Here is a 144,179-nt window from a genome sequence, read left to right as displayed (position 1 = left end):
CCAGGGAGAGCAGTGACAGGAGAAGGAGTAAGAATTCTAAACTAAAAGAGGGTAGGTTTAGGTTAAGGAAGAAGAAAAAAAATTCCGTGACGAAGATGGCGAGGCATTGGCGCAGCTGTTCAGAGGAGCTGTGGCTGCCCCATCCCTGGAGCTGCTCAGGGCTGGGTTGGATGCAGCCCTGGGCAGCCCTATCTGTTGGGGGGCAGCCAGCCTGCAGCTGAGGGCTGCAACTGTGAGGTCCCTTCCAACCCAAGCCATCTGATGACCTTATCATTTTTTGCTGTAAGCTTTTAATTTCAATAGGAATGCCACAAAAAAAAAAAAAAAAAAAAAAAGTTTCTCGCACTTCTTATTTCTACTTACAAGTTACTTAAACATATAACTTTGTCAAATGTTTTCCTTATTAGCTGAGATGCCCAGACAGTTCCCAAAGCTGAACATATCTGAAGTTGATGAGCAAGTGCGACTTCTAGCAGAGAAGGTATTTGCTAAAGTTCTCCGAGAAGAAGACAGCAAGGATGCCTTGTCACTATTCACTGTGCCTGAAGACTGCCCTATTGGGCAGAAAGAGGCCAAGGAAAGGGAACTTCAGAAGGAACTGGCAGAACAACAGTCTGTGGAAACAGCAAAAAGGTTTGTTCAGTAGCTTTCTTAGAGGGAAATAGTTTTTAAATGAGCTTGAGTTTATTTTGAAATGTCTGGCAAACAACATTCTGTCTGTTGGTACTTTTTCACCCGTCTCCTGAGGTAACAAGGGCACCTGTGTGATATCTTGTGCAATGCAGGTGGTGTGGGGGTGGCTCCTAGGGAGTCTGGACTGGTGGGATCATCTCCTCGGCTGCATTTCCAGCAACAGCATAGAGGGTGCTCATAAGAGCTTGACATACAGCTTAACTGGGTAGAAGTGAACAAAACTCACTCATTCTTTAACAGTAAGAGTCCCAAAATTTAAAAACAAAACCCTTTTTTCCCCCCCTCAAATGTAATAGTTTTATTCAGGAAAACGGATAATTTTAACCAACAGAAAATGACAGTGGTATGAAATTTCTTTTTAGGCTCTGTAAAAATAGATGAAAGTAAAGTTTTGATGTTTAACATCAAGAGAGAAACTAAAAACCGAGGCTGGCACAATGAGGTTATTTGTAGGTTTCCTTAACTGCCAGAGATAAAATCTAACATTATCAGCCATAAAAGTGCCCATTTTGAGTTTGCTAGTTCTATTTTCCTAGTTCAACATACAGTTCACCTTTGGCTTGATTAGATTAATGGGTAAACCAAACTTAATTTGGTTTATGATTTTCTTCTGAGAGAGAGAGAACCTTACCTGGGTGTCAGGCTGTCCCAGTCTCTTAGTCTTTAGTGGGCTGGTTGGACTTATTTGTTAAGAGTCACATGAGCTCAGCAGCAGTCTGACACCAAATGGCTTGGGTGTGTACAGATTCATCAGACATCACACAAACAAGGAGGGCTTTGAAACTGATAGCTAAACATGTACCCTGATAGCTCAGACCATCAGTTGGGCAGCACTTGGCATCATGTTTCTGGAAGAGAAGGGAGAAGAGCTAGTTTAATTGAATTAAGGTATGATACACAGATGGTATGGGCTTAGGTTTTGTGTTGTGCAAATGGGTTTCCCAAATCTAGATGTTATTCAGACACCTCTCTGGTTTGTTTTTCTTCCTGAAATAGTAAGTTTCACTTTTAATGTGCAGAAATTGCTTTACAAAAATAGGTTCCATCAAACTGTGTTTCTGTACCTAAAGTTCTCTACAAACCTAACTGTGGGAAATGGGCTATCACATGTGTGTTACTTATGTGCGGGAACAGAACAAGTGTTTGTCCCTGTCCTACCGGACTGAAGCATACTTAGAGAACAGTTACATGAGTAAAGATTCCGTTGCTTTCAGTTGCAGTTGAATCAACATTACCTTTCAAGGATTTAATATGAGTTTCAGAGATGGAATTTGGTCATAGGGTCTTATTCATACCACCAGTGTATGTGGAATGTCACAGAGGCAACACACAGCTTCCAGAGAGAATTCCAATGTGCCTTTTCCTTTCTTAGTGGCTTTTACTGACATTTTAAAGTGTTAGAATCTAATTTACAAAATGAACGAAGATAGTATTTCCATAGTATGTAAGAAAGTACATCAGTTTATCATATCGTATCTCTTTGTTATATGTGTGTTTAAACTGAAAAAGGAAAATTAATTGCATCTTTAGAGATAATACAGACCTCCACTCAAGTTTCTTCACTGAAAACTAGAAGCAGCATGCTTCTTCAGCTGTTTTATCTGTTGCAGTTTGCTGAGAGAGAGCAAAAGCTTTTAAGTCTGTGGGGGTTATGCATTTACTGCCTCAGGAGAAGGAATGGACTCACATATCAAAGCCGTACTAAGTTATTACTCTCATAAGCAATGTTAGGCTTTTAGTCCCATCAAACACTACCCATGGAATAACTTATTTGTTCGTCTTTTTTCTTACACGTTTAACTGAATGACTATATCTGAAATGTTGGTGGACAAGTAGATGAGATTTTAAATCCTGAAAGTGTTGGGATGAATAAAAACTTTGTGTAATAGCATGATAACGTATAACAACTTACCTGATGTCAGATTCACTTTCTTTCTTTCTCTCATGCTTTGAATTCCGATTTTAAGTAAGGCAGCCATGCTTTCTTTCCGCCCAGTGACTTGCTGATACTGAATTTGTAAGAAGTGAAACAAAACAAATCTTAGTGGTTTTGTAAATGATAGTAAATAAATTATGGTATATTGTATTTGTACTGCAATTGTACATAGAAAATATAATGCAAAGTGTCAAAAGCAAAACTATGTTGTGACCGACATTTTCCATGTGGTGTAAGAAATTTCATCTTGTAAACTTTCTTAGGAGATGTTTTCTTTGCTGTAATCTGCTTTGCAAAGTATTTAATGTTTTACAGCATGGCTCATTTAACATTTTATACCACGAATTCCTAGGAAGAAAAGTTTCAAGATGATTCGATCTCAGTCTTTGTCATTACAAATTCCGTCTCAGGAATGGAAGGCACCACCAGCCATTCCTACTCTGTCTCCTACAACACCAGTTCTTCAACATGCTTTCCTGCCAGTCCAGGTGCCGTATGATGTACCAGAGTTTCAGAGAGTTTCAATTAGTGGGGACTACTGTGCAGGGGTAAGAAACTATTTTTTTTCTCTACTGCAACTTGGGCAAAAAATCCTAAACCACAGTCCAGCGCAAAATGACAGCACTATCAGGGACGTCTGAACAAACCGTAGAATGCTCTGTGAGCAGATTGTTTTGTAGAATATTTGAAGTCGTTGTTTAAAGTTGATTATACTTTTTTTGATAAAAGCTGAATTGATAAATAAATAACAACATGGTCAGACACTGAATGCATGGGAGGAGAGAAATCTTGCGTGTTTGTATGTTTTGCTTTTTGTCTTTGGATTCTACCTCTGTCGCTGTCTTCATGCACCCACCATCAGGATCAAGTTGCATATATCAGTGTTGCTGGAAATCCAGTCTCCTTGCTACTGGCATGGATCTTATTTGTGAACAAGACCACCACTCTATTTGTTAGTACTTAGGCAGCTTTTTTTGTTGTTGTTGTTCAGGTTACAGTTGATGATTATGAGCAAGCTGCCAAGAGCCTGGTGAAAGCTCTTCTCATTCGAGAAAAGTATTCACGCCTTGCATATCATCGCTTCCCAAGAACGACATCCCAGTATCTGTGTAGCATGCAACATGAGAAGTGGAAGGTTGAAGATGAAGTGTGTCCACGTGAGTATCTTTGTTCTTTTTTAAAGCAGAGAATTAAGCCCATGTACAACTGTAATCAAAGGTGAGTTGGTTTTTTGTGACAATCTCTGCTGAGTATTTTTGCCTCTGTAATTTATTCTGTTAATGGTGGAGAATAACTGATGGACTTTAATTATAAAGCCTGCATCTAATCTGAAACTTTGAAACTATTAAAAGCTAAAACCTTACTGGACAATCATTGACGTTTTTTTCCAGTAAAGGAGATGGTACGTAGTACACATGTGTTCCTCCAGGAAAAAAAGATATGTGGAGGTGGCTTCAAGTGAAAAAAACATTCCTTTTGATCTTGGTGTACTGAAATAAAATGGATGATGAGCTCATCCACGTTGTAAATTGAAGCAGGGTACAGACATGTCAGTTTGCAAGCCCTGAGTCAGTAATTTCACAGACGTGGCACGCTTGCCAGGTCAGGTTTGGAAGCTGGATTGTCACATGTATGGACAGTCTGCCTGGGTTAATAAATTCTGATCTCTTAATGGGGCTTATTAGGTTGGACATATTCACCACTATTTAAGTCACAAGTTATATTTGTCACTTTGGGGTGTGTCAGGAAAGCTTTGCTTGTACATTAAACAGTGCACATTTTTGGATTAGCCTGTGTGGAACAACCCTTGGTCTGTACAGACTTTCCACTGTAGACCCATCCATGTTGCTGGTAATGTATTCTCAGCCATGAAATGATCTTTTAAGTCATTTAAATCAACTACCCTCTAGTTCTGTGGTCAGAAGAAGAGAGAATAAAGTATTTTCAAACATGCGTAATGCAGAGAGAATGTTAAGAACAGTACACTGTATATTCAAGACAGGAAGGATATCCCGGAACAGCTGCTGGGGGGGAATATTTCCAAGCTATTATTAGGTTAATAAGTTCTTTACAGTTATGATTTTAAACTTACAATATTATTAATAAAATCTCCTCTCACAGTATCTTAATTTGCACGAGCTAGAGCTGGATAGTTAGGAATATATGTACAGTATCAGCTTATAACATATATTCATGTGCCTTAGGTGGATAAATGTGGATGGTTACTTTTTGGTCTTGATTTATTTGAACAGGTAAAAAGGATTGAGTCCAAGGATATGGTTGAGTTAACATAAATAAATAACTGAGATTTATTTTACTTATTTTATAAGGGATTACAAAACTGTACTAATAAAATCCTGACCGTGTTTCTGGTACTTTCTGATTCTAATTATGATCAGAAGGCCAGGGAGAAAACTACACTTGCATCTTTTTTTTTGTTGTTGTTGTTCTTGAAAAACCTATTGTACATAAAAGTAAGGAATTCTATTTGAAATTAAAAACAAAACAAAACAAAAAAACACACACAAAAAAAAAACCCTCACCACTGTCTTGGTCAGAGTGAGAAGTGCTGAGTCTTAAATTACTTCTGGCTCTCTGCTGAGTGATGAATATTCACTAATGATCGAGAGAAAGAGAAGGTGACCATGGTATGCATGCACTAGTCTGCATCACTGGATTATGGGAAGGGCAGTCTGTTCTTTTCTGGCTAATGTTTCGATATGAGAACAGCTGAATTACTGTGTGCTTAAATATAAACTTCCAAAATTACTACAGTGAGTCAGAAGGTTAAAAACAAACAAACAATGAATGTGGGTGAAAGTCAACAGCTGTTACAAACTTAATTTGAAACTTACATCACTCTATATTAATTTTTTACCATTAGATCTATTTCTATATTGGTTTAGAGAACTCTAATAATTGAAATGAAACATCTTAATAAAGGTGACCACTTACATAGCTTGGAGATGGCAATTAAATGTGAGCTTGTCACAACAGAATTGTATTGTAACAACTGACCTACTGTACTAATCAAAAATATGATCTTAATGCACGTATTGAGATCTGCTAAAATTGAAACATTGTAGAAGCAGAAAGTCCTCTTTCCCATTATTCAGCCTTTTGTGTGAGTTACTTGTAAATATGATGTAAATGTATTTCCAGATTTTCATTCACCCCCAGAAGAAAATGAAGATCCTTACAATCTTGATGATGCTCCAAACAATTTGGATTATGTTGTCAAGATAAAAGGCGGCATTCCATTTGTTTATGATAACAAAGAAATGATGGAGCTCAATGAGCCTCGGAGTCTGCCCTATCCTGACCTGGAGACCTATACCCTTGACTTGAGCCACGTTCTTGCTCTAATTGCAGATGGTCCAACGTACGTTTTTTGTTTTATTTCTTCTCTGCCCCTTACAGCTGCTGGTTCCCTTCAGTTTAATACTTCTAATTTCTGTCATAGAATCATAGAATCGCTCAGGTTGGAAAAGACCTTTAAAGATAATTGAGTCCAACCATGACCTAACTAACAACCCTCCACTAAATCATGTCCCTGAGCACCACATCCAAACAGATTTTAAGCACGTCCAGGGACGGTGACTCAACCACCTCCTCCCTGGGCAGCCTATTCCAGTGCTTAACTACCGTTTCTGTGGAAAAAGTTCCTCCTGATATCCAACCTAAACCTCTCCTGCCTGAACTTGAGACCATTTTTCCCCTTATTCTGTCACCAGTGAGATTAACCCCGTTCTCGCTGTGAGCACCTTTCACGTATTTGAAGAGAGCAATAAGGTCTCCCCTCGGCCCCGTTTTCTGCAGACTGAACATCCCCAGTTCCTTCAGTCTCTCCTCACAGGGCATATTCTCCAAGCTCTTCATAAGCCCTGTTGCCTTTCTTTGGATCTGCTTCAGCACCTCAATGTCCTTTCTCTACTGAGGTGCCCAAAACTGAACACAGCACTCTAGGTAAGGCCTCACCAGTGCTGAGAACAGGGGCAGGATGACTTCCTTAGTCCTGCTCACCACACCATTCCTGATATAAGCCAGGATGCCATTGGCCTTCTTGGCCACTTGGGCACACTGCTGGCTCATATTCAGCCAACTGTCCACCAGTACACCAAGGTCCCTTTCTGTAGGGCAGCTTTCCAGCCCCTCCTCCCCAAGCCTGTAGAGCTGCCTGGGGTTGCTGTGACCAAAATGCAAGACCTGACGCTTGGCCGTAGTGAAAGTCATATTCAGTGTCCCAAAGAAACTGAGGGTGCCCCATCCCTGGAGGTGCTCAAGGCCAGGTTGGATGGGGCCCTGGGCAGCCTGAGCTGGTGGGTGGTGACTCTGCCCATGGAGGGGGGTTAGAACTACATGGGTATTAAGGTTAACAGAAGGCCAAGACATTGACCAAACGCTCCCATTCAAGTGAAGTGTGACCTAAACTTCTTGGAGCATGGGAACTGAAAGTGAATTTCACCTTTGTTTTGTTTTGGCCTAAACTGAATTTGAGGTTTTGTGCAGTTGCCTGGAATTCGTTCATGTCTGATCTGCTCTTCCTGCATGGAAAGAAATCCAGTGTATGTATTAAAACATACAGAACAGCTTGGCAACATACTCAGTCCCATTTATTTCAGATGTGCATTAACTGCTCATGTGCTTCAAAATTGCATGCACATTCAAAAGAGGTGTCACACTTCCCTTCCCTGAGCCTGCAAACTCAAAGAAATCTCTAAAAAACAGAAAGAAAAAAACTCTGATAGTGTCACTGGAACACTTGTAACAAACTAGTGTCCTTACCCGGAGAAGAGGGAAAATGTGCGTGCATCCAGGTTTTAAAAGTGTACTTCCTAGCTGAGGACTGGAAGTATTAGTATTTTATAATCTCAACACTAGGAAAGGAAAAGAATCAATGCAAGGGCAGAAAAAAGCTGGAACCTGGACTGTTCTTCCAGACTATTTCCCCAGCCTGCCAGTACTGCATTTCTATTCCTCCTGCCTTTATGAGATCAAGTTATTTATGATGTGCCAAGTTAGTCACACCTGATGCCATTTATTTTTCCCCCATTGGAGATTTTGTCACACGCAGAGTAACCTGCCTGACTTCTGCTAGCAAAGCAGCTGATCCGAACGGAACTGTCCCATTCCCCAAGCACTTACTAAAGAGGAAAAGCCTGTGCTCTTGCTGTTCTTATCCTGTTCCAGATCAAAGCTAGCTTGAGTGTAATTCTTTACAGTCTGAGATAGGTAAATGCATTTCTAAATTCAGTGTGCTGTATTCCAAGAGAGAAGGAAAACTAAAGGGCAAGGAGGAAAAACTCAAACTTACTGAAAACTCTTATTTTGCATCAATTGTTAACAGTATTTATAAGCAAACCAAATGAAAGAAGTTTTGTAGAACATGTTAGAAAGCTCAGCAGCTCTATGAAGGCAGGAGCGATCTTCTGCTCCTTTTGCTTTTTCAGATTAAGTGGTTGTAGGCTGATTCACTTTCTCTGATAAGTATATACAAACAAAAAGGAAAAAAGTCTTTTCAGTAATCCTGTTGCATAAACTTTTCATACTCTACTTATTTCCTTGTTTGTAGCAAGTGCTTTCCTGTCATTTTTGTCTGACAAACGTGGACCTGCTTGGAGATCAAGAATCCATTGTTCTTTAATCTTCACTGTGCTTAAAGTAGTGAAATCTCACCCCTTGCTCCTCAGATTTCTGGTTTCTTGAATAATAGTATGACCCAAAAATACTATGAATTGGACTTTCAGGTTCATTACAGGATTTGTATTCTACTGAGGAGAGATTGCCAACAATGAAGCAGAGAAAAGAAGGCTATTACACTAATGCACTATTAAAATATTGTAGATTTTATAAGAGTTGACAGATGGTGAAGAGAAAAAAGCATGGCATTTGTTAAAGAGAATGAAAAACGTAACAGGAGTTGAAAGAGAAGCTTTGGAAGAATAAAAGGAGTAGGCAACCAGGAACAAAAAAGCAGTTATTTTTTTCAGAAGAGCACTTGGAAGAATTTGGGGGCAAAAAAAGGAAAAAGTACCATACCTACGCAACAGATGTGTTTTTGAGGCACCAGAAATGAAACAGTATTAAATTTTACTTGGCTTCCTGTATTCACATTGAAAATCAGATGGAAACTGGGAAATAAAAGTCTTAATTTTCACAGTGAAGTGTATACAGGGTGTTTCTGTTTTATACAAGGTGATCTCCTCTATTGGGTATAGAATCATAGAACCAGAGAATGGTTTGGGCTGGAAGGGACCTTTAAGATCGTCTAGTTCCAACCCCCTGCTAATTGGACAACTTAAAGGACATAAGAGCATTGTTACACAAGTTGTTGGATTTGGAAGAGACACCTAAAGGCCATCTAGTCCAACTTCCCTGCAACGAGCACCTGGTTTTGTTTCATTAGAGGTTTCATTAATAACTTAGGTCTGAAAAAATACTGGATATTAACTTATGCATTTGTTAACCATTAGGAAAAGAAGAAATAATTCGTCTTAGATTTCATTAAAAATATAATCTGTTTTTACTAGAAAACTTTCAAGTTCCATCTGAGCTCAGTATACAAAGTAGTTCCAAGTCAGTAACTGTTGTGTTTTCTTTTGCAGAAAGACATACTGCCATCGCCGGCTGAACTTTTTAGAATCTAAATTTAGTTTGCACGAGATGTTAAACGAAATGTCTGAGTTTAAAGAACTGAAGAGTAATCCCCATCGAGACTTTTATAACGTGAGAAAGGTAGGTGTGGAAAGGATTAGAGGCATGGCCTTGTTTTCAGCAGGAATGCCAACCATTTTGCTTTTTTGTGTGTGAGGCATAGGTGAGAAGCACAAAGTTGTGTGTGTATAGCAGTGAGTCGAATGATGGTACTGAAGACATGGGAAGACATGGAAAATTGCCTGAATGGAAGTGGGTTAAATCAATTACACTAAACTCTTGTTTCCTTTTTGAGAATCACAGGGGCTTAATGGTATGTACATCATTTTTAGGAGTGAAACTATTGATCAAATTATGCTCACATGCATTGTGAACAAAAATATCCACGTGGAGTCTTAATTCAGTTTGATGAATTCACTTACAGATGGCTCAAGTGCATTTGGCTGTTTTCATGCAGATTGAACAACTTTGAAGTTTGAACAACTGCTTCTATTTTGAATAAAAATTTAACTTCAAATTGAAAGTACAGATGTGTTTAAATACACGTTCAACAACAAAAAGATCTTACAAACTGAACTGATGTTTCATGCTGCCATCAGAACCTGGTTTAATAAATAACTGCCAAAAAAAAAAAAAAAGGCTTGTATTCTGAGCTGCATCTGAGAAGCACTGGGATGTAATTAGCAGACAGGTAGGGGAATCAAGGAGGTAGTTTCATTTCTTGACACATAGCAAAGGGAGCTTCATTCCCTCAAAAGCACAGCACTGTTAGGCTGCTTAGTTTGCTTCCCTTTCTTCATTTTAAAAGCAAGCTACTTGAGAGAGAAAACATTTCATTCCCATAGGTGAGATTTCTTCACAAAGTGGTAATTGCTGCTGGTGTTTTTAATCATTTCAGGTCTATTTGGCATTGTGTCTTTGTGCAAAGATGTTGTGCTTGTTTTGTAACTGTGGAGTTTGGGTCAACAATACTTTTATCTTGTTACATTTTGATTTCCTAGGGCATCAGAAAGTCAGCTTGGCTTCTCCCAATAGCATTCTGGCTGTTGAATGTTTGCTACTGTTGTAGTAATAACTATCAAACACAGCAAAGCACAACTATCTGATTGTCTCTCACAAAGCTAGATGCAGATGGGTTGTTAGATAAATTTGAATTTTGTGTTTCTATCTGTTAAGCATATGGATGGGAGGATCTATTAGCTAGCTATTTCTCTCAAACAGTTCTCAAGAAGCCAAGGTTCAATTCTGAATTTGATAACAGGTTTCTTGTGTAACCCTGACCAAGATATCTACTCTGTAACCACACTCAGATAACAAACTCGTCTAGCTGATTGAGGTGTTAATAGTAAAAATCATTGTGACTGAGGAGTATGATGGACAAGTGTGGGGATCAGATAACTGCCTGGACAATCAAATGGAATACTGAGAAGCTGTACTTAACAGGACTGTACTTGCTCAGTTCAATTTTTAAAAGCAGTCGTTCAATGTCTCTGGGCATATAGTTACTTTCCAATTACCTTCTAGTGAGTAAGCCAGTTTACAAATGAATTAATGCTGTTCAAAAGCACAAAATGTGTACTGCTTCCTCTCTGGCAACATTCTAATTCAAGAAAAGAGGAACAAGCTTGTTCTCCTGTGGCAGAGTCCTGCTAATTACTGCTTATGAAGTTCTTGCAGCAGAGAGTTAATCTTGCTTAAACCCTTAAGCCGTTAGAAGTAGTATTTTACAAAGCACTTTCTGTGGCAAGTAAACTGCAATGTAGGCAGAGTTTCTCTAAACTCCAAAATAAACTCATTTTCCTAACGTCTTGCTAACCACAGTAGCATCTTTGGATCTGTAGCTCACCAGAAGTCCTTCTTCAGTAGTAACAGTATCAACAATGAATCTTACAGTGTGAAACAGACTGCTAGGGCCAGTATCTGCAGGATCTCTCTCTTTCAGTCCTATTCAGTGCAAACGCATAAAGAAAGCAAGAAATAATATTCACCTCCCAAAAAAGATGAAGTTGTCTACTAATTCCCTCAGGCTACTACTAGTCTGGAACTGCTGGTGCAATCTTTTTGCTTATATGACGAAGCTAAAGTACCTGATGGAAAGTGCCAAAATGAAAACAAACATGAATATAGTGGCAAGGTCAATCAGTGAGCACATATCACAGTATTTAGGAATCTGGCCAGCATTATTTGCTGACAGAATTTGCTGTTATATTCCCGTCTTTGTGACCCTCACTCTTCCCCCCCCCCCCCCCCTTTTTTTTTTCTAGTTTAATTAGAATTCTCCATTGTGCTCATTGAGTTCATTAGTCCCAAGATAAAGTTCCTTTTAAATAAGTGAAATGTATGTGCGTATCTGGAAAATTACCCTTTAATAACCAAACAAGTATTTCCGTACATAGATGGGAGTCCACAGGTGGTAGGACAGTGGCTGGCTCTGCTTGGCTCTGCAGGGGAGGTGGACAACTGGCTGTGTAGGAGTAGGCTAACTTTAGAGAAAACTCTGGAGTCGGCTATTAGCAAGGCCCTCCCACACTGTGCAACTGATGCATAGCAAAGGACAGCCACACTGACTTGCCACATAACTCCTGAGTTGCCTGCATTGAGGGTAAAATAAAGTAGTAAGTTTAGCTCCACAGCATCACAACTTAAAACTGAATGTTAGCCTTTGTGTAGTGGATCTCCCAACAAACTGAATGAAGTAAACCTACAAGAGCAGGACTGACAAATGCCTGCCTTTAAGACATACAATTAAAAGCCTGGTGAGTGAACAGCCAATCTATATCATAAATTGCCTGAACTTTGATTCATTTAGAGGTTGCTTTTTTGTTTGTTTTCAATAACTGCTTTCTGACTTTGGTCACAATATTCTTTCAACATACAAGCTAAAAGTTATAGTGAATAGGAAGGAAGTCCTGTGGGTTAACATCAGATTCAAAAGAGAATACTTCTGTTCACCTCTGCTGCAATGTCAGCATTAGATGTACTGGTGCCTTACACATGTTAATCAGCAAAACAGTATTTTGTATTTCCGAAGCACTGTGCATACTACTTATTTCCTTCTCCATACCAATTTGTTTCTGTATTCACATGAATATGAATGCTACAGGGCTTGATTCTGTGCATTTTATAATGAGTACAGCCAAAACAGAAGCTGGAGACACAGGGATTCAAATCTCCTGTGTCTCCTGGCTTTCAGGTTGTTCCAGATGGCACAAGCATGAATTAGACAAGCTCCTGCAGGGGCTCTGCTCTAGGAACTATTTCAGCTGCCAGGAGCTTTTCTGTGCTTTTTGCAAACTTATATTTTAAACCAGGTACTGACTGCAGCGTGAAAAATCAGGTCAGTTTGCAAGATCTTTCTGTTGTTGAATGTGTATGTAGATATATCTGTATTTTTAATTTGAAGTGGAATTTTTATTCAAAATATATGCAGTTGTTCAAACTACAGTCTACTATAACACAGGTGTTGCAGCTTTATAAAGTTAAATTTTTCCAGGTGTATGTCAATAGCATGTCTATAAACCAGGACATACAATGAATATGCCCTGATACAAGGAATGAGTATGTACAAGGATTAACATTTAATTGCTAATCATTGCCCAGTTCAAAGATGCCGGGTGCTTTACAGCTCCATGAAACAAAGCAAGAAACAGGCCTGTCTCAAAGCACACAAGATGAGGCACACTCCTAATGTACATCCCACTGGATTCCCAGCTCACTGATGTGTTTGTACTGGGTTAGCTTTTCAGAGAAGATGTATCAATCTTTTAGGTGACGCTTTTGATTCTTTACTTGATGGTCTGTAATAGGCACGAGAGGAAGAAGACACAAAATACAAGATTGCAATGCAAGCTTTTACACAAAAGAACAGAGACCTGTGAAAGCTATTTATTTTATTTTATTTTTTTAATAAGAATTCTAGGGCAAAAAAAAAAAGACCTGAAAGAGTGCTCTTGGCCCTTCTGTGAAGCTTGCACTTCCCTCAGTGTGTAAACAGACCTGAAGGAACTGAAAAATCTGTCAGTATTATAAGTTGCCATATTATGATTAAACATGGAAAAATAGTGCCAGAATCTCTTGTTGCATATATTACAGTTGTAGTGATCTGAGATATTTCATGTGGTTGAAATACCAAAATGACTTGTGCTTTTGGAAGTAGCTGAGACTTCCAAGTGCTTTCAGTCACAGAGAACAGTTACAATGACAGTCTCTAACTATACAGGCAGAACTGATTCACTGATGAAGGATACTGAAGGATCAGGGTTGTTGAAGGAAGTATCGCGTATTCATCATTGCCTCTGACACCAACAAATTCACAAAGTTTGTTTGAGTCAATGGACAAGGAGTGCAGTTAACCTTGTTTTGATTTCAGGTTGATACTCATATCCATGCCGCTGCTTGCATGAACCAGAAACACTTACTGAGGTTTATTAAGCACACGTATCAAACGGAGCCAGACAGGATTGTTGCAGAGAAAAAAGGCAAGAAGATGACCTTAAAGCAAGTCTTTGAAAGCCTTCACATGGATCCATATGACCTCACTGTAGACTCTTTAGATGTCCATGCAGTAAGTAAGACACAAAAATAAAAGAGAAATCTATGATTTCTACATGTGAAATGCTGGTTTCTACAGTTTTTTCAGAATTTGAGCTTGTGCATTACTTCACACGCTTGAAGTGACTTAGCACAAGCTGCTGCTTTTTTGTGCATGTTCTTGCTAGGCAATTTTATGTACAAACTATCTGTATATTTGATTTCTGTAATTATTGTGGGTTTTTCCTTCCTATAGGGTCGTCAAACATTTCATCGATTTGACAAATTCAATTCCAAGTACAATCCAGTTGGTGCCAGTGAGCTGAGGGACTTGTATTTGAAAACCGAGAACTACATTGGTGGAGAATATTTTGCTCGTATGGTCAAGGTAAATCATTCTCTGGTTTTCCCAGCTGTACAGAAATGAGGTTTTCTAGAAGATTCCTGATGCTGTAACTGTATCTAGTGTCAGAACTGTGGTTAAATGATTCCCAAGTATTGCGTTTGTTCCAGCAATGGATCAGAAAAAGACCTCTGCCAAGTCAGCCACTGCTGCATGTATACAACTGTTTGAGCTCTAACCTCATTTAACTTCAAAGCAGAGCATGCGCTTTCAAGCTAACGGAAAGCAGCCAAGGCTGAAATCACTGGCTTAATGTTTTGTTAGGATGCAGTTGCCTGGTGTTAGTTGTTAGGGAAGGAGGACCTAGGAAAGTGCCTTGACATAAATCTGTTTCTGCACAAACATAGGCTCCAAATTTGCTTCTTGCAATACAAGAGTTAGTTGTATAGTTAGCATGAACCACATACCAACTGCTCATAGATTGACAAAAGTGCCTGTCTAAAATTAACAGCCTTAGAATTAGTTACTAACATGTATTCTGGGTCAGATTCTCCATTGTTCTGCATATTTTATGCTGTCATTTACTACAGTATAAAGTAGTTTCGTTCCTATTGGTCAATTTTAAACATAGGTCTTAAAATATTAGTATTTATAGCACAAGAATATTGTCATCTAACTGGAAGTGGTACAGTCAGTTATTCTTAAATAGCATTCTGGCAGAAGATTTACATATTCCTCTTCCTCCCCCCCCTTCCAAGAAATAATTAAAAAATAAGACAGATGAGCAATTCCCTTTGTCTTTAAAAGATAACAGCATAGAGTTATGCCTGATGTGCAGAAAATATGATGGTAAATATACTACTGGCTATTAATGATTTTCTGTATCTGTGCTAAAGCAAATGTATGTATTGTTCAATAGGAAGTAGCCCGTGAACTAGAAGAAAGTAAGTACCAGTACACAGAACCCCGATTATCCATCTATGGACGGTCTCCAGATGAGTGGCTGAGCTTGGCAAACTGGTTCATTAAACATAAAGTCTACTCTCCTAATATGCGCTGGATAATTCAGGTTCCCAGAATCTAGTAAGTAATCAGAAGCTCTTAGTAACTGTAAGACTTTGAAATCATCCAAATTATTTGGTTTTCATTTCTGATATTAGATGAGATATTTCTCATTTTAGATGGCTTATAAGCTGTCCCACAGTTCTATTTATAAAAGCAGCCTGGATAATTTATTCTTGACCACTGCTGCAGTTCTGACAGTCTGGGGGTGGAGGAGGAGATGGAGTTTAAATGTACTCTTTATTCAGCTGTGAAGTGCTTTGAAATTTGAAAATACGAAAACCAAAAAATCAAAACTGGATGAAATTGAGCTGCATTCAAAGGCAAGGTAAAATGCAACTCTGTAGTTAAAATAAATCAGCTCTCGAGTTTCACGAGGAAGTAGGAAATGCTCTGCAAAATCATTATTATCCAACTTCCTTCAGATTGGTGTCTCAATGACAGTGAACTTAGAAACACAACCTGGACTGTCACCGTTTGCAAGCTGTAACTGATACCAGTACTTACTAGTTTTTAAGCATCTGTTGGGACTTTACGTCCTTTATGAAAAGACCTGTGCTTCCAATACTGTATATTGTAGCTAATATAGACTCCCATGATAATGCTGTTAGCCTTAATGGCTGAACTTCATGTTTTGAAAATGCACAGCTGGAATATGAGTAGAGAAAGTGCTGCCACGGTTGCATAAAGCTGAGCGCATTTCTCATTAGTGGGAAAATTTCTTACGTAGCAATTTCCTATGCATGAAGTGGAGTCAGCACGTCCATAATGCCGTGCACTTAATGACATACTGAAGTACTGCCTCTCTTTTGTGAAAGCCTCACTAAACCAAAACGTTTTACTTTAATTTAGAGTAGGTTACACCTTTGGAAAACAGACCCTCGTGAGGGGTGATTCTTTTTGTCCTCTTGCAATCTTGAATTGTTGTAAGAGAAGGTGCCATTCTTCTTGAGACAGCACTTACCACTGCGTACTGTCTCTGTTTTTGGAGCACTCGGGAGCTTCAGCTGAGCCTGGATGAAGCAGAGCATCAGGCAATGCAGGGAACAGAGCACAGAGACAGTTCCTGCCCTGATATAAACTTTAGATTACTCACTCCTGGCAGAACTGAAGCACTAGCGTATAAACAGAAATAAAAGGAAATGTGAAAACTGAGGAAAAATAGAAGCTGATGACAGAACAGTCACAACTGTGTATTCTTCCCCCTTCAGTGATATATTTAGGTCAAAGAATATTCTGCCTAGTTTTGGAAAGATGTTAGAGAACATTTTTGTGCCTTTGTTTGAAGCAACAATCAATCCCAAAGACCACAAAGAATTACATCTTTTCCTCAAATATGTAAGTATGCTTGCATTTTCTGTCTTAGGTCCTGTGCTATTCAACACAGCTGTTGCCAGACAGTGAAAGAACCCTTCACCTTGTTAGTACACCCAGTGTTGTTTTAAAGCAACTCAACAGCTATTTATTTGTCTTCCCAGAATGTCTAAAGCATTCACATGCTTTTGTGCAGAGGGGACACCTTAACCTGGGATATGTACCTTCAGCTTGCATCTGGGACTCGCCTCCAAAAATGAAGCAACTGAAGGGAAATGACTGTAGAGAGATGTTGGGATGTAGCTGCTGGGACTTAATTAAGAGAGACATTTCTGAATGCACCCCATTTCTGAATGCACCCCAGAACTTAAGATATCTTGGGAGCTTCAGGCCTTCTGCTGCTTTCCAAATTAGAGAGCAGATGAGTTTGAAGAATTATGAAGTGTATCTGTGTGAATTTGAAAGGCCTTGTTAAAGGCTTTTTTGCGCTTCAGGGCTTCTGGTCTGTTTCAGAAAATGCAGGAAGCTTCCTTAGGAATTTCTTTCTCTTTTCTCCTCCTCCTCTGACTGTTCTTCTCTGTTAACACTGGGGCACTTCAGAACAGTGTAGCATCAATGGCAGGACTTCTTTTTTGCTGTTTGCTCATTTTCCTGCAGAACAGGAGGAACATGCCATGTTCATGCTTCTTGTGAGCCTGTACTTCTGCATACCCTGCTTCATCCTAAGACAAGTTTCTGGAGCAAGTGTTGCTCTTTGGGTGATGCTACGGAGAAAACGCGATTCCCACTGTCTGCATGATATGGTAGGAGGGCAGAACGAGAGGATGTCTAGCTAGGATGATGAAGGAAAAAAAGAGGACTATATGCTTTGTGCAGAAACATCAGAGTTGGCTTCTAGGAAACACTAATTCCTGTGAATCTTCTCCCACCAGGTGACTGGCTTTGACAGTGTTGATGATGAATCCAAGCATAGTGGCCATATGTTCTCTGACAAAAGCCTTACCCCTGACCTCTGGACTAGCGAGAAGAATCCCCCATATAGCTATTACTTGTATTACATGTATGTCAACATCATGTTGCTAAACAACCTTAGGAAGTAAGTAGCCATTGTTCTTTGTTACGCATTTCCAGAAAGAAAAATCAATTAGTCATTGGTCTTGATGCAGATTTGCAACTAGCTTGAACATCTTTGCAAGCAGTGGTTTGGCTTGAGGAGTTTTAAAGAGTCCAAGAGGAGTATGTTATTGATTTATTCTGAAAATGTTAACTGCACACTGAACTCAAATGAAACACTCAGAAGCTGTAAAGGCATCAGATTAATATTTTCATTTTATATCTGTGCGTATCTTTGATTTGTGAATTTCTTAAGTCTGAATATATCAAACAAAACAAGAAACTCCACAAAACTGACTTTGTTGGCTCGGAGCTACAGTGGATTTCCAGATCTAACATACCTCTTGGTAAATTGTTATCTCCTTTTGATTTGAGGACAAAGTTGCATTGTGAAATGTTGGTAGACAAAAGAAGCCATAATTATAAACCACACTTCCAGCTAACTGACTTTAAGACGCTTGCTGACTCATTTGGTTTCAGCAAATGATAGCAATGTCTAGGCAAGTAATGTGGAGATGTATCATAGTCAATATGAAATCATGACTGTGAAACAAATTTTGGCATTGGATCAGTGAAGCCTGAAATTCAACCTGAGGTTATGTTCCTGACTTTATAGTTGACTTGCTGAGTGATCTGCGGAACTGACTCAAACTGCGGCACAGTGAAGTTATCCGTTGACATTTCACTTAACTTGCAAGGATTTTGGTTCATTATTATTTATAACATGTTCTGCATTTTCTCAAACGAGGTGCAGAAATTGTCAGAAATTTGCCTTATTTAAATTTTTCCAACCAGATTTTATTTCTCCTCTCCCACAGCTACCTGAAGCATTTTTTTCTCTACCACCCTATGTAATGAAAGCTTTTAATGAAACAACCACCTTAGTCTGCCTTGTACTTGAGAGAGGCCTTGTTAGATATCTGTTGAGTTGTGCCTTTTCCTTTACAGAACTAAAATTGTCATTCCTTCCTCCTGCTTGCCCTACGTTCTCTTTAGTGTATACTTTTTTTTTTCTTTCCAAAACAGAGATCTGGCAGAACTTACGCATTTGTTTTTTACCTCCAAATCATTTCAACAACTGTTTGAAAATCTCCCTAGATAATCATAAAATCATCTTTTCAGCTAGGTGAGAAACTGAAACTCTCATCAATGAGTCAGTAGAACTGTTCACCCTGTTGAACAGACCAAGTATTTGAGCCATTACAGCCAATCCGTTGGAGTTCTGGTTTACAGTTCTGGTAATATTAACAAAATCAGCAAGGATGGATTACATCCTCCGATCCTCTTTTAGGTGAAACATTAGTGAGCATACCTCAATTTGCTTTATAATCCAGCAGTCCTTGTTGAAATTCAGTTTTGAACACCTCTGAAGATTGCTGGACACTGTATAAACAAATAAAAGATTTATAGAAAATGTAGTGTCTAGAATGGTAACTGACACTCCTAGATCATCTCTATGCTATTGAGGGTATGATTTTATATTACACCAAACTTTGTGAGGTGGCACGTTGACATCACACTGGGAAGTGTTAGTTACTTTTGGCAATAAGCTTCTAATTCTTCCTTGGATTTCTTTTTTTTTTTTTTATGTAGCTATTTTGCAGCTAAAGGCCGCCATCGGTTCACTTAGCTTTCCATCTGCCAGTTCCCTGGACTGCAGTCAGTTCAGTAGGTGTTCACCCAATAGTGAACACATGGCTACGAGAGATTAACTGGGAAAGTAAACAAGAAACACAAATACATCAGGTGATGGAAAGGGCTTGGGTAGAAGGACCTGCTGTATTAGATAGCAGCTCATTAGGCTGGTATCTAGGCATGATGAGATATCACAATACACTGTAGTGTATATTTTTAATTTGTTTAATTTCCTGCATTAATGATAATTATCTCCATATCCGGTGAAGTACAATAAATTTCTTTTAAGTGGGACTTGCTTTTCATTTCCTCAGGGAAAGAGGCATGTGTACTTTCCTGTTTCGACCTCACTGTGGAGAAGCTGGGTCTATCACACATCTTGTGTCAGCCTTTCTGACAGCAGACAACATTTCTCATGGATTGCTCTTGAAGAAGGTACTGCTTGCATGCTCATCTAAACTGATCACTGTCTGCTTATAGCAGTCACCAAGTTAGCTTTATCTAGACAGCCAAACATTAACTTTCTTAGCATGGCACAAGAACTCTTCATTTTGATTAGAAAGGAGTGAGCTCAGGAGAGCTTCCTACTTCTTTGAATTTTGCAATTGGCAGCGCTTTTCCTGGAAAAGTTCATTAAGTCTGTGATTATTTGTATCTAGAGTAATTGGATCACTTGATCACAAAATTTAACATAGCTATATAACTTAGTAATATTTTATATGCAACTGGATTGTTGTAGCTAGGACAAATGCTATGGCTGGCATATCAGTAAATAACCATCACACAAATCCTCATCTGCAGGCCACTTTTTTTGTAATTAAAATAACTGGTCAGTGGTTGGCAGGCTTGCAATGAGATTATTGCAATTCTTTTCAAAAAGTTATCTAAGTTTTGCCTGAAGTCATGTCTGATGTAGAGCTCTGAACCACTGATTCCCAAACTGAGACAGACAAAAAGTAAAGCAGTAGCTGACCCAGAGTATTTTCCCATTGACTCCTGCTTAGCCTGGTGGGATAACGTGGCATAGCACACAGGTTCACTGGTTGGTTAGGCCAAAAACAGGAATGAGTAAAGATGAGGTGACTATGCAAGATTTAAATTAAGCTCTTTAAGTTGGGTTGCAGTTTTGAAAATAACACATTGCTTAGCAGTTCTGATACGTCTGTTATTATCTGTGACTTCCAGCTTTTGGGAGAGGTGGAGATACACTGCTAGGATCAAATGCAGCACTCTTACTAGTCATATACACTTTTGAATCTACAGTAAAGTCAGCTCATGTTGAAAGGCAAGACTGCAGATGATTTTGAAGAATGTAAATTATTACTGTAAAGATCAGTAACAATTTACAATTTAGACACTTAAACCTGAAAAAATTCAGCGTCAGTGTAACACATTTTGCTTTTCATCCTCCCTCTGTCATGTTATTCCACTTTCTCCAAGGGAAATCTTTTTTTTTTTCCTTCCCGCTATCCTGCAGTAACACTAACAGCTGATTGTGTTTTATTTTGCAGAGTCCTGTCTTGCAGTATCTTTATTATCTTGCACAAATACCCATTGCCATGTCTCCTCTTAGTAACAACAGCCTATTCCTGGAGTACTCAAAAAATCCACTACGGGAATTTCTACATAAGGGACTTCATGTCTCTCTCTCTACAGATGACCCTATGCAATTTCATTACACAAAGGTAAGAACTGCAGAAATCACTTGTCTTTTGAAATTGGCAGTAGTACTATGTAGGCCCAGAATGACCTGAAATCTTTTATATAATTGCTTAGGATGTAACGTTTCATATCTTTTAGTCACTACATTCATTATTCTTCCTCATTCCCAGTCTACTATCCACTATTCGGTTTCATAGGGAAATGTCTGATTTCCTAATTATGTTTCTTTTGTACTCTTGCCTCTCCAGTGTTGGCTGTTGAAGTATAGAATGAAGGATGAGGCTGGAGGGAGGTTTGAGCCTTCATAAACAATCCTCTAGAGTGCCAGGAAAGTCGTTTCCTTACTAATAAATGTGGGGAAGTACATTACAAAAATACCACGTGGAGTCTCTGAAGATCACATAAGCCGTATGCTCGGTGAACTGAAATTGATTCCTGCCCTTGGGTAGCCTGGCAGGACAGAAATACCTGGCCACCGCTTGCCACGATGCCTAGATTTTGTGGTCAGCACTGACATAATACACACTGTGCCTCACAGCGGGCAGCCATTGCTCGTGTCTGAGTTCTGAGGATGAGCCAAGCTCTGGTGTGCTTTGCCCAGGCTTGCCCGTGCCTTTGCTAGAAAACACAGAGAGCTCTGGGGGGCCTTTCTGCATGGAACGGCACCTGACTTACACCTAGCGTGGACCTCCTCAGCTGTGACAGCCCTCTAGAGTCAGACCCAACACACTTCTTGTAGGGGAGGTCAGAAGTGAGAAATTGCCCTGCTGTCTGTCTACATAATGTGTCCATTAAAGATTTAAGACTGGGTTCTCCAAGGTTTCTGAAAACCCTGAGATCTCCTTTGTAATGATACAGAATGCAGGCTGCAATTTCCTAGGTAGAGATAACTGGATACCCAGTATCTATGAATTATTTAAGTCACCCTTCGGAAACTAGAAATGAACGGTCCTTGTCATTAATAATAGTAACGTTAAGTCTTAAGCCTCTAAGTTTTCACAGCTATCCAAAGAGCATGTATAAATTCCTTAATTAGTAATGAGTACATATCCACGTTTACTCCTTATTTGTACATCATTTGATACTAAACATATTTTGGTGATACAGGAAGCACTCATGGAGGAATATGCTATTGCAGCCCAGGTGTGGAAACTGAGTACCTGTGACCTATGTGAAATAGCAAGAAACAGCGTGCTGCAGAGTGGATTGTCTGATAAGGTAATTGGGGCTGAGAAGCTTTCCTTTTTGCTGAATGTTAGGGCGAGTAAAAAGAGAGAAGCCAGCAATCTGAAAATTGGAAAGTAGGTCTTTATGTGACATATCTGCACGCATCCCTATCTTCTTTTTACATTTTCCTCGTTAGCTTTAGTTTGGAATTCCCCAAATGTGCAGAGACTAGGTGCCTGTTTTTACTCATTTCTCCCTCCGCTCCCAAATCTTTAATCCTTCGGATGATATCCCTCTGCCAGTAATTTTATGTCTTGCAATAAGTAAAAATAATCTGCCTGTAATTAAGCATGACATGCTTTTAGCTAGCAAGAACTACTACAAAAAGTGTTATATTTAGGTATGTAGTCATATTACGTTATTTTATTTCCTACGAGTCCACTGCACGCTCTCTAAGATTTATTGTAGAGCATCCTCTCTTCTGAGCCCCTTTCAAGCATTCCTTTCAAGAAACTGGAAGAGGGCTTTTCGTGCACGTTGTTTTGTTTCTTGCAGTGTTCCCTAGTGACAACTACTGATTTTCCTCAAGTAAACTTCTAACAAAAGAAACCCAAGTCTCTTTTTTGACCTCTCCTTTGAAAGATTCAGTAGAAAAGTCTAAATGCTAGCACAAGAATTTATATAGACCTTAAAATCTCCAGAGGTGATTAAGACCCTGATGTAAAGGTCAATGGCCAGCTGGTTAAAGTTGCTCTGTTCACTTGCTTCAACTAGATATTCAGTTATGTAATAAACCAGAGCATTTGAACTGACTTCCTCCTTTAATCCTGTTCACAGGAAAAACAGAAATTCTTAGGGGTTAACTACTGTAAAGAAGGGCCGGAGGGAAATGACATTCGAAAGACAAATGTTGCACAGATCCGGATGGCCTTCAGGTACGAGACGCTGTGCAATGAACTTAGTTTCCTGTCTGATGCTATGAGAACAGATGAGATTTCGACATTGTCATAGTAGTTACAAGCTCAAATAAACCACAGCATTTCACTCCCAAGCAGAATGGGACGCTAAATAGTATGAATCATCTGTTGTTGATGCTACCGAGAAATACCTGAACAACATGGACAAAAATAGAGTATGGGAGCTAAACAGCATTTGCTGTTATCTTTTACTGTGTTATTCTCATTGCAAAAATGTCAGTTTCTACAAACAGTAGGCTTTGTAAGACTGCTGTAAATATTATATGCAAACTAAGAATCATGTATTATTTGTTTCATAGTGTCTTAAATGTGCACTATATTGTAGCTTGCAAAACTATACAGAGTATCCACAATGCATCCCTGAGATGCATTTTAGGATACTGCAGATGCTGAAAGAACACACACACCCAATTTTTGTCCTGCTAGTCTCATAGCAATCATGGCATTTACCACTGGGAAGTTTAAGCCTTTATTCGACAGCAGATTGTATAGGGTGTGTAATTTTGAGGCTGCCCCCTCATTCATGATTCTTACCTTAACATTTCAGCAGTTAAACTGGAAAACAAGAAAGCTCAAAATATAGTAGTCACATTTAATGACCATTTAATTACTTCCTGTTGTCATGTGGGATGGCTGCAAATAACAGCAGGCTAAATGTTTTTAATCTTAATATGTACAAAACACAGTGTCAAAATTATCACTATTGTACACTGTAATAACAAGTGTAATTACATTATGAAAGCTCTGCATTGTAGGTTAAGAACATGTTTTTATTGCTTTTTAATCAGAGTATGTTGGTTAGCCAATTCAAATTATTTGGAAACTTAGGAGATAATGCTGGTTGCATGTAAAGAGAGTTTTTTTTACTTGAACAAAGGAAGTGTTCTTATGAATCAGCAGTAGAAACTCCAGACCTGGGTTCTGGTCCTACTTCTGATGTCTTTTTACCAATTTGTGTTAGTTTGTATTTTAGTCAATTACACAGATGAACGAGAAGTCACAAACTGTCTATTTATACAGAAGCTAGCTAGGTAATTTTTAGTCATTTTATGTTAACACTTTTTATTTATGATGGAGCAGATAGTAAAATATAACTATTGTACGTCTTTCCCCCCCCCCCCCCCCCCAATTCGAATACCCTTCTTAAGACAAAGTATTACTTCACTCAGAAAGGAATAAAGGTAATAAATATCACATAGTAGTATCTTCATTTTGTAGGAACTGTAGGTAGCTTCGTGCAGAAAAAGAAAGACTTGAAGGCTTATGGATAAGCAGAGAGAGAGTGCCAATGCCTGTAAGTCCAAAACAGAAGTAATTAATCTGAAGGCCTATAGTCCCTAAGACAGTATGGTGAGCCTACAGACAGACCTGCAGAGAGGTTACGAGTCTTAGAACAGAATAAATGCAGAATTAAAGTGTAAACAACATTTTAACAAATGCTAGCCAATTAAGTTTCATGCCACTTAGGTTTCTTAGGCCAGGCCCTTGTCCTGGATACCTACACCCATCCTTTCTGAAGTTGACCAGGTCTCACTTCCCCTTGTAAACGCAGAAGGAAGGAGCGCTGGTGATATCACCAGTACCAGACACCTCAGTGATGGCATAAACATAGGTGTTTATTGAAACAAGCACTCTCCTCAGGCTGCAGGAGTGGAAAGCAGTACCTTCAAGGACAATTTTTAATGCCCCTGCTGTCCTGAATGGTGGTTGCATGAAGGAAGAATTCCCTGTTATCACCTACAGCTGTGCAGCCATGGAAGAGCCCCATAAGAAACTAACCTGAAAAAAGGCCTTAGGAAATAGCCCGAAGTAGGGCTTCTACAGGGAGCCCTGGAGCACAGGAACAGACTTCTGGCCATCCAGGGAGTTGCAGCGCTCACAAGGCTAGACGAGGAATTCTGATCCAAAACAAGGTTGCAGACAGACGGTGGCAGACTTGCTGTCAGCTCTTCAGCCATCTAGCTTAATGTCTGCACTGTTCAACTAGTGCCATTTTTGACACTCCTAGTGCAGCTAGAAATCCTGTGAACCAGTGCTATACTGGCTCAACTGTGTAACATTAAGTTGTTCTAAGGTTATAGTCAGCTACACCTATTGGCCTCACTGTTAAGAGATTTTAGCAGCTCACATAACGCATTGTCAGGATCTGAGAATTTTCTTCCAATGGCCTGAAGAGTGGTTCCAACCTTTTGACTACATAAAATGGAGAAGAGTTCTCTTCATTAGTACAGCTTCCTAATAAGTTTCTATACAAAGTGTTATTTACCTCAGTACCTTTATCCAGTCTGAGTAAGTAACATGCTTTTGAGAATTCTACTTTTAAGTATTTTTGATCTCACAACCATTGCTTTTTTGGGGCTGTTTCACCTGTGGACTGCCTTTAGTGTGTCTCTTGTTTGTCATTTATATTTCCTATCTTTTTTTGACACTATACCAAACTCCTGTATGTTTAATACCTTTCCAACTTCCCTTACCTCAAGAACATCAAGTTCTAATGTGTTGGTAGCTCTCTCAAAAAAACAAAAACAACAACCAAAAAAACCCAAAAACAAACAATAAAGCAAAACCAAAGTTAACAAAACAGAACAATTTAAATCTTTGTTGTTAGAGTAATCTGGCTTTTTAACAATAACAAACTACCAAACAAGTGGCCGTTAGCACAAATTCTCCTTTTGGTGCATCCCTGTTTGCTGCTTTTAACAACACATTGAGCCAAGTGTTATATTTAGGGAAACAGAGCCATATCCTTCCAAGCTTCCATTGCCACATCCCTTTTTTGATTATCTTTCAGTTACACAGATGTTACTGATTCTCAGGGTCAGTTCTGGAACTTGAGCTGTTTTAAATTGCAGTTTTGTTCTAATGACTGTTTCAAACAACCCTGCAGTCTTAGGATATGCACGTTAAGAACAGATCCACTGTTGAAGTGTTAATGTCATCTGAATTAACTGTCATACACTTTTACTCAAGTGCAAGATTGGGCAAACTGCTGTTCTTGTATTTCCCAGACCATGTGAAGATCTGACTGGGCTACACCCCAGTTTGTTTTGCTTACACAGAAAAAAAAGAAAGGGACTCGATGAGCATCGCTGAAGGTGGTGATTTGGTGGTGGGTGGGAGGGATGCTTCAGAACGGCAGAGCATCCTATTTCCTCATCATTTCACCAGTGTTAATATTCAAATGCTATTCAAGACTTCCTTAAATCCAGTAGCTCAGAGCATTTTACACTTTCACCTACAATGGTTAATTATGGCTTCTTGATATTTAAAACTTACCAATTTGAGCCATTTTTAGCGATGCTCTTCCATTCTCTTACAGTACTGTAGCAAACTTCAGGCTCTTACTCTTCTAGTGGGTAACACAGATTGTTCCTCACACCAGACCTGTCTTACCTTCTCGTATACGACCCTTTTTCACTTGTGGCTAAACCTTTCTATTCTTGTTGCCGAGTTAACATATCAACCTGAAAAAAGGTGGGGAGGGATGTCTGTAAAAAAATGCTTTTTCCTCCTGTGCCTAGGTTAAATGATGTTTATCACTGGCTCTTGTGGAAGCATAAAACATCACACAAATAAATGATAAAGAATATATTGGGATCTGTGTGTGTGGATGTGTCTCAATAAAACTGTAGCTGCTCTAACATTTTTAAGACACTCTGCAAAGGTTTCTGTTCCAGGATTCGGTGGGACACAAAGTGTTTTAAACCTACAGCACAGACCTTCCAGAGGCTGCCTGCTGTTTCCAAAACTGATGAATATAAAATTGTATACAGACCTTCAAAAAGAAAGATATATAAATTAAATACGCCACTTACATCTACAAAAATAACGTGTGTGTTAAATTGATTTGGTGCCTCATCTTAAAACACAGTAAATAGAACTGTTTGTTAATTCTTCAAGTGCACCTACCTCTTGGTGCCTCTATCACGTGGTAAGTTCTGACATTTTTGATTTCCTCATCTGTTACTGAATTTCTCATCTGACTTCCAAAGATGATAATCCTAGTAACTAGGCAGAGGAAATGTTCACATTAATGACACGCTTCAATTCTTGCAGAAAAACAAAACAAACAACAAACAGGAAAAATACGGTAAGAATTTTCCAACAATAGCATTGTTAAGTTTTAAAATAAAACCTTTACAGGGAGAGTGGTGAGGTGCTGGCACAGGCTGCCCAGAGAGGCTGTGGATGCCCCATCCCTGGAGGTGTTCAAGGCCAGGTTGGATGGGGCCCTGGGCAGCCTGGTCTGGTATGAAATGGGGAGGTTGGTGGCCCTGCCTGTGGCAGTGGGGTTGGAGATTCATGATCCTTGAGGTCCCTTCCAACCCTGGCCATTCTGTGAAAATATCAGAAACACAATGGAATAACTTGTATAAAAAGTAAATGATAGTATCCTAAAAAACAAAGCCTCTCCCCCCCAAAACTGCTTGGTGTTGTCCTGGGACGCGCAGGTTTGCTTGTCTCCATCACTGCAGAATGTTCCAATTTATTTATTTAGAGAAAAAAACTATAGAGAAAAAGAAGAGAAAAATCAGGGTGTGTCTCTATGCTGAGATACATGTAAGCCACCTTCCTAATGCCACACCTCTAAGTTCAAGAACTTCAGACTCAGAGACATATAACCATACCAACTGCACAATGGGACTGCATTGAGATCATACTTACACAGACTTGTGTGCTATTAAGGCTGAGAGGTTCCTCAAGCTTGAGAGACTGTGATATTTCATTCAAAGTAACTTTATTGCACAATTCATACACAAATTTTAATATACTGAAATGTCCTTAGCTATTAATACAATCTACAATGCTTAAATTACAATTTCACTTTAAATCTGTAAGAAATCTTCACTTTAGTAGAAGAAATGTCACTTTTAATGCCCCACCACCACCAGAAGGTTTTCGTAGTGATTCCCATTTTAAGGTCTAGCTCCAGGATCCCATTGCCATGCCCTGCTGCTGGGACTCCTTTCTAGAACTGTTTGCTAGATGTAATATTTCAGCCTAGGAAACACCGCCTGCACCACATTACTGAGCTTTCAGTGTCATGGTATCTATCTGCTGCCCCATCTAACATACAGTACATTTGACAAGGCACGCATTACCTACATCACAGCCATGTGACTTATAAGCAACTTAATTAAGAAAGCTGTACAGAATACAAAGTTTACTTTTCACTATTTGATTAATTTTTGCATCATTTTATATAGTACTGGCAAGCGTCATTATGCTACAGGTAATCTGTTTGCATTAATTACAAAATTACATTGTAATAAGTTCATGTAAGTTCTCAGCAGTAAGTTAGCTTATAAAAGCTCAGTTCAGAAGTATAATTTTCAAAAGACTTGAAAAATAAAGTTAGCTGGATGCATATTTAGATGCTTTCTCTGTTCCAGTAATATAAAAAACACCTTAAAAATTCCAGTGTTCTGAATACAGATTAATGCAAGCTCAGAAAGCAAACTGGAACCAAACTGGTGCGCGATTAAGAACATTTGCAAATATTTTAGTGGAAAATCCCTGACCATTATTAGTTTTCAGCCCAACCAAGCAGTCCAAACATTTTCTGAAGAATATCTCATTGACATCAAAGGATTAACAAAGGAAAATAATAACTCTCAACAATATACATTCATAAATTAATTTTTAAACAGTTAAATAGAGATTTACACATTCTGCTCTCTTGGCTTTCAGATGATACAATAAGAGTACTCCAATGGGTGTCATATGCTGCTAGCGAGAAATAAAATAGAGAAATTCCCAAGATTTGGAGGCTGACGTGATTAAATTATTTTATAGCAGCCAATTAAAACAAGTAACCTAAATATGCATATCTGTGTGTGCACAAGCCTTTTGGTTGAGAGTTATTCCCTGACAAAAGGCCGTAGTCCTACAGCATCATCAAATTTAAACAAGTATTGCAATCAAAGAGCCAGTCTTACAGTAAGCAACATTTATGCTGATATGCCCTAAAATGATACACTGGAGTATTTCCCTCTCAACAGCCTCAAGATAAAAGAGTAGTCTTTGTTAATATCAAAAATAGATGTATTCATTCTGCACAATAGCGGTTGGTTTCCGCAACGTTATGGAAGCCAAACGGCTTCTGAATGCTAGTGATGACAATTTGTTCTAGAGTCTCTTAGCTCTTCTAAGGTTCAACTCTGCTAGACAGATGCATTGCTGTGCTCTAGTTCGATGTCCCTTTCCACGTGTCTAACTCGATGTAAGCCATGGCATGTGACACAACTGTTCTCCAAGTAGAAGATTCTCCCTGCCACCCAAAAGCATATTGCACTTGTAGAGATACAGCACAGCACGTCCGATTATCACCTTGCAATCCTTAGTATTTCTCACTTCACTGCTTTGAAATCTCACAGGAAGCAAATAATACCACAGCACCAGGCTAAACTACAACTTCACTGCTAATTAGAATAAAGTCACTCTTTCAGAAATGCCTAATGCTTAAAAATAATTCCGGCTGTTCCTGATCAAAAAATATAGGAAGTGATTTCCTTTTTTAGGATTGTCTGTGAAACTGTTTAATGTTTTCAAGCTAATGAGACCATGCTAAACATCAAACTGAAAAAGAGATTACCTAGTTAGAATAAAGGAAAACGCACATGTACATTTACACAGATGTCTGCAGCCTCCAAAACAGATTTTAAATAATTAATTCTAAAACTGGTAGCAGATCAAACAGAATTATTATTTTTTAAATCTGTAAACACTAAAAGATGTAGTAATTGGCAAACTGAAGAATAGGTAGCACGCTGTCTTTCAAGTTTCAGCAGTAGAATTCCAAGTAAGTAATTAGTCCTAGCTCATCTTCATTCATATTTGCCATGAATCTAAAAGGGATGGCTGTTAAGGATGAGTCCGGTGAGGTCAGTCCATCTGGTGTGGTGCATCTTTTGCAGCAGTGCACTGTGATGTTCAAACAGCAGTTAGCAGTTGCAGCTGTGCTATGACAAGTAGCTTCATCTAGTAGTCAAAATGTTAAGATCAAAAGTTATTGTTAAAATAACCTCTGTAAATGTTTAAAGGTTTTGCTGAAATTACACGTTAGGACTGCAAACACATAAACTGGCTCACATACCACATGTCTTACAAGTGTAATGCAGATTCACAGTGGCCAAGGAGACTTAAGACAGACTACAGATGAACGACAAGAGGTAAAACCAGACGTTCGTGACAACAAAAGCTTCAAGTACTTCTACTCTTGGCAGCTTGTTGGTCAGTGTCAGGGCCTGAGAGGCTGGCCCACCTCATCTACCATGTTAAGGATGTAAGTAGCGATATCATCCTCAGTAGGTGCATCTGAAACCACCCAAGAATCACCTGCCCCAGTTACTTGGCGACGGCAGACAGGACAGCTCCTGTGACGATCACTCCTGTCAGAAAGCCAGAGAAATGAGGATTTTTCATTGGTGATCTCCTTCTGGCCAAAAAAAAGCCCCCACTTCAACGAACACCACCAACAAATCACCAACAAAACAAACCAACCCAGTGAGAACTTCAATCATCACATTCATTGGATGAGACGTCCGGAATCCTTCTTTTGTTTCAAATCTTTTTTATGAGGAAGATGGCCAACAAATCTGAATGCAGCTCTACTTTTTCAGTAATAAATGTGGTGTCCTGCTCTTTAGTTACTCAGGATCATACATGCTCTAGTCTAAACTCCAAACTCTTCCTATCTTTAAATATTTAGCTAAGGTGCATCAGAAACCAGTCCCCATAAGCTTCCTCTGCAGAAATAAGAACCCTTTTCCTGGGTCAGTCAGCCCTCTGAAGTTCAGAATTGGCCCTCAGAGACCTATCACCTCCCCCACTAACACAGGTGCCCGAAGCAGTTACGCCTCTAAACTGGTAGACTGTTACTCGCCAAGCTAAGAAGAGAAAAACTTCAGAGACTGCATACTAGAAAGGAACGGTGTAACTGGAACTTAGTTCAGCTGATGCATCAGCCATGGTGGAATATAATCTACTCTGCATCAAGATAGTTAAACTAAGCTTTGCAATGCTGACAGATTTTAAAGCACTTTCCTAGAAAGACAGATGACTGACTATTCACAGATCCACTCATTTTTGCTGTCTTTTTCTTACACAAACATGGTATTACAAAAATAACTTATTGGTAAGCCTCTGAGAAAGCCTCAAAACAAAATTCTTGAGTGTTGTATGACTGAACTGTAAAATCATTTGCATTAACTAATCAAAAAAAGTCTAACCAAGGAAACTCATAGTTAAAGCTAGACTGCCAGAACACTACAAATCCCTGCAGGTCTTCTGTGTGGCCAGTGGAGAGCGCTGCTCTCCTACAGAAAGCAATTTCTGTTTTCCAACTGATGTGCCAGACGGATGCAGAAGCTGAAAAGCTGTTTGCTTGAAGAATGAAGCTGAGCACATATCTTAAGAGATGTTATACATAAATTCCAATGTGCTGCTATTAAGAATATTTTCCTAGAGAAACTCTGATATATTTAAGTTAGCAAATAGGGTACTTGCTTCAAATGAAAGCAGAACATATGGAAAAAAATCCCTTTGATAGGTATTCCCCAGTAATAAGATAGTTCAGCTTGCCTTCATATTTGCATGCTAACTACTGATTTTTTTCTCCAAAAAGCAGCTTTTTGAGATGCTGTGAAGCACAACAAGTCAGCATCAGCATATGCCCTGTTTTCTTTAGTTTCTAAGCAAAATTGCAATGATCTGTAAATAAACATTAAATTGTACGCCAACTAAGGAATCTGTCAGACCAACAAACAAGTCTGATAGACAGTGCAAACTACAAAATGATAAATAACCTTTAATATGTATTACCATTTATCAATGCACTTCTGGCAGAAACTGTGAGCACACGGCAAGATCAAATCAACACGTCCATCCATGCAAATGCAACATTCATCTTCATCTGTCGGCTGCTTAAGCCTGCAGAAGAGAAGCAGTGTTTTCTATCAGACAACAGATAAGTTTCATGTTTGTGCCCTGGTAAAAATACATTTCACATCAAAAATACTGACGGACAGCCCAGAATCCCTGTACTTATCCTCAACAACGATGTAATTTTTTGGATGGGGCAGTTATGTCATCCCAGCCCATGTCAGCCAACATAGCCTCAAGCTACCAGCAAGCAGCAGCAACTGAACTAGACTAAGTTAGAATTTGCCATTTATTTTTTTGGCCATCTTGTACTTTTGGTGTTGCAAAGGGTTATGCAAATTCTTTTCCATTTCAACAAAGGAACTGTAAGCTGTAACTTACATTATTACAAAGCACAGGAGTGAGCCAAAGAACAGAAACACTGTTTACACTAAAGGCAGGACAAGACAACAATCTGCCTTCCTCTCACAGACTGTGAGGCTGAAGTATTTCAGAACGAACTTTGTCAGACTGGCAAATGTGACAAAAGTATGCACCTTAAAAGGACCCATCACCATAAATGCATGTTTACTAATTTCACATGCCATCAAAATGCCAAGAGAAAAATTATTCCATGGATAGAAAAGAACAGTTTTAGCTTGCAATACACTCCTTGTGATTGTTCCTTCAAATTAAGATTCTCTCCCGAGCTAGTTTTCCAATTAAAATTCCATGTGTTCTTGGAACAGAGGAGAGTTCAAAACTTAAATCCCCCGCTGGAACAGACGCATTTTGTCCATCTGCAACTTTTTCAAGTAATGGATACCTGTATCTCAAGCTCATAACACTAGCAAACTGAATATTTCCATCAACAAGACTTCTCAAGCATGAGGAGGTACACCAAATCCTCAGCTTCCACTGACCTGGACACGTAAATATTTATGCATTTACAATCAAGTCTGACAGATGGCAGCAGAGGGGCACTCCGACAAAATGGTGTCTGACATGGAAGCGCAGATGAAGCACTGGTGTGTCACTGAATTCCTCCAGATGGAAGAAATGGCACCCACTGACATTCATCAAAGCTTGCTAAACTTTCACGGAGACCAAACCGTGGATGTGAGCACACTGATGTGGTGGGTTGTGTGTTCCAGCAGTGGTGACGGTGATGTAAAAGACAGGGCAAGTTCCAGATGGCCATGCACAGGTGTCATACCACAAAATGAAGAGCAGCTCAATCAGCTTATCAGTTGCAAATCAGCTAATGGTGGTGTCTGTGTAGAAAATTATTGTTTTGTAGCTGAGAATTTGCTCTGTCAAAGAGTGTTATTGTGCTCTTTGTAGTTTCCAAGGAAATAAATATGAGGCGTTAGTTTCCGAGCAACCAACGTATAAGAGTGACAAACTAAGGAAATGCTTGTCTCCTCATTATCAGAAGGCATAAAGCAGTTATGGATATCTTGGAATAGGAAGTAGATGTCCCACAGAAATAAGGTATTATTCCAGTGGAAGAAGTTCAGATAAGAAGGAGAATGAAACAGATAATATTTGCTATATTTGGTCAGTGACAGCCAGTTCTTCTAGAGCTGAAGAACATCTAAGGATTAACAGAGTTTAGGCAAACTGGAGGATATCACAGAAAAGCAAACAGACATCCTAGGTGTAACATACTTGGTGTTTTAGCCTGTATTTTTCTAGAAGACTTAAAAAGCTTGGATAAAATACAATTGGAAAATACCTGCTCACTAAATTCCAGCATATCGTTATCATATTAGAAAAATAAAGATTACAAACATCTCCATCTTGAAGCCTGAAAATGAAACGAACCCAGCAAACCTTGTATCTACTCACTGACTTTGGTAAAACAGAATTTGTTTTGCATAACCATCTGGTTTGTTGTTACGGCTTGTTAGACTATTTCTAGAGAGACACGTAAGCCAAGACCATTCATATTTGAGAAAGAGCAGAAAAATACGCTTTCCTCAACAAGCCCAAAATTTGCTACCTGATTCCAGCATTTTATTATCTCAACAGCTAATAATTAAAGATTATATGTTCCCAAACAAGAGAAATGGGAAATTAAACAAAAAGAGCACATTCTGCAGTTCCCTGACTGAAAAAAACCCACAACAGCGGACTCTATGTATTTAATAAGAACAACGCTGACTCTCTTCTCAATCTAACAGCTGGCATATAACACTCTGAGCAGTGTCAGCAACTCCACCTTAGTTAGGAAAGAATTAGAACTAACTCGAAGTTAAAAGTAAGGCATTGCAGTTGCAACAGATCCACATAGAGAAATGGTGAGAAGCTTCTTGCTGTTCAATTCAGTTTGAGCTGAAATTATTGCAGGTGTTGACCTCAGTCTTTTACTTTTCCTCTAGCTAACAAAGCAGGATGTCAACATGTGTGAGACAGTTCACATTTTTCCAGTCTTGCGAGTTAAATTATTACTGCAATTGATGAGTTTCTAGTGGCAACAGATGGGAACTTTCACATGCCAAAATGTAGAAGAGGAAGAGAAAGTTTAAGTGGAACAATAACAGAATCTGTTTAAACAAACACTGTCAAAACCTTTAGATTTGTAGCTGCAGCTGATTCCATTTCCTTCTGCTTCCTTATTCAGGAGGTTCAGCATATACCATGCTTATTATTAAAGCTGACCACTAAAATGATTGTTCTGAAAGCTAAGGTATAGTAGTGCCAGCAGAATATCAACAGAATGTATACTGCAGTTCTCTTGACAGAAGACCGCACCTGCCAAGTTCTCTCAGTTTTGATCAGGGAGGCTTTCTACTTCAGATTTTATACAGAACTTTAATGATATTTATGCTGTAACTGTGGTCAGAAGTACATCAACGTACCTTCCCATCCATAAGCTGGCCTGGGATGATGACACAGATGTCAAACTCTCAGCAGCTTCTTCAGAAGTACCACTTTGCCCAAGAGCCCCTGCTGCTTGACTGGTGATGTCTTTATAAAGTTGAACAAACTGATACAAGTTCAAGATTCTTGAAACTTCCACGATGCCACTTGTTTTATTTATCTTAAGAAATAAGAATTGTTTGCAGTTATATATCAGATTTTTATTGGAAATTGTTCAAAATTCTTTTTATGCACTGCAGTTCTCATGACAGTAGCCATCTAAACTGCAGCCTACTCTGGCAAGAATTAACATCTGCAAACACAGCTCTTCTCTGTTTTCTTATGAAAAATATTGCAGTTATGACTACATTTCTAGGAGAAGACAATTATGTTCACTGCTCAAATGGATTAAGGTGTAAGCAAGAAGTGACCCAATGCCTAAAAACTGTGTTAATCTTAGAAGACGAATAGAATAATCAGTCATTTCACATTTCAGCTTAAAATAGCAATGGCGGCTGCCTTAATGAAAACTAAAAGCAAACAAACTGGCAAGTTCTTAGTTTCAAACAAAATCTGAGAGTTGGTTTGGCTGTAACTGTACATTAACAATGCTCGCTGGCTTCAGGATTGTTTAAGGATGTTATCTGATAGGATACAGAAGGGAAAAATCTCCTTATTAGAAAGAACAGCCTTAATAAGTTTTGTCGAGGTTCCTCAAACTAATAGTTAAATATTGACATATATATTAATAAATACTATAAATTATAGATCAGTTTTGTAAGGAGTCAACATACATACAGTTATGCTAGCTAAACCAATACTGTTTGAAATTGCAGGCTAACTTCACCCACTACGGACATAAATTTGCAGTCTGTTGTACTATTTGATTTTCACGTATCATAGGCTGGTCTGAGTTAGAAGATAATCTTTAAAGATCATCTAACCCATCACCGCTGGACTCATCTCACAACTCATACGAATTAGTACTTAACAGGCTGTAAGTGCACCACAGGATAATGCTACTTTAAGCTTAGTCGTGAAAATGTTTTTGTTAACCTGCTTTTCACAGAAATGCAGATTTTAGACTCGATTTGTCACAAATAATATCCTTGAATACATTGCCTGTCTCAAGTGCGTTAAAAGAAATCTAACAGGTGTTGGATTTTACCAGTCCTCAAACACCTACAGTCAAATTAAAATCAACAGTAATCTTACCTTGGTACAGATTATCCGAACAACCACCTTCCAGAAAGCAGAAGAATCAGAACCAGGTTGCACTTCAAATAACAGATGTTTCTCTTGCCCAGAAGCTAATTTTGCAGTACTGAAATAAAGAAAAATCAGTCTAACATCACGTGCCCAATCTGCAAACATCAGCAAACTCAGTTACTATAGTATCTCTATTGCTTACCCCTGTGCTTTTTCTATCCTGGAAGGCATTTTATCACTACTGCCCAGAGACATGAAATTTAAGAGTAGTAACCATCTTAGCATGTCATTCAACATAAAGCACCTCAGTCGTTTCACTTTAAATTGCACAGTAAATCTCACAAAACACCAGCATCCTTGGCAGACTTTGTAATTCAAATATACTTTAATTGTTTATTACAACAATCACACAGTCTCGTCCAATCTAAAACAACTACTTCCTTATCATTTGTGCAAAACAAGTATGCAATTACCATCACCTGCAGACAAGGCATACTTTTGCTATATATACTAATAACAAAATAGTACGCTGCAGGTGACCCCTGGCTTTTTCTTTTTTTCCCCCCATGGAACACAGGCACAGAGGTCGATTTCACAAGAATCAAACAAATTATAGTACTTTCAGGTTGAAGTAAACACTGTCAAGAAATAAAAAACTTGAATGAGAATGGTATCTCAGAGTTAATTACACTGAAATATACTTAGATTTTCTTACAAAACATAAGGAAACATTCTTCAAAACTGATCTACCCAGAAGGCAGCTGTCTGTTCTTGAAGGTGCAAAAGTCATTAGAAAAAACATTACGCTGTCTAAGACAATTTCTAAACTGAACACAAACTCACATTACATTAAACAGTAAATTCTACCAAAACCCACATGCAACAAAACCCCTTTCAGCACATATTTCTTCAACTCAGCTTGTTTTATATCATAAATACCGAGTGAGCGAAAACAACAACTCTGCTTTTCTATTCCTTTCTTTTTACTGGCAACATATTAGTGAAACAAAATGCAAGCTACAAAAACAAATGTTACTTATGCAGCCTTTTTTGGGGGACTCTTTTGGCTGCTGGTTTCAAAGAGTAAAAGACGCATCTCATCTTTAAAAGAGGAACAGCACTGCATGTCCAGAGATGTGGGAGAAATGGTCACAAAAAGTTCTGCCTCCAGTTCTACCTTCCCAGTGTTGCTGTATTGGCTTTTTACAGGGCTCGTGTTTCTACTTTCTACTACAAATGATAGGAAGAAAGGAAGCAGCACAGCATCTTCAGTTGATGGAGGATAAGGGCACAAGGGTGATAGGTGACTTGAACTAAAAGATGTGTTAAATGTTGACCTCTTGGGATCTTCTAAGAGTGAAGTAACACCAGCTGGAAGAAAAGTGACTTTAAGGGTGAGAAATGACTTGGTCTATGTGCAACTACAATCTTTATAAAAACTATAAGATCCAAAGTAAATATCTGAAAACCAGTTGGTTAGTTCTGGCTTAGCCAGCACAGAGGAATACATTGCATAGAAGTTCTTTGTAAAACATGGAAAAAAGGAAACAAATGAACACTTACACATCATTAAGTTCAGCTACTCTTCCTAGAAACTCTTCATAGGTTAGGAAACCACTTTCTTGAACCAAAGAAGCATGCTTTGCTACTTTTTCTGGCAACTTGTTCATTATAGTTTGTGTCTGGCTTGAAATCTGTTGACCCATAGTGAAGTTCTTCAACTCAGTTCCATGGAAAGTTCTCATTCACTTGTAAAGTGTCTGCTAAAAAGAGGGTTACATTTGAGTCTTCTATGGCTAGCTGCTCACATCTTTCTTGCTGTGTTAAACTTTAGCCACCTGCTAACTAGACTATTCCACAGTAACACAATTTAACCAAATCAGAAATGGAGCCAAACAGGAGAGACCGGAGCATGGCATTACAACTCAAGAAATACATGTTCCTTCTCATAAAGCGTTCCTTGTATTCCACAGACAGTGACTGCACCACACAGCTATAAATACACCCAGCAAACATCTCAAGATTATGGCGGCAGTTTTCGTTTTCACTATTGAAAAAAGAAGTGCTGGTAAAAAGACTCTGCTTTGGGATGCATTACTGCGCAGATGTGCTCAAGCCTCTCCAGTTTCAACCTATGCCACCATCATCCCTTCACACTCAAGTCTTTTCCCCCAGCATTTGTCACAAGGTTCCCTCTGCCTTCTGCTTCTGGAAGGCTTCACCTGCTCTGCCGCTCGTTCCCTCTCGCTAACCGTTAGGTGGGACTAACATCGCGATTTCTCCTTGCTTCTTATTCTGAAGCAGCAAAGGCACCCACTTCGTTTTGCCCGCAGTTTGGTGCTCGCGATTCAAGCCGTTACTTTCACGTCTTCAGAGACCCACTACGGACAGAGGCCTATAGCGGCAAACTGCCTGCGGAATAGCATCAACCTTAAGAACCGAACAGCCCGGCGACGGCCGCGCTGCACAGCCCGCAGGAGAGGCACGGCCGAGGGACGCAACCGCACCCCCCGTACGCGCGGCCACAGAGAAACGGCCGCGCTCGCGCCAGGCCCTCGGCGCCCCGCGCTGGAGGCGGGACTCTCCAGCAGTTCTCCGAAGGCGGCGGCGCCCACCCCGACGGCTCCCCGGTCCCGCCCCCGCGCTCGCACCCCTCACCCCCCCTCCCCTTCCTCCTCGGGACGCGGACGGCGGCCTCACCCCGGCAGCCCGGCATCCCGCTCGCCGCCTCCCGACGGCAGCCCGGCGGGGCCGCACCCCGCGCCCGGCGTTCGGCGCAGGCGCGGCGGCTCTCGGCGCGCCGCGGTGACGCCGCGCTGCCGTTGGGCGGAAGGGGGCGCGAGGCCGGGGAGCGTGGCGCTGCGCGCGGTCGGAGCTCCTGACCCGGTGAGCAAGGAAACCGGGAAAGCCAGCCGCGGCCGTAAGCGATAGGGCGCTTAGGGACAGGAGTCCTAGAACAGCCTCTGGAGGTCACCTGCATCCCGACGCTTCGAGTCGTAATTGCAGAAGTCGCGTTCCGTCTGTCGTTCAAAGCGGAGAAAAGGAGCGGTGCTTCTCCTGCTTCCCCTTCCTGCCCACTTCAGTCGCGCTCTTCCCACGCCGCGGCAGCCCGTTGTCCGGGGCACCGCCTGGGCTGGGCCGGGAACCCGCGGCTCTTCCTGCGAAGCGAGCGGCTCCGCGGCCGGAGGTCAGCCGGCAGCTGTGCCGCGGGCGGGAAGCGGGACGGGGCCGCGGGCGGCGGACGGGGTGCCGCGAATCACCTGTATGGGAACGCGAGCGGAGCGCCGGCTCTGCGGCGCTGAGAGCGGTTAAAAAGGAAAGGCGTTTGACAAGAGGCAGAGACGCCCTTTCTGAAATCTCTCCTAAGTTTCTGGTGGTGCCAGGTGAGGGTTTGGGCTGCTAGACATCTTGTCTGGAAGTTCATCGAGTGTTTGCTTTGCAACTCCATTAAGCCGTGAGCAGGAACATCTTATACTAATCCAAACGTGATGGAGCCGTGCTCAATGTACAGAAAATATCAAGCACAGCGCTCACTGATCTGCTATTTGTACCTGGCTTTTATTGCTGACAGGACGGTGTAGCAGCTTCATTTTAGCCTTTGTGATGTTATTTGTAAGTGTAAGAGGGAGCAGGTTCCTTGCTGCTCTGACTAGGCCCCAAGGCACAGCACTGAGAGCTCCAGGAGGGTTCATGGAGGGTGAAGCAACCCATGCATACAGCCAGGCAACAGAGTGCAGGTCGGGGTGAACACTGTCTGAGTTTTGAAAGTAAAAGAGATGCTATACCCTTTATAATAGGGCAACTTCTTCATTCTGTTGACAAAAGCAGATTTAAAATAAAAATGACAGCAACAGCAAAAAATCAATAACTACCACTTGCTGATGAGGAAAAGAGAAGTGGGTAATTTCTTATCTAAAAACTGGAAAAGACAGTTGTTAAAGGGCGAAAAAGTCCAGAATTACCTTGTATCCATTGCCTGTGTGCTTAAGCCCATATACTTTTCTGACACCCTAGTGACAAGTGATGGCTGTGGATTTCCTGATGGCATTATTCCTGCTTGCTACTCACTGCTTACATGGCACAGTGTGCTTTCATTATGTGTGCAAGCAGAGATGCACTGCATTCCTGCAGCACTCGGTAAGGAGAGGAACTACTTAATTGAGCAAGGAGGGCTGTACTTAACAGCTTTTCTCTGTTGAAAATGTTCTCTGCTGAAGTTCTGTGGATGGGCACTTTAAATTAGTGGTTTGTGGAGCTGTGTGTAACCACAGTCCTTCTGCAGAAGTGGTGGGCTGTGTTTCAACCCAGCCCAGACTCCTGGAGCCATAAAATCTCTCAATGCTATCAAAAACAAAAAACAAACAACAGGTGGCTCCTCTAAATAGGCTATTAGCAATACCCTACCACTGTCTGTCTAGTGGAATGTATAACAACCAGGCAAATGTTAGATTTCTGTGAATCAAAAGCATGAATTGTCATAGCCAGATATTCTGTGCAGTAGAAAACAGCAGGTACGTGTATGTGAGCAGTTCTGTTACTATTCTATTTAAGACTTTTTCAAGTTACTTGATCTAAAAAAACACCTTTTTGCCATAACTTCAAATATAAAAGTTATCTAAACCATGTATTCAATAAAATATTTGGTAAATTGCTGGTTGTTTTTTTTCCATTCATATCCACTAATCACTTCTGTAACATTGAGGTTATATGAGATCTTTCTCCTATAAGACAGTTTTCATGAGAATAAATGGTCTAGACAAACATCTCTACCAACTTTCATGTTTTATGAAGTACTCTAAATGCCTTATACCACTTGAAGCCTTTATTTGGAAGGCCTCACTTAAATACACACAAAGACCTTAAATATAACCATTGTAATACAGCTCAAGGTTCTTTTTCCCTGTCAAATATCTGATGCAAAAGAATGATACAGATTTTAATAAATAAAACAGTGAATTATATGATGAGGTTGCCTTAGAAAGTTGTTCAAGGATGCTGATGAAGATCAGCATCTTTGTACCCTTCTTTTGGTATTGGAATGGCAGTGGGCCAATCTTGATTTTTTACTTGCAAACAGACTTATTCTGTTTGTAAACAGACTTTTTAAAAAACAGTGTGTAACTACTTAATGGAAATAAATTAACCTACTATTGTTTTACTTATGACCTAGTATTGTTTTATTTTAGGCATTAAGTTAGCAGATCACCCATACAGATATAAAGGAATTTTTCATTACATATTGATGTGAATTTCATGCAAATAGTCACACACTCGTGTCACTAACAGCAAATTTGGATTTACTTCTTTGTTAAGAAGTGAACTGTAATATGGATGTTTTATTTATTTCAAGTAAGATACCATATTCTTTTGCAAGAGCATTTATAGCTGAAGATGTAATTATTAAAAAAAATGCTTTCATATGTTAAGATGAGAAAAAAAAATTCATGAGTATTTACAGTCACCTGCATTTAAAAGCATTGCTAAGTTATGTGCTTTGTTTTGTATATTTCTAAAAAGAACTGTACGTTTCTCCTCCCTCTTCTGCTGACCTTAAACTTCCACTTCTAGACATTTTACTGTGGTTTCAGGCTTGGCTTTGGCCTCTTCTACCTTTTTTTCATTGTTCTTTGTTTCCTTCTCAAGTGTTTTGTCATTTGATGCAGTCTCTTTGAGAGTCGTAGTTTCAACCATTTTTTTCTGATTCTTGTTTGAAAATGGGAAGGATTTCTTGTACCTTTAAATAAAAAGAAAGGATATTAAAGCGGAAACACTGACATTAGTTTAGTATTTTATTTGTTGAGAGGTACTACCAAATATCTAGCATTTGCTTTCTCTGCTATATTCAAGGCAGAAGTGCCACAGAAAATAGCAGCAAGTGGGCTCACTGTACTTTTAAAAGCAATGTGCCTTTTAAAGAAATATTTTCTGCTTTGTGTTTGCTTTATACAAACCGTGTATGTTCAGGATTTGTGGTACATAATGATAATGCAAGCTGGGCAAGAATGTTAAAAATGGGCACAACTTTTTGATCTCTAATGATCCTCTGTGTTGAAGATCTGTTTAAATGGCTCAAAGGGGGTAAACAAGTATTCTTTTTCTGAAGGATAAGTGTTATTCTCTCGAGTCTGACATTGAAAGAAACAAAAGAAAGCTGCATAAATAGGCTTTTATATATACAGTTGCATGCTTAAATATTGCTGTCTTGGCAGACAGCAACACTCCACACTAGGTGTGACTGATTAATCAAAAATAGGTAATATTGGTCTGATTGCTTTTCTAAAAGGGCGTAGCGACAATAGCAACAAAAATTAACTGCAGAACAGCAGAGCTGAAGATTTAATTCTTTGTTTTACAGTTACCTCATTATTACAGCCCTCTTTAGCTGTATTTATGAAATATTCACTGCCTGTACTCTAGGAGTTAACTCACTCTAAGAGAAAAGATAGAAAAACCTTACTTTTTGATGTAACAGACTGCTAGAAGAACTGAAATAATGAAGAAGATGACTGCCAGCACAAGGAGTGCAGTGGGGATACCTAGAGATAAAAGGGAGGTAAGCATAAAGGTGTTATGTATCTTTACACTGGACTTTCTAAAGGCTTATGAACATAAGTCCAGATTCTTCTAAAACCAGCCTAGTGTAAAAGGTATGTATGGACACATAGACTCATAGAAGAATAAAAGTAAGCGATCTCAAAACCTTGGTTACTCCTGCTCCTTGTTTTGAGAGGCTAAAAGCACTCAGGCACTCCTTGACAGACATTTGTCATACTTGTCTAATCTGCTCATCAGAGATTTTTTTAAACAACCTACTGAGAAAATACGTTTTTGTAATTCACTGTCCTTCCATTTAATGCGTTTTTCCATATATTTAGTCTATTTTCCAGTTTCTTTTTGTTAGGATTAGTTTTTCACACCTTGTATCTGGAAAACAAATCACTGTTCTACTTACAACTTTCTTGGCTTTTACTTTTCAGATCTGGCTGTTTTCAATTATTCAGAGCACATGGTGCTATGCTAGGACTTTCTCAGAAATGCATTCACCCCAAATCACATTAACCACAATGAATTTCCACCATTTCATACATAAATATTACCAAAAAGAATAAAATATTAAGATCTTATACTTAAAAATTATGTAAAAAAAAACCCTTTTTTATAAGCTTTGTGACATTTTATTCTACTTCAAGGTTCAGCTATATAAAAAAGAATGCTGGAGTAGCAAATAAAACCAGCAGTAAGCAGTTTTACTGCTAACATCTATCTCACTAACGAGCTATTCTAGTTAAGGAGCACTGCCCTTACCTCCAAAGACAATACCATCATTCCTAAATGCAGCAGGGTAAGTGTGGTATTCCTCTGGCATTGTTGTAGTAGTCCCCTCTGTTGGTAATATAGTTTCAGTTATACATATTATCCGAAATCTCACGTTTTTCAGGGTTTGTTCTGGTTCAGTTGCAGTGGGCACTGCTGTGGTGTTCCCAGTCAAATCTGAACCTGAATACGCAGTTAATTCTGTTGGTACACTTGATGGTAGTATGGTTGTAGTTGGGTCTGGTTTACATGAATTAATTTGAACATCTATAGTAGGGAAAGGAAATACATAAGATTATAAACATTTAGAAAAATTGTTGTCCAGCCATTTCCTTCTGGAGATCATTTGCTTGGTCAGAAAAGCATTATCTAAATCTGGCAAGCTTTTTTCAAACAAGTGGCTAAAACCATTCGTGTACACTTTGAACCATTACTTATATAGTTGAACACTTTCAGTGGTATGCATTTTATAATTGCATACCACTGATGATTCCTTCTGAAGAGTATTTATAGTAATAATCCATATTAAAAATAAATAAATAACCTGGCCTCCTGCAGAGAGAAATCTTAACTAGAGATCCAAGCTTCAAAAGCATTTCCATTATATAATGGGAAAATAAATGCTATTATTTATATTTTCAAAGCATACACATGCACTGTTGACACTTTTGACAGTATTGATTTCCTAGGAGGAAAAGTATCCCATAAAACTTTCAGGTAAATCAGGCACCAGAGCAAAATGAACAATGAGACAGTTCTGCTGGTGCCTACAAAGAAACAAACACCAGGCACATTCTGAGATTAAGTCATTTAAATGATGTGAATATTGTCTGTATAAAAATGTGGGTGCAAGTGGACGTCTATATGTAAATGCAAAATCTGACTACTGAACTGGCTTGTGTGAAAATATGAAAATTCACTTTTTTTTGGTGAAGATCCACATTTTGAAAAGCTGTAAAGATTTTGCTAAACAACAGATTACAACATAAATAACGGGAAATGACGTATGTACTGTGCTCCAAATGAATCCCCTGGGAAGTCTGGTGACGCAGTTACATTCACAGAATAAAAAGCTGAGTAACAGAGGCTTTTTAGTCTTTCTCCACAACAGTTTCCAAATGATTTTTGGTGTTACAACTACAAATGTTTTAGCTAAGAAATGTCTAGAACAGGTGGCATTTTGGCTATTAAGATGCAGAAATGCAGAATCATCACAGTGTTAATTTTTTTAATTATTATTATATATATATTATATAATATTATAATATTATTAATATATAATAATATTAATATATAATATATATAATGTATAATATTATATATTATATAATATATATTATATTAATATATTATATTATATAATGTATTATTGTTATTTTCTAGCCACTCAATCAATTTTCTTTTTGGAATTATTTGCTACCTCCTTAATGTTACCTGCCTATCCAAGATTTCTGATGCAAATGACACGTATTTCACTCACTTCCACTGTCTAGGTTGTAGATAAAAACATTAAAGAACAGCAGTCTCAAGACAGACTCCTGGGGGATGCCACAGGAAATAGGCATAGTCTGTCTTCTTATCATTGTATGGGCATATATTGGAAAGCCATCTTTCTCCTGGTCTTTCCCAACTCTTGTGGACACATCTTTTTTCAGAATTTTGTATTGTTACCTAAAACTCACTGGCAAGGTCAAGGCACTGATTAGAAATAATTTCACCATATACATAATCAGTGATTTACTGGGATGGTTACATAATAATCACGAGTATGGAACACCAGCAAGAACACAAAACCTCCAGTTAAATACTTATTTTCAGTAGATAAGGTAGAAGTAATTAAGAAACAATACCAATCTGTTCTGAATGAAGATCTAATTTACATCAAGACCTAAGTTCTACTTCTGTATCTTTGGTGTAGGAACAGATAGTCAAGGAGGAGAGGAAGGACAGATCTTTTCTCAAACAAAACGTTTCAGATTATGTCCTACAAAAGAAGCTGTTTTGTTTTACTGAGAACAGACTAGAAATTGTGTTGATTTTATGGTCTCTTAAATGACCCTCCATTTAATTTAATGGATACATTTCCTTTATTTTTCAAAAAAGAATCAGCCTTTCCTGAAGAAACCCTCTCTTGGTCATTGCCAAAAAATGTGTATGTTTACACAGGCTGCCTTGTTGCAGATTGTTTACCATCTTTCAAATCACCATACCTAATCTCCTAGACAGTTAAAACCCACTAAATATATTGTGTTGACATGGCAAAAGCATCTTTTCCAATAAGATCTTCCATAGCAACACCAACTTACTATTTTGCAATGGAATGGAATTTCTGTATTGCTTGGAAACGTGGGGTTTTTTTGTTTGTTTGTTTTTCTTTTTCTTTTTTTAACCTTGCAGAGCTAAATAAAGCTTGACAATATTTAAGATCAGGTGAAAGAGTCATCAAATGATAAGAACTTACATATTTGTTACGATATTTTGTATGCAAATATTTTAAAAAGAATTCAAACCCAAACACAAGAAATGTAGTTGTTATACTTACATACCTGAAGAATTGAAGCAGTAAACTGCAAATTTAGAAGCTTGATTAGCACGCCAGTTCACTAGTCCAACGCTGCCCCGACCACATTTCTTATTGGATGTTATACGAGGAATGGCAACCAATCCATCTTTTATCCATCCAGAACTGCAATAAAAGCATAAGTCTTTTTAATAGTAGATTTCTACACAGCTTCACGTTAGGTAAAAGGGTTTATTGAAAATAAAGAAAAACTAATGGATGTTGTATACCTGCATGTTTCAAAGCCGTTTTTCAAAGCCTTCTCAACCTGTTCTTTACTTGCCAGTTGTAGATTCAGTCGACTGCACACATTACTTGCTTCTGAAAAATTCACTTTCTCGTCAAGATACAGTCCTACACCTGTGATCCTGCAAGGTGAAAGCGTGGAACCTGTAATTTAGACATAGATATTCTAAGTTAATTTTATATATTAATGCTAACAGTTATCCTCCATGTAAAATTTAAGATCACGCTTAAGATCACATTCAGACAAATTGCCTATTCTTCAAAGTTTCTAACTCGAGGACGGCAAGAAAGTGATTTCTATAAAAATAACTACTTTACAATAAAGTATTGTCTCAACATAATAGTCTAGAATTTCAGAAGTTTCGACAGTCATTAAATTAAATGTAAATACAGCTGGCATTTGAGTTGTTACCAGATCAGATTCTGTTCTTTTTTCTTTTTAAAAAAAATGAAAAAGATGAAAGTAAAGTTGCACCAAAGCAGTGGGCTGGATTCTGTCAGAGCGCTCTTCTTAACAGAGAGATTTTAAAATAGTTTCTCAGTTCTTTTAAACTTATCTTTCTTTCCTATGAGAGCTGCTCTGAAGGAAACGCCTCATTTTACTATGTTGCCCACAACATCAGAGACAGATGTTGGTGGTATGGAAGTAGAAGCTGAACCTTCACACCAGTATTCTGCTACATGTTGTTGCAGTGTGACAGATGGCAGCAGAGGGGCAGCCTGACAAAATGGAGTTCAACATGGAAGTGTGGATGAAGCAATGGTGTGTCACCAAATTCTGCCAAGAGAAAAAAAATGCACCCAGTGACATTCATCAGTGCTTGCTGAATGTTAATGGTGGACAAACATGCATATGAGCACAGTGATGTGATGGGCAGTGCATTTCAGCAGTGACAATAGCAAGTCACTGCCATTGGTGCAGATTTTTATGAGCATGACATGCATGCTCTCATTCATCACTGGTGAAAATGCACAACTATCAGTGGTGACTATGTTGAAAAAGGGTGTTTAGAAGCTGAGAATTTTCTCTATCAAATAGTGTTACTGTGCTCTTTGTGTGTGTTGTAGTTTCTATGGAAATAAATGGGAGGCATTACTTTCAGTGCAACCTATATTGTTTGGCATGATTTTATTTTATTTTTTTCTTCCATGTACGGTCAACTACTGAATTTGCTGAGTATGAGGCAGGAAGCAGATGGTAGGAAGAGAGAAGATAGATGGATTTATGATACTTTTCCCAAACTCGTCAACAATAGGCAGTTTATCCAGCATTTTCAGGATTCTACATCTGGCACATTATCCATGGCAACTACCTCGGGGAAGACATAGTTTAGGTGGGATTATGCCTGCTGTACTCCTTTAGCCTGAGTTAAGGATGTAGGACAGAACTCAGGATTTTACAGAGAACGGGAAAAGATGTACTCTTTGTTCAGATATTTCCCAGAAGCATATGCCAGAAAAAAAATATTTTTCCTTTTTTTTTTTTTTTTTTTTTGAGTTGCATACAGTAATTGCCATATTAAATGAAAAGGAATAGCCTGTAAGAAGTAATGTCAAAATAGCTACACATTTCCTAGGAAGAAAATTCCCATACCTTGTCAAAATAAAATCAACAGAAAACACAACAAAATGCAACTAGATTAACTGGGTACTCTGGACACACTTGTTTTTTTTCTTGGTATTTGTTTAAGCTTGCAACCATTTCAGGATTTCATTGCAAACAGTCCAGATAACCAGCTCCCACAGGTATTACTTCCTTTCTGGACATTCTATACAGGCTCTGTATGTCCACCAGCTATGTATACTAGTGACAACACCAACTGATCCATCGTTATCATTTCTTAGCAACAGAGGTTCAATTGAATTTTTTGAATGGAATGATAGAACTAGCACCATGAGAAGAGGTTAAGAAGATGTCTAAGCTCGTGTGGAAGGCATAAACAAAGGCAGACTTTCCACTCTTGCTTCCATTGAATGGGGTGCAGTTGGAAATATCTTCTGGTAAAAGATGCATCTCTTCTGGTTTTATGTTTAGTTTAATGGGGTTTAAATGTTGCACAGAGCAATCATTGAACTTGATGGATTTATCTCAGCATCTGCAGAGTTGTGGCCTCCCATAAGCACTTCCTGGTATAGCACAGACCCAATCAGACAGATGGTGAATGAATGAGCTCTTAAGCATCCCCATAGCCAAATCATAGCTACATCCAATCCTGGCCAAATACACTGTGTGAGAATTCAGAGCTCTAAGGCCCAAAAATACACTGTTGCTCAGTGAAGAGGTGTGTGTCAGGTATCAAGAACCTCAAATCTGTTCAAGGAATCCCAGCAAGATGATGAATCATGGCATCAAATTTCTTCAGTTACTGTCAAATATCTTCCTGTCCAGTCAGAGTGTGCTCATGAATGACCCCTTGTATGTCTTCATCTTGGTCAAGCTTCTTGGTATCAGGCAGGTGCTCCAGCGTTGTTTTCTAGATTCCTTTTTGCTAGCAAGGAGCTCTCCATCTTCTTGAGAACTTTTACATTTCCCCTCTTTCTCAGCTGCTGATGCACATCCCATTTTCAAGCTCCCATTCCTTCTCTATTATTTATTACTAATTCTCTTCTCCTCTTACTTGCTCAGATGTCACTCATACTGTTAGTGCTTAATTAAACAACTATTTCCCTTAGGAAGCTGTCTAGATAGTTGTAAAGTGCTATAGTCTTCAGTCATTCAATTACAAGATTATAAAATGAGAATTGCTTAATAGATATAAACAACAATAAATGTATTAATTCAGTACGAGAAAGCTGAGTCATAAGCATTAACACAAGTGATTCTAAGACATGGGCCGAAGTTTTACCTTAGAATTTGCTAAGGATTTAAAAACAAAATAGAAAAGTAAAAGGAATGTTTTGGAAAAAATTATTGGTTCCAATTTGGATTTAGATTTAGATCTTGGTTGGTTTTACAGCATGAAAATGAAATCCAGAAAGAGAAAAGTAAGCTCTTCAAGACTTTTCATCACTTCTTAAAATCACCTCTGACTTCTGTACTAAAGAAAACTCAGTTTGTACAGGAGACAGACTAATCCTTTAAAAGCATTGTGTTTACAAGTTGCCCATAGCTATCATTTTTGTTTGGTCTATTTAGTTAATCTACTAATAACTGAACATTTCCCTTTGAGTCTTTTATAAGAAATCCATTTTACTGAGAGAGGTGGGAAAGACTAGGCAGAAAAATCTCACAAGAGGACAAACTTGTCACAGGACAGGAAGAATGTGTGTAGAGCGTGAGCTTATTCTGCATTAATTCTCTTCTTACTTTTTGAAGAAGCCATTTCTCTCTCTTTGCCTTCCCCCAAGCCCTCACTCTGATTTGTTAAAAAGAGTTTACTTGGGTTGCTGACATCAGGGAGCAGCAAGAGTGAAGCTGCTCCACATTAAAAGCTGAGCAGGGAGCAGAGGGTGACTTCAGCACAGGCATGACAGTGCCTCACAACTAGGGCACAGTCCCACAGCACCCAAGCAGGGTCACACTGTGACAGGTCTTTGGCATCCTCTTTGCACTGGTAGAGCGCAAGACAATGTGTCAGACACAGGAATAATGAAGAAAGTGCATTTGGGAACAGAAAGAGAAATATGCTACCTATAACACATGCTTGAAGTCCACTCTGGACAGAAGGCCAGCTACAATGCATGATCCATCAGTGAAGCCCAGCCAGTAAGTCAGTAGAGGAGTGGGCAGGTCTGGGCACAAGCATGCTGCATACAACACAACTCCAAGGCACGTAGGAATCAGCCATGAGCTTAACTTGACTTCTTGGGCAAATGAGCAGAGAGTACATGAGCAATTACCCTAAGTAAGGCTTAGAAGGGAACTAAAGGGGTCCTAACATCCCTAACTAAGGCATAGTCTTAAGACTCAAGGTATTTCCCCAGCAAAAAATATATTCAGTAGTTGGGATCTGTAGAAGAGTTTACTGTTGTTAATCGTGGAATTTCAACAGGACTTGAACTGAGCATCTGATTCACCCAAGTCCAGGTTTCCTTCAGAGGCCTTTCAGTAGATAAGAAAATCAATTCTCTGCAGCAGTGGTGTAATGTTCCTTTACAAAGGCAGAGAAAGTATTTACTCCTTGCAAACTGTAGTGAAGCATCTGGAAACATTTTCTATCTTCAGAAAGTCTAGTGTAGGAGGCCTCCAAGTTTCACTAACTCACAGAAGACAGGGGTATTATATGACTGATTCTAAAAGCAGGGACATACAATAACATCTGAGGGAAAGGGGTTATCTAAACACTGTAGGACACAGCTGAAGTTGGCAATTCCCTACACTAATTTTTCAAACAGATAGTTTACATAAAATAGGAAATTTGTGTTATATTAAGCAGAGACAAGTGTTTCTGTCCTGGAGATGAGCCACGAGATCCCTGTGCAAGTTTCCTTCAATTTTCCAAACAAAGGAAGTATCAAGATATTGTCAAATCAGTGCAAATAACTGTGTTAATGATAGCACTTTATCACAGAAACTAAGAACTGATTTCATACGGATTTTGCTCTCTGAGGATTGCACAAAACTATTTGCTATGCTATGTTAAATGGTCTATTAAAAACAACAAAGTCACATTTCAATAATTCTAAACTTAATTCTAAATGGATTATCATAATTTTGGAACAAGCAATTCTGTAGCATTTATATATTACTTGAACTTATCAAATAATTAGACTAACAATGAAAGACTCTCCTTATGCTATTTTTCATTGCACTATCCTATGAAGAGCCTGTTGTTTCCTATGCTAGCAAACCTGTTTACAACATATCCTCTTTCCCCCATTTTGCCTGCAAATCTATTTTTTTCCAAGTACTTTTCTGTTCAACTATGATGTTTTAAAAAGTGGGACTTCACATACCTGTTATACAGTAATTTTGAGCCATGAATGTCATAATCCAGACTGATAACACCGCTGAGGTAACTCCAAAATAAGTTGCCATTGTCACAAACTCAGAAAATTGAGAAATTTGAGGTGATTTGTCTTCTGAGCTGAGAAGAATTAAGATACTGGACCACGTCTGAGATAGCCTTTCAGATGACTTTTTGAAAGAAACTTCAGCTGTCACTGCACTGCTTCGTAGAAACCTCAGATGTGTTGTCTGTCCCACTCAAAGGCGAGGTCACTGACTGGAAATCCGTAATCACCCTTTACACTTTCTTTCATGTAGGGCTTGCTGGAAAATTTAACTACTGCTGACTCAAAAAACACAGCTGAGGAAGGGAGATAAGACTGTTAAACTGCTAAGTCAGTAAACACTCTGAAATTAGTTTTTCTTTTGCTGTTTTTTCCTGTTTTACTGATTAACAACACATTAATCATATTGTCTGTTCATCTGGTAAATAAAAATAATTGGCTATTAAATCACAGCAAGGCAGGCAATCATACAGAGGAACAAAATTGGAGTTTTTATTTTGGAATTAGAAGGGCATCCATTCCCCACTGTTTTATTTGCCTTGATGCAACATGTTTACCTCCATCATTTGCCTTTCAGTTCCAGTGCAAAAATTAGTACCATAATAGGTAATTTGATACTTGCTTTTGGACAGATTTGGAGATAAGCAGGATTTCTTGTGAGACTACGCATGGACAGTGATGGGAGCCAACCTATTTGCTGCTGCCTTTTGTGAGCTTTGAATAAACTAATACCAACAGACTGATTCAAACCACAGATAATCCTGGCAGCAGTAACTTCAAAAACCTTCAGGAAGTCTTAGCAGATGGCATAGGTCCCACCTCTTACAGCAGCACATACCATGGTTATGTAGATACTACAACATAGACATCTACAGGGCTAAGTTGCAGATGGCTGCTGTGGCTAACGAAATTATGCCTCCAATACTCACAAACAAATGAAAATCTGGTTGTGCTTCAGCTAGTTTAGAACTGAATGTGGGTAAATCTCTTGGAGATCTTAAGACAAACTTCTATTTATGTCTTTGTTTTACAATACTTACATGCATCTACACAGTGATGGCAATCTCCAGTACTGTGATCAGACTTTCAACTGAAGCTCTAAGAGGATTCACTTGCATTCATGATGTGGGAGAAACTACCAGTTATTCTGCTGCTTTCATGGATTAGTGGTCTGCGACTGTAAAATAATATTAAACAAAACCAACTCAATAGCCTTGAACTGCTAAATATTTTCTGCTGTGAAAACTGATTTCCAAAGTTGGATTCTGAAGAGAGGTGTTTTAAAACTGCATGCTGATTTCTTTTCAAAAACCGTTTGGATGTGGTGCATGACATGGACATGATTTAGCTGCAGGTTGTTAGAGTTAGGGTAGTGTGGTTAGGTTGTGGTTGGACTCGATGACCTTCAAGGTCTTTTCCAATCTGAGTGATTCTATGATTCTAAGTTTACTACCTTGTGCCAATTGTTCTCACTGTAGCAAAGTTCCTTTAGTCAAACTCTGTCCATGTTATTGATGTTTAATTGGATTCTTAGCTGAAAAAAAATGACAAAAACAACTTGGTTAAACTAAACAAAAATATAAGGTCCTTCAACATGACTTTTAAGAGCAATATACAGGTAATGAGATGAAGAAAAAAATAGAATGATAAAATGAGACTGAATTTTTTTTCATCAGTTTCTTTCTTTTAACATTTTAGCTGTTCCAAAATTGTGAGGAAGATCATTTATCTGGACTGTATCATTAGGAAAGGTTTGTAAGTTGTTTATGGGTCTTCACCTTAACTCGTGTGCAAAGAAGAGCCCAGCTGAATATTTTAAATTAGCATTTGAAAAAAATATGGTAAGCTATAAGGAACATCCCATCATCTCATGCCAACATGTTTAGAAATGTTTCAAAAGATGATGAAGATCACTAGACAGAAATCTTTTGGTCTGAGGAGAACAGACTTAAATATTCTCTGAAATCATTTCTAAAGGATACCTGAAGCCTGAAAAATAGGAACAGAAACAAATTAAGAGTAAAAAAGATGTATACGTGGAAAATACAAATATCAGGGTCTCTTTACTTGTAGCAACTATTTCTTTCAAGATTATCTTTGTCCCAGATTTTATCTCCCTGAAGCAGACCATCAGAAATTCAGCAGTGAAATTTGTGCTCTTTGTGGAAATTGAGCACTGTCTCCTTTGCACTGGTCTGGCAGGTCAGCTCTCCACAAAGCCCTTGCTTCCCAGACCTTCCAAGACAAAAAGAGCACAACTCAGAATCCTAACCTTTCACTTAGTCTCCTATGGTTGCAGTCTTCTTTCTCCTCAAAGACAAGCAGCCACTCTTTGAAGCAGGAGTTAAACTCTCACCGGGATATTTCAGCATCCTCTCTCATATTTAGGATATGATGAGGTTGACCCTGCTTACAAACCTCTTCTCTATTGACATGGGAGCTTGCTTGCTCTTCTACATCATTTTTCTGAATAAATGAAACACTAAGAACAAGATCCTTGGTATGGATAACATCACACTACATTACACAGTGTAGAAAAGGCAATGGCATTTCAGAGGAACATTTTCATTAATATGCAGACAGAGTGCATGTGAAAAATAAATCTTTAAGGTAGCAACAGTGAGGACTTTGAAACTGTTCTTTTATTTCAAAACTCAAGTATGTGATACTATACAGTACAATACCAGCAGACTGGTGCAAAATCTTACAATGTTACAGAATTAAATATGATACAAAAAAATAGTGCCCTTTTAAAATTCCTTGTACTAGAAACATCTGTGCTGTGCAGGAAAACAATAGACGTGTCTTGCTTAAGCAAAAAATAAATATTGCACCTCAAGAAATCTATTTCAGTGTTAATGGCATAAATAGTAGATCTATTTCTCATTATCTGTTGTGATCTCTGAACTCAGAAGAGATTTTGTGTGTTTGTGTTTTAGTTTCTGTTTCTTTAAACAGATTAAAAAAAAAAAAAAACTAATATCCAATGGAAATAAACTACATTTAGAATAGGTTTTCTCCACAACCTAGTTTTCTATCCAAAAAGATGTCTTCACTAATTAACTGAAAAATGCAAGCAAAAATATTTAATGTGCTGTTAGTCACTGTGGTCCATTACTTTTAGTGGACAGTTTTCTCACAGTAGGTGTATAAATTAAAACTATTTATATTTTCATCAACTTTATCCTCATCTTTTAATCCTTTTAGAAATCCCTCATTTCTCTCAATCCACTCCCCATAATAAATAATACCTTCGTGGTTAAATTATACTCGCCTTAAACACTGCAAGTAACTCAGCTCCAATTAATACAACTACTTATGAAATTTTGCCTTGTGGACCAAGTTCATGAAAATCCATTGTGCTGAATTCCAAAAGAGGATGAAGACCCTGTCCACGCTCTGGCCAACAAAAACTTAGCACATGCTCAATATTAAGCAGTTGAAGAGTCTTACTGACATCGATAACATTCTACAAGAACTAACATAAGGTGTTGGTTCAACATCAGTGCAAAGGTGAATAAGAACAAATTAATTCAATTACAGACATTGTTATCTATTTTTCCTCGGTATGCTCCAAAATGTCTGTAGTCACATAAAGTATGTATCACAATGTTTGGCATAGTGGATTCTGAATCTTCAGGACTATTTGCCTTTTACTGCCTTATTATGTCAGCAACATTATTTCTTAGCAGTTTTAAGATGAAGAAGCTGGTTCTAATAAATGAATATTGTATTACTATCTGTAAGTTTCTTTAAATAGTAGAAGTATGGGAAATGTCACAGTAATTCTTCATTGTTGGGTATTCTAATTGAATCAAATATATAGCAAACAATTAGCAAGAAACTCTCTTCTGTCTTGTTTAGCAATTACAATTTTAGACCAAATTACACTTTCCCATTATCCTTTTTGAACTTCCTTAAACACTCTATATTCATCCAAAAAAACAAGCAGTATATAGATAATAAAAACCTCCAAACTGCTTATATGTGTTTTTTTTTTCCCAAAGCTAGCAGTGATCTACTATTTTTCTTTGTTTTTCTCCTCCACTCCTCCATGTAATTTTCTTGTAAGAAAGATTTAGCTAAAGATGCAACAAACAAAATTCACCAGTAGGATATTTGTTATTAGCAATAAACATGCAAACTAAATTTCTGAGTGTTAGAAATCTGTTTTCTTTGATAGATTGAGCTTCAGACTTTACACCAAAAGAAGACGAGCTCACGATCCCAGATCTTATGGGATGATACCAAAAGTGCCACCTACACCTCTTTTTAGGTTTTGTTATATATCCCATTCGAAAAATAGAGATGGTCCTAGTTTTACAGTATATCATAAAACACATGTATGAATGTACTTGCATACTGATAATTTCCTTCATGAAATTAAGGCATCCACAAGACATCTTGTCCGACAAAATAATTTTAACCTTTCACTGGCCTTATACCTTTCTACCCAAAAATCATGAACAAAAAAAAAAAAAGAAAAAAAATTACATTTTTAAAACTCAAAGGACGCAAATGTCATCAATACGTCAACAACAACAACAAAACAATGAATTCAGGAAATGCAAAGTGAAACACTAACTGCAAATATGGTTTTAATCATAGCCTTCAAAATCAAAGGAAAGGTGTCAACATCTTGTGCAAATCTTTCTTTTAATTGCCTGCTGGTTGCTGATTAGTGCCAAAACCTTATCATGATTCAATATTATTTGAATCAGTCATTTAAATTAAGAGGATAAAAATAATTATTTACCAGGTTATTATTTTGGCAAGCTATGTTCACAATGTATCACCAGGATTGGTGGGTGGAGTAACTCACTCGTGTAACAGACGTAACAGATGACAACTGTACAGGTGACTAAGCACTACCCTTAACAACAGTGTTCTAATACTGTGCTCTCTCAGGTACCATAAATACATGGTGTTGCTTTGTTATTCAGTGCGTTGCTCATGCTGAAATCCTGAGTTCCACCAGGAATACTGATGGGCAGCAGAACAGCTGGCTTTTCCTTCAGGTCTCTCTGATACTTCATCACAGGAGCTGTATGAATGGTAGATTCCCAACACCACGGCAAAAATGATTATTGCAGCCACTACAAGCCATATCACATTCCAGTGTTTAGAGAGTTTGGGGTACAATATATATAAATAATTAATGATGACTTCAAGTCTGCTGTAAAATGAAAAGAATACCGTTATACGTTAATAATATGCAAATCAATTACTTTGAGCTTGTAAATTCGAGGAGTTTCATATATGCATCATGCATTACTTCTCTTACAAAGAAAAATGCATAGTCAGGAAAGAATCACACATTTGCTCTTTCAAGAGCTGCTATACATTCAAATATAGGTGATATTTGCAAGACGACTGTATGCAGTTACCAAGCAATAGCCTTGGCTTCTCTTTCTCCTACCTGTCAACTGGCAAATCTCAGAGCTTGACACAATTTAAAATTCTGCCTTGTTTAGCTTAACTGAGCAAGCTGTGAACGTCATAATTCGTCTTAAACATTTCCTCAAGAGTTTCATGACTAGTGAGATGACCATCCTGAACATGGCTGGAATTTCAAATTAATAGACATTCATAGTCATAGTAATCTTGGAAACAGTCCTTTGGGATCAGGTAAAGATGCCTAACATCTTGGGATTGGATATTTTATTTGCTTTGGTCACTATTGAATTCCTCTGTAATGCACAAATCTTTTTTGATTTTGGAATGCAGGAAATTGAAGTTCTGTCAAACAAGGTTGATAGAACTCAATCAACTCAAAAAAAAAAAAAAAAAAGCTGAAAACATAGAAAAGTTTTTCAGTTAAGCACAAATGTTTCAGGTATGATAAAGCAGAGTACACAAAATCCATGCTGTATTCAAAGAGCATTCAATGAATGTAATAAATGTGTCCCTCTGCTGAAAGCTGGGATAGCTTTCCATCATAGTGCTGTTCTGCAATGTTTATAGAGTTTCTAGAGAGAGCAAGCATCTGCCCCTCCAAGTCATAGGGAGCCCAGCATTGTTGAAGAGTTCATGTTAACCTGCATTTCCCTTGTGAATGCACATTCTGAACACACTCTAGTGTGGACAGACTGGTGAAGACTTTTTGGAAACGATGCATGCACAAATAAAGGCATCAGATTCCTGAATTACAACTTTCTTCTGATAATATGTGCTACAGAGAGATTCATTTATCACCAAAATGATACTGATGAATGAAAACACTTGTGGAATATTTTTACTTCAAAACCTGTCCCCATCAAGATCAAACATTTTGATGTGCAAAAAACCATAAAATTTCAACCAACATATTAAAAATAAAAATTTTGCATTTTGCAATTGTACTTATGTGGAATAAATCATTTTGTGAAACTAGTTAGTTCAAATATCCTTCCCTAGACTGGAAGAAAACATACTAATAGCATAAAGCACACTTGATTGGTACCATGAATATAGTGTCTCCTACCATATGATCACATTATACACCAGTGTCTTACCTGCTTTTCAGGCTTTTTATCTCACTGTCATTTTCACTTTCTTCATGTTCATCATGACTTTCTTTTGGTGTCTCTTCATCTTCTTCCTTCAGATCCTGAAGTTCTTTGGTTTTCTTCAAGCCCTCCTGATAGCTTTAACACAAATAATTTTTCTTAGTCTGTAAGCACATTCCTATGTAATGAGAAACTGGCTTTATATTTTGCTACATGGAATAAAACACAAATAACTCTGTTTCTGCAGAACTGGAACAGGACAAAAGATTAGCTATGAATATACCACATAGCCATCCTTACCTAATAGATTATTATATTAGCTCTGTTAGCAAATTTATCTTGGAAAAAAACAATTATAATCCTCTGCAGAGTAGAACTTCTGTTTATTGTAAAGAAGTTGCTGTGTATTTCTGATTATTGTTTTTCTTAATCATTTTGGGAGCCATAGTGGTGAGGCCAGACTGTTTTCAGTGGTGAGTGGAGACAGGACAAGGGGAAACGGCAGGAAACTGCAGCATAGGAAGTTCCGCACAAACATGCGCAAGAACTTCTTTACAGTGAGGTGACGGAGCACTGGAACAGGCTGCCAGGGAGGTGGTGGAGTCTCCTTCTCTGGAGATGTTCAAGACCTGCCTGGATGCCTACCTGTGCGACCTGCTGTAGGGAACCTGCTTTGGCAGGGGGGTTGGACTCGATGATCTCTGGAGGTCCCTTCCAACCCCTACAATTCTGTGATTCTGTGAACATTTGCTAGATACTCTAATTTGGAAAACAGATGCAAATTCTGGAAAACAGACACAAATCTAGACTGAAGGTGTATGACCTGTTGGAGTCGGATCACAAGCAAAATTTAATGTCATGTTAATCAGTTCCATGAAACCTTTCAGAATATGAATTTTAGAAGGTTGTTCTGGAATGTCCCATCATGAAGGTGAATGCTATGAACATATGAGCATCCATCCAACTCAGAATCTCTGAAAACAACTGGTTCTCTCAGACAGGCTAACATAAATAAAAGATGAAAGTTAGCAACCACAATGAAGGCAAAAGTCATGTTAACTCACATCGTTTCCCATATTGCTTCAGTTGGGACTGTCTTCTTGAAGTCATATCAATAACATCACTCATTTTGCATTTAGAATTACACTACAAAAATACATATGGTGACACATATTTACAATTTAATTCTCATTAAATATTCCCACCCTTTGTTATATGCTTCCTCTTCTATCTTGGCTTTAGTTTCAGGATTGATCTCTTCCAGCCCACTCTGTGTCACTGCAGAAGTAGAGGTTTCACAGTCAGGCTCTCCATTTGTCTTTCCACTGCCAAGACAAAAGAGAAAATGAAAGCAAAACCAAGACTGTTGAAATCTTTATATTTGGAGTATACCACCGAGTAAGAAAACAATCAGTATGTGTGACTCCTGATCCATTAATGATTATTACAAACCTATCTTTGAAGGAAAATCTGCAATTTTTCACTTAAATGTATGTTGGAGAAATGTTTTGCAAAAGAAGTACGTACTTGGCAAAATTTTAGTTTCAAAAAGTAACTTAAAAATAGTAATTACAATGTTTATTTCCTTATTTAAATAAAAATCGTATTTGTTTCATGGCCTGCCTATGGCATTCATTTTTCCTTTTTAAAAAAAAATAAAATTCCTCTTTTGGCTTTCTAAAAATTGTCTTCGAAATTTTCTCTGCTACATCAGAGGAAAAAATAGAAATAATTCCAAATGTTAATTTAATAAAGTATTCTTTTTATATGCCTCTTAGGTACTTTACTGACTTCGTAGTAAACTGAAATTCATACTCACCTTACACACAAGTAAAAAAAATGTATAAACACATACATACCTTCTGTCAATAAATTTTTTCCTAATTAAGAGCTGTGTTTAGCCTAAAGATAGGCTATTGAATATTGCTCATTTTCTGCAGTGCTCATCTGCCCTCATTTCTTTATGTCTGGGTCAAAAAGTTTATGTGATCCAGATAGGAGTGAGCAAATTTAGCAAAGATGAGGTTTAATAAGCTCAGCAGCAGATCCCATTCCAATTCCTGGAATCTATCTGACTATCTAAATTAATGTTGATTGATGTCATCTGAGAGCAACGGATTTTCATAGTATCATTTTCAATTTTTCATATTGACACAATCCTTATTTTCATTTGGGCTTAAAGCTTCTTAATTTAAGAACTTCTGTACAGTTTCAAAAGATGGTCCAAATCTTGCAGAGTTCTGTTGAATTGTGACAACTAGTGGCAATGCTTATTGCCATAGTTCACAGCTTTGTTTTCCTAATTATTGCAGAGTTTCAGTCATGATTAAGTACAGAGATAAAGGCAAATATATAAGATAAAGTCCGTCCTATTTCTGCACTAATCAAAAATATGTGAAAGCAATCATTCTGTTCTGACTTGTGCTATAAATAGTGATATAAATAGTTTTAAACTTGTATTCTATATGAAACTTAAAGCATTCTCTCCAACTTTAATTCAAATAAGCATTTAAGATATTTTACTGTGATATTGTGAATAGTTTAAACCAAAGTAGTAACAATTATTATTATTATAACAAATCGACATGTTTTGTAAGTTTTACTTCTGAAATATCTGCAAGTAGCTTCTTTATAATATGTAACATTTCTTGAAACAAATATTTGAAAATGAGCCTGACTTTTTTAATTTGTGCTCTCTATGATGATGATGGATATGAACATGTCATACTGTGTATGTGTATATACACGTATCTCGATATATAAGCACGAATCTATGAGTACATGTGTTCCCAAATGCAATGAGAGCTGTACTTGTAATGGTAACAGTTTACAAATACTTTGTACAATGGATTTCATGTGCCTTTCGTTCTCATCCCAGAGGCACTTTTCCATATAATCCACCTATGCATTCTATTATACACTGGTTTTAAATTTCAAGAAATTGCATGAAACTCAGTAACGTGTCTAAATAAATTTCAAATGGAAGAACTTAGAAGTTTCTTCTAGAAACCTACAGATGTACATGCTTTCCAGCACTGAAACTCTCTGCCTTCCTTGTTCACATAACTACTGTTTTGATGCCAAAGTGAAACTCTTTAAACCCATGGAACGACAAATATAACTATGTGATGATAGTACATCTGCACTAACGGTAGTAACAGAGTCAAAAGGGCACATATTTTAATGAAAAAAATCTCCTTGCAATTTATAGGTTCTATAAAAATGTTGATGTTGAGGTATTGGCCTGAAAAACAATCCCCTCTTTCATATTTCTATTCCCATTTTGTTTTAAAATACAAACTTGTCAGGCCACAAGGCTGTTAAAAACAAAATCTCAACCCGAGTGCTTTACTTTATCTGAATGCTCAGTTCACTTTGTACTAAAAACAAAACAAAGCACTCAATTTGCCACTGTTTTGACATATACAGAATTTTAGTTAATCTAGCATTATGATAAATTATACTTTTTAATTTCATATATTTTTAATACAAATTTTGAAACCTACATGACCCTGAATATCATGGCATTTCTTATCAGCCTGCAACACACAAACAAGGCCAGAGCAGAACACAAAATTCTGTTACTAGAACAGTGAAGTTTAAGACTATACATACCAAATGTTGCTCATGGCCAATCCAAAGTACAGCATGAATGCATTGCAGTAAATATAAAAAAAATCCACTTGCATTACACGTAATACTCTTAGTTTTGCTGAGTTCCAAACGTAGGAGTACTCAAATCTTCTGATGCATTTTGTATTTATTGAATTGCAGTGGCTGCTGGACTGTAGCAAGCAAAACTTAGTTCTCAGATACTGCTTGTAAATTCTTTGGACATGAAAAAAGCCAAAATAATGGTGATAGAGTAAAATACAGTTAACAGGTCTTGAATCAATTTGGGTCAATATTGTGTCAGTATTTCAATACCTCGTGCACTGCTATATTTTCTGTCACAAAAATTGAAATTGTATATCAGCAACATTTTCATTTCATACTATTCAATACATTCAATAGGTAGTGAATTATCTACAGAAAACTCACTTCTCTAAAACAGCTGGCAGAACAGGATTAGATGTTAGATTGCTCTTTCCATTGCTAGGTGATTCAGCCTGTAAGTTGAAAAACAACAATAAATGCTATATCCATGAATAAATTTCAAATAGATCTTCAGTAAAACAACATCAATATGCTACTTAAGTTTCCTTCTCTCATCCACTAGCACAGTATCCTCATCAAAGAGCCCACAAGTTAATCCTTTCAACCACAATAAACAATGCATTTAAAAACAAATAATATCAAACCTCTACAATGCTTCCCCACTCCAGATAGAATCCAGTCTAATTCTTCATCATCTATTGATCACTAAACAATAAAATAACCCTTCAACCCAACAGGATTGTTTTTGTCCATCCTTTTGTGAGGATGGGGCCAAATTTAACCAATGGAAAGGCTTACATATTTAATAACCATGGCTTGGTGTATGCAAAAGTATTCTAAACAAAAAATTCTGTGTTTAATTTGTGAGTTTTGCTTACCAGAGATGGCATTGAAGGTATAGGTGAAGCTGTTGGTGACTGACCAGGAATGTTTAAGGAGTTAAATTTAGGAACAACAGCAACGCTGACTCGCCTCCGAGGCATATTCTATGGTAAAGAACATTTTATCTATCATACAATAAAATAGGCTGAAGAAAAGTTTTGCAAGTTAATAGGTGACAAAAATGTAAGTTAATGCCAGCATCGAGCCCTTGTGGGAAGGGAAAGTTGGCAGCAAAATTATGCTGCTGTTAGGCTGTGGTCTTCCCCAAAACTTCGTATCATACTGTCTGGTATGGCAAGTGCTTGGAGAAGAATGAGGCTTTGTACAGGGCTGCTGCTCATTTTCCTCTCCACTCTTAAAGTTCAATGGGTGAAGTGACCAAAGAGGTATGTTCTGAATTGGTGTCTTCAATTCTAATTAGAGGCTATGATCTTTGGTTAAGCCAGCTATGTAACCATACCGGGAAAAGTACCAGCGTCACAATGACTGGAAAATAATGAAGTTAAATATGATACTCTTTCCTTGTTATGTACACATTATGATAGATTGTATCCACTATTATATATTTATTTCTTGTAAAATTATGTATTGTTACAGAAACAATAACATACATTCCCTTCACAACAGAACAGCCTCCTTCCTCACACTTGAGTTGTTAGCATCTATCTAGCATTATGTGGCATTGCTTACATTTCCCAAAGCCGACTGAAACAATAAACATGCTAGCATTACACAAGACATAACTCAAGTACACTCAAGATAATTCGAGCTTTTGCTGTCATGAGTTAAGAAGACAAATAGCTTACCATATGATAGACAATTAGTGAAATCTATGCATCCCAAGGAGTAAGAAACCCAACCAAGTTCCTTTAGCATCTACCAGCTTAATCTTAGTACATACCCATACTTTTCCAAGATTCTGCTCTAGATAACTTTACAGAAAAGGAGTTAAACATAAGTTTACTGAACATATGCATGGGATCAGCTACTCCATGATCCTGGTTCTAGACAGGACCAATTATATCTATTAATTAATGACAGAGGTCCACATAATGTGCTCCTGAAAAACTTTACTGGAGAGTGAAGTCTTCTTACTCAGCACTCAGAAGTGACAGGAATAAACAAAACCTAAAGAACTACAGCCAAGAAAAGAGTAAAAAGATGAATAGAAATACTAGACTCAATAATGCCTTTCATCACCAGATTTCAGAACAGCCAAACTGGTACTTAAGTCCCTCAAGTTACTGGTTAAGTTAGGAGGTTTTAAATAAAGTTGAACTCCAGCACTCTTGGAAGTACTAAGCAATTTTAGAAGAATGTGTAAAACAATGTTAAGGTACATACATGATCTGAGATAATCTCCCTGTATCAATGCTTTGTCAAAGCCATACAAGATATTTTGATGGTAACCGAAAACTATTTCAAATTACTATTTGCATCTATCTTCTGAACACAATTGTAATTCTTAAGACAATGAAAATGGTATGCTGCAGGATTCCCTCATTAAATAGAAAGTTTTGATCCAAAGTTCAGCATCCTCACCAAAGAACTAAAGTAAAGCATAGGACCTATGTCACTACCTGCAGCAGAGGTAGATGGCCTGGAATATTAGTATTTGTAAATAAATAGTTCTCTTTACACTTCACAGCAAGCATTACTGTTATCGCATAGAAGCATGAAGTCATTCCTAACCAGGCATCTAAAATTACAAAGCATGGATACGTTTGCACTAGATTACACGAACAATATTGAGAACTTACTGTTACCATATTAGAATACAGACTATTAAATTTGAATGTACATAGACATTGCAAAAATACCTTTCCAACAGTAAGAGACATGGATCTAGATGAACGAGGTACTCCATCTTCTGCTTAAAAACAGTACATAAGGAACAATCTTAGAATATATAAGTATCTTCAGTTGTGAATATAAATGACATTAATATAGCCCTTGTCAGCATTTTAAACTCAGACATACTGTATTTGCACAATGTCTCTTATGACTGCCTATTTATCTGTCATATAGTTCTGGCCTTATATACATCTGTGGCAGAAATATGAAATGACAAAAAACAACACACACATAAAAAACCCCATTACTATTCATACTGAGGTCATAAAAAAGCCCACTAATTACCTCTTTATACAAGTTTTTTAAAAAGAAAATACTCGTATTCGAGCTTCTGCCTCGAAAGCTAAGAATGAAAAAGTGGCAAAAATAATTTTTTAAGTAATTAGGCTTTGCTACCAACTGTCATTTCAGAAGCAGATGCGTTAGAACTCTGCAAGCTATGCATATATGTAAGATTTCAGTACAAATCTTATTGGATCTAATCAGAATTCAGTAAGTGACAGTGAATTGAAATTACTGTGCTATAACATTAAGTATGGCTTATTCGCAATAATTTAGGTGTTATAGCTATATATTTGAAGTCTATTTCTGTAGAATAGGTTTCTTGATATTTCACCTCTTATCATTAATATCACTAGATACCTCTCTGTACACAGGAAAGACAAACACTAGAGGATTTTTGTTTGGTTTTTTTACCAGATGCACCATAGTTTCTGCTAGAATTCTGATTAGCAAGTTTCTTAAACTCCATTAGTTCAGCATGATCTTTTTCATATGTTCTTTTCAGATTTTCCACATACTGCATCATTACTTCCGTTGCCTTTGACATACGCTTCTCCTAAGGAAGAAAGAAGAGAGGATTACCTGACTTGCATCTACATTTCTCAAACTTATTATTTGCTTCTATGTGCATGTTCCCTGTCAGTTGTTCATTAAAAATATTGATATCTTGAAGATTAAGAATTCCTGAATCAATTAGAACCAAATATGAATGCATTAATATACCCAAAGAAATAATAATACCCAAAGAAAATCATCATTATTTTGTCATATTATGTGAATTTATACACTGTCTTTGTGCCTACATTATATAAGTAATTATAATCAATAATTATAAATAATTATAAATAATTAGGTAACGAACATTATTGGTTATGTGTCATTTGTGCATTTATTTTCAAATTCTCCAAGCCCTTGGTCACTGGCCTCAGCCTAGTTACTTCATTTGACAAAGGTAACAGTCTTGAGCCCAAGAATGTGTTGCTGTATTCTCATTTACACTTGCTGTTTTAAGTTTTGAGTTGACTGTCTTCACCTATTGCCAAGGGCAGGTTACCAATCTGGATGAGCTTTTTTGACTGAATTTTGTTTTTTTTTTATCCATGCTGCCCTAATTTTAAATGTTTCTTGTGATGCAGTTATAGTTCTAAATAATACATACACCCATTTTACAGATGCTACATAACTTCATAGGTAATTCTGTTTGAATTTTGTTTCAGTCTAAAAGGGACATCTTCTTTGGCACTGTAATAAATGTTTTTAATCTCTCAAAATGGTAAAATTCAAAGAGATAATAATCTACAGCTACGGCTGGTAAAAACACAAAACAAAACAGACTAGCAACTAAAAATCAAAACAACAACCAAGGAATAAACATCTGCAGCCAGGATATATTTGCTAGACACCAGACACCTGGGCAGCCTGGTCTAAGTATTAAATGTGGAGATTGGTGGTCCTGCCTGTGGTGGGGGGTGGGGGGGAGAGTTATAGCTTCATGATCCTCGAGGTCTCTTCCAACCCAGGCCATTTTGTGATTCTGTGATGCTCTTACCTGACGTACGGCTCCAACCATTTCAGCACGACTAGATAGCCTAGCAGCTAAACGCCGCAGAACTGCAATGTCCTCCAGTAGTTTCTGGTAAGCTTCTCTGTGCTCATAGTGATGCCATAAGTGAGCTGAAGACTGAAGAGAAAATATATAAGCCTTACTATTATGTCTTCCAACTTTTAGTTCGGATCAGTTAACCTGAGTAACAGAACTGGTATAAGACATATCCAGGCAGAAGTGCACATTGTTGAATTCACCACAGAGGAACGGCACTCAACAAGCAAGTGCTGCTACTCTGACACAGAATGGTGCTTTATTGCATACTGTAGGCACGCTTTTCAAGAGGCTCATAAGGGCTGAGCACATTTGTAACTCTTTTTCCTTTGAAATCAGTTGTGATTCACAACTTTCTACCTACTTCACAAACTTTACAAATACCAAGCTTATTTTACGTATAACTTACAAATGATTCCTTGAAACAAGTAACATATTTACTTGCTTGGCACAAGGTGTTAAGAAGGCAATTTACGTTCTATCAGTTCCAAGATATTTCAGTCATTTTGAAAATCAATCTGACATTAAGGTCTTAAGAATTCCAAAAGTAAGAGAATAATAGAGAGCAATATTGCATGTAATTCAAATGACAGTTGCATATTTTTAATCATTTTTCATCTATCACTACAAAGCTTTCTGCTCTTGATTAATACTATCACTTTGATGGATCAGATTTAATACTGAGAGTATATTGTTTGCTTGGGACTAGTATTAGAAGCAAGAGCAAATTTAGATCTTTCATTAACCAGAGCCTTAGTGAACATTTCTTCACCGAATCAGCTTTCTATTTGCAAAAAGGACTGATACAAGAAAATCTGACATAATGTAGTTCAGACTTACAGCAGACTGTGATGTTGACTGATTCCTATATTCTTAAAGTGTATTTTCAGTATGCTCCAGTCTTAGCATTGAAATTGTCTTCAATAATTAATGAGTATCACTGTTCACATAATCCTCTCTCTGATCAGTTACTCTGTGCCCTTCTTCACATGCTCTCCCTCATACTACTGCAAGATTAAGTCAGCACATTGAAAAAGGAGTAATGTCTTCTCCTCCTCCTTTTTCTTCTCCTCCCTTCAAAGAAGGGAGTGGTGGACAATAACTTTTTTATTAGAAACTGTTGAGAAATCACATTTGTACTGCAAACCTTTGTTGTGGTAGCACAGCTAAGAGAATTTGGAGCAACAACTCCAATGACAATCATTTTCAAACTTACTTAATCACTGTAGCCAGTGTGTTAACAAATTGCAGCCTAAATTTGACTACAAGACCCAAGAGAATGGAAAGGAACGTGCTTGGGAAAAACTCTGTGCTCAGATTACAGATTTTTAAGTGTTCCTTGCCAAATGTAACTTAATTATTTTAACAAATCTGAAGTTCACGTAAATTAGCTTTCACTTAAAGGTGGGTTTTTGAACAAGACAGAAATTAGTGAAGTTGAAGAAAAGAATTGTAAACACTGGTCAAATTCATTAAGCAGTGTAATGAGCCTTTTCTAAAGAAATGAAGATAGTTTGTCACTTAGAGTGGGAACAGCTCTAATATCATAAAGCAGAAGCTGTCCCATCATTTAATTGCTGTTTAGTTTATTCCATTTCATCAAAAAAATGTCTATCACATGAAAATGACAGTTGCTATTTTGTTGTAAAAGCTTGTAAAAGACAGGCTGCAGCTTGTAAATTGAATGAAGGAGGGAAACCTTTCTCCAGTTCCTTGATCATCTTGGTAGACTTCTGAGATGATTGAGAGAATGAAGCACCACTCCTACGAGGAGAGACTGAGAGAACTGGGACTGGTCGGGCTGGAGAAAAGGATGTTGGGGGAAATCTGATCAATGTGTATAAATACCTGAAGATGGGGTGCAAAGAAGATGGAGCCAGGTTATGGGACATGGTGCCCAGTGCCAGGACAAACTGGAACACAAAAAGTTCCATCAAAAAACATCTGGAAACCCTTCAGTGTGGACATAATAGAGCACTGGCATAGGTTTCTCAGAGGCATTGTTTCCCTGCTTGGAGATGAGTAAAAGCTGCTTGGACACGGTCCTGAGCAACTCACTCTGCATGTCCATGCTCAAGCAGGTGGTTGGACCAGAGGTCTTTGCTAACCTTAACCAATCTGATTCTGTGAAAGCTGATTGCAGCTGTCCAATACTGGCAACATGGTTATCGGTGTCTAATTAGGGATAGTTTAGCATGTTAAATGTAACAAACTAGATGTTTGCAGCTGAAAATCCCCTTTTACACTAATTGGAAATAAATAGTAGGTATATAAATATTATAACCAATAGAGCCCTGAGATTTTACAGGTTGTTTCTGCTTGCTCTTTAAACAGAGGCAAGATCTGCAAAATATTCTCAACACTTTTTCCCCAGCAGCAACCTGTATGTGCAGATTTGAAATTCCACATAAAAAGATGTAAATATCACAACTTTTGTTAATTGCATCCTTTCTCACAAAAATAAGAGAATTTTATGTTTTCTTAGCTATTTCTCAGAACTGTACCAACACTTTCTTGCAAGGTGCTATTTCGGTTACAAGCATGGTATCTATGCACCTCTTCCTTTTCTTTTTTTCTTTCTTTCTTTCTTTTTTTTTTTTTTTTTGCACAAAAATGTGCATAGCACATAAATTAACACATCTCAGATGAACTTGTCATTTCAGTTAGAAAATCCAAAGAAAGCTGGTGAGAAGAACTGAAAACTACTGCTGACAAAATAAAATGAAGGGCGGCTAGAATGAAAAAGTGTTTAGGTCTGTAACCTTCTCCTAAGATCACATGTATTCCTTATGTAACCCTCACTGTTTTCTTATCCTTGCAGTCTTTTATTATCTGCAGTTCACTGATCTTTTATGTTACAAACTTTTGAACTCAAGCTTCAGATCATTTCAGTGTCTCACTTAACCAGATACTGCAAATTTACTGCTAAAGAAGGTCTCGTCCAGGAGAGCATGAATCAGTGCTCAAACTGCAGTTTTACACGCTCTTAACTTTGTCACTGGCTTATTCTAAGAACTGAACCTCAGGTTCATAGCATTTATAATTGAAAATTGCTAGAAGTAGGGCTTCATTCTCTACAAGTTTTCAGCAACAGTAGCCCACTCTGGCAGGAAATGCTCTCTCTTCAGCAGGGAGTTACATAATGAGCTCAAGCAGTAGAAAATGATGTTTTGGGATACAATTCAGGATAAGTATAAGGAAGCACAGATGTACATTTCAAACATGTGTGCACTTGCATCTGTACAAGTGTCATTCAGGGAAATATTTATTGCTGTTTTCTTACCGTAATGGCTGTTTTAAAGTTTTCCAGTTCCTTCTCAGCATTCTGTTCAGTAAGATTTCTCTCTCTCTCTGCTTGGTTAATTCTTGATTCCAAGGTATAACTATCATTTCTAAAGGCCAAGGAAAGTTGTACAAATACATTCTGTTTGGATTTAAAAGAAGGCGATTTTAAATCAGTGCCACTGTAATGCAATTTGCAGTAACAACTTACAAATACAGTATAAATTTAACAAACTTCAGTACTTAAAATTAAAATAATTAAAATTAAAATATTAAATATATGAAATATATTAAAATATAAAATATTGAAATAGAAAATTGAAAATATCATTTAGAAATTGTTTAAAATATCAGTTCTCATTACTTCCACTAAAAATGCGAGTGTTTTCATGAATGTTTCTCTGGGAGATCAATAGAGCAGAGACACAATGACGGAAGTAGCCTAACAGAAGCATTAGAAGCACAATGAATCTGTTTTTTAACTGGACTTCCTCCAAGGGTCCCTAAGGTTTTTAAACAGACAGTCTGTGTAGAGGAAATCCAGGGATGAGCTCACCATGAGCATTGTTTTACCTAAGGGATAAACATCTACCACCAAAAGCAAAAGATCAAGTGCTCAACATTCTCCCAAACCCTGCTTTTAAAAGTTGTCGCTCAGAATTGAGGCACACAAAATAAAAGGCACAAATAAATCAGGGGCATATGTAAGATCATAATTAATTTAAATATAGAATGAATTTATTAAGGCATAAAATGCACTTTGCATAACTGAAAAATGTTACATGAATTCAGAATATTTTTCTTTAATCAAGAATTAGAACTTGTGTTATTCAGAAGCTTACATGAACATAGAGCAACGTTCCCTTTGCTGTCTAAATTTATCACTTTAAGAACACGCTTACCTCAACTTCTTTTTCAGTAAGTGGAGGGGAGCTAGAAATAAAAGCAAAACAATTCAGATTTTTAGTTTTGTCTCTTAAAAACAAATATATTGAAATATTTAATTGGAAATAACAAAGAATGTATTTCCCTTAAATATCTTACGATTCCTTTTGTTCAAACCAGTATTATTTATTTTTTTGCTTGTTTTTTTTAATAACAACAGCACAAGTATCACTTGAGTATTAACAGAAATAAATCAAAGTTTCTAGCAATTGCAAATATTGTTACAAATATCTGCACTATGCTGTGATAAATAGAAGAGCCAGCCAGAAAATACCCTCTTAGAGTTGCAGGTCAACAAATACACTACACTTGTTATTATCATCATTACATATTTTACTTGTGTTATCAGCTTAAATCTTGTGATGATAATAATCACAGATGGATGGCACTCAGGGCTTGGGGCATCATCCACTCACTTTTTTCTCTTACACTAAAAACTCTGAGCTCGACTAATTCATCATCACCATGGTCAAGACAGCCACCCGCTGTCACCTCTCCCACAAAGCCTTCCTTACTCTCAGACAGATCAAGGACAGCACCTTTCTTATATGGCTCACTCAGTAAGTTATTTTCAACATGATTTAGCAATTTCCCAGATTCGTTATGGCATTATGATATTCTCAATTATGTCTCAGAATTTGACTCCATAAGGACAAAAGTAACACATCCTGAGATTTTTTCTAATTGCCTATAGAATAGCTTATGCCATTGTCCTGGGTGAGTGGTGTGTAGTAGACACCCACAACATCTGCACTGCTATCTATCTCTTTAATCCTCACCCAGAGGCTCTCTGCTCCAGTGACAAAGGCTGTACAGGCTAATGTTTCCCTCATGCACAGCACAGCATCTCCACTTTGTTGCCCTGACAGTCCCTTCTGAACAGCCAATACCCTTCCACCCCAACACTCCAAATATAGGACTCATTCCACCAAGTCTCAATAGTACCAGTGATATCATAGCTCCAAGAAAGGACCAAAGCTTCCAGTCCATCCCCACTTGATCCTCATGCTGCATCTGCTGATATGTAAACATTTCAGATATGCCCCTGAACCTGCAATACTCCTTGGAGTGGCATTGATGCTACCATTAGCCTTGCCACTCTCACACAGTACCTACCGTACCATCCCTTGGTTTAACATGAGAGTTCCTAATGGCATTCCACTCCCATACTAATCCTACTTTAAAGCTTTTTCAAACAGTTTTGCCAAGAAATGTTTTCATAAGTGAGTCCTGTCATACTCAGCAGACTTCTTGCTTCTAAGATAAAGAAGGAAAAAAACCCTTGAGCCATAGAAGATGTTAAGCAATCTGCTGATAACTGCCCACCTGCACATCTCAAGGTCACGGAACCTGTACGTTCAACTATGTTTGCAAAATAACAATATTCATTTCACAGAAAAATCATCACTTGCAGAAAAGCTGCAGAATTTTGCCATGTCCAGATTTTTCCACTAAAAAACATCTGGCTTGAAGAGATACTAACACTTCCAACATGATTTCATATCAACAGCAGCAATCACAAAAAACAGCAGTAGACAGATTAGTAGCTGTTCTGTATGAAAGCATGCTTGTAGTATGTAAGTTAAGTTTTAGACTTTTTATGTAGTACTTAGAAACCATTTTGAGAATTAATCACTCACAGTTGGTGCGCTCCCCAAACTATTCAGAAAATCTGTGTTGCATGTTTTAAGATGCAGCAGATTCTCTACATGTATGAATCCACCATATAAATGGAAACCCAGAAAGGGAGTTCACTGAAAATTGTTAGTACACCTTGACCTAGGTGATTTCTTACTACTTTCAATAAGCTTTTACCTTCCTGGAAGAGATTTGTGCACACGTAGCTTTCGCAGCAATATGTCAGGAATACCAGGCATGACATCAGAGCTATTCTTTGCCTCTTCCTCTTCAGTGGGGGAGGGGAGAGGTGAAGGACCTAGAGACATTTTCAGACAAAAACCTTTTAGATGTTATTTGAGAAGCCATGCATTAATTATCAAGTCAGCATCTCACAGTCAAATAGAACTTTTTAAACCTAACCTTGACTTTTTTTTAAAGTTAATGAGAATTCTACTCTACCTCTACTCATTAAAAAAAGCAAGGTAATAAAAAAATTTCTAAGCCTATTAATGCAGAACAATGCTTCTTGGATTACATACAGTGATGCATCACTCATCTCCTGTCTTCTTTTTGAGCAGGTGCAACAAGGGTAACCACTACAAATGTCATTCTTAACACAGAGAAATTGAAGTAATTGGTACTCTAACAGTCTCTAATGCACTGAAAAATTCTTCTTGTATTTTTTCTACAATTCAAATAGAATCCAAATTCATTACCATAACATCTGACATTTCACATGTGGGCTTTTTCAGTGTAGCTCCCTCATGTCTTGAATATTTTAGCTTATGTTTCATAATAGTACTATCAGTACATAATAGTACTGTCATTTTCTAGGCTTTAAATGCCACCTCACAGAATGATTACTCCTATACTTAACTACTACACTGCACAACACATACTACTACACTACTGCAGATTTTGTTCATTTTTATGATGAATCTTCACTACAGCATGTACCATTCACACTGAATTTTCATTGAAACAGGTCATGAAAGATGCAAATTTTCACTTTCATGAGGACTAAGATATCTTAGGTATCTTAGGTTCAAATGCTATTTTTTAAAAGTTATGTTACTTAATTTTAATTTTATTTAATTTTGTGTACAATAATTTACTGTCTCCTCTCACTTTGACAAAATTTAAAGAAAGACTCTCCTGTAGGAAAGTCAGGTTCCCTAGTTTTAATCTGAGACCTTTGCATAGCCTTCCTGTTCATTTCGCATAACAGTTTCTTAGACTTTCAGAGCACTGTGCAAAAGCTCAGATTTTTTAATTGAGGAAAACACAGATGTGAAAGCTAAATTCTTTTTAGCTACATTTTAGTTCTGTGCAATTCTTTTATATTTAAAAATCTCATTATTTAAGAACCATTGCGTATGACGTCAAAAAACAGCCCAACACTGAAAGGTCTCCAACCTAATATATTCCACTTTTCTAAACAATCTATGGACACAACATCCTTTCTAGGACAATCACAATAACTTGGCATCAATTACAAGATTTGTTGGAGCCAATATACTTGATTCTCAACAGTAATACTGAAGTAGCTGGCTACTTCCTATTATTAAAGCAGAATTACAACTCAAGCTAAAAAGAACAAAGTGTCTTACGACAATGTAAGGAAGTAAGTCTATCTAACAAATGAGCTAAGGATTTGTCCTCTCAGTTGCTTTATCCATTCAGGAGAAAAAGTTTGATTGACACCCTTAATGTGCTGGCTATCATTTAGATGTGTAATAGACTTTAAAATACTAGTGACACTTTTGAGATTTTAGTTAGCAAGCTGGATCAAATAAAAAAGCTCCCTCTTTGAAAGATAACAGCAGAACACGGGAAAATGGTTTGAAGTTGAAGGAAGGAAGATTTAGGTTGGATGTCAGGGGGAAGTTCTTTGCTATGAGAGTGGTGAGGTGCTGGAACAGACTAACCAGAGAGGTTGTCGATGCCCCATCCCTGAAGGTACTCAGGGCCAGGTTGGATGGGGCCCTGGGCGGCCTGGTCTAGTATGAAATGTGGAGGTTGGTGGTCCTGCCTGTGGTGGGGAGATTGGAGATTCATGATCCTTGAGGTTCCTTCCAACCCTGGCCATTCTGTGATTCTGATTCTGTGATCAAATAATGGGTAAATTTTCATAATGTTTTCCCCAAAAGTTTCAGATCTCTCTAAGTGTTTAAAAACCTGGCAAAATATCACCTATTTTACACTTTCAGACAAAGTGCACAAAACAATTTCTGGGAAGTAGTAACAGAGAGATAGGAATAATACCACCATGTATAGGAATCCAAAAATACAATTATAATGTACAGGTAGAGGACAGTAAGTGTCTTTTAATCTTGCTTCATTCAGATTGAAGATAAGACTGTTTCCAGAGATAACATGAAATGTAGTTATCTCAGTCATTCCCAAGTAACAGAAGCTTTAAAGTCATATGAAACAAAAGTAAGGTCCCAGAGCGTACAAAGAATAGCACCTTTCACACTGTATCCTTCTATTCCTGCTTCCCAGAAGTGTACCATACAGGGCAAGGGCTACGCTACTCATCTCTCAATCATCATTTACTGCACTTCTCCATTACTACTCCATTGGAATTACTTTTGTAATTGAAGAACAAGAAACATTTTGGTTTTGATTTTCTTTTTTAATTAATTATAAAAATCAGTGTATGACAAACACACACCCATTCACACTTTTATGATACTGCACCTTTTTCCTGTTCAGCTGCTTCACTAAGTTCAGGAAGTTTAAGTCCAACTAAGTTTTGATTTCTCATCAAAATATGCTCCTGTTAAGAAAAACAATAACATTTCCAAGTAACTTAATTAAAAATCTCAATGTAAAGAGCTCTGACACGTGAACACTAAAAATATAACATTCACTTTATTTAATAAAGGTAACGGAGATATTTATATGAAGTTATTTGTATTTGAAGTTTATTGGTATTGCATATTTCAAATTTCATGCATGCATTATTTAGCAAAATTACTGGTCACGTGAATAGATTTGCAACTTGTTCCCCTCCTGCTCTAGTTGAAAAAAGGAATTTTAATAAGTGAGAGTGAAAAAAGCAGTGCTGGATATAGCCATAGTACTAAGCAAGTATCCCCAAATGAAATGAGAAAATCCAGAATATGAGATACATAAAATTGACACTTTATTCAGTAGTATTTGCTTACATCAAAGCTTCATTGCTACTGTATTCTGCCACTATTCCCTGCAGGTACAAAGAAAGTGCACTTAAGGACTAAGCTTCATCAATATTTTTTCTCTTTCTATTATCACCTCATTTCCTACTTTCATATTCTCAAATATATTTAAAATTCACAAACATCTGCTTTCATTTATAAGAAGATAATTCTCATAAGAGTCAGAGCTCAAATCCTTCATAACTGGAATTACATTTCATGTTCTGTTAATTTTTTGATTCTAACTACTAATTGTGTTTAACAGCCAGTAAGATACTCAAAATCATATGGCTCAAGTGTCTCTACAGCAAACATTCTAATACATATGTAGTAAGAATATATGTGTTATATAAACAGGAAAAGATGAATAACCAAGCTGACATTCCCAAGCAATACAATGACCAAAGTGCAGAATTTGAGGCCTTCCTCACCATTATTATGATGTTCTTAAGGAACTGTGACTTTTAAAGGGGAGGAAGGGAAAAGTCCTGCTTTGTTTACAACATGTGTGTACATCTTGGTCAGTGTACATCGGTGGTTTATTTTTTCATGTCACTTCTTCTTCAGTAAAATGGCTAATTCTTAATGCAACATAACCATACCAAAACAACTTCCTGTCGCCTGAGATATTTTAAATATAATATTATTGCAAAGTTCAGTATTCCTGAGTGATACGACTACTGCCCTTTAAAGGGAGACTGCCAAGAGACAAACAGGATTCAAAAAACACCCAACTGAACAAAGTAGAAGTGATTTTTGTAACCAAAGAACACTTTACAAATACTTTGAGTTGCAAGAGGTTTTAAGCCCGTAAACAAAAGTATAGAATCCATTTCTAAACTTAAGTTAAAGCTTTCAGTTTATACACAGGTCTCCTTTCGTACAGAAATCAGCCTGTTTGCATTTTGTAAGTCTGGTTCTGAGGAAAACTCTGAAGGAACAGAGAAAGCACAGTGAAGTGAAAGAAAGGAAGTAAAAGAGCCTAAGCAACCCTTTTAAAGAGAATGTTATTATATCCTCAGGAAGGAAAGATTCTTCAGAACTAAAATTCTTCTTAGAAACCAGAGGAGATCATTTTACTTGTAAGTGTGTTTTACAAACGACATGATCATTAATCAACTGCTTCCTGTTTATAGTTCATGTAAACTATGCAAAAAAGAGGAACTGTGATTTATACTCACCTTTTTGTCATAATGAAAACAATTAGTTTCCTTGACACTCATATTATAATTATTTCTGAGGGCAAAAACATACACGTGCAAGAGCACATGTGCATATTGAAGAGATAACAGTACAGTTGATGCATATTGTGAATGAACTAGGAAACAAAGTAATTCCACGGCATGTAGTTATAGGTTACAATTTACTGAAGTTGCAAAGGAAAAATATCACTGATTTTGCTAAAACTGCATTAGATTAGTGTACATTTCTTAAAATGATAAAAATAAGGCTAAGCGAATTGAAAGTTCAGTAAGATACAAAAATAAGTTTACAGCAGGATAAAATCAGGACTCACCTCTCTGAGTTTTGTCAATTTCTGCATCCGAACAGGTTGAACTTGGATTTGGAGGTCTTTGAATGCTTTTATTTGATTGCTGGATTTATTACCAACAAAGCTTTTATCTTCCTCAGATGGTAACTTCACGGGTACTTTATCCTTCTGTCCAGGCTCTAAACTATCCCATGATACAGCTCGTAGAAGAGGAGGACGCAGCCCACACAGTTTAAATTCTGGTTTAAAAGAAACTTTATGGTCCCTCATTTCTGGAACAGGACTTTTTAGCTTGGAGTCTATATTTCCTATTCCTGGTCCTGGTAGATGGGTTCTTAAAGGAACATCATTTTCTTTTGCTTTCTTGAGGAAGGATTTTCCGAGTTCATTTTCAGAGACGTTCAAGCAAGTGTTAAGAGACATTCTGCCACCATCACTACCTGAAGGGGAGCACTTAGGTAAAGTATTTACATGCGTACGTGGATCAAAGTTTTCTTTTTGTTCAGAGAGTTTTTCTTTGGGGTTTTCAAAACCAGCAGAACGAGGAACCAGCCTTCCCTGAGAAATCTTTCTTTGATCATTCAGCCTGCGATCCATTAATCCTTTGCAAACATTCTAAAGGTAGAGGGACACAAATAAAAATGTGATTTTCTTTTTCCCTGTATGGGGTCATTTTCCTTCACACTGATGTTTGCTTTTGAACATGTGCTGTTAACAGCTGAATAATTTTTAACTGCACTTGAAAAAAAATGAGTTGGGAATCTCTTCTCTGAATCTTTAAGATAATATCCTCCTCATTCCAAAAATCCTCATATAATCAGGATTCTCATCATCTTAATATAAGTTGATCATCTAACATAAGGTTTGCCTGAGTATCTGCCTCTAATCCCAGATCTTATAGTATTTTTAGATTTCTTGACTTGATTGTTTTCTCTTTCTGTTTGTTCCTCATCTCCCAAGAGAAAAAATTTAGGCTTGTACATAAATATAAAGAACATACTGTAACTTCTCCCTATGTTTGTCAGATCTCCATGTTCCTATCTACTTCCATTTCTAGTAGTGTTTAATTCTATATAACACTGCCAAAAAATCACATTAAAATGCAGTTGATTACTCTGTTCACCAACCTATACCTTATCTTTCTTCTATTCTATTGTTACTTGAGATAAATAATTCGCATCATTTTAGTGTGTGCAGGACTTCATTATCATGCAGCTTTAATAGCAAAAGTCCTACCAGCCAAATATAAGGCTGTTACAGGTTTTAGGGCTAAGGAAGTGTGGTTAAGGTATGTTAGTCATCCTATTCTCACTGTGATACAGTAAGATACAGAGGCAACTGAGGCTGTTGTATAGAATATATGCATGCTAACTATATAGAATCTTACTCTGCATATATCACAACAGGTTATAATTTGGTTGCAGTCTGCAACCAAATTGACTGACAAAATTTGAACTGACAAAAGAACAACGGCTTATTCCTTCTGTACTTTAGTACAGAATCTGTAATTTTGCTAAGAGCACCTGTGTCAGTAATTTAAGGCAACAAACACTCCACTGGGAGCGTTTGACCCAAGTATGTTGCTACTCTTCCCCTTCGTAGTTATCGCTCCAAAACTCTGCTGCATTTAAAGTATTGCCTAATCCACTCATGACAAAATCTTTTCAAAGGGCCGTGTGATGCTACCTGAAGCAAATTAGAAAGCACTCACATAAACTGCTCAACAAATAGGAACATGAAGTTGTAACACCCTATCAGCAGTACCCACTACTAAGTATGGTAATCTCTTCTGCTCAACTAAATAGGTCTAGAAGAGTTCATCCATCTGAAACAGAAGCATACACTGAAGTAGCTGAAGGGGGAATTTTAACTTTAGAATTAAAGTTACTCAGCATATTGATTTTAATTAAGATAAAGCATGAATAAAAGCGTGTGAATGATAGGATGCAGAGCACAGCTGTAGCCTGTTTTCCTTCAGTATATTTTGGTGCTTTGCAGTTTCTTAGTTAAGTATGCTTTTTTTTCCTTAGTGGAGCATTGCTTTTCTGTTCAGTTAGCAAACAGTTCTTAGTTTATTTAATCACATAAATAATTTGTATATGTGCTCAGAAAAAAAACAAATTTAGTTTTAGAACACCATATAAAGCACTTACCTCTGCAGTTTGCCTGTCATCTTCTTTAAAAGTTCTGTTATTCTAGCAAAAAAAAGGTAAGGAAAAAAGATTGTTTGTGCTATGCTGCAATGTTGGGTATAGATACTAAGGGATGACCTTTAATACATAATTTTATTTTTATTTTTACATTGTCCCATTTATTTATGAAGTAATCTTACGAACTAGTTTTTTCCATAAATTAGGATTATATTGGATCTTTTTCCATTTCTCTATGACCCTTCAGTGCTTATTACATCATGGATTTCAGACTTCAGAATTAGCATTTATTAATTCCTAAATTTGTAGAAAAACATGCCAATAATCTCACTTTAGCATAGAAAAAAGTATTGAAAACACTCACTTTCCTCAGGGATGAATAGGATGGTGTAGTATGTGCAGTACTTTAATAATCAGGTTAGTGTGCAGAATACTCAGCTCGTTCTTACCTGAACTGGAGACGCTGACTCAACACTAGTGGCTGTACATATATCAGACCCTAGGAAGATACACATGATTAAAGCATGATTAAATCCTGGTGGTTTTGCTCAAAAATTTGAATACCACACGTTAGCAAATCCACATACACACACTTACATATAGCATGCTAAGAACAAAATAAAATATTATTTAAAAAGAAAAATAAAACCTGAAGTATGAGAAGTGAAAGATCCTCAAAATGTAGCACAATTCTACTATAAAAAAGAGTAAAAAAGAACCTGTATCCTAGAAGCATCACTCCTAGAAGCATCAGGAGTACAATATAATGCAGAAAAATAGAAAAGTAAATATATAAGCCTTAATGAACTTTGTCATATTCACAAGTAAATGCTTCAATCTACAGACTAATTTATTCTCTAGAGGAAATTCTAAACATATTTCATTGACAATTTATATATGATTTGAGTTTGCATAGAACTTTTTACCTGATGGAACAGGAAGAGTAAGAGAATTGCTCCGAGATGCTACTGGTGAAACTTTTGGACTAAGCGTAGGCGAAACAGCTTCATTAAAACAAAAAAATAAGACAGTAATTTTACTCTCTAAGTTTATGGTTTCTGAATTTTTAAAATTCAAATAAGATCAAAACATTAGTCTTGTAATCATCAACTTAAAACATTAGTCTTGTAGTCATCATCAGACATTTGTCCAAACCGGACCAGTCATTTTAATTGCCAAGTTATACTTGACTATTAGGAGCTTTGAGTAGGCTTTATCTCATGTATTTAGCACAAACTAATAAATTTTGTTGATATATAGAAATTTCATTTCCTTCAGTTTCATGAGTTCTGCAGAGAAGTGGACACAAGAGGACACATAAGGAATTTTTTTAAAAGAGGAAATTTTAGTTTAAAAATGTACAAAGTTTTATCTCCTTGCATAAAGTGTCAACCTGATCTTAAGACAGAATTTTTTTTTGATTTAGTATTTCAGAACTAATTTATAGTCCTATTTAATGACAAAATGAGATTTTGTCCTAGCCATCAAACACTTAAGAGAAACTATTTGCAATGACACTCCAGAACAGAACAATTTATTCTATTTCTTTTTAGTGAAAATCTGATTCACTTAGCTTAGTTTATGACTATATCCAGAATAAAAGTCGGTATAGTTATATCTGGGTGATATGGTTTTCTGCAGTACAAATGTTTTGTCAAAGTTTCGTTTTATTTATCTTTATCTCAAGTAGGAACTTGAGGCAGAAAATCTTGACAAACAAATTTGTTTAAGATTCTGACTGAAACACTTCCTCCTTTCATGCTACATTGTCTTCAGTGTACAGGTCAGGCACATAGAAACACTGTCTTCCACTGTTAAATCTAAATATCAAGATTGATATTTTCTATTTTGTACTGAAAAGTGAAGAGAAGGAGAGGGACACTGACCTACAAATAAACAAAATGTATGCATGCAGTAGCAGCGTATGCATTACAGTAGATGCTCATTTGTGCTTTTGCAGATTTCCAATGTACAATCTAAAATTGTATCCTCAGAATCTACACCTACCTGTGGGTGACTCAGGGAGACTGCTTCTTGACTTTCTGCCTCTGCGCATTAGAAATCTTTCACTCACTTTCTTTGCTTCTTCTAGTAATTCAAGGTTCTTCTTTTTGTCCTCTTCTGATATGTTGACATCTGGTAGCTGATCATTTACCAAATCAATCACATGACCATTGTTGTCTGGGTTGAAAATGGCAGAATTAGAACAGTACCTCATGTATCTGAGCTGCACTTTGGAATAACCAGCATGAAAATAATCTTTAAGTTAAGCTTTGAGTTTCCATTAATTAAAAATTCATGCCCACTTATCTTCTAATCCTGTTATATTCTCAATTTTAGGTCATCAAAAACGCAGATAACCTTCTGAGATTCTAGTTTGTCACAACAGAATTGGCTTTAGAACCATCTCAACAACTCAAGTAGTCACGGCATTTCTGCTGTATACTCAATTTTTCAATGAGTTTTGTGTTTCCAGTTTTTCAAGGCTAAGAACCCATGAATCTGGCATAGATTTATGCACACTAGCACTAGTTATAACATGTTGTATGTCCACTTATGGTCATGTTAGATATGCAGCCTAGGAGAGTGCATGGATCAAAACCTGAAAGCCGCAGACCTACCCTTAGATCCTCGGACTAAAGCATTATTTTCTGAAGAGTTTTTAATGAATTGTCAAAGAAACTCTTATCTTCATCTTTGGCTTTCAAATTTGTTGAAAACAATAATATTTGAGCACTAATTTTTAAATTCTTTAGGCTACCACTAAGCAAGAAATATAGCCTGTTGTCAGAAGGGTTCTGTCTGCATGAGTTGGTGCGAGCAGCTTCTACAAATGTTTATAGAATTTTAGGGAAAGTATTACCTAAAGACAAGCAGCCAAAGAAAGAAAAGATACATGCAGTTATGAATAGTAAGCACCTTCTCTCTGTATGGCTGAGAAATTAATCCCAGTACAACACTAAAAATACTGCTTGCATTAACTCTTAATAAGAAATCAAGAATATCTTCTCTAGGATAGCCTGCTTGTTTTCATTAAAAGTTTATTGTGATATGATAAACAAACTGGAAAATTTGAGACTTAAGTTCCCTTTGACAGCAAAAGTTCCAATGTTTTAAAAGTAACCAAAATCAGTATTACTGAACAGTATTTTGAACACAGCAGGGATTTTAAGCTTGTGCATCTCTGGCCTTCTAAAAATAATAAGCTAAAATACTAATCTAACAATTTTGCTAAACTAACCATATACATATTTCTCTGGACCTGTTCACATGCAAGCCCCTTATGATCATAAACTCTTGATCACTATGCATTATGGTACCAAATTCACAGTGCGTGCATTACAAATAAGCATGCACAGGAAAAAAAAAGATGTGGTCAAAAGAGTCAGACTCTATACCTATGTCTTTATTGCATGTCACATTTTCAGAGAAACGTCCTAGCTTAAATGAATAATCATTTCTTACCAACAGAAGTCAATGAACTTGTTGGATTCCTAGTGGCACGGTTAGAATGTCTTCTATGAGGACTACGAGGTCTAGAGAGAAAAATGAATGACAAATATTATGGGAATATGTCACTAAGAAAAAAAAAAGGCTCTACTTTTCTATTACCTCCAAAATATTAACATTAAAAGAGAAAACATTAATTAAGTAATACACTTTTAAAAATACATTGGAATGACATTAAGAAAGCAGGAAATAAAAACCGAAATTATTTCCATTTTGTTTTCACTCTAACTTCCCAGAAAATCTTGAGTTTAATGGTTGAGTTCTGTTCCATATTAAAAGTGAGGTTAAAGACTTATGGACTTTGATGGTAACATATGAAAGTTTTTACTCCCTTCTATATTTTAAAAAATGCAGTTTTCCTATTATGGCATAAAACTCATCTAAATACAGTATGTTGCAAAAAGTTATTCTTAGTCTTTACAAGTTGTTAGTTTCCTAAAATAAGTTTTATGCATTAAAATTATCTCTTAGGCTACCCCAATTGCACAGAACCAGGGGAATATCTCATAAAATCAAGTGATGATCCAGCAGATAATGCTTTTTTAAAATGGTTGCACTGTAATTCTAACTCTTAAACAATTTTCAAGTTCAGGCAAGCATACTTTAAAGACATAAGCAAATCATAGCACAGATCTTGATCAATAGATTCTGATTAGTTCTTCATATAATTTAAGGCCAGGTTAATATGTATGCTTTATTAGTAGAGTGAAAATAACAATAATTCCATTCAGCAACTTACTTTCATGTATACTAGAATTCAAGGTGCAATTTTTGCTCTGTCTACTTGAATAGACATTTGCCTCAAAACTCACTGTATCTAGTCATTATATACTCCATTCTTTCAACTGTCTATCTTAGGAATGTTGTCTGCTTGAATTTTTAACTGATATATATTTTATCACAATAGCTCAGGTGTGCAGTCCTATCTCTTTCCAAAGCTCTCACTGCTTCAATGGAAATATTTATATGAATAAGGGCAGCAGTACTGGCATATGTATGTATATATAAGCAGTAGTCCAGAATTAGGGATTTAGTTATTAAAGGAATGTTTTTTAATTTAACAAAACTTTCCCATGTAGGGAGGGCGGGGAACTTCATTACATCAATTGTTGATAGACTGTGTCCAGGTTAATATTTAAGATTTAGACATAAGACGAGTATGTGTACTTGTGCCATGCGTTGAATATGAGGAATTAAACTGTCACTCATCCTACTAGTACAAGTACAATTGTAGCACATACACACATACCATTTTATGCCTGTGGAAGGACTAAGTAATTTTTTCTTCACTAGGGCATACTCTACTTTCAGAAGGATAGATTTCAAAAGTTATAGCTGTCAGTTGAAGCATGCATAACTTTCACTTACGTTTTTGTTTAAATTATTCTGAAAGATTAGAAAATAAACAATTTTGAAGGATACCAATTTAGGTTTGCAGGATTAGTGACATAAGAAACTGTTCTTTAATATCAACTGTACTTCCAACACCCAAATTCCCTGCACCCAAAAGGAAAGACAATACAATCTAATTAATACAAGGGCTGCTCCTAAAATAACATCTCTGATTTTACTACGTTGGCTGACAAGGTCAGGCAGATGGTGGTACAGCAATGGAACTTGAACCTGCCCACCAATATATTCTATTATAGTTTGTTTCCGTGTAACAGATGGCAGCAGAGGGACAGTCTGACAAAAAGGTGTCTGATGTGGAAGTATGGATGAAACAAAGGTGTGTCATTGAATTTGCCCACGTAGAAAAAGTGGGACTCATTGACATTCGTCAGTGTTTTCTGAATGTTTATGACAACTGAAGTGTGTGGATGTGAGCATAGTGAGGTGATGGGTGGTATATTTCAACAGTGGGGACAGTGAGTCACCTCCATTGGTTCAGATTTGTATGAGCAGAGAATTGTGGTGAAAATACACAGCTCAAGGTGGTGACTATGCTGAAAATCAGTATTTTGTAGCTGAGAATTTGCGCTAACAAATAGTGTTATTGCGTTCTTTGTATCTGTTGGAGTTGGGAACAAATAGGAGGAATTACTTTTGGAACAACCTATGTACAAGGACACATCAACGATATTTTAATATGACGCACATTTCAAAGCAAATTCTTAGAAACAGCTCCCAGAATTACTGTACAAATTATGCATAGACTGGTAGCATATAATGTAGTACCTGTTAACCAGATTTTTATCGATTTCTGCATCAGGCATACTAGCATTCTCTGGAAGAACAATAGAAGGTGTATTGCTTGTAGTTCCTTCAGCTTCGGTGTCCTGAATGATTTGTTATAAATATAAAAATAAAGTTAAGCAGAAATTCAAAGTACTGAATATCCATCTGAGGGGAAAATAATTGCGATTTTTCTACTTAGCCTACAAATAACAGAACTGAGAATTAGCTTTTATTTGATAAGACATATTTGAGTTTAAAACCTTTATTTACACTGCTAAAAACAATTATAATTGCTTCTGCTAGGCACTAGTATGTAAAAGAAGAAAATACTGTATTATTTAGTCATTTTTATTCTAAATTTTTCTTGAAATAACATCCCAAAGTTCCATAAGAAATTTTGACTTCAATTGGCAGTTGACATTTGTGTCCCTGCTCACGGCAGGGAAGTTAGAGCTACATGACCTTTAAAGACCCCTTCCAATCCAACATTCCATGATTCTGTGACATTTCTGAATCTTGAAGAGGAGCATGCTTACTAACCCTGGCACAAAGCCACTTACGTTCAACTGTTATAAACATTTTGCAAACGCCATTTGCTCTCAATTGTGCTTACTACTTTAAGAATATTTATCTATTAAAGGCTCACAGAAGCATAATGAATTCAAAATAAAAAAAATAATTATTTTAGTAATATTTGTTAACACAGAAAATAAAGAGCTGTTGTAAAAAATAATTTGTGCATTTGAATAATTACTCATGATAATTTAGCTTAACACATTAATGTTTTAGAGCATAGAGATTTCAATCATTTTGATTCTTTGCATTGAAAGTCATCAATTTATAATTTTGTTTCCATCATCTAACGGAGACTTTTTTTTGGAGAAGTTAGGGTAGTCCTAAGGTTTGTTACAACAAGCAAGTGGCAATAGCATAAACTGAAATAAAATTATATGCATACAGAAAGATACTATCATAGAACCGTAGAATGGCCTGGGTTGAAAAGGACCACAGTGATCATGTAGATTCAACCCCCCTGCTATGTGCAGGGTCACCAACCAGCAGACGAGGCTGCCCAGAGCCACATCCAGCCTGGCCTTGAATGCCTCCAGGGATGGGGCATCCACAACCTCCTTGGGCAACCTGTTCCAGTGTGTCACCACCCCGTGTGAAAAACTTCTTCCTAATATCTAACCTAATATATATCCCCTGTCTCAGTTCCCCCAGTTCCTTGTCCCTGTCTCAGTTCTCCCTTGTCCTATCACCTCATAAACAGCCGTTCCCCCTCCTGTTTATATGCTCCCTTCAAGTACTGGAAGGACACAATGAGGTCTCCCCGGATCCTTTTCTTTTCCAAACGATTAGTAGTCATGTAGCTGTTAGGTATCAAATACAATAGAATTCCTTTCAACACTTCTAAGGGACATATTTTACTGCTCTTGAAATAATACACTCTGATAAATACAAAGAACTCTGAAAGAATTTGAAAATGGCGTAACACTCCAGTATAGAGCATAACACTTCTTTCCCTCAAATGCAAATTAAAAAATGTTTTGAATTATACATCTGATCTTGGATTCTTGGTTCTGTTATAAATTGCACTTCATACAGTTCCACAGTTCTGTAATTATAAAAATCATATGATGTTTCTGGGCAAGATCACACTGTTAATTACTTGAGAGTGGTATAGGAAACATACCAAGAAAACATGAACATTCGAGTTTTAGAAAAATATTCCTTTAAAAATGTAAAAATATCTTCAATTAAGTGATACAAGCATGCAACTGATAGTGTATTGTAATAATTTGAAAGCAATTTTTAGTAGTATTCTTGAAAATGGTAAGTATCAATATATTTTGTCGAACAGACAATGATAAAAATGCAGGTGACTCCTATGCTTGTAGGTCAAAGCAGCTGAGTACATACATACATTTTTTGTACTAATCCCATCACTACCAAAAAGTAAAATCTTTTGAGTGACATAAGAACATCAGCCTTAAAGTCACCCAGGCCTTTTCTAAGACTCTAAAAATAGCTGATTTAAAAAAAGAAAAGACTCCAGTCAAGGCTAATTAAGGTCTGTTAAAATATGTGAATTGTGATCAGCAACAACAATAGTTAAACTTTTACATGGATGGAAATTCACACTTCCTGTTGTCCAAATCTTTCGCATAACAAGTGGCAACAAGAGCTAGGGCACGAAGATATTTCAGGGCCAGCTTGCTTGAATAAATATATATATATTTATAATCTTAAGAGCACTCAGACTGATATATACAGGTATTGGAGCACGAGCTCTAAATGGAAGTTTATGCTTTCACAAAGTTGTACATCCACATAAGGTTTGGACAGAAGTTTTCCATCATCTTCCCATTGCTTGTCTACAAGTGTCCTCTCCTACTCAACTTCCAGACATAACTGCTCCCAGCCATCTGCAGTAGATGCCTCATCTTCCCTCCCAGTAACAGTGACTGCCTGCTACTAGTCTCCACTCCCTTTATATCCCAAGCCTTCCTCTCACAAAAATGGACAGTAAAATTGACTCAATCTTTGCTGTTTAGGTGGGAATTTATTCACACTTGCTACAAGGATGATTATATATGACATACTCTGGGGGAGAAGGAGACTTGTGCAGGGGTGGGAGGATGAAAAATGCAATTTTGGCCATAACAGAAGACCCAAGATGCTCAGAGATGCTCAGGGCAGGCAGATTCTGCAGAAATTCTGGTGTTAAGCTCTATCAAGACCTCCCTAAGAGAACATGCTTTTAAAGTTTTAAAATCCAGCCAAATTTGGATGGATTTGAACAGTAATGGGAAAAATGCATTTCTGCTAAAAGGGCTACTGTGCCAGAAAAGTCAGCTGATAAAGCTTTCCTGGATACCACCTACATTTTTTTAAAATATTGGAAAGAAAGTCCTCTGCCACATGGTCTCGTCCTTATAAAACAATGAAAGACCTTGACTGAATTTCAGAACATATTTGGCCTGAAACAGACAATCATGTGAAACTCCTTAGAAGAATAATGCATCTCAAGTGGTCTTTTGAGAGAGATGGGGTTTTAAACCAACTTAATTTGTATATTTAAGTGAAATGTTGAGATGAAAGTTTTGCAAGTAAGGCAATGCATGTCAAGTTGTAACAACATTTAGTTGAAAAAGACAACAGGAGAAAAGGCAAAGCAGGTACAGGACATCTTCAGACAAAACAAGTAGCATGCAGTGATGTGGTAAAAGAGGTGCACAGATTTAAACACAAAGAAAAAAAATGAAATGCAGAAACTTGAGTGACATAATAATCAGTGTAACAAAGACGTTCTGAACACGTGAAACATCTTCTGAATAGACAGAAATACAGTGTTCAGGATACAAAGAGGTAAAAAAGCAGGAAAAAGGCAAAAATATTTTTTACTTAAAGAGAGGGGAAGATAGTAGCTCACAACCAACCCTAGAAGTGTAGAGTTTATGATACATCATAAATCTTTTAACCTAATTGGTAAGGGTTTATTTTACTTTTCTTATATTTTTAACACTACAATGCATCAGTTATTACAGATATCATCAAAAGCTTACTAATCTTATGTGAAATTACTAATTAAACAAAAATACAGAAGTGGCTAAACATGACATTTAAATGTTTTATGAAGTTTGCTGGAAGAAATTATTCTGTATCAAACATCTAAAATATCCAGTACTTCCAGATTAGCGCACAACAAAGAGTTCAACTGCACACTCATAATTCAGACACATTTCAAACAAGGGGTTAAAGAGCTTTGAATAGGGCTAACTGCTCTCAAAATGGCGTTAATGGGAGCTTCCCATCAGAAACTCAGAGCTAATGAATATTCTGAGAAATGTTTAGAGTAGGCAGCTTACCTAAGAAAAACTAAAATGGAAAACCAGATTAGATTTTTCAAAATGGATTTGAGAAATATAACCCCATGTTTCCATCATGTACAAGATAACTAAAGTACACAGTAAGCTACATATAATGTAAGGTTCATATTCTTTTTCTCAGAACTGTTTTGTTAATACATATGCATTTGCATGTAAGGAAAAGCTAGGAGAGCATCTCTTGGTACAGAATAAGGAAATTGTTAGGCACTAGGCAGCATTTTAAATAAGAGATTTCAGTCGTGAAAAGTTTTGTTCAGTGGCAGTGAAGGGGGCACAGCCTGGTAACTGGTCTCCCAGATTGTAGTTCCTTCTGATGCCCTCTCCTTGTTTGCAAGTTCTATTACACAACATTAAGGTATCTCACCAATTACACAGTCATGCTGTAGAACCCACTCCGCAGGAGGACCCAGGAGTGATAATAGATATGAACAAGATCAAACTGTCAGAACATTAGCTAGTTTCAATGCTTAATAATTCTAGTAGGCTAATAAGCAATGTGTTGATTAAAATCTTTCACCTGTTAGATTGTTATTTTTAGGCATAAAGTACCTGAAACAAAATGTTTCACCTAATTAACTGACTCATGAGCTATCTCATTGCTTCAGTTCATTTCGGACCTACTTCTAAAAGGCCAATATTTTATTTTAAAAGAATAGTTGGTTGAAGTGCTTCATTTCTGCCATTTCACAAGCCAGCCCTGGAATAGTCATTGATGTCTGCTATCTTATTTTCTTTTTTTAATCTTCGAGGGTGTATTTCAATACTTCTCACAGAGGGGTGAGGGTGCATTAAAAACAAAGGGGAAAAAAAACCCACAGTAGAACAAACCCACAGACTACTTTCTTTATCTAATATACGATCTCAGCTAATAGTCTGATAAACTTGCATCCATTTAGGGTGTTTATCTTAAGCCAGGAAACTAACACTCAGCACAGTGTGCTGTTTAAATGGAATGTATGACAAATCGATGTAGGGCTCACTGCTGACAATATTTTCCAATGATGCTGAAGTAGCGGATGTTTTCACCCAAAATATAGAATACAGTGTCCTCAGATCCAAGGACAGTGATATACTCTAACTGAGGATGTGCCAGATTATAAATTCTGTTCTCCTTTGTACCAGATTGCACGAAACAGGATGATCTAGATAATATGATTTCATAATTCTTTAATTCAATTAAACTAATAACATTAAAAATTAATAACAAAACCAAATTATTAGAAAACAGAACTACTTTTTATCAGTAGTATAAATTATTCAAAAGGCAAAACTGTCATCACTTAATGATTTTTTTTTCATTATATCTGCAAATAAAACTTTAAAACCTATACACAATTAAATGAATGCATATGGATAGCTGTCACACACACTCAGTGTTTCAGAACATACTCAGCTATTATTATTGCAAATATAGTGAAAGAGTACAAACCAAAAAACAGATTTCCATCTTTTACACACATACTAATTGGAGAACACCTTCTATAAATTTGTAAGAGCAACAGCAGGTGTTTTCAGACTACTGTGAGGCGTAAATCTAAGTTCTTTTCTCAGAAGTTAAATTTTTATGGAAAAACAACAGTTGTCATTCCTTAATCTAAAAAATACTTGAAAAATTCTAAGAAAGTCAGCTGAAAAATCACTCATAGCCTCATCAGTTTGTCACCAGTATATAGCTAAGGACTATGTTATTTTGCAGACTCCTAAATGTACACAGCCAGTTTCAGCCCCAAAATAAGTATCAGAAAAATCTGTAAGAGTGCTTACTTTGGCTGGAGGAGAACTGTTGTGTTGTGCCTCTTTTAGTTGTTCATTTTCTTCAGGTAGGGTTGGCATGGTGGACAGAATGGAGCACGTTGATCTGCAATGTGGACTTGCACGACCATACACTGCTGAGAATGAGACTGTTTCAAGTTAGCCTGAAGGTATAAGTGCTGCAAGGCCTTGTGATCCACTAGATGTGTTAGATGCCAAAAATACATATCAAATTCATTAAAAAAGCTATGGTCTAACACAGAGATCACTTTACAATAACAAACAGTATTAAAGTTTAAAATTAACTATAATCTTGTGTTTTATTAAACTAAAGTTCTCAAGGTCAAATATAATTTTATAAATGCATTTAACCTCCCTTTCTTGTTGCTATTCCCACTCCTCTTCGTGTCACAGATTTTATTTATTATTTTTTTCCTACTGTGACTGTGTTGGCTGTAATTAAACTACCTCACTATAGATCTTCCAAGAAGAAAACAATATCCTGGATATCTGTAACATTCCTTTTAGTAACCAAGAAAGTCCTAATGCCACGGAATATGATCTCAGATTGCAAAGAAAGGAAGATCTTTAGAAGGAAAATTGGTCAGTCAAATCACAACACTCTTTCTTTGGGCATGTGCTGAGGCTCTTCAAAGATCTAGGTGAGTTGGGCAAATGCTATAAACACTTGCTGTATGTCTGCCGAAGACTACAACAATGTACAAGACATTTTCAAAGCAAAATAGTAGTTATGCTTGAATGGGAAAAAAGAAATCACTGCTGACTAGCTGAGAAAATTATTGCTTTTAGTATCAACTTGAGCTACTGCCTTCACATTGTAATCAGAGAAATGATTGGTACTAATCCTTACAGCTACAGAAGTATTACAAGACTTACTCTGACACCTACCGGACAATTAAGGAACAGTTCTCACAAATAAATCATTTGACTCCTTGATGGTGCCTACAGACAACAGATTAGATGATTAACAGAGACGATGTGATACATAATGACTGACTAGACAAGTAAAATATATTTCCTTGACAGTTAATTTGCAGCTGTGTACAGTATTGTGTTATAAACTCAAAGTCTAATGTAGCAACAACTTAAAGAGTGGGCCAAGGAGATGAATATACACATCAAGTACTGGTTCTACGACCAAAAAATATTGTCTTCTCTGAAACCCAAGTTCCTAATTTCATCATTATTCTTTTACTGCTCTGTAGATGAGGACGGAGTAAAAGAGTCATGATGGCGAGATGAGTTCATATAACTTTAAGGTATTTGACAACCTAACATCAATTTTCTAGTTTTCCTTTCCATCTCAGGGAAGGGAAGATTATTAAAGAACACACTGATTTATTGAGGCTGGCAATTAAAATCATCAAAATACTCTTAAAAAAAAAATCAACAAGAGAGAAAAATAGTCATAGGAAATACCAAAGCAGCCACAGTACTTAGAAATTCCTCACCTCACCTTTCACAGAACTAGGAAAACCTACAAAATGTGTGAAAACTTTAGACTGCAGAAGCAGTTAGGACCTATGCTTTTATTATGCTACTACTCTATTACTAGAAGAATAATCAGACACAAGGCCATTCATATGAAATTTAATGCATAATTAATATCCTGAAAAGAGCTACAACAGCAACTACCTGTACACAAGCATTTCTGTGCTTTCAAAAAACAAACAAACAAACAAACAAACAAACAAAAAACAAAACACCACCACAATTATTCCATTGACGTTCATTGGTAAAGACTGTGGAAAGATGCAACATAAATTATATAGTTATAAAGTCCAATAGAAATACAATTTCTTTTCCCTCCTCTCTCTCCAGTAAGTTTTCTATTTCTTACGCAAGACATGCTAATCACTGTAAGAAAATCATGTTTCAATGTTATGTAGATAATTTGAACCTGCTACAAGTGAGTTTCTATTGTACTGCAGTAAGAGGAAGCTCACATTTCTGTCAAGGTTTTATCCACCTCTAACTGCATATAAAAGTAGAGAAAGTTTTCCATGAAAGAAGGTATATTTTTCTTTAATAAACATTTTTGAATCATCCTTAAAGTCTTAAATATGATGGAATACAGACCTTCATGATAACATATTTAATAAACCCACAGAGATTAAGCAGACAGCAGTTAAACTTCTGTGATTCAGCAGTGAAGTATTTTTGTTTCAAGCAACAGTCACTGACTACGAAGGTGAGACAGAGGCAAAGTAATGAAGAAAAATGAAATGGACTAGCTCTTCATTCCCGTAAAAAAACCCTGGCATCTGTTGCAACTTCTGAGTTTGCAACCTGAAATCCAACAACAACAACAACAAAAAGTAAAAAAATAACGAGGACAGATGAATTGTTCATCTAACCTCTGTTAGTGTTTGCTTTATGAATTTACAAGAATGTTGAGCTTAAAAAAAAATCAGGAGTATTTCAAGTCATGGTGAAAAGTGTACTGGTAGAGTCTCATGCTGAGCTGCATAGGCTATTGTGTCAAACTGTTTGATTCCCTGTCCCAGTTGAGCTCCCAGTACACACTAAAGAAAAGTAATGTAAGTCATTTAAACAAGAAAGAGCTGTTAAGCACAGCAAGTTTCAGTTCATTTTTCAAATTTAAAAGCAAATATCTTTGTGAAGGAAAAAAAGTCAACAGGCTAAACTGAAAATAGAAAGAGAAAAATCCTGAGCTGTATTGTCTCAGAGATGCAGCATTCAAAGTACAGCCAAAGGAGAACAGAGGGCAAGATGATGATGAATTTATGCCACCTTAAAATTCCTGAGATTTGGAGTAGACTGAGTTCAGTCCATATTTGACATAATAAGAACCTTATTCAGACTTCTTTACAAAGCTATCTTAAACACAGGGAAAATCTCCATGTCTTTGAACTGCTGATTAGTAAGAATATGTGTTCTTCTGACCTTCTTTCTTTTCCCAATACCTCTCCAGAAGGAAAAAACAAACAAACAAACAAAAAACAACCACAGTTCTGAGAATTGTACAAGTAAAGCATACATCTGTTGATTCATAGTCTGAGGTTTCTTGAAATAAACATGGTATCTGCATAACTTGATGTTACTGCTGCAGACCACAAGTGAGCCAAAGCAAGGGCTAATGCTTCTGTTATTTCAAAATATATAAGCATATAGTTCAATTTATAAACTATGTGAATTCTAATTCCTAAAGAATTTTCAGTCCAAAAGCTTATTTTTAACTTGCACAACATTCATAAAAACAGTAGGCCAAATCCTTTGTAAATGTTACTACTCTTAAACAGCACAAAACATCTCATCTTGTAAATGCAATGGACTTAAGGAAGGAAGTAGTCTTCTTGCCAAGAGTTTTGCCATTTTCTGCATCAATTACTGCCTTCTGATAGTAGTGGGAAGGGAAAAGATTTAGAAATGTTGGAAACATTAGACATTACTGAAGCAATGTTCTTCCATTACTGCTGAAGAGACCTTATGCCTATCAGATAATGAAAATTAGTAAATGTCAGTGAGAATCAAAGCATGTAGAGAAACAGTTCATCAGAACACTTGAGCAAGAACTAGAGGAGCTTATCTGGAACTCAAAGATATAAAGAAAGAAATGTCCTTGAAAAATTTATTTCCTGGAAAGAGTACAGCCCTGCAATCTGCCAAAATTCAGTATACCTACCTAAAAAGCACCTTAAAAACTTACTGAGCAGTACATGGAGAGTAACTACCCTGATACTAAGCACGGTTCTTTGCCAGTTTTGGGAATCACACTATCATTAGCTTTGCAAACTTTATATCCTTTCCTCAAGCATAAATGTACGTCAGTAAAAAAAGAAAATCATACTTTAATCTATGCAATAAAAACAGAATTTTTCCCCCTCAAGATATTAAAAGAATAGGTAACAAAATACATCTACACCTTAAAAATGGCCCAGGTGAAGGATATGTCACTGATTGGAAGATTCTCTCATTTCTTTTATTAAGTATTGAATAAGCTCTTTCTGACCTAGATCTGTCTTCTGAAAGTCTATCATGAGATTATTGTAGTATATTATATCAGAGTAAATGGTTACCAAAACAACTCCAGAAACTGCAAAAGCTTTAAAGTTATGTTTAAGAATTCAAAATTAGATACTTGTAGACATTCTGAACTCACATATCACAAGAAGAACAGATGTGGGCGAACCTCTAGAATGTTAGCCTGCATGAGCCTTTTGCACCTATAAAATGAGTTAAAACAAACAAACAAACAAACAAACAAACAAAACACTTATGCTTTTCATTAGACAGTGTAAAGAAGGAAAGAAGAGGGAAAAAAAAAACATACAAGATGGAGTGCTTCTTAACGTTTGTCTGTTACTGTAAACTTACTACTTAAAATAGTCAGGAAAAGAATGATCCCAAGCTCAAATTTGTTGTCAGATATAGATCAGTGAATGCAGAGAACTTACTTTTACCACTGTGTAGGCTTGGAGTACAATCTCCAGGAAATGGTGATCTGGGAGCTCTATTCCATAAAAGGGAAAAGTATTTAGAGGCCCTTGGCTTTCAGTGTGTTCCCTCTGCAACTCATTTTACCACAGCAGATAAAACTAAGTACAATCATTTAACTTACCCTCTCTGAGTCACAGCTGAGTACAGTGTTAGCAAAAGCTTAAAGGTGCTTTACTCCATCTCCACAGATAGTTTAGCAACTGACCTCAAGTTCTCTGAAATAAACAATTAAGAAAGCATTATATAAATATTTTTTTACCTCATATTGCCTCTGTTCGAGTCAAGGAACTCTCATTTGTCAACAGTGGAAGTTATGTACTCATGAATGCAGCTGAGCTGCACAACCGTGTGATGCTTTTTGCAATGTTTTTCTTTGTTGTTCTGTATAGTAGTTGTAAAACATTACCATATTGGAAAGATATCTTTTTGCATTCCTTTTGTACAGCTGAAAAGCATATGGAATTTATAGAGTATTTTGAATTACATTTTGCAATTTTGAATTACATAAGAAATGCTAAACTTTTTATATTCAAACCAAATGTGCGCAAACTGACGTGTTTTCCATATGTTTGTGCCATAACCTTCTCAAGTACGAAGCATTTAACGTACACAAACAGTTCACAGGTATAAATAAGCAATGTCAGCATGTGAAAAACAAAAACAACAATATAAAAACTCATTCAGAATGTCTTAATAGAATTTCTTCAACATTTTGCATTGGTGCTTCAGAATTTTTGTACAACTTAAACCACAACTGAATTTGGCCTGTTTACATTCTTAAGTTCTGTTCACATTATTATCCATACGATTATGCAGGGTAGAACCTGAAAGACAGAGAAAATGCTTCTTTTTAAAGATACAGAACACGACCTCTGGGACATGCAAAGGTTGTGTAACTGCTACATGAAAGCTTCTATTTTCATTTTGAGAAATATGGAGATTAATTCCCAAACAACTTAATACTACTAGACAATTAGAACAGTTTCAGGTTGCAAACTAAGAGCAAAAGGATAAATGTGAATAACACTGCCGCAATAATGACCTCATAGAGTTCAACAAGGCCAAGGCCAAGGTCCTGCATGGGGGCTGAGGCAAATCCAGTCATTTAAAGAAGCATGACCAGCAGGTCAAGGGAGGTGATTATCTCCCTCTACTCTGCTCTTGTGAGACCCACCAGAAGTTCTGTGTTCAGCACTGGTGCTCCAGGACAAGAAGGACATGGACCTGTTGGACTGTATTCAGAGGATGGCCATGAGCACCTCTCCTATGAAGACAGGCTGAGAGAGCTAAGGTTGTGCAGCCTGGAGAATTGAAGGCTTCGGGAGGTCAGGAAGACCTCACTGCAGGTTTACCATAACTAAAGGGGGCTAAAAGAAAGCTGGAGAGAAATTCTGTCAGAGGCTGTAGCAGAACAAGGGGTAATGTCTTTAAGCCAAAAGAGGGCAGATTTAGATAAAGTATTATAGGATGCTCCATCCCTGAAAATATTCAAGGCCAAGTTGAATGAAGCTTTAAGCAATCTGGTCTATGGGTGCTGTCTCTGCTTGTAAACTAGATGGTCTTGAATGTCTCTTCCAACACAAACTATCTCATGATTCTATAATACATCAAAGAAAGAAACCAATATAAGAGTAAGGAGAATGTAGTGAGTATCTATCCCTTGCCTACTCAGATTCTAGCAGACTTTTGTCTCTCAAACTCAATGGGTACAAATCTTTCTCAAGAACAGAAACTACCACATAAGACTTGCTTTATGAAGAGGCACTGCAAGAAAAAATCTTTTTCTGCTTCCTGTTTTCCTTATACCTCTACAGATAAAACTTGATGGTTTTAGCCATTTACTTGAATGAGAGAAATAAAAATCTACATTAGAGGAGAAAAAAATGATTTTTTGATGCATGTTCCTACTAATCTGATTGGAAGCATCCAGAAGAATTTATCTAAGTATGTCCGGTTATGGCTTAAATCTCTGCTAAAAATAAAAATAAAAAAAAATTGGTGAAGAGGTGATTCTGGTACACTGTAAATAAAACTGACTCCTACAACAATGCACTTGGTTTCATCGTGTGCCTAAAACTTTAAATAATCAATATCAAGAAACTTGGTAACTCCAACAGAGTAACGTACAATGTTTTCTGGGAATTCTGTACTTAAAGACCACTTTGGTCTCAGCTTTAGGCTTTTCTCTTAAACCTTAGAAGAAAAATCAATTAGCATGATTTCACACACAGGCAATTATTTTTAACATAATTAAATGCAAACTTAAGACTTACTAGATGGGAAAATAGCCTTATTTTGGCTGTGAAATACTATGAGTCATCTTTGTTTTAGCAATAATTATTTTTGCTTTATTATCAGTTAATCTTCAGATTTACTTCTCTTGCAAGTACTTTTCTTCAAAAAGTGGAGGAAATGAAAACAAAATGATACCATATGCTCAATCTTCTGAAAAAATAGCAGTGAAAGCCACCTATATATTTCACCGACTTTCTGAAAGGATTATGCACAAATCCCCATTTATGTAGAAAGATGTCCAACAGTGAAGCAAGTAGAGATTAAAGATTTTAATCATGGTAGGTCCTTTACCTCACTGCTTACTTCAGAAACTCATTCAAAGTCATGTAAGAAACTTTAGCTACTTGTGAATAACTGCGCGCATATGCCCAGGGTCAGATTAGGTCACAGAATAGTCATAAGTTCCTAATTGTATTATCCTGAAGTTTTTAGATACGTCTTCTGCATTTTAAATTTCCACTTATTACTTCTAACAGTATTTGCTTTTTATCATTTCAGCAATTCTTTCCCTTGTTTTGTGTAAAAGGAAAGAAAAATGAACATAAAAAATATCACTCTACCATTCAGAGATACTTGCTTCCATGAGTTCAATTTTAACTTCCAAACATAACTTTTACCTCATCTGACTTCCTACTGACCTTATTTTTTTCTTCTCTTTAATCATCTGTGGACTTTCAGATAGAATGACAAGAACAAGACAGCAAGAAGCACATTCCAGGTCTCTAAGAAGCCACCTGGGCTGAACTTTGAGTTACTTTAACATCCAAGGGCTGCTCTCAGAGAAATGCCCCCTATTTTATTACACTGGTCCGTAACACTAGAAGTGGATCTCGATAGCATGGCAGAAGAGGTTGAGACTTCCCACCACTATCCTGCTACATTTCGTTGCCACGTGACAGATGGAAGCAGAGGGGCAGTCTGACAAAATGGCGTCTGGTATGGAAGTGCAGATGAAACAAAGATATGCCTTTGAATTCCTTCACGCAGGAAAAAATGGCACCCCTTGACATCCGTTGACATTTGCTGAACGTTTATGGAGACCAAACAATGGCTGTGAGAACCGTGAGGCAGTGGGTGATGCATTTCAGCAGTGGTGACAGCAAGAGTGGGTCACCTCTGCTCATGCAGATATTTACAGATGGAGCAAGTACGCTTGTGTTCTCCGCTGGTGAAAATGCATAGCTAATAGTAGTGACTAGGTTAAAAAATAGCACTTCGTAGCTGAGAATTAATCAAGTAGTGTTACTGTGTTCTTTGTATGTGTTGTAGTTTCTGTGGAAATAAATAGGGGGCATTACTTTCAGAGTGATCTACATGTGCACGTATTTTGTGAACAAAATGGCACAAGTGATATTAACTCACAGTTAATGAATTCAGCTAGCATTAGCAAATCTGATTATCAGAAGATTGTCAGATCACAAGGCAGAGTTGACATGTTTCTTAACTTGCAGACTATTTTTTATAGCCTTGAAGGAAATGCAATTTACAAGAAGATTGTGAATACGGAGTGGGTAGATATTTGGCATGGAGAATAAGGACTTCTAAGCATAACAAACAGCGTATAAGAAAGTATGAAGAAGAGTGGGAGAATCATGCATTAAGTGCCATTCAAGAGGGTAGTTCACAAAGAATGCAAAGCTAGGAAATATCTGGAGGAAAAACTTATGATCGTATGACCAAGATATCAACCTTAAAAAGAAGGAAATTCAAAAGAGCTGAAAGCTAAATGTGGGTAAAAAGGTGTTGCTCTTTTCCTCTTGGATAACTTACTATCTGCAAAAATATGCTAGTTTTTTTAGGAAGAAGCATCAGCCTGTGTCTTATGGTCCTGAAAAAAGCTCTCTGATGCAAGAATTGTACATTGATAAAGTGCTCAACAGAAATTGCTCATGATAATTTCAATAACATTCGTAGATAATAAAACAGACGAACATACTTTCACCTAAATGAGCATCATTTAGTCAGTAACAGTCATTTGGGTTTCTTTTCCTTCTATTCCTTCTCATAGATTTGGAGAAACCTAGAAACATCTCCAATATCTGGACTGCATGCATTATAAATCACATTCTAGTTACACATTTATTTTCATCAATGTTGTAGGTTGAGTTGGGAACTTGAGCTGAGATTCTCTGACTGGCATTTGACAACATTCTTTCTTAATGTAAAAAGAGAACGAATTTGTTTGGGGAAGGGGAGGCAAGTTCAGGAAAGAATAAATTTCATGTCCTTTGCTGCCTTTCCTCATCCCTTCCCTCTGCCCCCCCCATCCCCCTTCCATTTTAAAAGTTATTATATGAAGTAATATTTACAAGTTCAATTTTTACATATAAGTGTTTTAAAAATAATTATAGGGCAGCTGAATATCTACTTTATATAATTTGGAAAAAGTTACTAGCAAAGGCTTAATTCAGAAACAAAAGAAAGCTGGAGGCAATTAGGGCAGAACACTATTGCCTAGTGACCCAGGATTCTTATTGTTAGCAAGCAAAACATTTTCCAAATGAAGAAGTTGAAAATTCTTTCTTCCCATAATTAAAAAGGGTAATCCCAGACAGCATACTTTGTTGAACAAAACAACAATAAATAGATTTATTTGGAATCCTAAAGTGCACTTGTAATGTTTTGTTTTTGAGCAAGATGAATACACTAAGCTCTCCATCTTGCATAGATAAGTGGTAAAGCAGCAAAATAAATTTTTAATTCTCTTTTTATGCTTCCTGCACAAAATGAGATTCACAGTGGCTTACTTCAGTGATATGCACAGATGTCTGCAATTGCAAAAATCAGCACACCCGAAAGAGCATGAATGTGTCCCACTTTCTTGCTTATGAGAAAAAGAATTATGAGTTCAGTTCTGCTGAGCTTTTAAAACATTGCTTTACACAAGGAAAGGAATAACTGAAGTATTAACTTAGTCAAATAATTTGCCATTTTGCAGACTGTGTCGAGTATTACTTGATCACTCTTATATGTTACTGAATTATTGTCATTCTGGAAGAATAATTCCCAGAATCAATGAATTCAAATTGGAAGTTCACCTGGATAAACATTCTTCTTGAAGCAGCATAGACAATGAAGCAACTAAGTTGCTTTTCATTTTGCCCAGTTGGATCTTAAAAATTTCTAAGGACAAAATGTGGGATTTCTGAGATTTGAATTAGTGTTTACTTATCTCCACAGTATTTACTCTCTCTCCTTATATATACAGTCAGAATTTCATTTGTACTTTATTGCCATTTTTTCTCATTCTCCTGCTAGCCACTTCTGTAAAATTTGTGAGTCCTTCTTAGTTAATCTTCTTTCATATTGCAAGACTGCTACTAGACCCCCTGAAGTAGCCTCATCTTCAGGCTAAGCAATAACAGTTGGCTCCTGAAGACTCCCCTCACAGAATGTGTACCTTCTATTTCAATGGCTCTTCCTTGATTTACACAATGTGTTTGCATAATGCAGTATGATTTATATTTATCAATATCCTGGGGGCTCAAAGCCAGATGAGTTAAAACAAATTGGGTGAGAATGTATTCCTGCTTTTCCTCCATGTCTAACAGTCAAAAAAGACCCTCAAGTAGCTTCACTTTAGTGCCAAGTAGAATATTAACTATGACTACATTATTTGAATCGCATGTTTCAGTCACTTTTTCCACACATCCAGCAGTATGCTCATCTTTGAGTGTCTCAAATTGGAGACAGAAATGCTGTAAGTCATCAAATAATGTCATTTTGATGTAAGTAGAACAGTCTTATCCATAGATTACACACTGACTCTGTGAGCCTAACTGTGAAGAAACAGAATAGCCAATAAATATACCTTTTCTGTCCTGCTAACAAACGATCTAGAAATCTGAACAGAAAATAACATCGAAATTTTCTAATGCAAGCTTTTAGGTGCTCTTGTAAGGAATAGCAACAGTTTGAAAACTAGCAGCTGTAATAATTTCTTGTATCAATACTTAGGTTCAGAAATAGGCCATAGTAAACAAAAAAACAACCAAGCAAAAATCAAACAAAAAAAATCATTTTTAGTTAGACAATGAATGATTGTTGATTTTAATGTTATCCAAAGAGGAAAACAAATCGGTGCAAAACTGCAGCCAAAAGCCCTGTCCTTACTCAAAGGACCTATACATTTGCAATACAAGATTTTGCAAATGTATTTTGTAAAAGGTTTCTGTCTATAGTTCTCAACATCCACTGTTTTCTGTGGCTTATGTTATTGCTACTGAAAGCATGATTCTAGCAATATATTAAAAACAGACTGAAAAGTACCTTCCAGATGCAGTTATACAGCAACATTTTCTCTCTATGAAGTCCTTAAATTTTCTACAAATTAATCATTTATTTTTACTGATTTTCAAGAAGTGTATTGTGAAGAGGATTGTTCAACTTATGTACTAAGTGAAGTCAGAATTTCATTGTTTAGAAGCAGCTATTTTTTCATACTGGGATTTAAAAACAAGGCCCCACTAAATCTAGAGAGTGAAAGGCCATCCCCGTACTGCTGAATTTAGCTAAGAAACTCAGTGTGCCTTTTACTGGCTAAGTTAGCAATGGATTGACTGTCTCCAGTGAGATACTTATTCCTGTCTATTCCAACAGATATTCTCAAGGCGTGCTCCCTCTTCAGAAAACCGTGTTAACTTGTCACAATTATGAAGTTAGAAGTAATGCCAATAAACAGTATTTGATTTAATCATTTAAGTTCTGCATATGTATTCCTTCAAACATGACGATATGGTCATTGAGGCTGAGGTAAAACAAATTATGTGAACTTTACATATTCAGAGATACTGTGTTAATACAGAAATTGTTCCATTGGAAAAGCTCGTGGTACACCTGTTCTCGTGTCTTATAAACTCAAGTACTAATTTGCATTCTTTAGGATAATATTTCATGTTGCAGCCACAGCACTATGTAAACCTCATCTATAAATAAAATTTGGTAAGCTTTGTGAAATGAACTCTTCTTCAAGCAACTCGCATTACAACTTTCTGTTCTTTGGAACACACACTGATTCAGATCAGGAATCTGAACAAACTCCCAGTGCAGAAATATCTTTGAAGTAAGAAGACAGAGGCCTGTTGAGTACTGACTTTAAACAGAGAGATGTGGCATTATGACAACCAACTAGACACATGCTTCAAATGATTACTTAAAAGAAGTAAGGATCTGTCTACTGTCCCTGCTTTGAGAATATCCTGGAAGGAGACCTCATCTCAGGTGGTACTTGCAAGGCTTTCTCAACTCAACTCTGGTCTTATTTTTGGCTTGAGAAGCAAATGCTTCTGATTCTCTCCTGCTCTTAAACACCACATTAATCTCCCTGGTTCAGTCAAGGTGCACTTTTCAGTGGATGCAGATTATCAGCCACAGTAAAAATTACAGAAGAAATCATTTACCCTTGCTTCATCATTATTTGGCATTCAGAGAAAAAAAAAAAAAGAAAAAACCCATTATCACCTAAACTCTATTTTAATGTGAAGAAAAGAAGAGCAAGCATGCTGCTTATCAGTTCAGAAAGAACATGAATTTCCTGACTTGCTGTAAGAATAGTGAGAAAAATAAGAGCAAACAACTGTTTACAAGAGAGGAAAGCAAACTCTCATTTCCTGTCTTTTCAAAGTTCTTCTTTTAGTTTTCATCAGAATCCAAAATGAGTGAAGAAAGATTGTTGCTAATATACAGACAGTAGATTACAAACCTGACTTTCCTCTGCATTTATCATATTAAGTCCTTATCTGTAGAATCCTAGGATCAGGTTAACACTGTAATGCAAAAAAAAAAAAAAAAACAACAAAAAACAACCCCAACACATTCAAGGCTTTATTTTGCAGGTGCCCTCAGGAAGAAAGAACTCTCATAGACTGTCCACTCCACTAGCATCTCAAATCTTCTATACTGCTTAACTCTCAGGATATTAACTCTAAGGATGCAAAGAGGTTTTTAGCCTCCTACTGCTGGTTTACTCATTTTGAAGAAACAAAAGTGCATTAAACATGGGCTGCAGAGAAATGTGTTTTTAAATGTTTAACCATAAAGTCACACTCTGAAACCAGATGTAAACAAATTAATTGTATAATTCCTCTCACATTAAAATCCATCTCTGCAGGTCTTACAGGTCTTTCATATGAAAGAAAATGAGGTCCATTTTGTTTATTGACTTAAGTTCTAGAGTCAGGAGCTTTATAATTTGCACTGATTTGGAAAAAAATTTAATTGGCTTGCTTATGCTAGAAAGCATGGTCAGAAAAATACAACTTTTTGTTTTCCTTAGAAAATGACTGAATATGAAAGTATTAAGTCTTTAATAACAAGATGGTTTGCTAACCTAACCTTATTCTTACTGTTTTCTAAGATTGTTCTCCAAAAACAAATGCAGGAAAGCTAATAATAAAGATCAAAGCTATCAGAACAAGAAAGGAATTTTTATGGATTGACTGGCATGCACATTACCAAAAAGATGTATTTTATGGGTAATTAGACAGTTTAGAACAAAGCTTTGAGACAAACAACAGCTCTGCTCTTCTGGAATAGCATAAACCAAATGCAGCAAATTGTTAATGTCCAATTTATCAAAATCTTTCTCTGATAAAATTATTCAGTCAACACCATTCCTTCACTGATTACGTCCAGGAGCTGATCCAAAAACAACTTTACACATAATCTCATCAACATCTAAATAAACCCCATGCATTTATTACATTTTTATCAGTGTTGGGCACAAGAAGTCTCTTCTGAAGAGGTGAACTTAAACCAGAGAATTACTTTTGCAGGAAGAGCTACAGAATTTTGGGCGAACATTTTTAAGACTTTGGCTTCAGAACATAAAATGAAAAATGGGGGAAGTGAGGAATGGATAAAAGAAGCAGATATATTTATGGAAGAGAACTTTAAAAGAGAAACAGGGCATATCTTGTGCCAAGATTTGCCACTGAAATATAACATCTCACTCCAGTTGTTCTCTGTTTCTCATCCAGACTGTTCTCTCTACTGAAACAACACATGGATAAGGCATATGCTTGCCTCTCAGCCATCCCAGTCTGCTGGGATAAACCAGTTTAGTTCAAAGCAGTTTAGTTCAAGCTCTTAGTGACTGGGATTGTATGACATCTCCCATTCCATTGTAGCTTCTAGAAGTTTGATAAGTTCTGGCAGAGGCTCAAGGTGATCATTTGGGGGAGCAGAAATATTCACATTTTGACATTGAGCTAAATCTAACAGAATGCATCTTTTTTAGTGCTTTATCAGCTATACTAAAATTCAATACCAGGACAAGAGGGAAAGTTCTCCTACAGATTAAGGAAGGCAATAAAGGGTAGAAACTATGAGTCTGTCTTTCTGCTGCAAAGATTACACTCCCACAGGGGCTGCCATGTTCAGTATTGTCATGACTTTTACTGTCATAGAAAGAAAATTATATTTGACCGCAGTACTATTTAATAGAAAATACAGGCAAGAACCATCCTTCTCTTCCCAGAGGATCAAGAAACAGACTGATAAGAAAGTTTACACACCCCTCACACTCTTTACACAAAGGATTTTTAACATGAAGGGTCTGAAAAGTCATGAAGGATCTGGTGAAGAGGGCATGTAGAAAAACAGGTGAAGGAAGGTAAGATGATATAATCAGACCTAAAGCCAGCCAAGGTGAGTTTTGAGATATGAGCAACTAAATGATAAAATGGCAGATAAAAAACACTGCTTAAAAGTGTAAATTAATGTATATTGGAAAAATAGCCTTAAATATACTTAGCTAAATCAGAACTTATCATTATGTTTTACCAGTCAAGAAAAAGATCTGAGTCATTTTGGATACTTCACTGAGAATAGCATTCAGCAGCAGCCAAAAATGCAAAAAATGTGAGGAATTAGTAGGAAAGAATTGAGAGCAAAATTGAGTATAAGCATTCTATGCCCAAATCTTTAGCATTTCTAGTCACATCTCAAAAATAATGCAACAAAAATACAAAGAGTACATAGAATTCAAGAATGGTCAGAGCTCTTCAGCTTTAAAAGGAGACATTTCTGGGTAGAAATGGGAGTGAAATTTAAAAGAAATCACAAGTGTTAATTTTATAGTCTCTGGACCAGGAAGCTCTAACTTGTGGATAGTTAAAAAAAATACTTAGTTCTTGTGTTGGATTAGGCAAATAATGTCTGTGACCTTGACATCCAGTTCTAAAGTTTGCTGGTAGAAGTGGGTTAAATTTTTAAATGAAAGCAATATTGAGAGAGTGAACAAAGTGAACAACAGAGGACAATTGTCTTTATGCCCATTATGAATGATTAGCATTGCTGAAGGAATGGATGGATACTAAAGCAGAAAGAAGAAAAAAGTCTCTTGCATTACACGTACACGGTAAAAGTACTGCCAAGATTAAAATCCTGTTGCCATAGGATAGTATTTTGCTGAATTCCAAAGTAACCTGCTTGAGGAAATAAACATATCTCAGAAGAATGCCTGGTGTCTCCCTGCTTTGTCATAACTTTATGTTCTTAATACAAAAAAGGAAGATATCTTGGTGGCAGGTCACTGAATGTATTCTGTTTTATTAGTAAAAGCAAGGTTAACCATATCAGAAATACTGAGTTTTCAGGGGGAAAAGACAATTCCAGCACTTTTCAAATTAAGCGGGGTCTTACATATACGTACACATGTACACACAGTAAGCTATTTTCTTACTTTAACACTCATATAAAGGAAATTCTATTTGATCTCAGTACTATTTAATAGAAAATGTAAGTGAGAATCAGTAGACTCTTCTCATCCTTTTCTTCCCAGAGGATCAAGAAACAGACCAGTAAGGAAGTTTGCACACCCCTCACACTCTTTACACAAAGTATATACACAGTTCTCTTTCTTCCTTATTTGCCAGGGTTTGTTTGTCTGTTCTTCACTTTGACACTACCTAACCTACCAGATACATTCACTTGCACAGTACTGCTTTCACTTCTGCTCCCAGTGCCTCACATCTGGCTGAGTAAGAAAAAAAACATGAAAATAATCTCAAATAATCCGTACAAGATGGGGGAATATTTTAAGGTTTTCTTACAGCTCCCATTGTTTTTCTCCCAAAGAATCCATACCAGTACAGCACAAATGAATAAATCATTTTTGAGACAAAGGCTAGATGTAGCTCTTCCCTTTAACTACTTGCTTTCAGTATAAATTAGGTCTCAGTAGAAAGTGAAGTATAAAATTAAAATAAATTTAAATATACAGTTGGTCTGAGATATGGTGGAGGTCTTTCCTTCCCAGGATATTCAAACTTTGGAAAAAAAGAGTAACAGTCACATGATTTTACAGCTCTTATAGTAAGTGGTATTTTTGTAAGTCGATTCTATAAGAGAAATTCAACAGTGTGATTGCTTTTCCAATGAAGAGATGATGCATGCTACAGCTTTTCATGCACTATTTCTGTATTGCACATCATAGACTAACTGTACATAGACAACTAAGAATTTATGCCCAAGATCAGAGCAGCCAAACTGTATTTAGTTTTTGACTATCAAACTTGGTAAGCAGCCTACTTTTTTCCCCCACTACTTTACAGCACAAAGCTTCCTCTCATAACAGAAATGCTTTGAAGAGACAGAGTGCACATTTTGCTTATCTCTTCAAGGTTTTCTTTGTGCTGTTTTATTGCAACACTAAGATAAACAACATGGCCTTAAACTTAGGGCTCACCCCTTGCCCTCCTCTAGTAAAGTCTGCAAGACAGACTAAGTAATCAACGTTCGCTAACATCGAATCTTGGGAGTGCAGACAACCGAAGAAACATGAAAATAAGCAGGGAACTGTTCTCTTCTTTAAATACCTGCTATGCTTATTTCATGTTCACCTTCACCCAAAAAAATTGTTACAGCAAGCACCAGTCTTTGTGAATTGTCCCTTAACAATAGCACAATATTCATACATTATGGGACTTAGAGTAATTCATTTCTAAAACAAAAAAAAATATCAGAATCCTTACCCACTGACATACCAAGTGCTACTCAGGACTTGGCCAATACGAACATTTTGGAAAAAATATCTGAAAAATGGCATCTTTTGATTACAAACTACTAAGAAGCTGCAATCCTGTCTCCTCTTTAGCCCAATAATTTTAAGGGAAACATCACATTTTCCTGGAAATTTGTATAGTTATCTAGACTTTTCCCTTAAACTTCAGTTCTGCCATCCAGTATTGTCCTTGTGATCCTGCATCTTTCTCCAGATACACATCAATATGCGTGCTGGAAGCTGCAACTGAAACAACTCATGGAACCAAGTAATCAAGCTTCGATTAGAGAAAGTAACCAAAGAAAATCTTGAAATCTTGGTGACTGAAGTTCTGCAATTTATCTTGGAAGAAGAAAATAAAAATAGTAACTAACAAATGTTGATCAAAATGTCCTGAAGAATTGGTTAGGACAGGAATACGCTCTTCCAATTCATTACCTTCTTCATTTGAGGTGGGTTAAACACAGATTGACTTATACCTCTATGGCATGCATACTATGAATTTCTAGGTAATGAAAATCTGTCCCACAGAAGAGCAGCAAGCCTAACATAATACTAATAAATGATTTAGGATCAGGCTTGTTGACCTTTTTTGCACATGAATTCTCAAAATAGAAATTGCAAATGAATGTCTAAGGAAAGAAAATGGCCACATCACTGATTAATTTAAAATTATTTGCATCCAATATAGAATTTTGACATGTTTCTTTTTTTCTGGCTGTCAAGAGGAATTCCTTTTTTTTCCTAATTAAAGCACAAAATGTTTTAATTTTGTAATAAATGATTAAAGTAACAGGAAAGTTTATAATAGAAAAATATAAGTAAATTTAATCTGCCACGCATAATTGTTTCCATGGTCACTTATACAGGAATGCTTTTCCTATTTAAAGTATTTAATTCTAACTCTTGTCTTTGACACAAGAATTAATTGTTGTGAAATGCTTTCAATCACCTTTATCACATATGTATTTCACATTCGACATTTCTGTGATTCAAACATCATATTTTCTGTACATTCTTTTGTTTAAAATCATTGAGTCTGAGAACCTTATTTAAACAATACCCTCAACTATCTGGTACAAATTAGGAACAAAATATAACTTGTTCATTCTATCATTCTGGTGGCAATTTCTTCAAGAAAAAAGAAGAGGTTATTAAAGAGAACTAAGATTTTAGAAGTTACTAGTCTTCTCTATTATCCACATCCCAGGCCCAAATCATTAGGAAACCGTCTTCCCAACAGTTTTGGCTCACATGTTGAAAGAAGGGAGAAAGATGGAACAATTAAAATTAGCTATTAAAAACTAGCTTTTAAATAAGCAGTTCAGGATAATAGGCTTCACTAAACTCTTCCATATCTTTGATTTTTTGCTTCTACTTCATATGTAATTGACTATGAGTCAAGCAATGCTTGACAAGCTAGCTCAACAAACAAGATATAACATTTTCATCTATGAGAAAGAAAAATTAAATCTAAAATCAAATGAATACTAATTACACTCTTTGATCTGTGAAAATAACATTGCGTATGTGTTTCTAAACCACATAAAAAACATCTTTCCAACAGAAAATTTTTTGTTGTTAATGTTTCTTAGTTAGAACAATATTTATTTTAATTTCCATGGTGCTTAATGGCAAACCAGTAAATTCATTTTCTAAGCATTCTTTCCAAGCGTTTTATGTTTTTAACCCTCTTGCAGTGAAAATTTTTCATTTTTTTAAGAAGAGGATAAAGTTAAAAACTAAACTGAAACACAAAAATGGCATGTTAAGGAAATACTATCATTTTTTTCTCCAAACTTCTCATTAGTCAGTTAACTCAGGAATGATTTCCAGAGGAAACAACAGAATCTAGAGAATGAATAAACAAGGGAACTACAATACTTTCCATAACAATTCATTTGCCAGCCTTAGGGAATGGTACCATGTTTTATTTTTATGACACATGTAAATAAAAAAAAAAAAGCACTTAAATTCTAAATCCATGTAAGCATGCTTTTGAACTAAGTTGAAGGAAAAAGCAAATTTTATGTAAGCACACAATTGTAGTTGCAACTAGTACCTTAACTGAACAATATACTGCAGAGCCACAAAAATGTTAGTGCTTTTAGTATTAAAAGTTACATTTTCTTCTTTTTTGCAGCAAGATAGAGCAATGGCATTTCAGTTACCTCACTTATCAGGTTCATACATTTGTAACAGTACCAAGCCAAAATCAGGCATCGGTAAGCTACAAACCTTATGTAGTTAAATAAAGGCATGTAGAATTGATTTCACTTCCATGAAGCTGCACACCTGATATATGAATATTCCTTACGGAGGTTTATATATTGAAAACATACTAAGAGTGCTTTACACTGCTGTGGTATATTGCTCAATCTTCATATTAGAAATTTCATCAATTATTTCATGGCAGAAATGCAACAGAAAATATTAGAACTGTATGTTTAAGAAGGCTTGGGATGCAATAATTCAACTATAAACCAGTCAAGAGATCTGACTATTCACTGTGTATGTTTATTCATTGTATATGTTCTTGTATAGCCTTCACTATATTTTGCAAATGTTTCGGCAATCTCAAAGCATTCAAAATACTAGCAACATAACTATGTTAGTAAAAGTTTATTTGAAAATGATTAAGAATTGATTCACCACTGCAAAGGAGAAATGATGACTCCATAGAGCAGTTTAGTGAAATTGGCCATCATATCTTGCTTATTCACCAATACAGTCCATCAAACATGGCTAGCACGTTATGCAGCTTCAGTACAGGTTCTAATCATTAAGAAGTTAAATTAATTATGCTATCTAATAGTACCTGCCCAGTCTTCTGCACTTCTGAAGTAAATCTGTTTAAGATAATCAAATGTTAGTGGACTTTTTAGTTAGCATGAATTCATGGTCCCATACTGAGTTTTACAAAGAAAGTTTCATCCCTGAACATTCATCTGTAAGGAGCACTGAATTCAGGGGGAATTACATTTCATGGTCACAAACTTAGGCATAGTTTTTATTGCTCATTAGGCAAATCCAGCAATACTTTTTTTTTTCTAGTTCATTAATGTAAGTTTCTGATTTGGACAGAAAATTATGAATATTTTCACAGACACTAAGCTAACATCTGCCTCCCTGAAACAGTGAACAAAGACCAGAACTGCTATTACATGTATTCTTGGTGTTCCATTTGTGGTAATCTGTAACCAATACTATTTTCCTTTTTAATTAATAACTTACTTAAAATTGTTTAATGGAGCAGCACTCACTTTAAAAACTATTGAATGCACAACATATTATTTAACCAAAAAATTGCTGTGGAATACTTTTAAAAAGTATCAGAATAACAAGTAGCTGTCATGCATCTCTTATATACACAAGTGTATTATTGACTTCACTGAATGCAACCCCAAACAAAAAATTATGGCAGCTGTTTCAATAAACAATGCAACAGGAAAAATAGGTATAACGTGTAAAAGGATTTTAAGTTCAGGAATAGTCATGATCAACATTGTGCCCTGTAGCACAGCTGAAGAAGGACACTAAAAAATCAACAAGATGATGGTTGGAAAGCTGTAAGGCAGAGCTTCCTGTTTAAAACAGACACAAGTTTAGGTATTATCTAGATGAAAGGTTTTGCTTGTTTCTTTCTAAGCAAAACAAACGATTCCTCCCAAACAGATGATAAAGCAAAGAAAGAAAACAGGATGTTACCACAGGTTAATTTATTTCAATTAATCACAGAATAACTTATCAGTCACTAACAGAAATAAAGTATGTAAACTCTTCACTATAGAGGGAATAAGATCTTACTTGGTCATTTTTTACCTAAGTTTACTTCAACATAATGGGCCATAGACATTTCTACAATAAGCTGAATAAAGCCAGAATGGGAGGACTTTTTGCTGTGTTTTCATCTTTTGAGCTTTTTGGGGGTTTTTTTGTTTGTTTTTTAAACAGGATCACTATCTCCCTTTTGTTTTGTGAGCATCTGTTTACTGCTGCTGGTTTACATGATTTTATTTAAAACCCGTGAAAGCAGGAGGAAAAAGAATGATATACACATTATCTAACTGACATAAGCAGTATTTACACACTGAGTAGTCTTCAGGGAAAGAGCCCAGTACTTTGAGTGTGTTATAAACCTATGACAGGGAATATAAGGGAGCAGGTGCAAGGGAGCAGTACCCATGATATAGAATTCCAGGAGTTTCTTCAGCCTCAGATCTTGCATGCTGACCTTAAATATGAACAAATAAAGGGTTGTCATCAGTGGAGAAACTACTTCAGATGCATGGAAATTTTCAGGGAACAGATTCTTGACCCACAGCTGCCTTTTCCAAATGGCCAGAAAGCAGATGAGGGCTGTTCTCTCTGAATAATACTTCGTTCTTCCTGGCTGAACTTCAAAATATCTGTTACATAAGGAAAGTCTAATTAAAACGGCTGCCTCTACCCAGACAACTGACATTTATTTGCCATGGGAAGAACCTTTCCACTAACAACATTCCCATGAGCCTGACTGAAGAACAGAGCAAGTAGCCTATAGGCTGTTCCCAATGACTACAGAAACCTAAGCTCTTTTCCCTATAGGCCCTGCAGCCTTGATGGAAAAATACACAAAATAGGTGTCTGTTCTACAACCTAACTGTGCTCTGCACTGCTTTAGGAAGAAGACTGAAATATGAACTGCCACCAACTATTAGAAGTGGGTGTGAAAACCATAGGAGAGTCATCAGCACAGCCTTTCATGACCTGTACTTCATTTATAACAGTTTTCCAAAATAGTTTAGATATGCATGCATAAATGGACAGTTTGTAACCTGTGCCCCTCAAAATTTGGAAACAAGCTTTTTAAGTAGCTGAACTCAAACAGCCAAAAAGCAGGTTTTGTTATATTAGTGATTTTTTTATCTTCTCTCACTCACTAAAAATAATGCTGCTTGTTTCCTTGGTCTCCTGCCAGTCTGGAAGAGCAAGAGACAGTACTTGCTGTGCCTACTTTCAAGCTTCGTATTGCTACATTGCCAGCTAGCAAATCAAATGGAATCAGCAATGATTTCAGCCCACAGGGGAGCCCTTTTCCTTCAACAGCACTATTCCAGGCCTCTCCTACCACAACAGCTATTTGCACTTAATCTGTAGGAACTTAATACTTTTGAGATCCTCTCTGGCCAAACTCAACAATTTAGACGAGTTCAAAGGCTACTGGGAGGGAATGAAGAGAGGGTAGGGAAGAAGGGGGAAGAAGGCTGACAACCAGAATAACAGCAAGCACAATCTTTATTCCAAGGAAAACAAAATTTAAAATAGATTCTGGAAAGAATAAGTGCATTGCTAACACTTATAAAAGGCTAGTAGTCAACACATAATGAGAAATGTGTCTCTAGTCCATAGCCATCAGGCTTTTCACTTCAATCCTTTATTCCTTGTTAAGAAGCTAAGGTAACCACATTGTCAGTTGCACTCTGCCTCTTGCAGTAATTTTTGAAGCTGGTGAACAGTTTCAAATGCAGCTGACCCAGGGCACAGCAGACATGGTGAAGTTCATGTTTTCAGAGCAGGTACAAATTCAGAGGTAGATCATCTTAAATACTCCGTGACTATACAGAATGGCTTTGAAGTATGAAGTTTGAACTGATGTTTGTAGACTCACAGAATCCTTAGAGTTGGAAGGGGCCTCTGAAGGTCTTTTTTTTAATCCAACTTCTCTGCCATGAACAGGGACATCCACAGTTAAAACAGGTTGCCTAGGAACCAGTTATCACAACTAGAGTGAGGATGCTATAGGCATAGGCCACAGCTCTGTAGAAAATAGCTTTCTGTATGTCAGGTGCTTACCAATTTTGAAAAATGTAAAAGCTACAGTTTCACACATTTACTCCTTCTCTTCTCGTCCTGCACAGCCCCTACTAAAATAGGTTCTTCGTATATTAATACAAAAACTGTAAAATTTACATTACTGTAAATGAAGCACTGAAATAGAAATAGGCACTGCTCAAAATGAGAGGTCTCAACTTCAAGCATGTGCTAAGGAAAAGTCTTGAAATGATTGTGATTGTTGTGCATTACTAGCAACACAAACTAAAGTGCAGACAAAAATGCTGCATAGTTTGAGTTAACCTCAAATGAACTTTGAAGACTCTTTAGACAACTAGGAATAAAGAGAACAGAACTGTTGCACTGCTTTTAAACATGCCCCATTTTTTCCCTCCAAGTCTTTTTTTCCCCCCATACAGCATGTTGCTCAGTAGAAGAGAGCAATGAGTAGAAAGTATCTGAAGTAAGAATGTAATTTCACACTGAACTTAGAGATGCCAATGTCTATGTTTCTGTAGGAAACTGAACTTCCTGACCTCTTCAAAGAAGCCCTGAATGTTCAAGGCTTCAAGCTCCAGAGAGATGCTAAGAATTCCATCAGCTATTATTTCGTTTATTTTCTTTATGATAAGAGTTTCCAGAGCTGCTTCAGGATCAAAGGCATTTCAGATTGACAACCGTAATGTTACGAAGACAAAGCCTATACAGTCTGCACTGTGTATGCTGATTTTCACACTCATTATCAAGGGATTGGAAGAATTTAGAGAGAAAAATAAAACACTTTCAGCAACTTGTCTTGCAGAGAAATGGGAAGCTGCTCAAAATACTGAGCTCTGTCACAGAAGTCACAAAGAGACTGAATCAAGTAGGAATCCAGTTATCCCTTTTGGCACAGACACTTTGGTTTTTATATTTAGGCCACATTTTGCTAACAGGTGGCAGCACATCCCACCTGGAACTTTATGGAAACTCTCTCCTCTTATATACCGGGAAGCTTTGTCTTATTCTCAGTCCAGTAATCTCCCTGTCCCAGAAAGGGATGGTGATGAACTGTGGCAATTCGTACATCATTTTTGAGAATTTTATTGCTATAGTAACTGAAAGCAGGCTTTTAAACATAGCAACAGACTTTTTATAGCACTTTCTTAAATGTCAAAATGGCATGTTGTTTTATTTTCAAAGCAGATGCTCGGAAGATAAGTACACAAGATGATTACACAGTATCCACCTTCAAGAGAAGGAAAAAGCCTTCCAACGTCAAGCATTATTTTAACCTTTAAATTCAACAGATAAGTTTAAGGCATGTTGTAAGTGTAACAGTATTCTGAAAAGTTGTGTCACTGTATCATCTGAAAATGAGGTTAGCTTAAAAATTTTATGTTGATTTGTGCTTCTTTATAAGAAGACATGCAAGAAATATACAAGACCCTACTCTGAAGGGAATAATGCTACGTAAATCTGATCTTTACCTGTAAAGCAACAGAAAAAAAAAAAAACAAACCCAAAACTCTCTTAATATTAAGTGAAGGCATTTTTTGGGGAGGGATCAAAATCTACTGAGACTCACCAATAGCACATGTACAAAGGCAAAGCTCTGTACATTCCAAATGCAGCAAAAGTGATTTGTGAGAACTGAGTTTGACCTGCCATGCAATTTAAGGAAGTACAATTCACAATTTTCACAGTAAAAGAAAAACAGCTACTTTTCTCTGGTGTAGTGTTTGTGGGGTGGTATTTGTACTGGGGGTGGAAGTTCATTTCTGCATCATTTTTACAAGCGATCAGTATAAAAGGCTACTTGTTTTAGTTTAGTCTCATTCTTAACACTTTTCTAGACAGAAATACCAGGCAGCAACAGTACAGATCTCCTAAGGAACTTTTAGGTATTATTCACCTTTCTGTTATGGTTATATGTCAGGTTTGTATAGAGTGGGATGGTCGATGTTTGCTATTTCACCAACAAAAACATTTAAAATCTATTAAACAGGAAATGTCAAAGACAAAAAAAAAAAAAAAAAAAAAAAAAAATCCAACAGGAAACATGAAGAGCTGAAGAGCTTCTTATAAGGGTACAAAGTTGTTCATATTTCAAGGAGACTTCTCCTTTATCATACAATGTATATATTTTGGAAAGGACATTTTCCTGCTGTGCTTTATGCAAGAGAAACTTCTAACAGGCCCCAAAAGGTCAGCATGTACAGAAAACAGAGTCTTATGTATGGAGGCTTTAGAACATACCCATAAATTCCTTCTCCCTGCTTTGGATATTTTCACTTCATTCAGTGAATAAACACAGCAGTTTTAAAGTCTCCCATCCTTGCTTTAAAATATCTAAAATACATGGGAATTTTGACACATCTACTTGTTTTTCTACAGTCTGCTCCAGTGCCTACTGCACTTCACAAGACCAGCTTTTAGAGCAATCCTGGTAATTGTATACCTATCAAAGAGGAAGAATGATAAGTTTAACTGCTGCAACCCTTGGGGATGTTAAGATGAGAGGCACAATTACGCCTGCATTGAAAACCAGCAATATTTAGATCTGCTTTCAAAATTTTCCAGCCTGAGATGTCATACAGAGCATCAGCTTGACCCAGCACTTCCTCCTGGGCCAAACACCATCCTCCACTGCAGGTAGGCCACTAATAACATTGAGCTATTTTCACAAGCCCAGAAGCCAGCCACATTTATTCACTATGAAAAAGAAAAACACAGGAAATTCAGTTACTGATATAAAAGCATGCATCTTTTCATGCAGTCAAATCATAGAACCATAGAACCATACAAAGCGTTAGGACCTTAATGACCATCTAGATTCAGACCCCTGCTATGATTTTCCTTCCTCTCCATAAGTTCTCCTTTGACTTATGGTTAGACACTTCATTTCTAATTTCAGTGTTCAGCAGCTAGGGCACAGTTCAGCACAACTAAGCAAGATTCAACAGCAAATTTTAGTCTACATATTTGGTTAATTATATTCTACTACACACATGTGTGCACAGACATTTCTAAAATGGCCACTTCAGAGATGTTTTAGAGGAAGCAGAAAAACATTTGAAAATGAAATCCTGGATATTTCTTTTCCAAAATTTCAGAACTATATGTCATTCTACAAACCCTACCATTTGTTGGTACATCCCTCTAAGTTCAAAGCAAGCAGGTGAACATACAAACTACTCCCACTCCAATTCCTCTAGATTTCAGACTCTCATCTCCTACTAATTTACCTTAGTGGTATTCATTAGGAACATGATCTCTGCACCACTGAAGTCACTGGAAACTTTGCTGAAGGTTCCAAAAGCAGTGGCTCAAAGCCAAATTCCCCACATACAGATTCAGCATAATAAAACATTCAGCAGAATTAAATAAACACTATTATTTTTACTCTGAAGCGAAGCCCCTAGCCCAGAAGATTATTGCGCTTGACCCAGCAGCCCAGAAGATAAGGGACACAGTACAATTCTTACGTAAATTGATTTATATTGCTTATGTTTATTAACTTTTCAACTGCTCTGTTCTTCTCAGAAATTGCAGGAACTAGCACGGCAGTCTCCACTGTATTAGTGGCTCTGTTTGAACAGTTATCACAACAGATATATTTCCATACATAGCAGGGGAAAGGACAGGTTTCTAAAAAATTGCTTTGTGTAATGACAGGATGCCACAGAATATGCTGTAAGAGTAGTCAGGGAAAGAAGCTTTCAGGGTCACATATGTACTTGACAGACACTGCCTGTCACGTTTGTGTGTTTAGCTCCCCCCTCTCTTTTTCCAAGCAACCTGCATTACCATAAAAAAATAAATAAAATAAATAAAATAAAATAAAATTCTACAAGCCTTACTTGTCCAAACCCGTAAATGAACAGCATATCAACAGCATTCAGTGTCTCTGTTGGCTTACAATACCTAAGGACTTGAGGTGTTTTACATTCAAAGGTAGGCAAAACTTCTAGCAGGGCAGTTCTGATTTAGTCATGAGTGTTTTTTTAGTTTGCTTTTAAATCTTTAACATACTTCACATATTTAGTTACTTTTATTTGAAGTTAAATATCTCAAATGATTTTCCAGATTGTGGAGATAAAGAATAACTCCACTGAAATAAAGAAAAATAAAGAAAAACCTGTCATCCACATACTGAGGAAGATAAATTACTGGGATGCTGGCACAGCTCAAAAACTCCAACAAAACCTGGGTATACCAGCCTACTTGCTCTAAATATCAAATCCTTCTCTGGTTTTCAGAGTTCTTAGGACTTACTTTTCAGGGATAGAAACTCAGTTATTATTTCAAGTTTTTTCTTCACAACAGCCACAGTTTTCATTCTCCTTAACCTACCACTACACATGTCCATAAACAAGAATTCTACAAATCTCTAATATCAGGAAGTAGATGAGGAAAGACAACTCCATAATGTGTGACAAACATATACCTATGATCCTTGAAATGAGGATGTCCCTTCTCAGTACCAACTTCTTAAACCTCAGTTGCCACAATCACCCTTACCTAGCTTTTCAAAAAGTGATTTGTCACCGAATTAGAATTAAAAGCTGACAGAGAGCAAGCAGTTCTGATCTTTACCACCAGCTTTTTCCATTCTCCTTTCACAGAATCACAGAATTGTAGGGCTTGGAAAGGAATTCTGGAGAATATCCAGACCAATCTCCTGCTGAAACAGGTTCCCAACAGTAGGTTACATAGGAATGTATCGAGGCATGTTTTGAATATCTCCAGAAAAGGAGAATCCACTGGGCAGCCTCTTACAGAGCTCTCAAAGTAAAGAATTCCCTCATCTTTCAGTTGATGAAATCTTAATTTTGACTGCTTTTGTTGTGACTAGAACTATAGTTGAGGATTATACCACTATTAAAACTGACTCCAACATATAAAAAGATGAAAGGAAAGGAGGCATACAGGGTTTTATGTCCATAACCAACTTGTAGCTTAATCCAGAGGGATACAAAGCAGATGGCTTTATGAAAGTTAAATACAAGGATAATCCTAGGACCCTTAGCACAGTGGTTATGTAAACACAGTTTTCACTGTGCACGAATGAACAAACTGTACTATTTGTATCAAATTACACATAAGCAGTAGTTGCTGAAATACTACAAAGTATTGCATTAGAAATATACACTTAGTTCATACTCAGAGGGCTTGGACACATTAGTTATTCAAGTCTGTATACAGAGTTAAAAATAACTACTCATTAAAAATCTATACGCCTTCCTGATACTATCTAAATTGAGTTAAATGAGTGCCTATTCATCACCAGTTAAGTAATTCATGTGAGACAAACAAACCAGAAGAGGGGTCTTTGGAGCCTTGAAAATACAGGAATATTTAAAGAATGAAGACTTCCTAGTATTAAGCATTTAACATATCAGACTTTCTTAATTTCCACTGTTAATTCTAATCAACTGCCTTAGATTTCTATGGGATTCATCAATAGATTGCAAAACTACCGGCTTGGTATCAATATTGATTTGGGGTTTAATCTTTGATTTAAAACATGACGATCAGCCAGATTAAACTTAGGGTAATACATTTTGCACTGACAACAGTACAGGAAAAAAAATAAAATTATGAGCCTTGAAACCGTGCCTGTAGTGTTACAAGACACATTTATGGCATTCTCTTGAAGCTAGGTGAGCTTTCTTTAAAGTGATGTATACTTGTCATACCACATATAAGTGCAGTAACTGTTATTACTTGCAGAGGAAACACTATTTTCAAAACTTTTAATTTTCCAATTTCTGCACTACATGAACCAATTTCGTAGCCTAATCACTCCACAAAAGAGAATTCTTCTGATGATTGCAGAGAATCTTTCACCAAATGGGACCACGCTACACGCAATTTGAAAATCTACACACTAACATGAGTTGTTGCTAATATGTTAGTAACAGAAACTTGTCTGGAGGCTCAACAAGCACTTCCTTGTACCAACACCATTCTTACGTGGTGTTTATCTATTGAAAAGAAGCCTAATAAACATATTAGTAAGACAAAAAGATGTATTTTAGTTAACTGAGAAAAATAACACTTCGCTGCAGAGTAGCTACTAAACAGCACAGGCAAAGCTGAAGAGTAAATTACCAGAAGGAGTAAATATTGTGATATTTCATATTAAAGCAAGCATGTTTTTTGTTTGATTTCCCCATCATTCCAATACAGCACTGCAATTAGACAAGTCTATAGTGTTAATTTACCACTAATGGGATTAAAACCAAACACCAAGTATAAAGGAATGGCTCCGGAAATGTCTTTTTAAAAGACAGGTTCCAGACACAAGTAGGTAATCCATCAAAAAGAACAATTTTGGCACTGTTAAACACAAAAACGTGGGAAGAAAAATCATACAATACAATACTAAAGAAAAAAAAACAATCTGTTAAATATCTGTTCCTCTGTAACATATACTGCTCCTAATAGTCTCTAATAATTAGCCCAGTATAGATAACGTTATCTGTAAACCGAGTTGCCTTGAATTACTTACTGATCACATACCTTTGTTAATGAAACCTCAGTATAATTGACACAGCTTTTCCTTTTTTGTTCTTGTATAATCCCAAAAAGTACACAAGAAGAACTAGATGTCATGAATATCGTCCACTTTTTAAGCGACTAAGATTTCTAAAAGGGACAGAATTTGACAGGGGCGAAACTTGGGAGGGGAAGAGACAGAAAGAAAGAACAAACAAACCACTCGGTATCATAACAACAAGGTACTGTACCTTTAAGGAGGAAATATGGTTCTGTTTTATTCCACAGCTGAAAAAGAGCTTATTCCTGGTTATAGAGATTACTTACCTAAAACTTCAGTTATTCCCCTTTTTCCCCTCAGGCCAGCCTCTCTTTCACTCTCGGGAGCTTTTACCATTTAAGGTCAATGTTACATCTGGCTCTAGTAAGTAAAGCTGAAGCAGTTTTTAACTCGGAGATCCAACAGGCTGTCTAACATTAGAAGGAGAGTTTAAAATTAAAGCAACTCTTCAGAAAGCCTTTTTCTTGCCTCAAGGAATTACAGAATAAAAGGCTTTCCTATTCTGGCATAAGTACTCTTAAGCACAACGCTACGCAGGCATCCCGTTAACATTCTTAAAATTCGCAGCATATACGGCTCTACTTACTCATTTCTGATGAAAGCACACATGAAATACAGTTTACATAATATTATGCTAACCCACAGTTCGTGTCTGTTGTCGTTGGTAACAATTGCTTTTTTTCCTCATCTTCAAACAAAACCTAACTACTATTTAGTCTTTCTCCGGTTTTCTCCCCTTGGTCAGAAGGAGCCTAAATTAGGGAGTCAGTACAAGGCATGTGAACTTTTAAAGAACGTTGGCTTCAGTCCAGACATGGGCTCTGCTCTCCAGTTGCAAAGTATAATTCCCAATGAAATTCACTGAAGTTGCCTACATCCCATGAGAGATTCTAGCTACAAATGGAGCAGGAAGACAAGAAGAAAAAAAGACAAAACATTTACTAAAATATATTTGGATATCTGCAGGAAAATGACATGAATGTTGACAGCTCCCAGCTCAGAAACAGATGCAGATCTTTCTCCTATAGCTAATTCAGATATTTTTTTCCAGTTATTGAGTTTTAAGTCATGAATTATAAGCAAGCCAAGTCCTCTCCAAAAAACTTCTGCAGTTCAAGTGGGGACATAAGAGCTGTGAGGGGGAAATATCACAAAACAGAAAGCAGATATGTATGAAGTGACTAGATAGAGAGTTTCAGAAGGAACACACCCGGCTGCTTTAGGAGAATAGAGAAAATTATGATATTAAGTTATCAGCCATTACTAAGTAGAAATGAATAAAAGCATCAAAGTAGAAAAAAGATCAGAAAAAAAAACAAAGGATTTGGTTGTCCTGGATTACATCCATATAGGAGTGATGGGTGGAAACATGAAGATGCTTGCAGGAAGTATGTTTCAGAATGAGCTGATTCCAACATATCACTACCATTCTAATTGGGAAATAAAGGGAAATAAAAAGCCTAGGCATCTCATTTGTGTCATATGAGACTTGAGCTTGAATTAGGAAATACAGTACTCTACATTCAAGTCATTCTTTGCTCCCAAAAACCAACATAGGAAAAAATATTCTGAGAAACTTTGAACAACTTCATTTAAACTTCCAAGGTGATGAAAGTAAATAGGCATTTCAAAAAAACATTTCAGGTTTTGATGTCATTTGCACTATTCACTGCCCCCTCCACAAACATTTTAACTCATCTCTCATCTTCTTGGATTACTATTTTGATACTCACAAATTTAAGATCGTGCCCAGCATTCTTACAGTCTCTTATTTAGTTGATTGAAAATCCAGAAGTTTCTTGCCAGAATCTGTAATTTATCATTTTTCAGCTTAATTTTTTCAGAGTTCCCAGGCTACAAGTGTAAAATGCTGCACTTGAATGTGGCAAAAGTTGTATATGTAAGTCTGCATCTGTGACTGCTTTGAACTCAGTTTGGGAAAGAACAAGTTACTTATTGCTTGGTAAGGAAACTGATTACTGTTATTGATCATTTGTCTGGCATCCTATACCACCACTGGCCAAATTTAGCCAAAATCTGCTGAGTAATGGAAATCTCAAAACATATTCAGGCTCCTAGAAACTTCATGAAGCCAGCAGCTTACTATGGGATAAACCTAGAGTGACTGAGTAACAATTTTTTTGGCCCATCTATTAGCACCACGCAAACATGACTTCTATGGCTCAGATGGTTGTGTAAGTGCAGAAGGGACACACAGAAGGTCTTGGAGGTACTGACAAGGAAAATGCAGCTTCCATCAACATTCAGCTCCTGGAACTGCTCGTATATTCTTGTACCTAGCATCTTCGTTTGGAGATTTTTCACCCACAGATTTGTTCAATGCGTCTGAATGCTCTCTGGATAAAGTAAATGAAAATTGTTAGCTAAAAACCTGATGTTTTTGAACTAGGGAATATTGACACTTAAAGCTCAATTACTTTTAACTACAGTCTTAAAGTTGCACAAAGGAGGCACAGTTACATACCATAAAAACATTTTTCATTTAAAATCCATTATATTTCCTAAGATCTAATGATAACACCTTGTTAAACATTTTGAAAGAGATGCCTGCTACCATAAACAGCAGTGAACATTTTCCCTTTCACACACACCTTTCTCACATTATTCAAATATTTATGTTGCTAATATTATGAACATGTTCCCCAGAAAAAGCATGAAATTGGTTTCTTTTCTTTAGTAAGTATTCTCAACTCTGTCACAACAGCAAGATGCAGCACCCTGGGAAATACACACACTGACAGGAGGATGTATATTTCCCCAGCAGTTAACATCCGATTTCCTCGATTTCTCCATCTCTGTGTCTTAAGATGCACTGGAGTATTATCAATACAAACTTCAGGAGCTGGACTTCCTAGGTTTAAGGTTGTTTGCCTTTGAAAATGTGAACATAAGAACCAAGAGCATACTCATCTTGAAACAATTCAGAGAGGATCTTCATTTCTGGGGCACAATCTTTTTTGTGTGAAAGTTTCTGTTGTTGTTTGTGCAACATCAGATAAGTGAACTTGCAAACATTTTTTTCTAGATTTGACTTTAGTTGGGCAGTAAGAGCAAGAGAACTAACTCAAAAGTCTGATTTCAGTAGAAATCATGTTTTCATTTGAGCTTTCAATGGGCTCACTATAAAGCTGAAAACACTTACTATATATGTAGAAAGTAATGCCTATGAAACAGTTATGTAAGAGTTTCCACATTATTTTGACGCCTCAGGACACATGGTATTAAAATGCCACATATTTTTTCCCTTTTCTGCCCATAAATAATCATCAATCACATGACAAAGAAGAATGTTATGTCTGTTAAAAAAAAAGGCAAATGGCAAGACATAGTAGTATCTCTATTCTATGATCATTTACTAAAATATAAAGATTGCTAAAGAGGCAAGCTAAAAATTTCCAGAAGTATTATTTGCACTTAAAATTGGAACTCTATTATATGGTCTATTATATGTCCGGAATGTATTTCTATCAGTCACAACATCACAAACACCAGTGAGATTGACAGTTTTCTTTATTGAACCAATTGCACAAGGCATTCTCATCTTATCTCTCCTCAACTGTACGGAAAAACTAATTAGAGTCTCAAGTTTATGCCCAGGATTTCCTGGGTGCTTTCATTTTCTCACACTTTGTATTACATTTTTAAATATACATCTTTGTTCAGATCTGTGTTTCCTTAGTTGTATACTACTTCTGCCGTAGTGCATAGCAAATTGAATCTTGTCATCAAATACGATGGCATCTGTTACACAGGTCTCCTTAATGTATGCAACTAGAACTGTGTGGCAAATCATATCTAATAAACTGATCTGTACAAGATGAAAATCTGAAGATATGGATCTGGTAAGTAAATCTATTAGAAAAAATACACAAGGCAAAGCAAGCAGTAAGCATTCCACATCCAGAGCTCACTCATTCTGCTGAATACCAAATCCCAAACAGAACCTAGAGTACTTCATCTAAGATGTATGCTGGTTCAACAGGATTGTATTAGCCAGCTTTTACTGTGTCAGTCATCTGTGCAGCTGTATTATATTATTATTTAAAAAAACCTTTACTTTTAATAAGGTTTATGCAGCAACTTTTCTAGATGAATCTTCTGAAAGACAGGGCTGTTCAGTTTTTTTTTTTTTTTTTTAATTATTATTTCCAACTTTCTACAGTAAGAGTAATAAATATGAATCAGAAATTTCAATTTGAAAGAATGTGTAATGGCAAAAGAAAACAAGAGCCTTCAGAACACAATAAGGAGACATACATAATAACCCAGTCATTTTACAGAAAACTTTTATACTGACAGGAAAGTAAATTAAGTTTTCTTTAAAGTCATACAGATAATCACATAAAGTAGTCTCAGATATGTGGGAAGATATTTGAAATGAAGAGAAATACTCAAGTGCTTGCAAAATCTTACCAATTAAATCATCAAGTCTTCTTATTTAAAAAGCAAACATTTTTCTCAGTCCTAAAATAATCAACTATTTATCTCTATATGAGAAACAGTGAGTCCAAAAAACAACATGTCAATCTGCTTACTCCCATCCATTGCCAGATAATCAAAAAAAGTGTCAAACGGTTTAATTGGCCAAGTCTTTCTGGACAAATACAGAGCAGTTATAGAAGCCTCTATACTTCCATTTCATATATTTCAGTTCCCCCCCCCACTCTCCCTTCTTTAAGGCACCCATTTTAGAAGTGAGGTTCCTAATAAGTCCCATATTACAATGTTTTTAGTAGCTTACTGGAAAAAATAAAAGAGTAACATAATCTTAAGTCTTTGCAGTCAATTTAGTTATGTTTCCATACTCTTAACATGAATTGTTTTCTGAGATTCAGCTTTTTTCCCCACTTTAAATAATTTAAACCTTAGCATGTACGCATTTGTTACATTCTTAAGCAACAATATTACATCCTATGGAAAAAGTTTTTGAAAGATGATCCAAATGAGAAAGGATTCCACTCGTATTTTTGATATGCAAATATTTCCAATAGCGAGCTTTTTCAATCACAGGAAATATTCTGGAATACTGACACAATCACAGCCGCTGAGTAATTTATCCATCAAGAAAACGTCGGGAAGTAATTATAGAAAAGTTGGAGATGTTAATATTAACTGTGACTAAGGTCCATCTCACCTTGCTTGTGAGAAGTTCAGCAGAACTGAAATATCATGAGGGTGAAGAAAAGATTGCTCAGGATGACAGACTTCTACTTCCATGTAGACGTGCGCATAATACCATACTGTTGTACTCCAAGATACACATGAAGAAGACTAGTGTACTGGATTCTAATCTAGTTCAAAATACTGAAGTTACAATACAGTATAAATACTGAATTCAGGAAGAAGCTTGAACTGATATGATAATTTAATCCAAGAAAAAGGAAATTAAAATATTGCAAGATCTTTTAATCTCTAGAAAGAAAAGCATGACTTCACTTTTGCTTAGGAAAAGGGTGCAAAACAGACATTCACGGACTTTGAGCTGACATACCTCTGCTAAATAAATCCTAAATAATAATTCTTAACCACATGACATAAGGATTTATGACATTTTAGACATAAGGAAGAACTTTTTCTCTCAGAGAGTGGTCAGGCACTGGAATGGCTGCCCAGGGAGGTGGTAGAGTCACCATCTCTGGCAGTGTTCAAGAGGCATCTGGATGAGGAGCTACGAGATATGGTTTAGTGCTTGTGGCAGTAATGGTAATAGAAGGACAGTTGAACTAGATCATCTTGCAGGCCATTTCCAACCTCATGATTCTATGATTAGATGAAACTTGATATATCCACGCATATTGATCCAGCAGGCACAGGTGATGGACACAGTAACTGATCTACATTTCTACAATGTTTCCATTGTAAAAACCAAAAAAATGCTGCAACTCTAGCCAGAGAGTAACCTTGGTTAATATTTTTTTTTTTTCCCTCCAATATTGGAACTTCACTCTGTCACTTATTCTAAAATTTCTAAGCAATTCATGAAGAAAAACAGGATAGACAACTTATTCCAGCTCAATCAGTGTAATTTAGGAGAAAAGCTTTGTTAATTCATGTTTCTGGGGATTGTATAGCTGCTGCTATGAGACTGATGCAGAACACATTGGGTTGTTTATGTCTTTGTACTCTTCCTCAACTGAGAAATCTTAAGCAATGCAAGAAAAAATACAACAAAATAAAATAAAGAAAAAACAAACAAGCAAGTAAAATGAAATGGAAAACGAAAGTATATTAATGGTAACCTTCCTGGCTGCTCAGCAGTACTGCAGTTTCAGCTTCATAAATTTGAGAAATTTTTAATCAATTTGGTTAAAATAATCTGCCTCAGAACATAGATTTTTCAGTCAGTGTGGTTCAAATATATACAAAAAATCAAATATATAATGAATATTTATGTATCCTGAATATATATAATAACATTTATTCACTTATTTAAAGCAGTTACATGGTGTTCTGCTGGTTGAGGATTCAAACTGTGGATGCAATCAAGACTTCTACTTGTTTCTTTCAAATTATTTATTTTTCTTTTTGTTTTTATTAAAGTCTCAACAGAATTTTACTAAGCACATGCTAAGAGTTCATCATTTTAATTTTTTTTTAATACAGTGCTAATTGATGATGCATATTCAATATCACCACATACCATTTTCTTCAATGAGACTTGTCTCAATCTAGCAATTGAACACAAACTCCAGACTCAGTGAACTGCAGAGTTTCTATTAGAGCCCTTATTGGATCCTCTGATCTTTTCTGTCACATGAGATCTAAGGCATGTTTGTAACAAAGCCAGCCACTCATGGTTCACTATGCTTCCACTTCCTTATTTGTGTTGTATATGTATATTTTACTAATAAGTGTATATTCTGAGATATATCATGCCATGCTTTAATAAGTTGATGAAACCTTCAGCATTGTATTTTAAGAACCAATAAAATTATTATTGGCATTTTGTTTGATAGCATCTGTTTTATAACAGACAATCTCAATCCACATCTGTCTCAGATCTTCCTTCCAACTACTAATTCGTAACAGAAAAGAAACCCCAAAACCAAGTCAAAACCAAAACAACAACAACTTTATTTACAGCTATCCACCTCTAGGAAGAGGACATGCAAATAATAGTGGATATTCAAGAACCTAGTAACTTTGACAAGCAATGATAATCTGGAATTGAGAGTTTATCTAAATGTTAAATTACTCTCCAGTCTTACATTCGGATGCCATCATTTTAGTAACAAAATAAGCACAGATACATCTGACACAAAAGCATGACATTTATAATGAAACAAAAAATATTTCAACTGCGTCGATGAATGTACTTATGTCAGTGAGTTAAAGATGGGTAACGTATCTGGGCTTGTGTTAGTACTACACCACAATTCCTTTCAAAGCAGAAGGTACCAGCACTCTTTCAAGTACAGGGCTTTTTGAACTTTTCCTATCTCCTTCCTCCAGTAATGTGAAACAGATCAGACACAGACTCCCTGTTTTGATGATAGAGAAGCAGTGAAACAGTACAGGTTGAAAGCCACTCTACTTTCTACCAGATACCCCCCAGATGTTCGTCAGAAAGATGGTAACTGACAGCAACTTTGCAGCTGAAGCCCCCTTATTCCACTCTGAAGGGTGTTCTAACACAAACACGAGTTCAAATCCTCTTAACAATGCATTGTATTCTAAGGAAGACAAAAGCAGCAAAAATAAAAACATCCTCCAATCTACCCCACAGTGATGAGGATAGCACTGGCTTCGACAGATGAATGTCTTCCCAAGGAGAATTTACACAGCTTTTACCAGGGGGCAGAATAAATCTGTTCAACATTGCTTCATCATTATTCTCTCTTTACTGACAGCTTAATTGTATTTGCAGCAGATTGTTTCAGTTACAAAAATTATCAGTATTCCTTTTCCCCAGAAATGCTCCTGCTGTTTCACTTGTGTTGATCACATGGCACTGCAAAGTGTTTGAGGTGCTGTCTGCCTTGTGAAAAGTGATATTCTTGCCAGAGGTACCTGCAAAGTTCTCAGACGTAGCTTGTTGATCTAAGTTTATGACTTCCCACCCCATCCCTGACTGGGAGCCGCTAAGCAGTTCTGGCTTCTCTTCCCTCTGAAGTCTGGCTACCGTACAAGGTAATCCAATTATATGTTCTCTGTGGGAAGAACTGGAGAATAAAAGGCAGCTGCAGGCAAAGTCACAAAACAGGGATGGGTATCAGCTGTGAACTGTCCAAATGCACAGCAGAAGTGCTGAGTTGTGTTATATTGAGAAAGCCAAATTATGTAGCTATAGAATTACAGCACTCCAGGCAGCCTGAGATTGGAATATAATTCACCCGTCTCCAAGTTATTGCTTCAAGCTATTGCAAATGTACTTTTAAGTTCTCTCATTTGACTTAACTTAAAGTTGAAAGGGGAAAAAAAATAAGATTATATTTATCTAGTGAAGCAATAGAAATTTAAAAAAAAATAAACAACAAAAGTTATTTCCTCAAGGAAAATAACATGCTTGGCAGTTTTCATCCCTGTCCCTCCATTGAAGCATGCACTACTTTTAAATAGTTTTACCTGCACTAAGAAGCGTTCAACTGTGTGATGTAAAGGAACTTGCCCAAATAGTCCAAGAAAAATATTTTGTCTTTGTCCTTAATATAAATACCCAAAATAAGCCTCATTCCTGCCCGCATCCTCAGAACGCTCGTGATGCTCTTTCATATCAGAACCAGATATGCCAGATACTTGGTCTGCTGCAAACTGAAAGGTTCTGCATTGCAGTACTTTTAAAATAGCTTTACCAATATAATGACACTTTCTTGATTTGTCTGCTTTTTTTTTTTTTGTCTTTGTTTTTAATTCATGTTGTTAAAATCTTTAAATAGCTACAGACCTCAGTTTGTATGATGATATACATGGAGAACCAAGTCTAAAAAGAAAAGTAGGTAAAAGACTTTATACACCATTACAAGCATAAAATTCCCCAGACCAAAGGCATTTATCTAAAAATACCTATCAAAATACAAAAGTAAGTTTAAACAAATAAGTGAAATAGCCCAAGAGGAAAGTATAGCATAAAATTTTCCTCAGCTTTAACTTGACCATGAGCAAAGACTCACACTAATACGCAATTTCTCAGGCAAGTCACAGGAATTTTCAGGACAATGCTTTTAACTGTTAAAACAATTCAACTCTTGCAAGGAACAATAATAAGGTGTGGAAACCAAAGGCTGTTCACATATGTATAGGAGAATGGAGGTACAGCATTATAAAAAAGGAATGTTAAGCAGACATAGTTCTAAAGACAGACAGCAAGATACATACTTAATAAAAACAGGATTATAAAATGTTTTACTGATTATACATTTGAAAAAAAATATATATATACACATATATATAAAAAACAAGAAAATCTTCAGTATTAACCAGCAGTGGAAAGAGAAAAATTAGAATCACTGAAGTCAGATCCTAACTTGCAACCCCTAAAAAAAAACACACAAAAAAAACAAAAAAAACAAAACACACACACAGAAAGATGGTTCAAACTTTCCAAATCAGAAGACATTTTTTTAACCATTTCCAAACAATTCAGAGACAATTAGAGAAATCCCCACAGTCTACATTTAAATAAGTTATATATGTAAAATTAAGAATGGGAAGAAATTAACTAAAGATCTCCCTTATAGCTAGCAGACTTCTTATTAACAGCAGGATGATGGTGTTTCTCCTCTAGGAATAATTTTATTCCACCTCTACCAACCTTCACCAAATTCAATATTACTGACTTAAAACAACTCTTCTGGACTTGGCAGTTCTAAGTGTCCTAGGACAAATACAGCTAAGTCGACTTTGAGAAAGATAATGAGCACAGCCAATGGATTACAATAACAATTACATTTGTGCTGCCATTGCTCAGCTAGTATGTGGGGTAGCTTATTTCTGCTCTCTAGGTACCCATGCTATGTGCTAGTGTGATGCACACAGGGGCTACAGCTTTTACAAATCCTTGCAAGACAAATAGTCTGAAACAGAAGGAATTATCCTACTTTCATTCAACCCTTGTGCAATCCTGCATTAGTCTTCACATAAAGAGTCAGATTTCATGGAATGTTATGTTCAATTCATAATCTAAATAAACTGATTAATGTAAGACCAGAATTGAACTGAAAGGAAAACATCCATCCCAAAATTTTACCTTACCTTGCTGAAGTCTCTTTCTTTCATTTAAGATGGATTCCTCACAGATAGAGATAATGCAACAATTCAATATAGAAGATACGAATATAAAAAAAAATTTTTTATCCAGAACAACGTGAGAAGCGCTCAAACAGCGAAACTTTCCGAAAATGTTTTCATCCTTATTCTCTGTACCAGCAAGAACATAGCATCTGTATTTGTCTTCTATATAACTCAGGCAACAATATCCTGGCAACCACATTTCAATGGAAGAAATCCAGGTAATTAAAATGACTACATCTAGCATCCACCTCTTTATCATCCCACTTGATAGGCGAGACTTACTCATTTGGGAAGTGATGTTCCAAAATCTGCTACACACAGTTAAGTAAGTTGTTATGTCTCTGAGCTATAGTGGGGTCTTTAATTTCGGACGCCCGTTTAACTGCCTGTTTCACAGTACTGTTTCTGAGATTGTCAAAAATTACTGTTTGGTATGTGTCATACTTGTTAAACGCGTGCCCAGTTTGGTGGATTTCACTACACTTCATTGATGAGATTAGGATTTTGACATACGAAGGCTAAATGGCTTAAGTTCACTGCAACAATAAAACGACTTGAAGCATTAACATTCTACTATTAATAGAAGCCTTGGCTTCCACAACTCTTCAACTGCACAGCTAATGCCATTTTGGAAGCCAAATCTCTACTAAATCAAACTATGAAATGAGAGCTCAATAGCACAGAATTTCTCAGTTCACTACTTTCCGAGGGCATAAAAGGAACTGTTTAGGCCTTCTGTTGATATTTGGAGACTTCAGCAGTCAGTGCCTCCGGAACAGAAATGAGAAGCGACTCTGCAACAAGACACAAATGAATGATTGTGGACACAGTTTACACCACTCTTTAACAGACCTCAAAGTGACATTAATGCACAAAATAAAAAGTGATCCCTGCATTTTGATATTGGGATGCATAAATTTAACTATAGGAAAGGACTTTATCTGAGCACGTACATAAAAAATCCCAACATGTTATGACAGCAGAACACATATTAAAAGACGGGCCTTAGAGGGACAGCACCCTCAAACTGGCAAAACAGAACTGAAAATCTACAGAAATGCTTGAAGTTTCTTTGCACCGTATCACCTCACATTTATCCTATATAATTAAAAATGTTGCAAGTGGAATATTTTGTTCTCATTTCTGTTATCCAAGGCTGCTAGTAGTTCCACACTGCTACATTTTAGCAGGCACGTACATTGGAGAATCTCATGGGTAAGAAGGGAAGAGGGAGGGGTTGGGAAAAAAGGGATTAGGAAAACAGCTTTCTCCTCCTCCTTTCTCAGTCTGATACATTGGTCCCTTTTTCAATGCTACCTTCACAGCTCTAATCATCACACTAGGTTTTTAAAGGGCAAAATGAAGTAAATTAGATTGTAGTAATGATATTTTACCCATGTAAGAGACTACTGTAACACAGTAGACCTTAAGGGTGAATAAAGTTCAGTTTGAATGATATACAAGTCATACAAAGCCCTGCAATTAAATATAGAAATAGTGCCAGTTTCTTTCTTAAGGAATCACAGATAAAACAGCCTTGAAGCAGTCTATCCACATCTGCTCACACACGTATTTACTTTTTCTTCTCACCTTGCAATTTACCTGGCCAATAATGCAAAAACACTTTCCATATTTGATTACATACAGTATCAATGTCATCTCAACTCCTACCAAAGAGCTACTGTAGTGAAACTTGAGATGAGATTAAAAAAATAAGAAAACCTGAAAGCATTTTCAAGCTCATAGCAAAACAAGAAATAGACACATAACACACACATACACCATCTCCTAAGTTGCTCCTGGATTCTGCATACGATGCCCTCCCACCATTAGAAGGGGGAAAGATTTTCATTAGAAATCACGAAGTGGTGCAGCTTTTGCTACAATACCAGAACAGATCAGGCTGCTGCCATTCAATCTCTGTAAGTACAAAGACTACTTGAAATGGCTGGGTATTCCATCTGAATAGACTACAATGCCCAACAAAGATGATTAAGCTGAAGGATTCCTATTTTACTTTTACTCTTCTCCAAGCTAAATGATCCCAGTTCCCTCAACCTTTCCTCACAGGAGAGGTGCTCCAGCCCTCTGCTCATCTCAGTGCCCTCCTCTGGACCCGCTCCAAGAGCTCCACGTCCTTCCTGGGCTGGGGGCCCCAGGCCTGGACACAGCACTGCAGATGGGGCCTCACAAGATCTGAAGAGGACGATCACCTCCCTCTCCCTGCTGGCCACCCCTTTTTTAATGCAGCCCTGAACACAGTTGGCCTTCCAAGCTGCAAGTGCACACTGCCGGCTCACGTCCAGCTTCTCATCCACCAGGACTCCTAAGTCCTTCTCCGCAGAGCTGCTCTCAAGGAGATCTTCCTCCAGTTTGTATAAATACCTGGGATTGCCCCAACCCAAGTGTAGCACCCTGCACTCATTGCACATCATCATGAAAACCTCATTAGGTTTTCATGGGCCCACTTCTCCAGGCTGTCCAGGTCCCTCTGAATGGCTTCCCTTCCTTCCAAGGTATCAACTGCACCCCTCAGCTCGGTGTCATCCACAAACTTGCTGAGGGTGCACTCGATGTCATCATCTATGTCATTGATGAAGATGTTCAAGAGCACCGGTCCCAAAACTGATCCCTAAGGGACAGCGCTTGTAGACCACATCTACACAGTAGTTCTTGGAGCATACAAATAAAGAATGAGCATTACCTGAAGAATTTTTTAATTGCTGCTGAACTGTCAGCAGGAGGGGAAAGAAATTTCCAGTTTGTGAAACATTACTTATCTTTAGCATTTCAAAGATCAGGAAAAGGTCAGTGAAAACTATCTCAGCTGTTAAAAAAAAAAAAAAAAAAAAACCACTGAAAGTCAACTTTTACCAAGGTTCTTTACGACAGCCACCTTGTTGGCTGTCTTAATGGTGTCTTTACGACACCATTTATGGTGTAGTATGGAGTAAACATATTAGTGGCATTGTAATTCAGAAAGGGAGATAATGGATAAAAAAAGCAAGCATCACAAGAGTGATGCAGTTGTGACAGCAAGTAGTATCCATACTGTTAAGGAGAAGACCAGTTCTGTACTATTATTAGAGCAGAGTTTGCTTTCAATAACAGATTTGGTTAGTAAATCAAGATGCAATTATCTTCTATTTCAAGGAGGGGATAGGGAGTGAGGCTCTGAAAAGAAGAAACACAGACATTCATAAACTACTAGCAGTAGCTCACAAGGGACAGAAATCTACTCCTGCAATATTCAACTGAACCCTCGCTATGATGTGACCTACGTAGCTGCAACCACCACTGAACTGCTATTGCCTCTGCATACACGTTGAAACAGACATGTTTCCATGTGCTATTCAATAGTGGGCACTGCCAAAATCATACCTGACAGAGGATCAGAAGGGCTGAGTCTTTAGAAAAAGTCAATCACAAATTCGTCACCTCCTTGGGTACTTGTATTTCTCAACAAGTCTGACATTCTTCCCAGAGTTGAGACAGCAACAGATAAATTAACATAATTTTTAGAACAGAAATGAAATTATTCAAATTAGCAAGCAACAAAAAATGTAAACAAATAACTGTTAGATCAGATAAATGATAATATCATCTCTGAATTAGTTCAAAATGTAGCCTTCTGAATTCTCATGAGAATATTACTCAGGCATGTTCAGGAAAAAGTTTTATTGATTATCATGAGATATTAATCTTATCCTAAAGCCTCAGGTGACAGAACAAATGATTATAGATGAATCTTACTGCAGGTTAATGAATATCTAATATAAGCAATACTTAATGTCAGTTTTTTTAGATACTGCTTATACTATATTTTCACCTCACTCAGTGAAATTTGTTTTAATCCCTTCATGCTCTATTATTTTCAGCAGCTCTGATGCATGGCAATTGATGCGTTTGAGCTTTAAGTTGCCACCACATGCTATTCAGTCTTCCTACCCAGTTTTTAAATCTCTTTTCCTCCACGTGCATCCTAGTGAGTCAGGAGCCAGAAACAAAGAGCTTAAATCTGTAGTACTAGATATCCCATCTCATTGACTCAGCCTCTGCTTTATATTATAAACACCTTCACCTATATTCCTTTAATAAAGACGTACCCCCAAATGAGTACCAAATTAAGAAACCCTAGTGTCATGTCACTGCACCAATTTATTATTATCCTCTTCAAAACACATACCTTTCTCCTCAGCAAGAACATAACACTCTTATGCTTAACTCAATAAGAAGAACACATAACAGCCACTATAAGAAACTCCAGCCTTTAGCTGCTAGGTTGATATTGTTTGCCATCCCAAACAGTACACCGCTGCTCAGGTTACTTAGTTCTTCATGATTTCATATATCTGTATTTCCCTTTCCTCAGCTTTGACTGTTTCCCTCAGAATAAATAATTTTGTTACACAGTTCAGACTACACAGCTTTCAACTTAGTAATAAAGTAATAAAAAAAATTATTTAAATATCCCTTGAGTCAAATCCTTTTAGAAGTTGTGAAGGTCAGATGTGAAAATCCTCATCAGCTGAAAGCTTAGGGATTAAAAAAATGCAGTCAGGCTGAGATATTTTGAAAGACTGAATACATGATTACTGGGCCTTCTCTTTTGGCATAATGCAAGAAGAGCTAAACAAGACTATCAACTCACACACAATGATTCCATTTATTTCTTAAAAACCTTAACTATGCACATAAGGTTCACAAGGCCAGATAGAGCTAGGAAAGATTGACAGCAACATGGGTACAGGACCAGCAAGTGGCATAACAGACAGTAGCAGCTTTTTGAGGACCCACATGTTTAAAACTCTTTTTTTAATAGACATAATATTAATCCAAAACACTAAGAATAAATGTATGCATGACAGTGGGTGATAGCATGACCCCAGAAGAATGCCCTTTAATAGCAGTTGTTTATTAAAGCCATGACAGCAATATAAACTATACAACAAACAAAACAAGTTTACAAGGATACTAGTTAACTCCTGCTTAAAAAGAAAAACCCTTTCTAAAAATCACTTCCTGAGGGAAAACTTTACAAGCTTTGAATTAGTTAGTATATATACATATTTTTTTTTTTAATTAAGGTTTTTGGGACAAACAACTGTTACGAGTACCATGCAAAAATCTATGACAATGATTTCACATGATTATATTTGAAGAAACCATTTCCAAGGGGGAATTGTTATAGCATTTGCCACCTGGAAAAGAACAACTTTCAGAGCGATTTCAACTTTGCACGTAGTTACATTATATAACTCAGAAGAACCAAGTGTATTTAAGCTAAGAGAGAACAAATATTACCACTGAGACATTCATGTATATACAACTTTACAAAAAAAAAAAGTCTTCATACAGATTTGAAATTATTTTTTATAAGTATTCTACTGAAAACATTTCAGCACATTTCTAAATTTACTTATGAAGTTGTTTGCTTCCTTACTTCCTTAAGCTATTGTATTTGATAGAGATCAGTGAAACACCTACTGCCCATTCCACTGCATGCATCAATGTATAACTAAAGCCCTATATATTTACCTGGTAACGTGTTTGTGGAAGATGTATTAATGAAGAGGAGAGGCATTAAAGCTGTACTGGATAATAATGCTGATGGCAATATTTTCATTATGCTCCTCTCAAACTTGCACCAGCTTGAGCCAAATTCTGACCAGCAAATAATGGCCCTATGCAACCAAATTCCTCCAAACACAAACAAGGTTGGGCTGGTTCAACCCAGTTCTGTGACTAGCAGGGCAGAGGAGCTCATGGAAACACACCTCTGGAAAGGGGAAAACAGAGGACCCTGAATAACTAAAAACAGCAGCAACAATCTGAGGAGAAATGAACTGATTTACTAGATATGGCAGCGGAATGCAAGATAACACACTATAATTAGAATTGAAGGTAATAAATCAAATATAATGAGTGAAAGAGGGTCTGAAAACTGAAAGCCTTACACTAATGCTGAGGCAAAGCTTGTGCTTGGGTCAATCAGCAGGGGAAAGAGCCTGGTCTCTTGATCTTGCCAGGGGTTTTATCTCCTCTTTGAACACAAAGTCCTGTGGGGGTAAGTAGTTGTTCTTCTCTTCTGGGACAGGTACCTGGACCTGGAGCATTATCTCTTCAATTTCCAGTGCCCTACATGTTGTTATGATGTGGAATACTGATATCCAGAAATCATAAAACCGTAACAAAGCAGTTAAGCTGTTTTGCAGCCTGATGTACTTCCAGTTAAACAAAATTTGTTATGACACTGGCAATTGGACAATGAAGAGATAATGCATGCCAATGTGTTAGAAGAAGAGATGTTATAAACAATTCCTAACACTTTGGATATCAGAATTCATACACAGAGTAGTTAAAAAAATTTTTCAACCATGAGGTAAACATTCTACCTGCTGAACAGCTGCTCCTTATTCATTCTGTTTTGAAAGTGATTTTGACCTTTATCAAGCATTGTAGAAACCTCTAAATTTTTCCACCGCCAGAAAGTCAAAACTAATCTGCTTGAACCACTTGTATTATTGGTGGAAAGTCCATCTCCATGCACTTCTGGAGAACTCCCACAGAACTGAGAGTGCAGCATCTCTCAGCTTATCCAAACTAGGCACTTAGTAAAGCAGACCTGAAGCTTGTTTTGACTGAAATGTATCACTGAAGATACTATTTCGCTCTTTTGACTTTCCCCCTTTTTCAGCCCCCCCACCCCCCAAAAAAAAAACAACAAAAAAAACTATTTCTTCTGCATTTTGTCAAAGCTTTTGTGAATTTTTTTTTTTTTTTAATTTTACTATGATCTCCAGTTCTCCCTCCAGTGCTTGAACCTATGCTCCTGATTGTTTCTCAATGGTATGACAATGACAGTTTATCCTAGGTTTTGTTTTTACTTTGAAAAACAAAGTGCATTGCCTTGGGAAGACCTTGGAAGTAAATTTTTCTTCTTTACCACAGTCTCAATGATGGTTGGATTTTGTTGCTCTGACAAAAAACTGTGATTTTTTTTCCAAACAACAGGGGCTGTATTTTGAGATTTTTACTGCTACATATAAATAAAAGTTATTTCTCTATACTTCCATTATAATTGTTTTACTGAAGTCTTTTCTTAAAACACAAAACTTTTCGGACACAGATGATATTCTAGATGTAGAAGCATCTTCACTAGTTTACAGTGTTTATCTGTTTCAAAGTTGTTGATTAGACTTAATGCAACAAGGTTGAACTCCTTATATGAATTCTAGGTATTTGTACAGTATTCACTGAGTCACAGATGAAGAGTCTGCTAGGTGCAGAATCAAGTCAATATGTCACTCTGATAATGCAGCTTCGTACCTTGGAACATTTAAAAGTATCTTACATGGCAATGCTATTTGCTTGGTAAAATTGATAAGTTGATTTCTTTCAACATATTCTGGAGAAGTGCATGAGAAGGGAGCAGACAGGCTCTTCATGACAGATCACAGAATCACACAGAATCACAGAATCACCCGGGTTGGAAGGGACCTCAAGGATCATGTAGTTCCAACCCCCCTGCCTAGCAGGGCCACCAAACATACACATTTAGACCAGGTTGCCCAGGACCCCGTCCAACCTGGCCTTGAACACGTCCAAGGACGGGGCATCCACAACCTCCCTGGGCAGCCCGTTCCAGGGCCTAACCACTCTCCTTGTAAAGAACTTCCCCCTAACATCCAACCTAAATCTTCCCTCCTTCAACTTGGATCCATTTCCCCTAGTCCTGCTATTGTCAGCCCTTTTGAAGAGTTTACTCCCCTCCTGGGTGTAGGTTCCCTTCAGGTATTGATAGGCTGCAATGAGGTCACCCCGCAGCCTTCTCTTCTCCAGGCTGAACAAGCCCAACTCCCTCAGCCTGTCCTCATAGGGGAGGTGCTCCAGCCCCCTGATCATCTTAGTCGCCCTCCTCTGGACCCTTTCCAAAATCTCTATGTCTTTCTTGTACTGAGGGCTCCACACCTGGACACAGTACTCCAGATGGGGCCTCACAAGAGCCGAGTAGAGAGGGACAATCACCTCCCTGTCCCTGCTGACCACCCCTCTCCTGATGGAGCCCAGGATCCCATTTGCCTTTCGAGCTGCCAGAGCGCACTGCTGGCTCATGTTAAGTCTCTCGTCCATCAGGACCCCCACGTCCTTCTCTGCCGAGCTGCTCTCAAGGACCACTCGTCCCAGCCTGTACAGGTGCTTGGGGTTCTTCCGGCCCAAATGCAAAACCTTGCACTTTGCCGTGTTGAACCTCATTAGGTTCACCTGAGCCCAGCTTTCCAGCCTGTCGAGGTCTCTCTGAATGGCATCCCTTCCTTCCACTGTATCAACCGCACCACTCAGCTTGGTGTCGTCAGCAAACTTGCTGAGGGTGCACTCAATTCCCTCATCGATGTCATTAATAGAGACGTTAAAGAGCATCGGTCCCAAGACAGACCCTTGGGGGACACCACTTGTTACCGGCCTCCACCTGGACATAGAGCCATTGACCACCACCCTCTGTCTGCGGCCTTTCAACCAATTGCTTATCCATGGGGTCGTCCACCCATCAAATCCACTTCCCTCCAATTTGGAGATGAGGATGTGGTGGGGGACCATGTCAAAGGCCTTGCTCAGGTCCAGGTAAATGACATCGGTCGCCTTCCCTTCGTCCACCAATGCCGTCACTCCATCATAGAAGGCCACTAGATTAGTTAGGCATGACCTTCCTTTGGTGAAGCCGTGCTGGCTGTCTCGGATCACATGCTCATTTTTTATGTGATCGAGCATGTTGTCCAGGAGGATCTGTTCCATGATCTTCTCAGGCACGGAGGTGAGACTCACCGGCCTGTAGTTCCCCAGGTCCTCCCTCCTCCCCTTCTTGTATATGGGAGTGACGTGACCCTTCCTCCAGTCATCCGGGACCCCACCTGACAGCCACGACTTCTCAAATATGATGGAGAGCGGCTTGGCAACCACCTCAGCCAGCTCCTTCAGGACCCTGGGATGCACGCCATCCGGCCCCATAGACTTGTATTCATTCAGTCTAAGGAGGCACTCTCGGTCTTGCTCTGCCCTTACAGTGGGGAGGGATTTTACCTCCTTGGTCCCCACATAGAGGTTTGGGGATGCAGGGCTCAGGGACGTGAAAAGGACTAGAATCCTGGCCACCAGTGAAGACAGAGGTGAAGAACTCATGCAGCACCTCAGTTTTCTCTTCATCTGTTGAAGCCAGTTCTCCTTTTAAATTTACCAAAGTAGGTACGCCCATTTTGGCCTGTCTCTTCTGGCCAATGTACCTGTAGAAGGTTTTCTTATTGTTTTTCACGTCCCTTGCCAAGTTCAGTTCTGCCTGCGCCTTGGCTTCCCTGATCCCACATCTGCAACTCTGGACGGCATCCCTGTACTCTTCCCAGGTAACAGCCTTGTTTCCAGAGCTTGTACACCCCTTTCTTCGCCCTCAGTTCTCTCAGCAGGTCCTTGCTGAGCCATGCCGGTTTACTACCTCGCCTGCCCACTTTCTTATTCAGAGGAATGGAGACCTCTTGTGCTTCCAGGAGGGCATCCTTGAAGAGCAGCCAGCTCTCCTCAACATCCTTGTCTTTGAGGGCAGCGCGCCAGGGGATCTTGGCCAGCAATCCATTGAGTAGCTTGAAGTCTGCTCTTCTAAAGTTCAGTGTCCTGATCCTGCTCTTTGCCAGGCCCACGTCGCTTGAGATCACAAACTCAACCAGGGCGTGGTTGCTGGAGCCCAGGCAGTCTCCAACCTTGACGCCTTTGATGATCTCCTCAGCGTTGGTGAGCAGCAGGTCCAGCAATGCTTCACCTCTGGTCAGTCTGTCCAATACCTGAACCAGAAAGCTATCATCAATGGATTCCAAGAGCCTTCTGGAGCTTTTGCAGCTCGCCGTGTGGTTTTCCCAGCAGATGTCCGGATGGTTGAAGTCCCCCACCAGGACAAGAGCCCGTGAGCCAGACATCTCATGCATCTGGAGCAAGAAAGCCTCGTCAACAGCCTCCCCTTGATCAGGTGGTCTGTAGTATACCCCTAACACCAGCTGACCTATATTAGTCCCATCTCTAATCCTAACCCACAGGCTCTCAACCTGTTCCTGACTGTTTCTCGTAGGGAGCTCCTCACAGTTTATCCAATCTCTGACATAGAGAGCAACTCCCCCACCCCTCCTACCTCGCCTATCTCTCCTAAAGAGTCTATAGCCGTCGATGGCAGTATCCCAATTGTGGGAGTCATCCCACCATGTTTCTGTGATAGCAACAAGGTCATAACTTTCCGAGTGCATCACAGTTTCCAGTTCCTCCTGCTTGTTACTCAGGCTGCGTGCATTGGTGTAAAGGCACTTCAGCCGGGCTATCCGTCTCGCCACCTTTATAAGGGATCTCGGATCCCCTAGAACAGCAGCATCCCCAGCATCCCCCTGCCCTACTCCTTCCCTATGCACTCTGCCGTCATTGCCCATGGAGTTTGGTACAAGCCCTCGAATGACCCGTTCAACCCCAGTAGCCCTTATTTTGTCCCCTTCCCCCTTCATTCCTAGTTTAAAGACCTGTCAATGAGTCCCGCTAATTCTTCAGCTAAGATCCTCTTACCCCTCAGGGACAGGCTGCATGCATCAGCAGCCATCATGCCAGGTGCAGTGTAAATTGCCCCATGGTCAAAAAAGCCGAAATTCTTGCGTCTGCACCAGCTCTTAAGCCATCTATTTAAGAGTTGGGTATTTTGGATCCTCCCTGTACCTTTCCCTGACACCACAGGCATAGAAGAAAAGACCACCTGCACCCCAGCACCTTCAAGTATTCGCCCCATTCCCCTGAAGTCTTTCTTGATAGACCTCAGGCTTTCCTTATCAACTTCCTCGCCGCCAGCCTGAATTATTAAAAGTGGGTAATAATCTGAAGGCCGAATCAACCCAGGAATTTTCTTTGAAATGTCCCTGACCCGTGCCCCAGGAAGGCAGCACACCTCTCTGCGGGTAGGGTCGGGCCAGCATATAGGGCCTTCTGTTCCTTGCAGAAGGGAGTCGCCTATGACAATCACCCTTCTGTCCTTATGGGTAGAAGCAGTCTTGAGGCTTTGTCCCCCCCTCAAATTCCAGGGCCTCAAACCTGTTACGCAGAGGCACCTGGGGAGCCACGGATGGTAGGGATGGGGGATGCCCCCTCCGCCGAGCAGGTACCCATTTCCACTCCTCCTCTCTTCTCAAATTGCTGTTAGGGGGAAGAGAGGACAGGGGACTCGCTGAAACGCTGTCAGCTGGCTGGTTCCCCTTTACCAGGTGTTTGTAAGGTGGCAGGGGCTGACGTGCTCCGTGAGGAGCCTCGTCTGTGTGCCGAGAACCTGAGGTTGAGAGGGACTGACACCACCAGTCAATCTCCCTCTCACACTCTTTTATAGTCCTCAGCCTCTCCACTTCCTCCTTCAGGCTAATCACAAGGCTGAGCAAGTCATTCAATTGCTCACACCTTATACAAGTGCTGCCTCCTTCATGTGGCATTGCAAAGGCCAGGCTGTGGCACTCCTCACAGCCAGTGACCTGCACACTAGCATCTCATGATGGTATCTCTGTCTGAGTCGCCACACACTTCATACCGTTGTTCTCCCCTCTATGCATGCACCAGACCTCAGTCTGGCTCTGGACCATCTTCTTGGCTACTGTCTTTCTGCTGCGTGTGCTCAGGACCTCTGCATGGGTGTTCACAGTTTTTGTGTTTGAAGCCTTCTGCTGGGGTGCACCCATGGCAACCAGCAGGCTCACTAACTCAACAAGAAAGTCCTAAAGGGGTGCAAGTGATCGGCCCTGCCCTGCTGCCCCCTACCCTCACACTGTTGCCGGGTTTGCTAAGTGCCCTGGCACTTACCACCAATAGCAATAACAAGACTCCTCGCAGGGCGGTCCAGACAGGGATAGCTTACGAAAGCACCACGTTAAGACAGCCTGGGAGATAGCTGTACTACCTCCTCTGCTGTGCCTCAGGTGGGCAACGACACGTCGCTGCCCTCTCGAGGGCTTTTTGTAGGGGCGATCAAGGGCTGCTTCCGGTTTGCGCCCGTTTAAATCTCCCGCCGTTGCCTTGGCAACGCCCACGCTGCGTCAGCTGCTCTCGCGAGAGTAGCCCGACTGAGAGCGGCGTCCGCACGGTTACCGCGGGAATCCTCGATGAGGAAAGCGATTAAAATCCCCCTGTAGCTCGCTAAAAGTCGCGGCGGTTCTGCCAGAGACAGCTCCGAGCCGCGGACCTCGGCGACTCAAGGCGGGCCCTTCCTCATTCCTCGTCCCTGTTTTGCACTGGGATTGCAGGCTTACGGTTTAGCTTCCCGAAAGAACTAGACGCAACAACTGCTCATTTGAGGGTGTGTGGATGTTTATTGGAATGTTTATGCCCAGATCCCCCCGCGCCCTCTCTGTGGCCTCCAGGAGGGCCATCCCAGCGCCGTCCTCGTAGCGGAGATGTTGTGTTCTTCCACCACTCGGCCGCCGTTTGCTGGGCTCCGTGCAGTGCCTGGGTGGCCGGTAGCAGCAGCCCCAACCTGGGCACTGTGGGCTGACCGAGGCCGATCAGCGGGGTACGGAAGGATGAGCTGGAGCTGCCGGTGGTCTGCTCCAGCAGGGCAGGGAAGTGATGGTCAGAAGTGATGATCCGTCCCCGTGCCGTTCCCTGCGGCTGAGGTTGGGCCGCCCGCTCACAAGGGGGGCCCGTCGGGGTGCCGCGCGGGCTCTCCGGCGCCCATCTGCCGCTCCCGTGCCACCCGCCTCAGCCGCTCGCGGTCCTCGTCCTGCCGCGGCAGTTCTTCAAAGCGGCTGCGCTGGTGGAGCTCCCCGTGCCACGAGGAGCTGCGCACCAGCCGGCGGGGGGACCTGGAGCGGCTGCGCGGCGGGCTGCGTGGTGGGACGCTGCGGGAGCGCCGGGCAGATCTTGCCTCCCGCGGCTCCCTGGTGCGCTGCAGCTTCCCCTGGGGCGAGCAGGTCGGGGGCCGAGCCGAGGGGCGCCAGTCCAGCCGCTGCTTGGCGAATATTCTCTGCCGGCACAGGGGGCAGCTGGGGCTGTTGGCCGTCCATTCCTCAATGCACTCCCTGCAGAAGATGTGCCTGCAGGGCAGAGCGCGGACGGTGTCGGTGACCCGGTCCAGGCAGATGGGGCACCGGTCCTCGCGGGCCTCCACCGGCCAGACCCACGCCTTGCGCCTGCGGTTGGGAGCCGCCTCCTGGCTCATGGCTGCGGCTGCCCTGGCGCTGTGGGGCTCCAAGGATGGATTCGGAGCCCCAAGGATGGATTTGCTGGAGGCTGCCTCTTGCGGAGCAGTCGGCAGCCTCTGCGCCTCCACTCACAGTCCACTCGCAAGACTCCTGTCTCACGCACTGGCAAAGTCTCAGTGTCTCGTGCTCCCTCAGGAAGACGCTCACACCTCGAGAGTCGCCAGCAAGATTCAAGGCGGGCTGGGCCCGCTGGGTATTTATAGGCACCCGGCCCATTGAGAGCTCACGGGCTGTGACTCTGCGATGCCGTTGCCAAGGGCGCACATAGGGGGAGCTTTGCTGTGCGCTTGTTGGGGCGTTGCTATTGTTGGCATTTGCCTGCCCGAGTCCAGCCAAGGACTTTCTGTGGGACATTTTCACAAGCGGTGACAAATAAACAATTGGTTGAAGCAACCGATGGAATGGATTTGGTGTTGCCATTGATCAGTGCCGTAGCTGTAACCCTGCTGGTGTTTGATAGCCATGCTAGCAAAGCAAATGCTATCCTGGATATTTTTCACCAAGAAGGGAAGGGAAGGGGCAGAGCTTAGCAAGAAGGGCTCCCTGTCTTGGTGGGGAAAGAGCAGCACAGCTTCTCTGTTTCTCTTGTCTCCTTAGAATCATAGAATCCTAGAAATACTCAGGTTGGAAGGGACCTCAAGGATCATCAAGTCCAACCACAGCCTAACCATAGTACCCTAACTCTAGTAACCCTCTGCTAAATTGCATCTCCGAGCACCACATTGAAACGGCTCCTAAACACATCCAGGGATGGTGACTCAACCACCTCCCTGGGGAGCCCATCCCAATGTTTAGCCACCCTTTCTGTAAAGAAGTGTTTCCTAACGTCCAACCTAAACTTACCTTGGCACAACTTGAGGCCATTTCACCTCGTCTTGTCACCTGTCAGCAGTGAGAAGAGACCTACCCCGCTCTCACTGTAAGCACCTTTCAGGTACTTCATCTCTCTTCCTGCTATTCCTCTGCACCCTCCAGGACTTTCCCTCACATCCTAGCCTAATCCGTTCCCTTTTGGGGTGACTTTTAACATGTCTTTGAAGGAGGGTCATGAACATCATCGTTGTATATTCTTCTTGGAGTGTGTAATGCTCCTTAGGGCTATGAATTTTAACATTAACTTCAGCCTCCTCCACGTCAGTTGTTAGTCATTAGCTCTTCCTGTCTTATTTATTGGTTGGTTGGGGCCGTACGTTGCCTTTCCCTTTTCTGGCCAATGCGCTTGCGGAAGGAAGCCTTTGTTAGTCTTCATGTCCCTTGCCAAAGCCGCCTCCAAGCGTGCTTTGCGGAGCGTTGGCGGCCAAGGGGCTTTTCTGCAGGGCTGCTTTCCAGCTGGTCACTCCTCACGTGCCCTGGTGCCCCGGGTTGTTCCTCCCTGAGGGCAGGACTTTGCACTTGCCCTTGTGTAGTCCTTGAGATTCCCCTCAAGCCGTTTCTCCAGCCCGCCCGGATCCCTCTGGATGGCTGCACGGCCTTCTGCTGCATCAGCCGCTCCTCCCAGTTTGGGATCCTGCGCGGCCCTGTGCAGGTACGCTGCGTTCCGTCACTCCAGATCGTCCTGGAGGCTCTTCTGAGGGACTTGACCCACTTTTGACCCCTGCCAAGAGCCTGCAGGGTGGCTGCAGTTCTCCCAAATTCGGGCAGAGCAGCAGATCTGCAGAGGTGCCAAGGGGCACAG

The 144,179-nt window shown here is 37.8% G+C and overlaps 4 protein-coding genes across 4 annotated transcripts; 1 reads left to right on the top strand and 3 right to left on the bottom strand.

Annotated features, from left to right (window-relative positions):
* Positions 1-409: 409 nt before the first annotated feature.
* AMPD3 (adenosine monophosphate deaminase 3) lies at positions 410-23,120 on the top strand (the record flags this gene model as incomplete). Its single annotated transcript, XM_079536799.1, has 14 exons — positions 410-633; positions 2,982-3,177; positions 3,621-3,786; positions 5,792-6,011; positions 9,235-9,364; positions 13,653-13,847; positions 14,070-14,201; positions 15,076-15,239; positions 16,430-16,556; positions 17,465-17,628; positions 19,595-19,715; positions 20,792-20,965; positions 22,050-22,160; positions 22,947-23,120. Exons 1-14 carry the CDS (start codon positions 413-415, stop codon positions 23,118-23,120), a joined length of 2,295 nt encoding a protein of 764 aa, XP_079392925.1. The 5' UTR covers positions 410-412.
* Positions 23,121-30,326: 7,206 nt separating this feature from the next.
* RNF141 (ring finger protein 141) lies at positions 30,327-37,767 on the bottom strand (the record flags this gene model as incomplete). The annotated part of the gene is made up of 5 exons (XM_079537931.1): positions 30,327-30,477; positions 31,910-32,017; positions 34,813-34,994; positions 36,029-36,137; positions 37,586-37,767. 5 exons carry the CDS (start codon positions 37,765-37,767, stop codon positions 30,327-30,329), a joined length of 732 nt encoding a protein of 243 aa, XP_079394057.1.
* A 3,805-nt stretch (positions 37,768-41,572) lies between these two features.
* Positions 41,573-51,120, bottom strand: LYVE1 (lymphatic vessel endothelial hyaluronan receptor 1; the record flags this gene model as incomplete). Its single annotated transcript, XM_079537642.1, has 6 exons — positions 41,573-41,756; positions 42,480-42,558; positions 43,328-43,603; positions 45,883-46,022; positions 46,127-46,286; positions 51,039-51,120. 6 exons carry the CDS (start codon positions 51,118-51,120, stop codon positions 41,573-41,575), a joined length of 921 nt encoding a protein of 306 aa, XP_079393768.1.
* Positions 51,121-56,030: 4,910 nt separating this feature from the next.
* On the bottom strand, positions 56,031-89,943 carry IRAG1 (inositol 1,4,5-triphosphate receptor associated 1; the record flags this gene model as incomplete). The annotated part of the gene is made up of 20 exons (XM_079537222.1): positions 56,031-56,271; positions 57,590-57,721; positions 58,789-58,908; positions 61,625-61,692; positions 62,119-62,226; positions 63,943-63,995; positions 64,673-64,814; positions 65,808-65,939; positions 69,142-69,282; positions 70,043-70,073; positions 71,901-72,021; positions 74,409-74,487; positions 76,404-76,994; positions 78,533-78,574; positions 78,979-79,028; positions 79,456-79,533; positions 80,537-80,710; positions 81,995-82,065; positions 84,218-84,318; positions 89,875-89,943. The coding sequence occupies 20 exons, from the start codon at positions 89,941-89,943 to the stop codon at positions 56,031-56,033; spliced, it is 2,544 nt and encodes an 847-aa protein (XP_079393348.1).
* Between the last annotated feature and the right edge of the window lie 54,236 nt (positions 89,944-144,179).

This window comes from Tetrao urogallus (assembly GCF_951394365.1).
Source record: "Tetrao urogallus genome assembly, chromosome: 6".
Taxonomy (NCBI): Eukaryota; Metazoa; Chordata; class Aves; order Galliformes; family Phasianidae; genus Tetrao; species Tetrao urogallus.
The sequence above is the reverse complement of the archived record's forward strand: the minus strand, read 5'-3'. Positions and strand labels throughout refer to the sequence as shown.